General features: G+C 38.2%; 4 protein-coding genes and 1 pseudogene across 6 annotated transcripts in view; 4 read left to right on the forward strand and 1 right to left on the reverse strand.

The window, feature by feature from the left end:
* The first annotated feature begins 7,816 nt into the window (after positions 1 to 7,816).
* Positions 7,817 to 34,774, forward strand: ACTL6A (actin like 6A). 2 transcript variants are annotated; one of them, XM_081302117.1, is made up of 14 exons: positions 7,817 to 7,999; positions 17,143 to 17,219; positions 17,459 to 17,633; positions 19,991 to 20,091; positions 20,893 to 20,990; positions 25,658 to 25,752; positions 26,175 to 26,281; positions 26,378 to 26,467; positions 27,665 to 27,726; positions 27,964 to 28,078; positions 28,231 to 28,311; positions 30,447 to 30,542; positions 33,408 to 33,494; positions 34,462 to 34,774. In XM_081302117.1, the coding sequence occupies exons 1-14, from the start codon at positions 7,975 to 7,977 to the stop codon at positions 34,540 to 34,542; spliced, it is 1,290 nt and encodes a 429-aa protein (XP_081158243.1). In that variant the 5' UTR covers positions 7,817 to 7,974; the 3' UTR covers positions 34,543 to 34,774. The 2 variants fall into 2 exon arrangements, with proteins under 2 accessions (XP_081158243.1, XP_081158244.1); XM_081302118.1 differs by lacking the exons at positions 7,817 to 7,999; positions 17,143 to 17,219; positions 19,991 to 20,091 and having other exon boundaries at positions 17,497 to 17,633.
* LOC308653744 (microfibrillar-associated protein 1-like) lies at positions 21,183 to 22,945 on the forward strand (annotated as a pseudogene). The gene has a single exon. The product of its transcript is annotated as a microfibrillar-associated protein 1-like (transcript).
* Positions 34,461 to 50,695, reverse strand: MRPL47 (mitochondrial ribosomal protein L47). Its single transcript, XM_081302120.1, has 7 exons — positions 50,566 to 50,695; positions 47,968 to 48,113; positions 46,795 to 46,855; positions 44,247 to 44,343; positions 38,478 to 38,608; positions 37,134 to 37,229; positions 34,461 to 35,657 (listed from the first exon to the last, which is right to left on the reverse strand). Exons 1-7 carry the CDS (start codon positions 50,661 to 50,663, stop codon positions 35,534 to 35,536), a joined length of 753 nt encoding a protein of 250 aa, XP_081158246.1. The 5' UTR covers positions 50,664 to 50,695; the 3' UTR covers positions 34,461 to 35,533.
* A 75-nt stretch (positions 50,696 to 50,770) lies between these two features.
* NDUFB5 (NADH:ubiquinone oxidoreductase subunit B5) lies at positions 50,771 to 69,984 on the forward strand. Its single transcript, XM_081301728.1, has 6 exons — positions 50,771 to 50,985; positions 60,915 to 61,003; positions 62,893 to 62,959; positions 63,702 to 63,763; positions 65,485 to 65,591; positions 69,755 to 69,984. The coding sequence occupies exons 1-6, from the start codon at positions 50,862 to 50,864 to the stop codon at positions 69,873 to 69,875; spliced, it is 570 nt and encodes a 189-aa protein (XP_081157854.1). The 5' UTR covers positions 50,771 to 50,861; the 3' UTR covers positions 69,876 to 69,984.
* Positions 69,985 to 86,766: 16,782 nt separating this feature from the next.
* Positions 86,767 to 144,179, forward strand: part of USP13 (ubiquitin specific peptidase 13) — a 204,795-nt gene continuing 147,382 nt past the window's right edge. The window contains exon 1 of the mRNA XM_081301232.1: positions 86,767 to 87,077. Coding sequence (XP_081157358.1) covers positions 86,910 to 87,077 — 168 coding nt within the window. The 5' untranslated portion in view covers positions 86,767 to 86,909. The remainder of the gene's footprint in view (positions 87,078 to 144,179) is intronic.

Consider the following 144,179-nt stretch of genomic DNA (forward strand, 5'->3'; position numbering starts at 1 on the left):
AGTTGTATACATGGAATTATGCAAATAAAATTATGTGTTAGTATATACTTATAAAATATGTATCATAATAATATATTATTGTATATAAAATTGAACCTTATATAGATAAATAAATAGAATAAGCAAAGGAAAAAAGCCTGATGTAATATATACCAAAATGCTAACCTGGGGATAAAAATAAATAAATTAGGAGTGTAAAATTGTTTTCCTAGTGTAAAGTTTAAAATCTTTTTTTTTTTTTAAGCAATCATGGGCTGGGGATGTGGCTCAAGTGGTAGCCTGCTTGCCTAGCATGGGTGAGGCACTGGGTTGGATTCTCAGCACCACATAAAAATAAAATAAAGATATTGTGTCCACTTAAAAAAAACCTAAAAAATAAATATTTAAAAAATTTTTTTAAAAAGCAATCATGTTTAAAACATTTATTATACAAATTGAAACACTTAAAAATGTGCATATTACTCTTCATGTATAACTATTTTCATCTGTTTCTTTTCACTCATTATCTGTTATATGCTTGTCAAAGTATACATATTTTCTTTGTTTTGTATCTATTGGATTGTCAGGGTCAGCAGTTTGCAATAAACCAGTAAATATTAGTTAAAATTAGTGATTATAATTATAGGCATGGTGATATTGAAGTATAGCACTTTTAGGTAAAGTTGTTGTCTTTTATTTTTTTTTTAATAGCCTTGTTGGTGAAAATCAGCAATTGCAATCTCAAATGAACTTTTCTGAGGGATACCATGGTGATTCCTTTAGATTTTCTTTGTTCACATGTCCCAGGAGATAGACTCTAAAAAGATCCCAGGAGCATTGCTGTCTCTGTTTCTTACTTGAGCCCATTTGGCACAGAGGGAATGACTGATGCTTTTAACAGCTGTTGGAAGGATACAGAGTGATCACATCTTCTGAGCATAAATTATTCTGCTTGCTTTTGTCCTGTGGAGTCTAGCACCCTCTGACTGTACTCTTGGATCTGGAGCACAGCTGAGGGCACAAATAGTAAAATCAGAGTCTTTTTAATCCTTGCATAAATTTATCAAAGTCTGACAGTTGACAAGCGAGATGAGTGATCCCAGAGCAATGTAATGTGATTGTACAGTCTCCACGAGTTAGAGGAAAGCGAGGAGGGGGGGGGGGAGTGGGAAAACTGCACTCAAGATTCATAACCTCATAGTATTGGGTACAATAGGTTAATTATGGCCTAACTTAGTGCTCAAATTCTTCAATGATGGGATTTTCCTATATGGATTATAGTCACTTGTGGACAGTTTTTTAAAGATATCAATAAACACATTGGTATGCCTAAACAGGTTTTTCTGCAGTCACTTTAGGTAGAATTGGAAGCTAGTGACTATTTGAACCATTGTCAAGATAGATGGTTTGGGCAACTAATAATTAATCCCTCTGCTTCTCAAATATTTCTAACAAAATAAAGTTTATATTCTCTTCCCCACAAAAACAACAAAAAAAAGAAAGAAATATTTTCCCTACCTTCCAACAAAACAAAATAAATTCTACAACAAGTTCTTGGTTAGAGATATAGTGCATACTACAAATAAATACAAGCACCATTTTTTGGGTGTGCCAAATGTCTTTACTTTGATTGCAAATGTCTTATCACATGTCAGTATGGAGATACAAAGATTTTTAAAAATGGAAGGAATTGTGTAATCAGTACCCACATTTTCTCAAGCCTTAATGGAAGCCTAAACTTTGGTGAATATTTGGGATCTATTCTCTAGGTAGCAATTTTAATTCATTCACAGCCATTTTCACATTAATGCAGGGACAAGTTCAGCTTGTAAACTGTTCTGTTCATACTTTCATTCAGAGAATATGGCCCTAGAAAGGTACTTCTGGATCTATGTGCTGCTGATGGTATAAACATCAATCAGGGGCTCTTCCTAAAGGCTAATAAATGAATGAAACATCGTATAGTATATAACAGCTTTATCTTGACAGAATTTTGATAAAGTTGTGTGTTGGTAAGGTTTAGAGGAAAAAGTATACATGTTATTGGAGGAGTTCAAATTGTGTAACTCCTGCGTAATTTGGCAATGACCAACATAATAAAAGATACATATGACCCCACAATTCCATTTCTCTGAATTCATCCTGCATGAAAACTCTTCACATATGTACACAGAAAAGGATAGTCATTGCATAATTCTTTTATAATAACAAAAGAATAGAAACAATGTAAATGTACATGCATAGAGGACTGGTAAAACAAGGTCTAATATATATGTACAATGGAATTCTGTGCTGATGATAAAGGGGTAAGATAGAATTGTAAATGCTGGCACAGAATGATTTTCAAGATAATATGGTTAAGTAAAAAAGTCAGGTTAAAATAAATGTTCAGTATGCTACTACTTATGTAGATAGACCAAGAAAAATGATGGTGGTGGAGAAGATATAAAGATATGTTTTTATTTGAAAAGATTTTCCAATAGGCTACATAAAAAACTGTTAACAGTGGTTCAATCTGGGTAGAAAAGCTGAGAAACTGAGTAACTGGAAGGATTGGAAAGGAAGAAGATTCGCGTTTTGGTCTTTTGTGTTGTTTCAGTTTCTAGCTTGTATAGAGTCAATCTGAATCTACTGTGGGCTAGACTATTTATTTATTCTAACAGTTTTGAAATAAAAATTTTCAAGAGCAAATACTTTGAAATCAATTTCCAAAGAAAATGCTTCTGAAAGTTTACTGACACTCTGTGAGTTTTCATTTGTATCAAAAAAAGATGGGGAGGGGGGAATATATACATATGTTCCTGTGTACCTACACATGGATTTATACAGATTATATTATATGCACAATTGAAATTATTATTTAAAAAATTTACTAGAAGCATAGACATGGAAAGGGAAAGGTATCTTGAAATAGAAATTTTATGTTTGGTAGGGTTAATTTCAAATCCTGAATCTTTCAATAGCTGTGTGATGTTTGGCAACTTGCTAAATCTCTGGTCTTCTTTAAACTCTGATAGGGATGTTGTGTGGATTAAATGGAAAGTACTATATAAAGTATCTTTTCTGTGACGGCCCATTTTTGGGGTTGCCGCAGTCTGGCTGGGCAAAATAACCAGGGGAGCGACAAGCAACTTGTGAAGGTTGATACAGCGGGAGCCGCTTTATTGTCGGACAGCAGAGGTATTTATACCTAACTCATTATACCCAGCTTGTTTCAATTAACATCATCCAGATACATCAATCAGTCATCAAGGAATCCTCATCATCTTAATTATACACAGCTTAACTCAATTAACATAAACTAGATTCAGCAGTCAGTCATTAAGGAATCTCCATCCTAATGGCTCCATGGTGTTACTTCACAAACCACTCCCTCTGGCAAAGTGCCAGGCACCATCTTGACTTGTTTACGGACCCTAACATGGGGTCAATAATTTATAGCCATTTATATCATAAGGCAGATAAAGTCTTTCCTATTCCAAAAGTTTCAAGGGTTTTAAAGAAACCATACAGAGCAAGAACACAAGATGGGGGCAGTGTTGCTCCTTGGGCTGTGTAACAGCCCCCAAACTTGGTTTCAGCACTGACCTAAATGTATGGGAAGCTTGACTTGCCCAAAGTGACCCAGGGTGGCACAGTGTCACTTCACACCACCAATTGATTAAATAAATGTTGGCATGGCTTACTTGTGATTTCTCTCAAGAGCTACATCCATTGAACAAAAAGGGGATTTAAAAATTGATAATGAAATAACAGCATAGACATAAAATTCACAAAGCAGCTAGTGTTTTACCTAGCACTTCATCTTTTGAGGGCCTTCTTTGTCTTTTATGGACCCTATTGTTAATACTGTAACATACCTATTGGTATATGATAAATGTACCAGGTACAATCAAACATTCTTTCATTTGCTTCTTCATATATCCAGAATATATTACTGAAATGGTTAGCATCATGTTTCTATGGTTGGAAGCCTAGTTTGAGGGTAGGGATATAGATCAGTGGTAGAGCTTGTGCAAAGACCTAGTATTGCAATAAATAAATAAATGATGAATAAAAAAATGAAGAACAAACCTAGATTCCAGATGTTTATTATTATAAACAGTAGTGCCTGCATATTTTTGGAACTTCAGTAAATAGAGGATGGTACTTACAATGACTGTGTGTGTATGTGTGTGTGTGTATCTCCACTAAAAATGTCTTTGTTGAAATTTGTATTTTATAATTGCTCATTTCATGTATTTTACAGAATGAAATAAAATAATTCTACATGTCCATACATTTTCTTCTCATTTCTTCTTAACAGACAGATGCTAATTTTCTGAATTTGTTTCCTAGCTTTCATAACAATTGTAATTTTTTAAACACTTAATAAAATCTGAGACAGAGGACAAAGTGGGTAATGTTTTGTAACGATTGCTGCAATTCCATAATGACAGTGCTGACAGAGCTGGTGAAGAAAGGAGTGAGGCTTTCCTTCCATATAGTCCGTAGGCAGTGTTACAAGAGTGGAAGACCAGCGACCCAGTGAGGCGAAGCCAAGTTTTGCACCTGGTACACAAGAAATTCTAAATGCTTGGATATTATAAAGGAGTTTTGAAAGGGCACTTATTTTTGTAGTTCTATATTCAGAGTCAATCTGAATCTACTGTGGGCTAGACAATGTTAACATTAAAATGTTACTTCAATGTCTTGTTTTAGATTGATATACCTAATATGTTGGTTCAGTTGCAAGCATTGATAGTTTTGATATGGTGTGCCCCTGAGAAGAGAAATAACAGAAAGTAAATAACCTTTGATTGTTCTTGTTCTTTAATCTGACTTGTTATTGGTAACATTAATTTAGGACTGGCATTACAGGTATATGCCACAGTACCTGGTTTAGTATTTTTCTTTTAATGTATTTTCTGCTACTTCTCTAATTTTTGAGAACTGATAAAAAGCTGCCATCCTATAAAAGTCTCATCTCAAAGGAAATATCATTATTAGTAAAAATATACAGTTCCCCAACATGATTGTCTTTCACTGCTGAATAGGTTTTCTTTCTAAATCCCTTCCTCTAGCAATTCGATACTTTAGGGTCAATAATATTACTACCCTATTGTATTTTTTGAATAAAATGTATCAAAGGGAAGTGGAGACTTTTTATCTGTGTTAACATGTGATTAGTCCTGACACATCAGATGTACTGTGGAGAAGTTCATTTCCTTTGAAGTTCACTGCAATGGTTTATTATTAAATAAAGCGGTGATCCTGGTGACACATCAAGAGACCATGATGACCTGAAATTATGAATGAACAAATGATCTGTTTTTTAATACCTTTGCCAATTATCAAATGGACCAAATACCTTACTTTATCAAAAACATCTAAGCATGACTTTCCAATATTCTCTCAAACTGTCTTCTTTGTGCTGTCATATTTAAGATTCTGCTGCACTGTGTGCACAGTATTGTCTCAATATTATCACAATATTTCAGCCTTCAGAGGCTGGAGGTATGGTCCTCATGAACCCTGCTGAAATGTTTTATTTTCTAGTGAACTCTAAGCTAGCAGACCAAATACTTAACTCTTCTTCAGCCCATACAGGGCTGAATACATTCTTTTAGATGCACAGGAGATGTTGGAGATAGTATTGATGGGAGATATCAATATATATAATCTACTCAATTTGCTGTAAATGAATTACTGGAAATTTAAATGATAAATTGATTTAAATGGATTAGTGTGTATTATAAACTCAAAATAGTGTATTTGTTTAATATTGAGTTATTGGAAAGCATTGCAATATTTTTATTACTCATCAGCTTTATTAGTCAGCATATCATAAAAGCAATAAGAAATTAGGAATATTTTGGGGTTGTGACATGCATCCACAGTGAGAGGCTTAATCATGGGGACAACGGTTAATATATAGTACTCAGGCATACTGTGCTAGGTATGTTGCATGCCTCAGCTCAGGGGATATTAAACTCTAAAAGTTCTGACAATAAATGTGTTCTCCAGTTTAATGAACCACATGGTCTCCATTGACTACTCAACTCCACCATCATAGAGCAAAAGTAGTCATAAATGAGCAAACTTGGCTATGTCCTAATAAAACCTAGTTTAAGGTTACTGAAATGTGAATTTCATATGACTTTCACACATAATGAAATATTATTCTTAAAATTTTTATAACATTTAAAATTGGAATCATTATTCTTAGCTCACTTGAAATAGATGGTAGGTTGGTATTGGCCCAGGTAATATAAGTTGCTGACCTCTGCATTATCTCACTGGGCTAGTGAAGATTTCCTAAATAACCAGATATATTGTGATTATATGGTCAAGTGAGTAGGACATAATTTTCTTACTAACCTTGTTCCCCAATCTACTGCCATGTTTTACCTCCTTGCTAGCACTGTGATTGATGGGGCTTTATTCAATACATGCTAAGGTTAGCAGTATATATAGCTAGACTCTAGAAATATTAACTTAAAAACTGCTATCAATTACAAGGATATACAACAATCTTTAGGGTTTGAGAACTGCAGTGACATGACTAGATTTGAGCATATTTATAGACCAAGCTGCTTGTAGGGTTGGACGGCAGAGAGACAAATTGCTGCAGTAATCTAGGGGAGAAAAGACACTGTTCTGGACTGGGGTGATAGAAAAAGAATACCAAGAATAGTAGACAGATTTCAGATGTATTAAGCATTGGGTTCTTCTTTTAAAGAGGATAGAATAACTTGTTTGATACATATTTCACCTGATAAAAGAAATTGAAGTACTTCTTAACATAATTTTTAAAATACTACCTAAATTTAGTTGAGATAATGTACCATCTTTTTCTTCTTTTAATTTTTAATAATTATTTAAAATTCATAGGATCCTCAAAGTGGAGCACATTTTTGTTTTCCAAACATAAAAGTTTAAAATACTTTTCAGGTAAAAAAAATTTTTCGGGGCTGGGCCTATAGTTCAGTGGCAGAGCGAGTACCTAGCATGTGTGAGGCACTGGGTTCTATCCTTAGCACCGCATAAAAAACTAAACAAATAGAGGGAAAAGGAGGGAGAAGGGGAATTGCATGGATGGTGGAAGGAGACACTCATCCTTGTACAAAATACATGTATGAAGATGTGAATTTGGTGTCAACATATCTTGTATACAGAGATATGATAAACTGTGGTATAAAGTTGTATTAAGAATTGTAATGCTAATAATAAGAAGACAGCTCATGTAAAATAAATAAATAAATAAAAATTAAAAAAACTAAACAAAGTCATGCTGTCCATCTACAACTATAAAAAATAAATTTTAAAAAAATTCTGGCCAGGCGCCTAGTGCATGCTCCTAATCCCAGCTACTCGGGAGGCTGAGGTCAGCCCCAGCTGGGACCCTCAGCAATTAAGCTAGACCCTGTTCCAAAACAAAAAAATTAAAAAGGGCTGGGCTGTAGCTCAGTACCCCTACTTTTAATCCACAACCATCACAGTCCATGACCAGGAATCGCTACGTGGGGACACTATCTCCCTATTTCCAGATTTCTCATCGCTCCTGCGTGCCCAGACTTGCCTATCCCGGATACTTAACTCCAACCTCCCTCCTCCTCCTCCCTCCAGTTTTCTCCACCCCACTTTCCCGCCCACCACTGAGCCCCGCCCCCTCCAGTTCCGCAACCCAACTCCTTCTCTGCTTCCGTCGCTTTCCCCTTTCTCCGCCCCCAGGCTGTCTTCGATTGGCTAAACTTGCTGCGCCGCGGCAGGGATGCTGCAGAGATGCATGCTTATTGGCTGGAGGGCAGACCGGACCCCTCATGATTGGCTGGTCCCAGGAACCAGCAAGTGTGGCTGCGCTCCAGGGTGTGTGGACGCCGCTTTGTTGCCTGAGGGGGGTGGCGGTGGAAGTTCAGGGGGTCGAGGGTTACCGCTCCTCTAGACCAGCAGTTGCGGCCGCAGCAGTCACTTCTCCCGGTACCCTTTAGCCTAGGAGTCGCGCCGACAGCAGCCATGAGCGGTGGCGTGTATGGGGGAGGTGAGTGAGCGCGTTTAGACGAAAGAGCGCGCCTTTTCCGCGTGTGGGGTTTGTAACCACCACCGCTAGTCCTCCCCTCCGCGGCGGTCCCTTCCGGTCTCCCCCTGTCGGGACCCCGGCCTCCCCGCCCCATCCCCGCCCCGCGCTCTACCCGCCCCCGGAGTCTACGGGCACAACCGGCACCTCGGGCGCCGGGCAGTCGCCGCTCCCTCGACTCCTGTCTGTCTCTGGACATCGAGGAGCGGGGTTTTGGGGGTGTGCGCTCCGTCCCCGAGGGACGTCCCGGTTGAATGACCGGCATCCAGGGTCACTTCTCCCCGAGGGTCTGCAGAACGCCGCTGTCGGGTTGTGTGTTTGTGTGTGCGTGCGCGCGTGTTTAAACTTGGGAGGTCCTGGTAGCTTGCTAGCGTGGACCTAGGGTTTCCGCAACGTCCCATAGACTGCAAAGCCGGCGTGAGGGCAGAACTGATTGGAAGATGCGTCCTCCCGTGGTCTGCGTCCTGAGCTCGCGCGGCCTCACACCTTTCAGTAACTCCTGCTTATTTGTTGACTGCGACGTTACTTGTGGCGGGACTGCTTGCGATTAATTTGGAACACATGTAATTTAAGGATGACCAGAAAGTTGACCTGGGCCTTAGGCGCCTGGTCTTTCACGGTCTTTGGATAGGCTGTGATGTAGCAGATGACCACGCCTGCGAATTGCGGTCCTGGATTGTAGTTCCAGCCTGTTTTAGCTTGGGCTTGGACAGTTTTTAATAACCTTTTTCCAACTTCTGGCTCATTTGTGGAATAATTTCTATCCCTTGGTGTGTTTGAGAAGGTGAAATGAGATGATGCTACCATTGCCACTCGTGTGTGGTTTGTGGACCAGAAGTGTTAGCATCACTTGCAAACCCTTTAGAAACGTAGAATTTAAACCTTCATTCTAAATCCACTGATTTAGAACTTCTGTTTTTTGCAAGATCCCCAAGTGCTAGGAAGCACCAATGTGTATGTTTTGGATTGTGTTCAGTTGAATTAGAGACCTACTCTACAAAGCAAAAGTATTGTGGTTGTTACAGTTTCTAATAAAGATGCTGTTTCTGAAGAGGATGACATTTTACACGTAAGGAATAACAAAAATAAGGTTATAAAGAATAGTTTTGGGTGGATAATTGCAGCATCTCTTCCGATGTGGTAAAGCTGATCCTCACCTCCTTCCTCCCTGTTATGTCTTTCCTTTTGGTTGCTTAGGGTGGGTAGTTTCCCATTTTTTACTTTTGAGAAGGCCCAGCAGATGTTCATGATTTACCTCTTTCCAATCTAAAGGTGCAATCCTAAAGAAAAACTGGATCTTGCTTTTGCCTTGTAGAACTAATTGACTATATTATGATTTTCATGCTTACTGACCCAAAGAGCTGGAAACTATCCATTATTTCTTACAAGGCAGTGTTTGTGACTAAGTTAGAAAGGAATAATAGTAATGCCAGTAGATAACATTTATTGAGTGCATACTGTAGGCCAATAACCATTCCAAAGACTTTATAAGCATTGCATTTAATAATACATTAATTCATTTAATTAATTACAATTGTATGAATTGGTACTGCTATCTCCTGTTTTTGAAGAAATTATATAACTTCTTACTAAGTTGGGAACAAAGATCCTGGGATGAAGAAAGGGCATCTCAGTAAAACCTTTTCCGTTCTTAAAAGAAAGTTACTTGGAATGCATTCCGCTGTCATATATAAAAAATTAAATAAAAAAAGAAATTATTAGACTCTCAAAAAAAAAAAAAGTTACATACTCCCATGTGACTTGGCCAAGTGCTTTGAAGGAGACTGAAGGTGAGGTCAGGAAGGGTAAATCAGGCCTACTTCCATCTCTGTACTGATTCCCTCCCATGGCCAACCAGATGACCCAGGAAGAGACCAGAGAAAATTATTAACAGAGAGGCAGTCCTGTCATGGGACTTCAGGGAGATAAGCCAAGTTCAGTCCTCCATCAATGTTGGAGAGAGCAAGAAGGAATGGGGCATGCCTCAGAAAAACATAAAAGTTACCCATGACTTGGCATGACCTTTCCCAGCCACTGTTCCATGTTGAGGGCCATAATGTAAATTTGTGCTATGCCTTAAGAATGAAGGTTTCTCATTTCGTGGAATGTTTCTAAAAATCTGTTTCTACATTTGAGGAACATTAGCATTGCCTGCTACGCACCAAGTTCACCAAAATGTTTCCTTGCATGTTTACTACTATTAGTCAGAACCTGGTTAGATTAATCTTTGTCCTAGAATTATGAACTGTGTTTTAAACTTTACTTTGGGAAATATTTCTTGTTTTAGAGATATTTCAACACAATGCAATGACTTCTCATAAAGGAAAACAAAACTATGATTATTCTAGTTCTTCTTATCAGCCTTCTTTTTGTTTTTTTGGGTTTTTTTTTGGGGGGGAAGGGGGTTCTTTTATCTATCTAACTATTTATTATTGTCTTTTTTGGAACTGGAGGTCAAACCCAGGTCTTTGGGGATGTGAGGCAGATGTTTTGCCACTGAGCTACATCCCAACCCCAGCCTTCCTTCTTTTAACATTTCTTGTTAGCCTTTTTTTTTTTTTTTTTTTTTTTTTTGGTCATTTGCCAAGATAAATGGACTTGATGTCAAAAAATAAAAATTTGGGAAAATTAAAAAAAATAAAAGAAAGAAACTAACATAATTTCTTCTCTGTAAGTCATTTTTCATGTCCACAACTACAGCATCATCATGTATGGTTTAAGTATTGAGAATTAACTTCCTGCTTCTTACTGGTTTATATAGAGAAATATATCTGAAAGACTGTTTTGTGTATATAGTATTTAAAACTCATAAGTTTGATTTGTGTTTGAGCTACCATTGTAGGTATAATATTTATGAGTCATTTTCCAAAGTTTACTGTAAAAACCATCTAAACCTTCCACTTGAATTTTGAATAATTAACTTAAACTGTATTTTTAACCTGATTGCTTATTTAAAAAGACATTTGTAGTTTAAATTTTTAAAATTTATGCCTGTTTTCTTCTACTGATTACTTGTGACTGATAATTTGTAACTGGTTTCTGGTCCTACTCTTGCAGCCATCTTTCATGGTACTTCTTCTCTTCTTCCAACTCCTTCACATGATAAAAATAATCAGGTATACTACTAGCCTAACTTTCATCAGCTGTTAGTTTCATCATTTTTTTATCCTTTTTCTTCATGAATCTTTTTTTTTTAAAGAGAGAGAGAGAAAGAGAGAATTTTAATATTTATTTTTTAGTTTTCAGCGGACACAACATCTTTGTATGTGGTGCTGAGGATCAAACCCGGGCCGCATGCATGCCAGGCAAGCGCGCTACCACTTGAGCCACATCCCCAGCCCCTTCTTCATGAATATTTAACCTTAAATATTTCTCAAAATCATTGTCCGTATAAGTTGGTCCTGAATCCTGGGAACACCCTGGTTTAAACAAAAATTAAAACTTGCTACCTCCTCCTAAAGTCATTAGCCTTCAGATTGCACTGGAATGTTTTAAGAACCAGTCAAAACTCACATTATTTCTTCATGTTTCCCCGGAAATCACATCACCCGTAAACTTGGAAGCATTTATTCTGAGGAAAAAGCACAAAATTCTCAAAATATGAAAATAAACATTTTTAAAGAAAAGGAATTCAACCCTTGAGGATTTTTATCCTTTGGAGATTGCATCCTAGATTTTTAAACCATCCTAGATATTAAGCCTCTGGTCTCCCTTTACCATTCCTCCAATGGGTTCATTGGTGGTTGGTCCTTTTTCAGTGCTGGGTATTAAACCAGAGCCTCACACGTTAGGCAAGGGCTCCACCACTGAACTATACCCTCATAACAAAATAAGTTTCAGGAATTAGACATATCACCCATTCTCAAAAAGGAAAATGAACAGAATTTACTACTCAAATTAAAATTGCATATATCTAATTTACCAAACTAATTAAGTCAGGAATATTGATACATTAGATTTTTCATTTCACACAAATTATTTTGAGTGTTTCCTTTATGTCAGTTGCAGGCTCTGCCTTCAAGAAGCTCAGTCTTATAGATGGGTCAATTAAGTAAACAGATATTTACTATACATACTTCATAAATTCTTGGTTGTCCTTTTTTTTTTTTTTTTACACTTATATAGCTGAAGTTGGAATGTGTCAGTGTCAATGAAGTGGTATTGTTTAGTTGGCAGTATGTTTTTTCCTTAGTGATACTTGGAATAATGGGCATCTTATATTGATGAGAAATGATAACTAATTCAATGAGGTATTTTCAGTAGCACAGACAAGAAAGTCATTAATTCAGTGTAAGGGAGCAGAGGAATTTACAAGAGTGGTAATGGGAATGATGGAGGAGGAGTAGACCGAGAATACATGTTAAGATTAGCTGAATGAGAATGCATGGTGTGTTTAGGAGACAACATATAATTCAGTAATACTAGTGTCTGAGGTAAGAAGCGAGGGTAGAATTTTATCATGTAAGTGCTGAGAAACCACTGAATGATGTGTCCTTTTATTTTCATTGAAGAACTAATGTAACAAAATGATCAGTTACAATTTTGAAAGGTCACAGTGCAGCAGTTCAAGGGTGGATTGAGAAGGTGAAAAGATGGAAACATAATTCCCATACGAAATTGTAGCTTCCTATTGAGGTAAGAGATTGATTGAAGGCAGTGGCAATGGTATTAAAGAGGAGGGACTGTGAGATATGTTTAGCACAAATATTTGGCAAAACTTGAAAGATGAAGGTATTTACAACTCAAGTTTTGCCTCTGAGTACTGGGGATACTGGCTGTGGGATGATGCTGAGAATAAGTTAAGCTAGATGGAGAAAAGGAGGTATTGCTTTAGATATGCTGGTGGTGGCAGATTGATGTTGATGTACAGTAAGAAGTTTAGGGAGTAGTTAGAATTTGAGAGAGAGATGGAGATTGGGATTATTCATATTTAAGTAGAAGTTGAAGCCATAGGAGTAGAATAGATTAGCTAGGAGAGGGTAAATTTAGGGGAGGGGCTTCTAACATGGGGTTCCCAATAATTTGAAACAGAATTTTATAGAGAAGGGTTTCTTACTTTGGGAAATGTAACTAATGTAATAACTTTCTTTCAAATTAGAAATTAAAATAAGTGCCTTTTTGTTTTATTTAAATAAAAATGGAATCATTTTGCAAAAGCTCACATCTCTCAGCTATGAATATTTATAAAGTAATAATTTATTTTTATTTTAATTAAATTTTTGAAATATTTAAAACATATCAAGAAATAAAAATTATAGATGTGTATTTATGTGATACTTTTCTACTTAGTACTGAATCAAATATGTATGTGTTATTTTTTACACTTGCCTCAGATATTTTAAGAAATAAGATGTTGATATATGGGTTCTCCTTTTTTTTTCTTTTTTATTCAGAAGTCAATAATGTCATTTTAAAATCACTCAATTTTGATTGAATACCATCATTTCCTCAAGATAAGAAATTTCAGAATCTCTTTGAAGTCCTAACTTCATGTCTTTAGATGTAACAAAACCAAGTTTTAAATTTCACTCTATTTCCCTGAAATCTCAAAACAGTTGCTGATATAAATTTTAATATTAAATATTTTGTCACAAAACAGTATTGCTTTTGTATGCACATAATTGAAAGATTACATTGCTTTTGTTAATAAAAACTATACCATCTTTCATAAAACAAATTAAGAACTGTGATGTAATACAGATAGGTTACATTACATCAAAAAAATTTAATGGTCCCAAATTTATATATGCTGTGGCTAAGAATACACTCAGGAGAGGGGGAAAAAAGTCAAAAACAAAATTAAAGTTATGACACAAATGATCACATCTAGAATTCCACTCAATCTTAAGTGGGTACAGATCCCCAATTTAGAGGGAAAAAAAATCTTCAGTTTAAAGAGCAAAGGGAACAGACTAAAAAGGAAACTTTGGGGGATGGGGTTGTGGTTCAGCGGTTGAGCGCTCACCTAGTACATGCAAGGCACTGGGTTTGATCCTCAGCACCACATAAAAAATAAATAAATAAAGGTATTAAAAAAAAAAGAGAGGAAACTTTGTATTTTCCCCTTCCCCAGAGACGTTTTCCAAACCTGTTGTAGCTTGACTGAAATGTTCAGAATGTATGACTTTAAAGGCAAATTTCTTTATACGAAGAAATTGTTAGAATTCTTAGAGAAGAACTATCACAGAAAGGCCCATTCTTCTTTCAAACATGATCCAAGAGAGCATGGTCTTATTGTAGTGGCTGACCAGTCAATCTGTAGTTCCATTTACAAAACCCCTATCCTGTTGGCTTTTTGTTTCCATTTTCCCTGAGAAAAGGGCAATGTGTAGTCTAAGCTAGAGAGCTCAAAGGCTTAATTAAGCCTTTTCCCTAAATTTATCATTAATCCTGCTCCGTTGAATTAGACTGATGAACAGAAGTCACGTATGCAAGACTGATTGGTATCAATCATTTAGAACAGACCCCTGTTCTTTGTTGTGGATTTAGTATCAGAGAGGGGTAGAGAACTAGTTTTGTCACCAGATACTGATCATAAGTAGTTGCCATTTTTTATGACTTAGATTTTACTTTCTTTGACAATGGTAGCCTGTCTTCCTTCATCCTCATCATTTTCCTCCCCCCTCATCTTGATAATATACCACACCCAGTATCTTCTCTTTGTGGTAATAACTGCCATCTGAGATGTCTTCTAAGGGACAGATCCAGGAGAGCCTGGAGATCTTGGGGATCCAAGTGATCCTGGAGAAGCAGGCAGATTTGTTACAGATGACTGGCTGGTGAGGTTAGTCTTTGTTCCACTAGACAAGGAAAGCTTAATTGAGCTCTGCCAACCAGAAAGATTCATTTTCAGAAGAATTTCCTTTTCCCCACTTTCTTTTAATTTTATTCCTTTCCATGAACTTACAAATTGAATCCATAATATTATCGTCATTTTTAGTTTGTCAGATGGAGACACTACAGCTTTTCCATCTTCTATATTGTCTTCAGAACTGTGTAAAACCATTTCTCTTCCTCATCTAGTGTTTTGGCATCTAATCGATAGCTGTGATTCCTCAAAATGAACACACACTGTCAAGTTTGGGATTGTCTTGCCTTTCTCTTTAAGTGTCTATACATAATCTATATCTTCCAGTGCTTTCCAATAATTTTCAATTATATGAGCAGTTAATGATTTTATATCTTCCACTCCCCGCTCCTTTAGCTAGCTACCGAACTGAAATTGGGATGTAACATTTCCAGTCCCATGCATATTTTTATGCTTTCACTACTTGTGTGTGCATCCTTAAATTAAAAGGTATCATGACGTGTGTATATTTGTAACTAGGTTTTAAAACTTAAGCACTTTTGGGGTTGGAGGTATATAGCTTAGTGGTAGAGCATTTGCCTACCATGTGTGAGGCCCTGGATTTTTACCCCAACATTGTAAAACAGCAGCAGCAACAAAAATACTAAGCATTCTTTAGTGATGGGTCCATGTTGATACATGTAGCTATAGACCACTTTAACTGCTGTATAGTATTCTACTCTATGAATAGCCATTTCCCTACTGAGAGACCATTAAATTATTTTTGCCTTTTCCCATGGCAAGCAGTATGATGATAATAATTATAAAGTGGCTAATACCTATTGTAATGACAGGTACTGTTTTAAGTGCTTATGTATATTAGTGCATTTAATGCATGATTATAGCATTTATGAAATAGGAATGATTATACGTAAGTTACAAATTAGGAGACTGAGGCAGAGAGGTTAGTCATTGCTCAAGTTCACATAGGTAGTGAACATTTTTGAACATGTCTCTTTGTGACATGAGAGGAATTTTTGAGGATATGAGCAATTGTATGTGTACATATAAAATTATCTTATCAGACTTATTATAATTTTGCCAGTTTAATAATGGTAAATATTATTTGTACACATTGACAAATCTTTTGAAAAATCATACTTGGAAAAAAACAAACAAACAAAGAGCTTTGTTTTAAGTGGCTTACTTTTTTGGTGGTGCTGGGGATTGAACCCAGGGCCTTTTGCATGCGAGGCAAGCACTCTAACAACTGAGCTATATCCCTACCCCCGACTTACTGTTTTGGGTGAAGTATTTTTTTAAGTATAATTAGAGGCTTTTCAGTAATTTGACTATGGGGAAGATTTTACCAGCTTTGTTCCTCAACATTAACCTTTACCTTTAATAATCTCTGAAATAAGCAAACTTTAATGATTTTTACTTGGACTGTGTAATTTACACTTTAAACTCTTATTCTCCAGGGCCCCTAATTTGCTTGAGGTTTCGCTAAGTTTCTTCACTAATCGCATGAAATATAATATGTCTAAATATATGATAGGATGATACTCAAGAGTAATGGGTATCGTTCCTTTGCCCTACCAGGTCCATTTTCTACCTATTTCTACCCTCTCTTTGCCTTTGTAGACTGTGTCAGTAGGTTTCTTGGCCTCTGGCTTTTGTTTGGATTTAGCCCAATAGCAGGGTAACCATACTTCTTGTGCTGGGCTTCTTATCTTGGTATTATTATTGAAGGGGCTCCCCTTCACATTTAGAAGTGTCCAAATTTGACTGATAAATTATAGGATCACTGTGGTTGATGGGGTTGTGGGGAGGTTGGCATGTTTCTTAGTCTGGTTCATAGTGGTTCAGCCATAGCTGACCACATCCCTTAGCTAAAAGGTCACCATAGCATCTGTCAGGTAGCTTTTCCCACACAACTCTCTCCAGGTTCTGATAACAGTTCCTCCTTCTTCAGTTTCAAAGGTGGCAGCTAATTCATTTGTCCTAGGGTACTATACAGTCCCTTCTAGTTGTCCTTCTATACCATGGGTATGTATTTATAAATAGTCTCTTTAATAAGTAAACTCACATTACTCAATTTTAGTGTACCATCTCTTTCCTGATTGAACCTCTATTTATGCATAGTGTAAAAGTTTTTATATTTTAATTCAATGAATCTACTAGGATCAAACTAGTAATAATATGAATGTAATTAATTTTATGTAGTTTTTACATACAGTCTAATATTAGGTACACCTTTAATTTCATATGCTACTTAAAATTTGTTAATATTAATTATGTTTAATCTTAATCTTTTCAGATGAAGTTGGAGCCCTTGTTTTTGACATTGGATCCTATACTGTGAGAGCTGGTTATGCTGGTGAGGACTGTCCCAAGGTAATGTTAGAATTGGTTGGATTTGTAAGACCTGTTTACATAAAATTAATTTCATGCAGAATTTCTGATTCAAAACAAATATAGAGGGGCTGGTAGAGTGCTTGCCTAGAACAGGTGAGGCACTGGGTTTTATACACACACACACACACATACACACATTAAAAAAACAAACATGGCATTTTTGGAGATTCCTTAATAAAAGCACATGAAAGCTCATGTAATCTTTTTGACTCTTGCAGGTGGATTTTCCTACAGCTATTGGTATGGTGGTAGAAAGAGATGATGGAAGCACATTGATGGAAATAGATGGTGATAAAAGTAAACAAGGCGGTCCCACCTACTACATAGATACTAATGCCCTGCGTGTTCCAAGAGAAAACATGGAGGCCATTTCACCACTAAAAAATGGAATGGGTATGATATTTTTCTTATGGATTTGATTTTTTAAAAGTGTGCATTTATACATATTAGATATAAAGCAGTAGCTGCTTATAATTTGATATAAACTATGTATGTTTTTTATTTATTCTACAATGTTACAGGCTCTGTGTATACAAAAATGCATAGAAAATATTCCTTTTCTTTAAAAAACGCTAGGTAGGAGAGAGAGATTGATGTATACATACAAATACGGTATACTGTCAAGTAAGTACTATATAGGTGTGCTCAATAAGCTATGGGATTAGAGAGGAGGTGTTTAATTCTATCATTGGGCATCAGTGACAATTTTCTCAAAGGAGGTTATTTTTGTCCTGAGTCTTGATAAGTGAATAAGAATTTGCTTAAGTGACAAGGCTGGGTAAAGCAGAGGGACTAGCATGTGTAAAGGGATGGATTTGTGAAAGAAACTGACATGTTTTGAAACGTCACATGATTAAGTATGGCTACAACATTGTGTAAGTTAGAGTCGGTAGGAGGAAAGGTAGACAGCAATTGGAAATCACCCTAAGGAGCTTATTACATACTAACTGAAGGATAGTCCCATAGGAATTTACTCAGAGACGTGATGTCCTCTTATTTGCCAGTTGGAAAAATTGCTTTAACAATAGGCAGGCTAGATTAAAGGGACATAAATACTAGCTTTAAGTTTGTTAGGAGAGGTAAGAGTCTGATGAGAAGTGAAAAGGGTTTAAGCTGTAACACTGATGGTGGAGATCTTGAAGTGAATTTTAGGATATCCTGGATTAATTATAATCCTGGATAGTACTAAGTGACTGAAGGGATAAAAGGATAAGATAAAAAGGAATAAAATTGTCCTGGATTTTTGGTTGAGGTTACTGAAGATGAATGTTAACTGAAGATGAGGTTACTGAAGATATGAATGTTACCATCACTGAGATAGGAATAGAAAAGAGGGAGAAAGTTTTGTGGTCTTAAAAGGCAAAATCGTTCTTAGATTGTTTATTCACCAGAAGGATTCATAGGACTCAGCATGTAGTTGTATTTAAATCTAAGATTTATTATTCCAAAAAGATGCAAAATGAAATCAACAAAGGGAAGGGGAGCAGGGACTGAAGTCTAGAGGAAACTAGGTGCAAGCTTCCAAGAATCTTCTCAGAGTGAAGTCACACAGGATTTGCTTAATCCTAAGCAACAAGTAATAATACTCATACTATCTTCCAGGAGTTTTTATTTTGGACTGGTCATGTAGGTATCTTCTGATTAGCATGTACCAAAATTTAACTCCCAGAAGAAAAGCAGATGTTCAGCATAAAACGTTGTTTATGTAAGCAGTTTAGGCACAATGAGCTACTCTTTACATGGGGAAAGTTTTGTATCTATGTAGGCAACTATTTACCAGTCAAGTTCCCAGACATCAGCTAAGGACCCTGCTTGCTATGTTAACTCTTCTGCATAGCAAGTAAATGAATTGATAGAGTTCAAAGTGTTTATGACTTTCTGGTAATAATTCATTAAGCAGGTGAATAAAAGTTTATAAGAAAGGTTTCAAGATATGAGTTACATTGTATTACCCAGAAAAAATTTGGAATATGAGAAGAAAGTTGAAGATTGAGTACTTTAAAAACTTATCCTGTAATTAACCAATGAGATAAATATGAAGAACAATTCAAAGAGACAGAGAATTAAGAAAAAATTAAGAAAGTTAAGAGAAGAAAAAGGTTATGGAAGCATAAAAGTTCAGTGATTCTCAGCATTCCCAGGTGTGACATTATGGTTTTCACTAAGAAGGGGAGAGAGAAGTTAAAGCTATCAATTTAAGTTCATTGACTCAACACAACCAGTCCTGGTGAAAGTATATTGTAACATTCAGTATAATGTAATGACATTTCTTCTTGGGCTGTAGCACAACTGGAATTGCCTACAAGGTCATTAATGACATATGTGAGGAGTTTTAGTGGAATGTTTAAGTAGATTCCAAATTGAGGACATAATGTCATTCTTCAGATTTTTAAAACATCTTTTAATCTTCTTTATCCAAATAGATCATAAGTTTTTTAAATATTGGGTCCAGATCATTCGGTTATTTTGTATTTTGATCATTTTGATCATAGACCAATAAGAACTTACTGATAACATTTATTTGATATTGTAAGTCTACTAGATAATTATATTGCAATAGATCTGAGTGTTGGAGGGATCAAAAAAGGTTATACGTCATGGCTAAAAAACAAAGATGGGCTATGAAGTTGGTCTAAAAAATAAGTCAGTCTGTATATTTATAAAGTATTACTTGGTAAGTTATAGAAATAGTCTAAGGATGCAGTATTCATCTTTAAGCATTGTATCAAGCTATTAGTTTTATATTCTAGTTGAAGACTGGGATAGTTTCCAGGCTATTTTGGATCATACCTATAAAATGCATGTCAAATCAGAAGCCAGCCTGCATCCTGTTCTTATGTCAGAAGCACCGGTGAGCAAAGACTTTCTTTTCCTAGTTTCTTTAGTTGCTTTTCTCCTCTTTAGTTTTCTACTCATTTGAAAATTATTTCCTTTTTCTTTAAAGAGGCATAGAAATTCATATTTTGAATTTCAAAATTAAGGAAAATGAGATTAATTTTTAAATACAATTATAACTTATTATTTTGATGAGTAAAATATTCAGAGTTTTTTAAAATGTCTCAATGGGTTCTTGTGGTTATTTTTTTTTTTAGGGATTTGTTAAACATTTGATTTCCCTTCCCATTTTGATTTGTGAATCATCCCTTTTATCCCTAGGACACTGTATATCTACTTTTATATTTAAACCTCTAAGAGAGAGGTCCAATGATGAATGAAGGCTAGAAATTTCTAGACTGAAGTCTGTCATGAATACATTTGATACATAGACAAAATGTCCCAGGGGTGCACATAATGATTATAGATTTTCAACATCATTATTGTTTCTGACTTCTGGTTTATTTTATGAGACCAAGCTTAAGTGGGAGAATTTTATGGTTTAAAATTCATATTTTTGAATAAGTATAATTTCTAGAATTCATAACAATTGACACTTTTACCTATTAAATAATAAATTGTAACATCTGTTGTATTTATTGAACTTAATATATTTACAAATGAATAAATATTGCAAGGAGAAATTATGCAAGATTACTTATATATACCGTTTTATTGTTTTTAATGTTTCACATCTTTGTTAATATAGAGCTATTTAAAAAAATATATAGTGCTATTTTATAGCTTGAGATAAATAACTTGGATTTTTTTTTTCAAGTGGAATACTAGAGCAAAGAGAGAGAAACTGACAGAACTAATGTTTGAACACTACAACATCCCTGCATTCTTCCTTTGCAAAACTGCAGTTTTGACAGCGTATCCTTAAAAAAATAATACTCATCTTTTCTCTAGAATATATGTGATGTTACTAAATAACATCAGAAGATATGATGTTCAAAAGTTGTTTTTTTTTTTTCCTGTTCTCTTGCTTTTTAAAAGCTATCCATTCTTGTAGTATTTCTTATCAGAATTGATGGAATACCAGACGATCTGAGAGGAAAATAGGAAAGTAACCCTTAAATCCTGCTTGTTAATGGGTGTGTGTATGTGTATTGTGTGTTTGTGTCTAGGAAGGGGAATGTGAATAAAGAGGAGTGTTTTAATTAGCTGGCTTAAATTGAGTTTGAGTATTGCCATTTTCTCCCTTTCCTTTAGTATCAGATAATGAGAAATTGACTGTAAATTCATTTAATATTTACTCATTTATCAGATATTTATTGTAAGACATGAAGGAGAGCACACAGGAAAATATGTCCTAACTCAAAGAATTTGTAATGCAAATATTCTTGTTAAAAGCTAAATAAGGGTTGTTAGTGTTCACTGTTTGGAATCAGTCAAGATTTGGGAATCACCACTGCTACAGTCAACTTGTTGGTGGCACTCATGAAGCAATTGCCCATTCAGTCTATGGCTGGGGCCATACTGGTTCGCAGTGAGAATGGTGAGATTTCAATGGAAAAGGTAAAGGTAAAACGTTATGTATCTGGAAAGAAGCCAGACTATGCCCCATGGAGTCTTCACATGAGGAGGATAAAGAATTTCAGTTCATTAAGAAAACCCAAGAACTAGAAGCACAACTGGAGGAACAGGAGGAGGGTTCATCTAGTGACCCCTGGCTGCGGCATTTATAGAATTGTGAAGATGTGGAAGAGAGATTGGCCCCAAATCCCAAAATAGTAAACCTAAAGTAGTAGGAGAAAGTGACTCAGAAGTAGGAGATGCTTGGTGCATGGAACAAGAAGATAGCAGTGAAGAAAAAGAGGAAAATATTGATGAGGATGTAGAGCTGCACCATGGCATGATGTGTCAATGAGGGCAGGAGAGAAAAAAATGAAGAGATGGAAGTCATGGAGGTGTAAGATGAAGAAAGTTCTGGGGAGGAATCAGAATCAGAGTCTGAATATGAAGATTATACATACAATGAAGATGAGATGGAGCCTCGCTTTACGCCAGTCTTATTCGAAAGAAGGACCAAATGACAGTTCAAAAATGTGAGGCTGAAGCATTGAAACAGAGATAGAGCAAGGAGCAAAGCCCATGGCTGAAGGGAGGCAAAATTACACACTCAAGATTGTAGAAAAGGAGACCAAGAAAGAGCTGGAGGAAAACAAGTGTTCCTGGCTGCACTGGATGTACTCAGTACTGACAGTGAAAATGATGAGGAGGAGTATGAGGCATGGAAAGTTCGAAAGCTCAAGGACAGAGAAGACAGAGAAGCGCATAAAAAGAAGAAAGCAGAAATTGCACACATGTGAAACCTGACTGAGCTTCAGGCAAATGGCAAAGTCATCCCCAACAAAAGTGTTAAAGGAAAATACAAGTTTTTACAGAGAAGTACCGTCACCAGGGTGCCTTCTTCATTGATGAAGATGAGAAAGTATACAAGAGAGATTTTAGTGCACCTATCCTGGAGGATTATTTCAACAAAACCATTCTTCCTAAGGTCATGCAAGTCAAGAACTTTGGATGTTTTGGTCATACCATATACACCCACCCACCTTGTGGATCAAGATACCACCTTCTTCGACTCAGCATGGGGCCAAGAGAGTGCCCAGAACACAAAGTTCTTTAAAGAAAAGGCAGCTGGAGTACGAGATGTGTTTGAGCAACCATCTGCCAAGAAGTGGAAAACTACCTAGGGTTCAACTATTTATTTGAACTGTGGGACACAAGGGGATGTCTCAGCATCTGGACCTTGATAAATCTTTTACCATTATTCACTTGGTTCTTGTATCCATCCTACCAGACTTACTGCCATACCTGTTACTGGGTAGTCCAGTTCTTGAAGGTGCTTTGTGAAGGTTGGACTCAGACTGAGAAACCCACAGGTAGGATTAGAGGTTGCCCACTTAACACTGTTTCTGAGAAATCTTAGGTTTCTCTGTTGTGGCTTCCTATATTTACTTGGGACTCTTCAGTTTTCTTCCATCCACTTAGCCTGTGTCAGAAATGTGGGCATGTTAAGTGGAAAATGCATTACTTCTACCTTAGGGTTAGGAGTGGAATACCAGGAAATCTACGTTCTTTGAAACCTCTTTTGCATTTTTGGTTGGAGTCAACTTTTCTAAGTGAATATACTTTTTATCCTTTTGTGTGTATGTATGTCAAGAAATAAAAGATAAGACACCAGAATTTTTAGCATAATAATGGATAGTAAAATGTACAAGCTGACAAGTATTAACTACCTATTAGCTAAAATGAAAGTAGGGAATTGTCAAGCAAAAAAAAAAAAAAAGCTACATAACATTTAAATAGTACTTCAAAATAACATTTTATCAGTAGAAACTTTAGTATATATTTCTAAAAAATTTTAGTATATGTTTCTAAGTCATAAAGAAGGACCTAATGAATTTGTATTTCATACAATAATTGTAACTGTTCAGAGGAGGACCATAATAACAACCTTTGTAAATAGAATTTAGTTGCATGAGATAGAGGAATGAGCCCTGTATTTAGAGTTCTGGCTGCACTGCTTATAAATATGTGATCTTGAGCTTTGCTTTTTACTTATTTATCCTGTATACCTTATTGGCTTGCTATAATCGTCAAATAAGTGTTTTTTATATATTTGAGAATCACTGTGTTAAATGTTATCTAACCATTGTCTATAATGCTGTGTCTTGGAGGTAACTTGAACAAAAGTGCTGAAGTGGAAAGCATAAGCGTTCATTACTGTGACTTAGTTTAATAATTGAAGATATATATTAAACTTCAGAAGGAATTATAAAAATAGCTTTAAGTCAAACTGTATATAGAGGCCTTGCATGTTGGATTTAAAAATCTGAACTTTAAATTCAAGTTTATTGTGGGATTTTGAGTAGAGAAAGGAGAGAAGATTAGTAGATTCATTGTATGTTTCTTACTTAATTTTCATAATAACTGCCAGAAAATGAAGTCATAAAGTAAGCAAACTAGTCCAAGTTCACAGTTTGATAATGGCAGTCTTGAAATTGAATATAGATCTGACTGATTCTTTGCAAGGAGTGTGTAAATAGAATTGGGCCTTTTATTTGTAACTTTCAGTTATAGGAAATTTCAAATAGGAGATAGAATATTATGATGCACCCCTATGTGTTCATCACCCAACTTACTGTTTTTAACACGTTAGCTAAGTTCTGTCTCCCACTATGATTTTGAATCAAATCCCAGATTATATTATTTTATCAGTAGAAACTTTAGTATATATTTCTAAAAAATTTTAGTATATGTTTCTAAAAAAATCCATAATTCATTCATCCATCCATTTTTTATGTTCAAGCTGGTATTTTTTTCCCTCTTCAACTATTCAAACATATTTGTCATGAAGACCCATGTATTCTTTTTCCCTGTTGTTTTTTTAGATCCATTTGTTTCTCTCTGTCCCACCGCCACTGCCTTAGGTGTAAACTATTTCTAGGAATATTGCAACACCTCCTCTTGTCTTGCCCATTCTTTATATCTCAGTTCTAATAACCTTTCTGAAGTACCCTTTCTGCTTTAACCTAGGATCATCTTCCACATTTCCTTCTCTCATTCTGCTTTCCAGCTGTGCTAAATTAATTACAGTTCCCTGACCTCACCATGTTCTCTTGCCAGTCCTTCTACAAACTCTTTCCCCTGCCCATGCATCCTTTCCAGCTTACAGTTGAATTCCCAGGGATGGGTTAGGCGGTCTTTCTCTTATTACTCATCAGGACATCCTGAGTTTTATTCTTTACAGCAAAACTCATCTCTACTAACAGGATATCCTTCAGAGTAGAGACAGTTTTGGTTCACCTTTACACATTTTTTCATGTTGAAGGAATGTTAGTGGCAAGCTGACCTGTCTGCCTTCTTTTCTTCCTGTCACCTTTCCTCCCTCTGACATGTTACTAAGCACAAGATTCAATAAGCATGTAATAGATGCTTAGTAGGTATTTGGTGAACCAGAGAATGGCCCTACTTTTAAACATAAATTTAAGATGTTCACTTAAATAGGCATTTTGCAGCATAGAACTGTGGAAAATGTGATCTGCTGTGGAAAATGTTGAGTTCACCTGGACTAACTCTTCTCTCTCATTGAGTTGAAGACAGGTACCACCACTTTGCTACCAAACTGCTGATTTGATTCTTCCAGTGCTATGTGAGAATGGTTGTAATCCTTAGGTCAGATATCACAGCCTTCCACTGTTCTTTCCAGATTTTTGTAAATTTTATTATAAATACATCTCACTTTGTCATAAGACCCCTTTGATCAACTTCCAAAGATTTTGTTAATTTTGACCCTAGAAATGATTCCTTGAGTTTCTCATAGAGCCAATCTGGAATTCCTGCCTATATAGTTTGTTTCTAAAACTAGAATTATTATTTGAAACCAATTTTCATCCCTAGATTTATTTTAACACATTTTAAATGATAATGCATGTTTTCAAAGTGGCTTCTGAAACTTTATGAGAGCCTGCCCTTTGCAATAGATATTAGTTTAGGAATCTTGTTACTTTCTTTTCCTTAATGCTTTAAACTAGATTTGCTAATGGTCGTTCTACTGGTCTGATTTTGGACAGTGGAGCCACTCATACCACTGCAATTCCAGTCCACGATGGCTATGTTCTTCAGCAAGGTAACTGTATTTTACCAGGGTGTGCTGAGATGATTTTGGATGTTATGAGGACACAAATGTTGAAGTTAGACAATGGAGGGGACTGATGAAGCATCAGTTTCCAAGTAATGTCTTTCACTGAGGTTTTTTTGGGAGTTTTTTATGGGTGTGCACTGAGGATCAAATCCAAGGTCTTACAAATGCTAGGCAATTAGTGGGCAGGGGTCTAGTGCTAAATCTTGCCGAGTTTTTTAAACCCAAGTTTTTAAAAAAGTTTTTTTAGTACATTTGTTTAAAACTGATGCCTGGCTTTATTTGTGCTTTGAAGGATAGTTCAGTTAATTCTCCCTGAAAAAATTATTCATATGTAAGCACTCCCAGAAGAAATTTGTCCCTAGGAGTTTGAACTTACAGATCTCTTAGTCTTGTTAAATCTGTCTCAGGCATTGTGAAATCCCCTCTTGCTGGAGATTTTATTACTATGCAGTGCAGAGAACTCTTCCAAGAAATGAACATAGAATTGATTCCTCCATATATGATTGCATCAAAAGTAAGGAATGATTGAATTTTCCTTGTGAAATTTATCCCCAACTCTTCAGTCCTGTGTTATGGACTCTGTTAATTTAGCATATGCTCTTGCTATCAGGAAGCTGTCCGTGAAGGATCTCCAGCAAACTGGAAAAGAAAAGAGAAGTTGCCACAGGTTACAAGGTCATGGCATAACTACATGTGTAATGTAAGTAACCCTATTCTCTTTAGAAACATGTAGAGGCTAAAATCTTTGAATAGAATATGGACACATTATATTTTCATGCTGTTTTTTAAAATTTTTTTAGTTGTAGATGAACACAATGTCTTTATTTTATATATTTTATGTGTTCTTGAGGATTGAACCCAGTTCCTCGTATGTGCTAGGAAAGTGCTCTATCACTGAGCTACAACCCCAGCCTCAAGCTCTATGTTTTTAATGATATTTTAAAAACAAACTGAATAAAGCTTTGGATGGAAAGGTTCTTAACCATATTAGCCAGATATCTACAAAACTGTTATGTATCATTTGGATTACCATGGTAAGACCTGGAAAGAATTTTGGTTTTCGGGCAGAAATAATTTGCTTTTAATTTTTTGTAGAGACCTGCTGGTATGGTTCAGTTACATTCTCTTTCCCAGTGTTAATCAGCCATGTCAGAAGCATGTGTGATTATTCATTGCAGTAAATTGATGAGAGATTCTTTACCAAAAATTCATCTCTGAACAAATATCACATAATATAGGTCTCTGTATGAGAGGAGTTAATAAAACAATCTGTCACTCTACAGATCCATATTATAATAATTTTTAACAGTAAAAGAACGTGAAAGTCATAATTTAGTATGAGAGAGATGTATCCTGATATATTTTTTGCACCTAAAGATTGTATGTTTTAGTACAAGGAAAAATTGTGAAGATGATTAATAATTTGGCCAAGATATTAGACAATAATTTTCCTTAACACAGAGGTCGTGTATATTTTATAGCAAAATTTTTTAACTATTTTATGCCATGTGCAGTCATTGAAAATTAACATAAGATATAACATATATGGTTTTATTCAGATAATGAAATCTTGCTCCTAAATATAAGCTTATTTTTAAGGAAAAAATTGATGTTCTGAAACTAGTTTAGTTATGCAGGACTCTGGTACAAAGGTTCCTGGTTGTTTTTTTTAAATCAGTTGTCATTGTTCCAAAATGTAACTTGTAATTTGGCTTCTTAAGGATTGAAGAATCTTTGCTTGGTAGATTCATACTCTTGAAATGACTTACCCCCTCCAGAAATATGGTCTAATTTCATTCAGAAGCATATTTTAAATTATAATGTTATATAAAAGTATAGATTATAAAGACAAATCTTAACTTTTTTTCTTGAATATTTTTGTTTTTTAAATCCATAGTGTGTTATCCAGGATTTTCAAGCATCAGTACTTCAAGTGTCAGATTCAACTTATGATGAACAGTAAGTTTTCTTATTTAAAAAGTATATTTCCCAAATGAGGAAAGAATTTTTAGTATTAAAGAAAATTGTAGAATGTGGTTAATCAGTCTGAAGGTATAATGTTATGTTGAGATAATACTGAATAATGTTTTAAAATATTCTCCAATTTCTTAAAAATTGATAATTCCTTAGTAGTTTATAATTTTGAAGAGGACTGTTTTTTGCTTTTTGTATAATATTGTTTATTGTAATTTTCAGAGTAGCTGCACAGATGCCTACTGTTCATTATGAATTCCCCAATGGCTACAACTGTGATTTTGGTGCAGAACGGTTAAAAATTCCTGAAGGCTTATTTGACCCTTCCAATGTAAAAGTATGAAAACTTGTTTCATAACTAACTTAGCTTTTCTTATAAATGTAAAGCGCTTGTGTGATTATATGGCCTAAATAACACTAAATTGGGGGGGGGGTATCCTTTACTGTATGAAGTCCTTCCATGTGAATATTTGTTTTCTTTTGTTCTAGGGGCTGTCAGGAAATACAATGTTAGGAGTCAGTCATGTTGTCACTACAAGTGTTGGAATGTGTGATATTGACATCAGACCAGTAAGTGACTGTCTCCTGTTACAATACAAGGGTATCTTTTAGAACAGTGAAATGCCTCCAGATCATTGTTAGGTTGGCAGCTTTTGACTATTGACTGTGAAATCCATTTTATAATGGCATATGTAAATGCTGTACTCTGTGGTATTATTGACTATTTTAGTATTTGCCTATAAGTTAGTAAAACATTGATGCCTCTTAAAAAAAAAAAATGAAATACTAGGAAAGGAAAAAATGCAAAATTCTAGCATTGTAGTGTCCACTATGGTAGCTGTTATTCACACATGGCAAGTTATATTAAATAAATAGTAGTTCAGTTATTCAATTGCACTAATACCAGTATAAATGTAGCTTGTGGCTACAGCATTGTACAGTGCATATACTCTGAACAGTTTCATCATTACAGAAAATTTCCTTGGACAGTGTTGCTATACAAATTTCCTAAAATGTGGAAAAATCAAAATATATATTATTCATGATTTTTCTTGCATATAGCCCAGCTTCTGTGCTTGTTTTTCAGGAGGGTGTGGTTTAAATTCTGTAACTTATATGGAGTTCATTTTAGACGATCTTCATATGTTTTGTGCTTTGCCAAGTCTTAACTACATATTCTATACTGTATTATTGATTTAATGTGATAGTAATTGTTAGATTAATTAGACTTTATTAAAACCTAGATTCAGTTTATAACACATACTGCCTTGATTTTCTTTGAGTTAATTTGCTTAGAGCATGATGCTATTAGCTAAGGATGTTTAAAAACTATTGTTCAAAAAGGCTTTTGGGGCTGGCTGGGGATGTGGCTCAAGCGGTAGCGCCTGGCATGTGTGCGGCCCGGGTTCGATTCTCAGCACCACATACAAACAAAGATGTTGTGTCCGCTGAAAACTAAAAAATAAATATTAAAATTCCCTCTCTCTCTCTCTCTCTCTCTCTCTCTCTTTCTTAAAAAAAAAAAAAGGCTTTTGGGATACTATGAAAATCATTCTTTATTTCACCTAGTGACCTAGCAGGCATGTGCTGCTTCTACAACAAAAGAAGTATAAGTTTGGAACTTTTTAGTGGAAATCCAAGGCCTCTTAATAGATGGGAGAAAGCAATTAAAGTATATTCACTTTAAGAGTGATAACTTTCTGTGTTTAGTGAAATTTCTTTTTTATCTAATGTTGATTGTAAAGGAGATGCTTTTACATTCCATTTTCTGTTTTAAAACTTAGATGATGTAGTTATTTGGAGTAAGTTTTTAAAATAGGAATTTAGCCACTAGGAAGCCAGATTGATACTTAACTTTTTGGTGCATACATGCAAATTAAGTATAAATATATTCCTTAAAAATAAGAATTTGTTTTTATTTGGGAGGCATCATTACATGTATTCTGAAAAAGCTACTGCTGTGGTTTTGATGCACACCCCTGCAAAAGAGAAAGATAGCAGTCATTCTGGCCAGGAATATTGTCCGTCCATAATCATAAAATAATCTCAATTGTCTAATTTTAAATATTCAATATCATAACTTTCAGATGAGCATTCTAAGGTGAAGTTATATAGTGTACCTCTAAACAAATATTGGTAGCTGTCTGCCAAATAGTTATGATTTTTTTTTTAATTTTTTTTAATATTTATTTTTCAGTTTTTGGTGGACACAACATCTTTGTTTATATGTGGTGCTGAGGATCGAACTCGGGCCGCACACATGCCAGGCGAGTGCGCTACCGCTTGAGCCACATCCCCAGCCCCCTAGTTATGATTTTTAAAATAATTGTTATAAGTTAGCATTTTGTAAACCTTAGTGTATGTTAGTCACATGGAGAGTTTTTTTAATAAACAAAACCCTTTTCTGGATTCCATACCCAGAGGTTTTTATCTAATTGTTCCTGTGCATTGGTAGTATAAAAGCTCCCCAGGTGAGTTGAATGTGCAGCTGAGATTGAGACCCACTGGTTGAAGTTAATTGCTTCTACGTAGAAATTACAAATTTTCAAAAGCAGAAAGGAAGAGAAAATTATATTGGAGGATTTGGCTTTATTTGTTGTCATATTTCAAACTCTTGGAAGAGTGGGTTCAGTCCCCAGCATCAAATAATAACAAAACTGTTGGAAATGTTTGGAACTAATTTATTTTTCTTGTTTTTAACTTAGGGTCTATATGGCAGTGTGATAGTGGCAGGAGGAAACACGTTAATACAGAGTTTTACTGATAGGTTGAATAGAGAGCTTTCTCAGAAAACTCCCCCAGTAAGTACTGTTTGTTGTTCTTCATTGCTATTCTTCAGTGATGTGTGTACTCACTGATGGTGTAATTTATAGTAAGTGTTCATTTGTCAGTAGGTAGGTGCTATTTTGTGTGTGCTTTGAATGCTATGGTTTAAAGCTAATATCTGTTATTAATCAAAATTTCTTAGATAACATCTCTTGGTTACTCTTATTTGAATCAGTATAACTCCTTAACTTTATACTTAAGTGTCAATAGTCAGGCTCTAGGGAGACAAATTATGGTTCCTGTCCACCAAAGGCTCATTCCGTTAGGAAGATTAGATATGAAAAAATTAATGACTGCATTGTGCTGAGTACTTCAGTATTCCTGGAATTAGGTGCTCTTTTGAACACTAAGAAGCAAGTACTTAACTCTCTAGGAGTGTCAGAGGAAAGCTTCATGAAGAAGCTGTTATTTGAATGAAGAGAAGTTCAAGTGGTTTCTAATTTATGAAAGGACATATAGGTGGAGAGACTTCCATGTGCAAAAAGCAAAAAAAAAAAAGATGGCATGTTCCAGTAAATCAAAGTATTCAGGGGCTGAGGTTATGGCTCAGTGGTAGAGTACTTGCCTAGCATGTGCGAGGTTCGATCCTCAGTATCACATGAAAATAAATAAATAAAATAAAAGTTATTGTGTCCAACTACAACTTAAAAAAAAAGTATTCAGTTTATGACTATGTAGAAGTAGAGGAAATAATATGACTGTAAAGATGGTTTATTAGTTTCCTAGGGTGACTATCACAAAGTACCATAAATTGGTGTTTTTAAGACAACAGAAATTTAACTGGATGTGGTGGTATAAGCATGTCATACCAGCAACTTGGGAGGCTGAGGCGAGTGGATCTCAAGTTGAAGGCTTGAGCAACTTAGTGAGATCCTAAACAATTAAGACTGTCTCAAAATAAAAGGATTGGGGTTGTAACTTAGTTGTAAAATCCCTCTGGGTTCAGTGCCCAGACAACCCCCCCAACTTCGAAAAAAAAGGGCAACATATTTATTGTCTCATAGTTTTAAAGCATAGAAATCTGAAATCATGTTGTCATCAGATTTCATTGTTCCTCTGAACAATTGGAGCGTTTCCTCTTTATAATTTCTAGTGGTTTGCCATCAATCCTTACTTTATAGCTGCAGCACTTCTATTGTCAGAAGATACTAGTCTCTTTGGATTAACCATTATGACTTCATCTTATATCTTAATTATACCTGCAAAGAAGTAATTATTTCTAAATTAGTTCATGTTCATAGGTTCTAGGGATTAGACTTTAAATGTATATTTTTGGGGGACACAATTTAAACCACAACAGATGGGTAGCAAGGTGTGTCATATTAATGAGTAGTTTGGATTTTATTTAACAGTAATAACATACACACACTAAAATCTGGCAATGGACTATGAGCTCATATGTATGTTTTTAAAAGATCACTGTGTGCATTGTGAACTTGGTTTGAAAAGGTAAGTTACATGGTCTATAAATAACAACATAGGAGTCATATCTTTAATTTTTAAAACTTCTATCAAGTGTTCTAAAATAAAGAATATTTTATATATGCCATAATTTTATAATTACAAGTGTTATTTGACTGTTGATGTAGCTAAAGATTGACTATATTCTTAAGAGAGGGTCTGATTTAGAACATAACCTAAAATATAGTATTCATCACTAGATTTCATACAAAGTCCCTGAATAATGAATAGTCATGGATGGCCCAACATATGCTTATGACTGCTTAGAAAATATTTTTGTCCTTTAAGTACCTACTATAATTAAAAGTGAACAAAATAATAAATTCCATTCTCATAAATAGGGATTTTCCTCACCCACCTACACATGTTCAGCCCTCCTATGTCCCACACTCTATTTCCCTTCTTTTCCTTTCCCCATCTCTCTTACACAATTTATTTCATTTTGAGGACAACTCAAATATATGTCAGTTCATATATTGGATAACTGGAAGGTTACGACGACTTGAGAACTATCTTCAGAGGCAAATTCGTAGATGGGGGTAAAAATCTTTCAGTATAGGTGATGGGGATAATAACTGAACCACAGAATTATCAGGGGAGTTCAAAACAGAAGAATTGATTTGGAATGTATGAATAGAAAACTGATGATGACTGCTTTTTGATTTGGAAAGGTTGGCGTAAACTAAGGAAGGATTTGAATGTGTGAAGATTTAGAAAGGGAGGACTGTGGAAAAGGGAGCAGGTTGAGATAATTATACTTGGTATTGGATGAAATACCATATGGAGGAGTTAGCATAGTACCTTATTTATCATGTTAAGTACATGTTTTTTTATTATAGGATATAAATTGTGAATGACATCCTTTGAGTATGCACTTTTAAATTTATACTGTTGATTTTTATCATATATTACACATTGAAAACCATAATCAGAAAAAACCTTTAAAAACCTTTCTATGGCTGGGTGTGGTGGTGCTCACCTGTAATCCCAGCAGCTTGGGAGGCTGAGGCAGGAGGAAAATGAGTTCAAAGCCAGTCTCAGCAAAAGAGAGGGTGCTAAGCAACTCAGTGAGGCCCTGTCTCTAAATGAAATACAAAATAGGGCTGGGGATGTGGCTCAGTGGTTGAGTTCAATCCCCAGTACCCACCGCCCCCCCAAAAAAAACACCTTTCTATGAAGTAGTCCAACCTATTCCTACTGTTAGCCTGTTTCAGAATTACCATGTTTAATCAGTTTGAACCACAATGTGTAATATGTGATAAAATCAACTGTATAAATTTTAGAAAAGTTGTCAAAGTTAAAAAAAAGTTGTCAAAGTTGAATTTCCTGAGTTAACTGTTTTGATTGTTGTAATGCTTATTCTTCCCTCTCTGTTTTAGAGTATGCGGTTGAAGTTGATTGCAAATAATACAACAGTCGAACGGAGGTTTAGTTCATGGATTGGTGGCTCCATTTTAGCTTCTTTGGTTAGTAGATAAGCTATTTTGCAAATTTAGATTATTACTGAATTAAATATACTGAAAATACTAAATTTCACAAAAATTCTAAATATAATTCCAGTGCTTCATTTATCTTTGCATTTTATAACTATCAAATGAGTGGAGACCCATTAAGAATGTTTTACAACGTTCTAACAGAATGCCTCTTTGTTATTTAATTTGTTTCCCTTCTCAAACAGAGGTAGGAATATTGAAGTGTTCATGCCTCTTCTAATAATAACCCTGTTGGCACTGGTGAGGCTTTGCCTGCAGTGCATTTAAAATTAAGTCACTCTAGTTGTTCTCTTGTCTGTTGGTGAGGTATAGGAAGTTAGGAGTTGGAGTTGGTCCTTTGAGCAAATGAAATCATGATGCTGGGTTTTGGACTGGTGTCTGCCTTGAATCAAGAGGAAAAGTCCTTGTGATTTTCTGGATCCTACACTTGTGGGATTTCCCCTTTGCCTCAGAGTAGCTGAGTAAATGTCACTAAGTACATAGGCTTTCCAGTGATTTCTGTTGTTGCCTTAAGTTGGCAACTAGCCATCACAAGCAGTACCCTCTTGTCTTCCTTGACAGCCATTTTCTAAGTTCTACACAGATTCACAGGTATAAAAGGATTTAATATTCTTTATAACCTGAAAGGCAAGTTTACATTGTATCTTGGGATGGGTCTGGAGGAATTATGGAGTACTTTGTTTAGGAAGGGAGTTTAAAAGTTCTTCAAAGTTTAAGAGTTGTTAAAAACAAAGATATTGGGGCTGGGGATGTGGCTCAAGCGGTAGCGCGCTCGCCTGGCATGCGTGCAGCCCGGATTCGATCCTCAGCACCACATACAAACAGATGTTGTGTCCGCCGAAAACTAAAAAATAAATATTAAAAAAAAAAAAAGATATTAAAAGCAAAATGTACTTTTCATTAATAAGTAAGGCAAAAATTATTTCTTTCCATTTTACAGGGCACCTTTCAACAGATGTGGATTTCCAAACAAGAATATGAAGAAGGAGGGAAACAATGTGTAGAAAGGAAATGTCCTTGAAAAAGAGTTCCCAAAACTCTACCTTCCTGTGTCACCTTACGTTTCATAGCTTTAGTATACTCAGGAAAGAATGACCATCTTTTGTAGAATGTTTATACATTTTTGCATATTTCAATTTCCACTTAAATTTTTTAAGGCTTTAACTAGCTCTATAAATTAAAATGGGTTTGTGCTTTCCTTGAAATGCACTTATTCTTATTACAAGCATTTTATAATTTTGTATAAATGTCTATTTTCTCTAAATATTTTGCTTTCAGTAAAATGCTTTCCAACTCTGTTTAGTATATTAATTACCAGTGGGTGGTAGAATTGCTTTTTATTGACTAGTAAAAGTTACTGCCTATGCTTTTACCTCAGGCTTGCAAATTTAAATAAAAATTACTAGCCATTCCAGAAATATTTTTGGACTGTTATATGCTGTGACTTGCTACTTTTAAATACCAAAGCTATATTTTAAATTTTTTTAAAATGTTATTTTGTTCATTTATTTATATGCAGTGCTGAGAATTGAACCCAGTGCCTCACACATGCTAGGCAAGTGCTATGCCACTGAGCTACAACCCCAGCCCCAGCCAAAGGTATTTTTAATCATTATTTTCAGTGAAAGTGTTTACGGTTAATTATTAACAATAGTGTCCACATATGGTTCATTTCATATTCATAAGTAATACTAAAAAGGTTATCTGAATTCCAAATACTAACTTATTGCCTTAGCTTTGGCAGTTCTATACCCTCTAAGATAAGCAGGGAATATTAACGCCTCTTTAGATGTAAGGATTTAATTTAATCTGAACTTTATGCTGGATTTGTAAAAAATCTTATAGGCGACAGACCTCTTTGACAATTTACATGCCATGTTAACCCTCAGGACAACTGATAGGTCATTTGATCAAAAGCACAATTTCTTTATAAACCACCTAACATATATTTACTTTTGAATATAGACTATTATACAAGAAAAAACACATAGTAAATTAACAAGTCAGACTTTTTAGACAGAACTTGACTTCTGAGCTTCAGCAAGATGTGGAAACTTTTCTTGAAGACGTTTTTCTTTCTTTTTCTCTAAACTTTGCTTTCTTGCTTTGAGGCGGGCTTGTTTCTCAAGCCTCAATCTAGAATAATAAAAGCATAACAGTAATTTTATATAAGACTATTTCTTTTGTTACTTAATACTATCAAAACATATCCAAGTCAATTATATAAAAAGCCTTCGTCATGCCAGTCTCTGATTTGGTGTTTATATTATTAAACTTATAATAATCACTGTAAATCTATACAAGTCAAGATAAATGTGAAATCAAAATAATCTATAACCCTACACTAATACCATTTCTGTTTTACGACTGGAAAGAATGTTCAAATCTTATAAGCCTGGAGTAGACTAGGCCTGAAGTTCAATTCTAGTATGACTGGAAAACATTCTGACACTTGTAGGAATGCCCAAATTTTCAAATAGCACTCACCCTACCTTATCCTCTTTCCTACACACAGAATAAAATCATGCTAAAAGATGATACTACACTGATTAGACTTAACCTTTAAAGAGTTTGTCCCTGCACATTAGCATTCCAGGGCAGTACGCATTTGTGCCTCAGGAAAATTTTGCTGATCTGTATGGCCACTTGGGAGTCATCAAAATTGAGGATGATAAGTTCATGGATGCCAAACCTCTACTGTACTGAAATTGATATTTTTATGGGATACTTTACTGATCATATAAGGGTTGATATAAAATACACAATAAGAGACACTTCTGGGTAAAGACAAAAATATACGTGTGTGTGTGTCTGTGTGTGTGTACATATACATACATATATATATAGATATAGATATATACACACAGACTAAATTGTTGAAATATTATCCATTCATCAGTCTGATCCAATTAGATTTTGGCCATTTACAAAAACTCATCTGAGTGAAAGAAAGTTTTTCTATTAAGAATGTTTTGAAGATTACATTCTTTGAAGGCTAAAAAAATTACTTTCAACAATAAAACCATGCTTTTAGATGTGGATCCAGTGTTTTAAATAAGCATTTTTTAAAAAGCATTTTAAAAAATTGAAAAAATTATTTTTAATTATCAGGCGGTGGTTCTTGGGACTACTTCATTTCTCTATCGTAATATCAGTCTTATGTTCTCCCTATTCAACGATAAACTTACGTGAGAATTTGCTATGGAAAATACATGATCAACTTTCTGCAGGCTTGCATGATTTCATACATAATGCAACAGACTTCTCTCCCTAGTCTTTGTTTTCATTAACCTTGTAATAACATGAGCTCATATTTTGTGCAACTGATTTATTTGGAGCTTGCATTTTAACATTACAGTTGGATTTTCCCATTTACTTATATACAGATAGATGGAAAAGCAATAGAACTTTCGATAGTATTGTTAACTATTGTTAACAGTGGCTGTTTCTGGATAGTGAGATTACATATGACTTTAATTTTCTTTTATTAATTAATCTTCCTATTTTTTTCCACAATGAATAGGTTACACTTTCATAATATAACAAAGTTTAATATATGTCAACTGATGTTAAAAATGCTGTTTCATTATGATTAAAGATATTTGTGCTCACCTCAGAAAATGATCCACGTAAGGCATTGCAAAGAATCGTTTCCTATTGTATTTTTTATTTAGGTACCAAGGTATAGGCCACTGCTTGAACTTGTGCCTGCCGATAAAACAAGTTACTTCTTTATAGAAAATACTTAACATATTTTCACTTTACTAATTTTCCAGCTTTTCCTAATTCATGTCAAATAAATTAATCCAAATAAAAGTTTAAAAATAAATATTTTTTGGTTGTTTTAAAGCAGTACTGGGAATTGAATATAGAGCCTCAAGCATGGTAGATGAGTGCTCTACCACTGAGCTACATTCCGTCCCTAAGTTTTTAGTTGTTTTGACAAGTTCTCTTTTCTGTGTTGAATTAGATGGTTACAGACAACACAGCTACTCTCCTATGGCTCCAAGCAGTCCATTAAAACAACTTATCAAATGAGTAGGTGCATAGGGCTGGGGCTGTAGCTCAGTGGTAGAGTACTTGCCTAGCATGCATGAGGCATTGGGTTGGATCCTCAGCACCACATAAAAATAAACAAAATAAAAGCATTCTATTCATCTACAACTACAAAAAAAATAAAAATAAATAAAAAGAAAATGAGTAGGTGCATAATATTGTGGTGGTGTTTCAAGAGCACAGTAAGGTCTAATAATCACCCAAAATGCCTTCTCCCCTTTGCTGTCCAATGTTTAAAATACTACTAAGAAAACTTCATTTTGGCTTCTCAACTCAAGTATAAGTACACACCAGAGGACAGGTTTATTTGCCCTTGGCCAATTATTTATGACTCAGTGTACTATTAGAGCCTTTCACAAAGTATGACAAAAATCCTGTATGTAGTAGAGAATAGGAGGCATAATCATTAACTTTTTCATAATTTGGCCTAGGGATTATTTTGACAGCAACAATAGCAAACTGAAACTGATTTATGTGACCCTGATTCCTCCAGAACTTTTTTTAAGTTGCAGGTTCTTAATGGGTAGAGAGGGCACTGGTGTGTCCTGAAATTAGCTTCAAGAATCTTATAACTTGAAATTATATGTTTATGTTCTTGGATCAAGGATCCAGAGCTTTCAAAAAATTCTCAAAAGATCCCATGACAAAAGATAAGAATCAATGTTATAAAAAACCTATACATACATAACAATCATGAGAATGGGATAGTTGAGCTGCTATTGGTTTTATCAAAGTGACCTGCAGTCCATATCCTAGTGTTGCAAAGAGGTCTGGGTCCTCTTCTTACATAAGATAAATCTCTGAAATGATCAGAGTTAATATTATTAAAAGACAGTGGACAGCAAATGAGGTATGGGATCTCCATTCTCATCTTAGATGATCACAATGTAATCTATGTACCAGATGACTCTTCCAAAGATGTCTCTTCTCCAAGCACCAGGTCTAGCTTTTTCCTGACCAGTCTGAAGAAGCCTTAATGCATCTTCTCTTTCCTGGACAACTTTATCTAATGCATCCATTGAATCAACCACCTAACAAGAAATCAGAAAAAAAGATTCAATTTCAGCACTCACCTCCAACAGAATTCCAAAGAAAAAGAATATATAAGACCAAGGATATATAAAATCTGTGATGGGAGTCTGGGGTTGTGGCTCAGTGGTAGAGCGCTCACCTAGTACTGTGAGGCACTGGTTTCGATCCTCAGCAGCACATATAAATAAATAAAATAAATTAAGGTATCTGTTCAACTACAACTAAAAAAAATATGATGCTTTTTTTAATCAAGGAACCATTGTCAAGTACTTCCTAAAATCCTTTTTGGGGGCTGGGGATGTGGCTCAAGTGGTAGCGCGCTCGCCTGCCATGTGTGCGACCCGGGTTCGATCCTCAGCACCACATACAAACAAAGATGTTGTGTCCGCCGAAAACTAAAAAATAAATATTAAAAAAAAATTCTCTCTCTCAAAAAAAAAATCCTTTTTGTACACAGGTGTCTATAATACCACTTAAGTTTCATTTAAATAAAAATCTATTTAGCTCAGATTCCCATGTATTATTTTGTCTGGAGTGGGATACACTTGTATAAATTCCTTCTGGAGACCCAATTTAACTCAGGCTATTTCAAAACTCTCTGCACTACTATAGTTCACTACTTTATACTACTATAACTATAGTTATACTACAAAACATATTTTAGCCTGGATAGATCACTGTTTCCCTCATATGCTCACACCATTTTGGTTGGCTTTGCAGCTGTTGCTATTACAGGGAAAGGAGTATCAGTCTATATCCTGATACTAGAGTAATTGCAAAGATTAACCAGAATACAAAAAGACACTATTAGAATGTCTACATTTTAAGATTTCTATTGTGTGATTTCTAATGTACATAATATACTGGCAGAATAATAAGTATTTAAAAATACCCATATACTGGGAGATAGTAAAGTCACAAGAGCCAAACTTGTTCATATTTCTAAATAATGAGTGCCATTTTTACATGGGTAGGTGTGTGTATCACCCTTGAGCATCACGACACATGTCAAATACTGCCTATATATATATATATATATTTGTTGCTTTTTTTTATTAGTTGCACATGAGAATACAATGATCTTGACATATCATACATTTGAATCAAATGGGGTATAATTTCTCATTTTTCTGAGTGTATAGGTTGCAGAATCACATTGGTTATACAAACATGTGTATACATACAGCAATACTAGAGTATTTTATTCTGCTGCCCTTCCTATCCCCCTTCCCCTCCCCTCCCATCACTTCTCTCTACCCAATCTAATATGACACATTTCTTATAAAAATCCTCAAAAAGGATGATTCAATTATAAAGATAATCCCACAGTTTGCTATGAGACTTGAAAGAAATGAAAGCTACTCCTTCAGACAAATTACCTTCTAACCTGTTTATTTAGCCAACAGCACTATTTTCAACTTCACGCGAGGCCTTAGAATAAATTTATGTTTTCTCAACTATATGAATTTCTACAAAATCTTTGCTAAAAGATGGGTAAGAAAAATCCTGTTACGAAGACAGACAAACTTAGGAGAGGGAAAGAAGCACACTGGTAAGAGCCTAATACAGACCTCTCAGATTCTTCAGGAATCTTAAGTAAATCTGGCTGTTGACTGACTGTATTAAAGAATCTGCCCAAACTACAGTAGGGCTTGAGGCTCCAAACTCAAATCTAATGAAATGAAAGTAAATGACTACCAAGTCCACAGAGTTAACATTCAAATGTTCATACCAGCAGTCAAGAAGGAGTATCAGAAGTATACGTTAAGCATCATGTCAATGTTCAAAAAATTTTGGACTTTAAATTAGTGATGCTCAAAAAGTAAAGTTTATGCAATTATTCCCAAACCCAAAACACTCTAAAATCTGAGATATTTCAGGTTCCAATCATTTCCTAAATGATAAGCTTATCAATGAGTATCAGATACTCCTCAAACAGTCAACTTCAAAGAAACTTCTTTTCTAGTTTATAAGTTTCCCAGAGCAAAGAGAGTCAGCTGAGAGAATATGAAAGTAATGAGGCAATGTCACAGTAATAGCCTATACTCCTACTTATAGTCAGAAATTAAATTTAGAGAGTAGCCCTTAAAAGTTTTCTGAGTCTAAAAATACACGTGTCCTGACACAATAAAGAGAAGCAGCACAAATAGTCTGGGTCTTTTATCTCAATGTGTACTTAATTACTTTAGGCACAACCATAGCAAACTACTCTGCCACAATTCAAAGACTAGATTTAATAGTGTTTTATAAACAAAATTTGTCTGTAATATGTGATATTTTGTCCCAGTTATAATTCTCATGTTTCTCTTCTATCTTCCTAAACAGTTCCAAACTGTCAGTTTATATCTTTTTTTTAAACCTCAGATTTTTTTAAACTATTTTTATTAGTTGATGAAATTTTTTATTTTATTTATTTGTATGTGGTGCTGAGTATCGAACCCAGTGCCTCACACATGCTAGGCAAGCGCTCTGACACTGAGCCACAACCCCAGCCCCGTCAGTTTATATCTTATAGAAAATATTTTTCAACTTTTTTAAAAATCTTTTTTAGTTGTCAATGGACCTTTATTTTATTTGTTTATATGTGGTGCTAAGAATCAAACCCTGTGCCTCACACATGCTAGGCAAGCGCTCTATCATTGAGCCACAACCCCAGCCCCAATATTTTTAAATTTTGAGTAACAAAGTTTCCTTAGTATGTCTAAGAAACACTAAAAACTAAATAAATTTGAAGTTTGAAAAAAAACTATAGTTACTTTCAGCTTAGATTAAGTAATTTTTATTATTTTGGATTCTACTAACTCAGAAAATACAGTACATATGACTTACTGAGCTGAAGTTCACCTCTGTAATACATGATTACTGCAGGGTGAGGGATAATCTGTTGCTGAAGTTCAAAGTTCTTACAATAGCATTATTTTAGCAAAAACATTTTCACCAAAAAAAAAAAAAAGAATGTTATTTATAAATCATCCTTACTTGTCAATTCACTTACAAGAGTCTATAAAATATAAACTTTCTTCACAGCAGAGTTAGCAAATATAGATGAACATAAGTGACTTTACTTTTTAAATTTTATATAGCAATGAGGGCACCTACCCTGCACATCTTACTCTCCAATTATATAAAAGAAATCAGTTTTTTTTGTAAAGTGGCCAGTTCCAGGGCTGGGGTAGGTTAGTACCAAACAAATTCTCTGTGATGCCTTCTGTCCACTTGCTGGCATAAGGACACAACATCCATTTTGAAGGAATTAACATCAATTAAATATGGGATAATGTTTTTAAGGGATCATAACTCATTCAATAAAATTGGAATCCATGTCTCCCCACTAATGGTAATAAATGAAAAAAGACAAATGCAAAGATGAGAAAGCCTTCCCTTATAGAAGAAAGCCAACTGAAAAATGTAGAAAGCCCCAGGATTAGAGAACCACTACTTAGCAAATATAATAATAACTGATTCAGGTAAGAATCATCAATGGATACTAAAACTAGTGAGTGAAGCTGAGAAGTAACAGGATATTTACATGATCTTAAAAGCATTTCCTAACAAGATATTTATTTAGATACAAAGAAAAAACAGTGGAGAAACCTAAAGGACACCACCTAATCCAAGTTATTATTGTTTTTTTAATCCAAGTTATTAAGGCTAACATCTTCATTAACAGAACAAATTAACATCCTGCCCGTCCTGATCTAATGTACGATGCAGAATCCAGAATCCAGTAGCACTTCAATCCTATCATGAGGAATATCAGGTGAATCCAAATAGAGAGATTGGACTATATGCTTAATGTCAATGTCATATGTTTTTTAATATTTTTGTTTAATAAGTTTCTTTAGTAGTATGTCACAAAACACAAGAACACTAGAAAGACTGAGACTCCAGATTAAACAGGACTAAGACATAAAACTGGAAAATGCATAATCCAGGATTTTATTGTTGTTTATTTTAAGGAGGATGTTGGGATATTTGATAAAATCTGTATAAGATTTATACATTATATAAGTTACATAATTATATAATGTTAAATTCCTGATTTAAAATTGTATATTTATATACACTGTTGAGCTTTTTTGAAATATATTGTTTTTATGGATTAAAGGGACATCATATATACAACTTATTCTCCAAGAGTTAAGACAATGTATAGAGAGGTGCAGGAGGTAGAGAAGGATAACAGAAATATGGTAAAATATTCACATGTGGAAAGTGGGTAAAGGGCATATAAGAATTCATTGTACTGTTTATGCAACTTTTATCTAAGACTAATATTATGTCAAAATAAAGTTAACAAAAATGTTATGTAGCTCAATTTTCACTAAGCCAGGAAACCTTCTCCATAATTAGGGTAAATAACTGAGGTTTTATTCCATACTTTCTTTGATTTTCTCCAAGGATACTATGTCCTTCCCTCTTGAAGTCAGTGTGGCAATCATGGTTGGGACAGGTGGGAAAAAGAAACTAATTAAAGTTAGGCACAAGACTAAAATTGTTAAAAAACCAAGTTCTGTTTCCATGACAGAAGAATCAATAACATTTGACCTTGAAAGCAATCTAGGAAAAAAAACTTATAAATCTAACTAAATAAAATATAAAATTTCTACATGGAATATACACATTTTAAACACAGAAAAAAAGGAAGCAGATCTACATATACTAATATAGAAAGAAATCCATAGGTAGGTGAAAAGTCCAAGTTTCAGGAGGTAATATGCAGTATAACCAAATTTGTGTACATAAAAATAATTAGACACACTTCTACAAATATAGACTAATTTGGAGGATAAATAAGAAACACCTAAAATTTATTATTCCTGGGAGTGCAGTAGGAATACAAAAGATTTTTCTCTTAATGATAACAAAAATCTAAGAAGATAACTAATCTTTTCGCAACCACATGAATATATATAACACCACTGAACTGTACACTTAATAATGGTTAAGATGGCAAATTTTATGTTATGTGTTTTTTATCCTAGTAAAATAAATACATTTTAAAAAACTGTTCTAATTAGTGAGAAAGTGGCTGAACCAGAGATGGAAATGTATAGTGGTATAGCTACTTTATTTTTTTTATTTCTTGGGGTGCTGAGAATTGAACCCAGAGTCTCAGGCCAGACCATGCCTGTGATCTAACACTGTGCAGCTGCAGAATATAATTCAACTGTTTCTTACAATGTTACAGAGGTTTACCATATGACCCAGCAATTTCACTCCTATGTATCTTCTTAAGAGAATTAAAAATATATATCCCCCCATATGTTGGGGTTGCAGGTAGGATTGGGGAGTGAATAGAGATGGGCATGAGTTTTACTTTCAGAGTGATAGAAATATTCTAAAATACAATAGCTGTGATGGTTGCACTCTGTCAGTTTACTAAAAATCAAACAAGAATAGAAAAAAATGTCTTATTTGACAAGAAATACAGGACCTATATACTCACTCCTTTTAGCTTTTATCCTGCACTTGACTGTCAAGCTTCCCACAAGCCTTACCTTTTTTTGTTTGTTTGTTTTTAATACCTTTATTTTGTTTATTTTTTTAATGTGGTGCTGAGGATCGAACCTAGTATGTCACACATGCAAGGCAAGCACTCTACCACTGAATCACATCCTCCACCCCAAGTCTTACCTTTTCTAACCGCTCTGGACTTGGCATTGGCAATCTCTGCCTCTTAGCCTCCTGCTCAAGAGTTAGAAGCATGTTTCTTTCTTTCAGTAGGACATACCTGTATCAAGGAACACAAAACCTATGATGCTGTTCTATGGTGGTTGTGATTTCTGACACCAAATTTAATGATCTATACTTGAAAGTCCTTTAGAAATTTCAATGCATAAAATATTGTGATTAATCTTTTATACAGAGCTATACCTTTGCTTATTCATTTGTTCACAAAATCTTCCATGTACCACGTTAAATGACAGAAGAGTAAGAAAAAGCCTAAAATATAGTCTCTATAGTCTAAATAGGCAGAGAAGGAAAAAGGGATATAAGAAACATTTACTGAGTACCTGTTATAAGTTAGGCAGCATGTTAAGCATTTTATATACAGTATTTCATTTTCATTCCATTCTCAAAACAACCTTCTTCTTTTTTTTTTTTTTTTTGATACTGAGGATTGAACCCAGGGGTGCACTGAGCCACACACCCTCCCTTTTAAATATTTCATTTAGAGACAGGGTCTCACCGAGTTGATAAGTTGCTGAGACTGGCTTTGAACTTGACATCCTCCTATCTCAGCCTCCCGAGCCACTGGGATTACAGGTCCAAGTTACCCCGATGGCCTCAAAACAACTTTTTGAGGTTCATGACTATGCCCCCTCTTCTCCCTTCCTAAATGAAGTATCTTAAGTTTGAGAGAAAAAAACATATTCTGGGTCACATAGCTAACTTTGCATTCAAATATTTTGGGTCACACAGGGACTTCTACATTCAAATCTTGAGCTGTGTGCAAAACCCGTTCTATGTATTTTAATTAATTTTTATTGGTGTATTACAGTTATATATAATAGTGGGATTATTGAGACATATTTATACATATATATGTATAAATATTTATACATATTTAAATATTTATAAATAAATATTTATACATATATATATATATAAAACATAATTTGGTCAATTCCATTCTCTAGTACCTCCTTTGATCTCCTCTCCTCTGTCCACCTGGTTCCTTTCCTAAAATCTATTGGTCTCCCTTCTATTCTCATTAGAGTTCCCCCATTCCATATATACTTTTTAAACACACTCTATTGTTAATAAGATACCTCTTCTGGCTATAACAAAGAGGAAAAGGCTTCACAGAAAAGATAGGATTTGTTAGGGTGGAAAGGAGAGCAAAGGAACCAAAATCAAAGGTACTGAAGAAGGGGAGCTAAGATGAGGAGAAGGTTTTGTGACTATATCTGTTTATGAAACAGTCACTGCCAGTTCATCATTGAGACTCACATCTGTAATCCCAGTGACTTGGAAGGTGGAAGCAGCAGAATCACAAGTTCAAGGACAGCCTCAGAAATTTAGCAAGTTCCTGAGCAACTTAATGAGACCTTGTCTCAATATAAAAAGTTAAAAGGGCTTGGGATGCAGCTTAGTGGCAAAGCATCCCTGGATTTAATTCTCAGTAACTCCCAATCCCCCCGCCAAAAAAATCAGAGTTGGAAGAAAATAAAGGAAATGTGGAGGGAGCTAAAAATAAGATAAAGAAATTGGGGTACACCATACTATGGATATAGATAATAGGGGGGAAGTGAGGCACAATATTGTTTGGTGTCAGCCTCAGTCAATATTGAAATAGCCCTACCTATCCCTTTACTGCTAAACCACAATAACAGTGCTTAAACCACTTATTTTTCTATAGTAAATATATAGTATTAGTGGTTTTTATAAGCACTTTAAAGGCCTCTTAGAGTGCCTAGGTAGATGAAATTTATGAATTAAGTGGGCTGAGTGAAAGGACAACACGGAGGATAAAGAATGGTGGTATGCACTGTTCCATCTAGAAGGGACAGAAGGGACTCTTGCTGCACAGACCAGTCAGTTGTTGTCATGTAGGAATGCAGGGACAATGTTGCCAGCTCACATATCTGATCAATCAAAAGAAATCAGGAATCTATTTTTTATGTGATATTTCCCAATTTTAAAAGCAATTACAGCTTAAACAAAACACTTCTGGGCTAAACACTGTCAATTTAAAAGGTAACCCTTTCTTAAATTCTCTGAACCCTCTCAAATTCATTAGGAGTACCTGCCAGAAAAATTTACCTAAATTCCCAGTTAAATGTTCCCTCTAGCACAAAACCCCAAGCAAATAGGCTAAAGAAGCCAGACCATTACTATTTAAAAAAAAAAAAAAAAAAGGTAGTGGAAAGAAGAGAAGTCTAAATGTGATGAACTATTTCCCATTTCATTTTATTAGTTTACTGAAAATGCTATTATAAAGGTATTAGTATGACTGGTAGCAGTTACAGTAAAATTTTTAAAACCCCAACTATTTGAGACCTGTCTTCATATAATCTACTCTCTGTCACATTTATAAAATCTCCCATGATCTTATATATATCATATATGTCATTCAGAGTACTGTAAGACAAATCACTACTCAATTTCTTACATCAGATAGATATATCCCACTGTTATACTGTAACTGTTTCAAACACCAAGACATTAGTGTACTTACCAAAGTTTATGTAAATCTTCATTACTTTTGTTCCTTAACTGCTGACAAGTCCATGCAGCTCCTATTAAAATGACAAATTTATAACATGAAATAATATTTCTAGCTATGTCCTTGGCAAATTGCTTATATCTCTAAACCTGTTTCCTTACTGTAAAATACACAATAACATTGTTACATACCATTATTAGACAGCAATAGGAAAATAACAGTAATATCACTGGCAATAGCATTCAGAAATTTCATTTTATTTATTTATTTGTTTGTTTTGGGTATTGCCAGTTTCATTTATTTATTTATTTTAAGACAGGGTCTCACTGAGTTGCTTAGGGCCTCGCTAAGCTGAGGCTAGCTTTAAACTTGTGATCCTCCTGTCTCAGTCTCCCATGTTGCTGGGATTACAGACTTGCACCACGATGTCTGGCCTCAGAAAGTTTTAGACACCAGTATCAAATGTATTTTTGGACCCTAATATTAAAACATTGTATGTAATTCAAATTAATTTTTTATTATTACTAAAAAATGGAGTCTAAAATAAGCCTTAAACTTCACTTAAGTTAACAGAAAAACAAGGAAGTGTCCTCAAAGTAGAAAATCTTAATTGATGGTTGCATATTAGCCAGCAATCTCTGGTACACAATGTGAGAAAGCAGTCATATTAGTTTAGCTTGAAATGCTGGAGAAGGCACTGCATGTGTCACAGCTTCTGGGCAAACGTCAGCTGTCCAGTGTTCACACTCTTGTGGGATGAAGATTTTTCAATGTAAAATCCGATGTTAGAGACTGAGTTAACAGAGAGGAAGATGATTTGTAAACTTTTGTCTGTTGATCATATTTCATTTGCAGAGGCACCGGGAATTTAGTGTTGCCAAATATGGAAATACAATTTGCACTAAAAGTAAATAAAACACAAAGCCCCTCCTCCACGTCCATAAAAACAAAAACAAAAAAACTTCACTTAATTAATACTTCGAATCTACTCCTTTTCTAAACCTTTTGCTAACCTACTAAGGAATAATTAACTGTATTATTTTGATGATCTTTTAATTTTCTCTGGTAGACAGTCCAAAGGAAATGAAAGGAAACATCTAACTAATTCTTAAACTGGATAAATAATTCTAGAATAATAGAGGGTTCAATAAATACATTTAATATTGACCAATCCAAATATCTCACCAGATTTTACTTTTTCTTCTCCCCAATTCTTTGGATCATCAAAAAATTCTTCCAGTCCTTTCCTTGACAATGTGGTATGAAGGAATTTACACTGGTAAAAGGATGTGACATTTGGTACATTCTTAGGTAACAAACTAAGAGAAAACCTGCAACATAACAAATAAAAACAGATGATTAAAGTTTTGCAATATTTGGATTTTATAAGCAATAAAATGAATCTTTTCCACACTACAATGTTAAAAAACCTATCTGGGGGCTGGGGTTATGGCTCAAGCGGTAACACGCTCGCCTGGCATGTGTGAGGCACTGGGTTCGATCCTCAGCACCACATAAAAATAAAATAAAGATGTTTTGTTCACCGAAAACTGAAAAATAAATATTTTTTAAAAAGTTCTCTCTCTTCTCTCTCTCTTTAAAAACAAAACAAACAAACAAACAAAAACCTATCTGGGAATTCAGCACCATAAGCAGTAAAATTTTAAGATACTTCAGAAAGTATTTTTGATACTGCATTATACAAGTTCCTACCCAAGAATTTCAGAGATAATATATTTAAACAGTTTATGTTAAGGTAACATTTTTAGGTCTTTTCTCCTTTGTGGTGAGTGAGTCTTTCAATAAATAAAAACATTTTAAAGGGTGACTTTGGAACATGTATCAAGGATTCAAAGTTCTTCCTCCTTTAACTCAGTGATTCTTTTAGCAATATTAACTAAATAAATGACCATACATGGGAATTTACAAATTAAAATGTCTATTAGAATATGTGCAGGGGGTTTAGCTCAGTGGAAAAGCACTTGCTTAGTTCACATAAGGCCCTGGGTTCCATCCCCAATACTAGAAAAAATAAAATAGACTAAAGACAAATAAAGTATTATATATGATATCAAAACATGGATAATTACAGAAATATGCAAATGTGTAGAATGGTTAAAAAATTATTGTGCATTTGCATGATAAACTATTAGTAATTTTAAAAGAATATTTAATGAGCTGGGAATATAATTTAAAAAGAAACTAGTATCTCAAGTGTTGTTTTTCTACTAAGAATAAATACTTAACTTGGATCTACTCATGAGAAAACAATAGATAAATTAGTCTAAAAAAGCTAACCATCAAAAATATCAGTATCAAAGAGGAAAAAAAGAAAATGTCTTGAATCAAAGAAGACTTAAAGCACATGGCAATTTATGCTATAAATGATCTTTCATTGGATCCTAAATAAAAAAATTTAAAAAATTAATTTGGACAATTTAAATTTGGACCATAATAACAGTTGTTATTATAGATAACAGTAGTACAATAATGACAATACATTACTATATTTCCTGTGATCATTGTGGTAATGCAGTATGTTTGTTTCTTAGAGGATATATGCCAAAGTACCATGATATCTGAAATATGACATACGTCAAATCGTTCAGAATAAAAAGAGCATATATAGAGTAAAAAAAAAGTGACAAAATGTTATATTAACAAAGGTGAAGAGTAAGTATATGGTTATTCTTTGTAGTACTCCAACGACTTTTCTGTTGGTTTGATTTGTTTTAAGAAAAAAAAAATAGGGAAAACAATGGTACTAAACAAAACTGTGTATACATAAATATGATCCTAACTTTATTTTAAAATCATACAAATGCATATCTATGCAAAGTTAAAAACAATAGATGCAAATCTGCTCATCTCTGAGTAGCAGAACTGTAGTTGGTTTTTATTTTCTTCTTCATAATGCTTTACTTCATTTTCCCAAAAGTGTCTGTAAACAAGCAGATATTCATTTCATAATAATGCACAATACTAAAATTTTGTTTCGTTTTTAAGGAAAAAGAATGAAGAAGAGATAATTGATCCAAATTTGCCACCCAAATCACGTCAGTTTTTGAATCTCTACAAAATTTCACAAAAATTACTTATTTCTGAGGTTCGTGTAAATATTAACAGCAGCACATAACAGATGCTCAACTGTGCATTCAACAACAAATGCATTGTTTCCTTAAAAAACAAAAACTAATATACTCTATAAAATTCAACTGCTTAAACCCAAATGTTAATAAAAGAGAGGAAACTGGACACTCTAAAGTAAAAAAAAAAAAAAAGATTGGTCTATCCAGAAGACAAGTAGTTTTTCCACCCTTAGATAAGGGACGTTCCTTTCTCAACCTTGTAGGGTGACTCTCCATTCATTTGGCTAGTTTCATTATTTAATATTTGCCGAGGGATCTCATTGTGACAGAATCTTAACATGGAAAGACCCCTTCTTTATACATCCAAAGCTGACACAGCATTCAATGCCCATAGCAAAAAGCCCTTCAGTTAAGTTTTTCCCAACCAACCCGCCCCAAGAGAATGCTTCTGTACCTCTAGATTTACTTTAACAAACTCATCATATCTACAAGCACCATTACTACCTGGTCCACGGCAGGCAGCGATAAAATGAGAAAAAAAGGGAAATGTCAGAGGTGAGCTTCTCCTCCCCAGGTCCCACTCTTCACGAAAGTCTAGACAGCCTTTCGCTCCCTGATCTGTTCTCGGCATCTGGGCAACCAAACAAAAGCAAAAGTTGGAACAATGGACAAATCTATTCCTCACATCACTTACCCTGTGCTAGCGGGGGCCTTTGGAGTTATTAACGACCCGGAAACCTTCAGCACAGCCGGGACTCTGCTACAAATATTGGCTAACCTGGCCGCAGCCATGTTTTCGCATAATTAAGTAGCCGTGTTTCCGCCAAAAATGTCGTCACTTCCCTTATCTCAAACTGACCAATGAGAGGAACAGGAATAGGCTTTTGCCCTTATTCAACATGGCCGACCTGCCCCTTCGACCTCGTTGCTAAATTGTCTCTCTCGGCTCCCGTTACTCTATCCCTCTGCTTCCTGTTGCCCGTGGTAGCCATGGCGGCCATGAGTTTATTGCAGCGGGCTTCGGTCACTGCAGTGACAGTTCTGTCTGGCCGCCGCGCTGGCACTCGGCTCGGACTCGGAGGCTTCCTCACCCGTGTTTTTCCTAAGACTGTCGGTGGGTGCTGGTCTTGGGAGAAAGTGCGTGCAGGGTGTGCTGGGTGAGAGATGGGAGGATTGTTCCCAGGTGACCTTGGTGGGATCTGGAGGGAGCCGGGACAAATTGTGGGCTTGGGTCTTTTAGGAGACAGAGCGCGAGCTGAATGAAGATTTCCCCGAACCAACAGACCAGTTACGTTTTAATTATAAGCATTTGCAAAAATGTTATTCACAGCCCCAGTTAGTACTAATTTGCCGCTGAGGCTAGAAAATCATAGAACTAAGTGTGTGTCACTTTCTAGGGCACCAGATTTTTGGTAGTTCCACCTGCATTGGGTTCTAGTCCCACAGATAGGAAGTCTTTTTGCAGAGAAGCCCACGTATGCTAACTATGTAATACGTAGACCCGGAGGAAGCTCAGGGTGAACTTTCCCATTAGGTACTAATGAATATGTAATAATGAATTTGGCTTGGGTTGCATTTGTTTTATATTAGTGCAGTCATAAAATAGTAATTTTAGGCACTGAAAAACGGGCCCAAGAAGTCAAAATTGCCGTGGTCCCAGGAAAGTCATAATTCATTCCTAGGAGGGCTAATTTGGATTCCCTTAGGGATTATGGGCTGCTTTACCGAGGCCTGAATAATTAAAGTAGCAAAATATCAAATGCTTGGAATTAAATCTCATTCTCTCAGAGTAAATACAATGTTATTACCCCATTTTACAGATGAGGAAACTGATTCAATTATTATAAAAATAATGCACCACTCTACTAAATTATCAACAAGGATAGCCACCATGTATTGAACACCTATTCTTTTTTTGTTTGTTTGTTTTGCTTTGAAATCCTCTCTTTTGTTTGGTATTATTATACATCAAAGTCTTTTGTTATTGTTGTGTGGGTTGTTTTTTTTTTAAGGTCTATAAATTCCCATTTATTTTCTTTTTACATTTTTTAATTGGTGTACTATAGTTGTGTGTAATGATGGGCTTTGTTATTACCCATTCATACATGTGCATAATATAACAATATAATTTGGCCAATATCATTTCCAGAACTTCTTGCCACTACTAATCCCCCTTGGATTTTCATTAGATCCCCAGCCCCCACCTTTCTTTTCCTTTTTCCATGTATGAGAGAAAAATGTATGATCCTTGACCTCTGAGTCTGGCTTATTTTGCTTAACCTAATGGTCTGTGGTTCCAGGAATTTTCCTGCAAATGACGTAATTTCATTTTTCTTTATTGCTGAATAAAACTTCATTGTGTATATATACTACTTTTTCTTTATACATTCATCCATTGGTAACTACCTAGACTACCATAGTTTGGCTATAGTGAATTGTGCTGCTATAAACATGGATATGCATGTATTATTATAGTATGCTGATTTTAATTCTTTAGGATAAATACTGAGGAGTGGGTCATATGGGGTTCCCATGCCTCTTCTTTTAAGGAACCTTCATACTGATTTCCATAGTGGTTGTACTAATTTGCAGACCCACCAACAGTGTATAAGTGTTACCTTTTTCTTCACATCCTCTCTAACATTATTATTTGCATTCTTGATGACTATCATTCTTACTGATATGAGATGAAATCTCAGTGTAGTTTTGATTTGCATTTCCATAATTGCTAATGATGTTGAACATTTTTTGATATATTTGTTGGTCACTTGTATTTCTTCTTTTGAGAAGTATCTGTTTAATACATTGGCCTGTTTATTAATTGGGTTATTTGCTCTTTTGGTGTTAAGTGTTTTGAGTTCTTTATATATTTTAGGTATTAATCCTCTGTCAGAAAAGTAGTTAGCAAAAATTTTCTCCCATTCTGTAGGTTCTTTCTTCACTTTCCTACTTATTTTCTTTGCTGGGAAGAAGCTTTTTAATTTGATGTCAGGCTCCATTCTAAGGCTTTAAAATATTGATTCATTTAATCCTCTTGAGCAAAGATACACTGTAAGTTATTTGCCCTGTGCAATACTAAAGGGAAGTGAAACTTTTACTATAAAACAAAATTATTGTTTTCCAACCTCAAATATCTTGTCTTATTTATCCCCCCTTCCAATTTTAATTTGAATTATTCCACTTTACATGATGAGGCAATATACATAGGGACTCACTGGAAAATGTTGGAAAGGAGCAGTGGGATTCAACAAATTTCCAGCAGGAATTTAAGCATCTTATAAAACTATATCTGCTATTATTCCTTGATAAAATCCTTTTGTAAACCACTTCTGATTACAGATATCCTCAAATATACAAATATAAATAATTCACTTACTCTCCTAGATTGTATTTAATCCAGTCTAGTTGGAGATAAACTGAGGTAAAGTTTCACCCCAGTTCTTCTTGCTATGCTATTCCCCATTCGTGGAGTTCTGGAAGGATCATTATTGGGGAATTGTCCTTTCAATGGGAGCAGGGAAAAAACTCTTAACTATGTTAAAGGTGACTGTCATACCTGTGTACCTGCTTTTGAAGGTGTTTTGCATCTGTCATTATTGTTTTTAAAATTACTATTTTAAACCTACAAGATATAAGCTCTGATATGGAAGGGAATTCTGTCTTGTTTTCTCTGAAACTAGACTGCCAAGGTTCAAATCCTAACTCCAGAATTTAGAAGCTTTGTGACCTTGAGTTGTCACATCTTGGAAACTAAACTTTGTGTGTGTGTGTGTGTGTGTGTGTGTGTGTGTGTGGTGCTGGGGATTGAACCCAGGCCCTTGTGCATGCAAGGCAAGCACTCTCCTAACTGAGCTATATTCCCAGCCCCGGAAACTAAATTTTGAACACTTAACTGCTCATAATTTTTTTTTCTTATCTTTAAAAAGATGATGATTTTAAACTTATCTCGGAACGTAGTTGTGAAGAGTGAGAAGAATGGATAGCACTTAATATAAACTTAACTATCTTAACATTTTTTGGTTTGGGGGGAGTGGTTACCAAGGATTGAATTTAGGGCCATTCAACAATCCCCAACCGTATTTTATATTTTATTTAGAGACAAGGCCTCACTGAGTTGCTTAGCCCCTCATCATTGCTTAGGCTGGCTTTGAACTCGGGATCCTCCTGCCTCAGCCTCCTGAGCCACTGGGATTATAGGCGTGTGCCACTGCGCCAGCTATCTTAACTATTTTTAAGTCTACAGATCAGTTATATTTAATGTATTCATAACGTTGTGTAATGATCACCACTATCTATCTCTATAATTCTTTTCATCTTGTAAAACTAACTGTATCAACAAAGGAGTAACTCCCCATCTGTCCTGATCAGCTCCTGATAACCACCATTCTACTATTTGTCCCTGTGACTATTTTAAATTCATCATAAGCGGGAACGTACATTTTGACTTTTTATGTCTGGCTTATTTCCCTTAGCATAATGTCCACAAAGTTCATTCATAATATAACATACTACAGGAAAGAAAGACTTTCTTTTCTTTTTAAAGCTGAATAATATGTGTATGTAGTTATCTCTCATCCCTTGTATCTGCAATAAATTGGTTCCACGATCTTCACAAATACCCCAAATTCCCAGTTACTCAGGTCTCTTGTATAAAATAACTTAATATATGTATATAACCTAGCTACATCCTTCTGTATACTATAAATCATCTCTGGATTGCTTATATAATGTAATACTATGTAAATAATTGTTATGCTGTATTGCTTAGGGAAAATGATAAAGAAAAAAGCATGCGTGTTTAGCACAGAAGCAGTTTTTTTCCCTAAATACTTTCCACCCATGATTGGCTGAATCCAGGGATGTGGAATCCACAGATTCAGAGGGTCTACTCTATCACATTTTGCTTGCCCAGTCATCTGTCAGAGGACACTTAAGTTGATTCTATGTTTTATGTACTGTGAACAATGCTACTATGAACATGAATTCATAACTCTTCAAGACCTTGCTTTCAATTCTTTTGGGTGCATATGCAGAAGTGGAATAGCTAGATTGTATGGTAATTCAGGTTTTAATTTTTTGAGGAACTGCCGTACTGTTTTCCACAGTGTTTTCCATTTTTCATTCTCATCAGCAGTGTAGGAGAGTTTCAGTTTCTCTACATTCTCACCAATTCTGTTGCTTTCTGAAGTTTTGATAGTAGCTATCCTGATGGGATATAACTCTGTATAACTATCTCATTTTAGTTTTGATTTATATTTCTCTAATGATTAGTGTTGTTGAGCATATTTTCATATGCTTCTTGTCCATTTGTTTTATCTTTTTTGGAGAAATGTCTATTCAAATCCTTTATATTTTCATGGGGTTGCATGTTTTGTTGTTACTGAGTTTGAGGAGTTATCTATATATTCTGGTTATCAATTTCTTAGCAGATAGATAACTTGAAAATATTTTCTTCCATTTTATGGGTTGCCTTTTTATTTTGTCAATAGTGTATTTTGGTGCAAAAAAATTTAAAAATTTTCCTTAAGCCCAATTGGTTTATTTATTTATTTATTGTTGTTGTTGTTGTCCATGCCTTTCCTGGCATTAGCTTTCTATAGGGCTCTGTGAACACACCTTTTTTAAAACACCTATTGATGTCATTTCATCCTCTTTCACCTTGGTGAAAACCTTTCTCAGAAAATAAGCAAATAAATATATGTTCTCCATTTAATTAAATTATTTATTAAACATCAATTATAAAGGAATTCCAAAGATGAGCTTTAGGCCTTCCTTTTGCTATAAGGAACTTTAACTTAAAGATCGGCATGAACAAATCATGGTTTGAAAAAAATGTGAACAGTATTAAAGTGGATAATGCTTGGTTTGGATAAGGCCTATATGTTAATAGCTTGGTCCCCAGCTGTGGCACTTTGGGGAAGTGATGAATGGAGACTTTAAGAGGTGGCATCTAGTGGGAAGTCTTTAGGTCTTCAGTGGTATGCCCTTGAAGGAGCTATTGGGACTTCAATACTTTTCCTCTCTGGTTCCTTGATCTCTAGGAAGTAAGCTTCTTGCTCCACCATGTGCTGCCACCATAAGGTTCTGCCTTGCCATAGGCCCAAAAGGAACAGGGCCAACTCAGCATGCTCTGTAATCACTGGACTCTATGAGCCAGGGATTACAGGGATTAAATTTTTCTTTTTTAGTAGTAAATGGACAGCATGCCTTAATTTTATTTGTTTATTTTTATGTGGTGCCAAGGATCGAACCCAGTGCCTCATGAGTGCTAGGCAAGTGCTCTGCCAATAAGCTACAGCCCTAGCCCCCTTTTCTCTTTTTAAGTTGATTTATCTCAGATATTTGTTACAGTAATTGAAAGCTGACTAACAGCTACATAAACAAAATTCGTGAGTTAATTCATAAAAACAATATGTACTATTTTAACTAAATTGTGGGAATCATTTTAACAGGTGAGACTGATAGAAGTACAGTGAGTTTTCTGATGTGCTTGGATATGGGGCTCTTGGGATGAATAGATGTTGAGAAAGAAGGTTAAAATAAGGGAGGTTGGGATCAAACTAGGGGAAGGTAGGGAAAGGTCTAAATACAAAACCAAGTATCTTCAGTTTATTTTGTAGACAACAAAGAGTACTTTAGCAGAAGCTACATCAGTAAGCATCTTTAGAAAGATGCTTTGTAGGAGATGGCTCATAGGAGATGTCGGTTACTTAGGTCATTCGGGTAAAGAAGGCTTTGAAGGTACTGGAGAGTTTGAATCTTAGAATCAAGACGTCTTGGTGAATGGTAAATGAGCAGTAGATGCAAGGAAGATGACTTGAGATTTTTAGCCTGGGTATTTAATAGTGCCCTTACCTGAGAATGAGGGGGAAAAAAGTGATCAAATTTTGAGTGTTGTGGGTTTTTTTTTTTTAATTTGTTGAGTGTTGTCTTTGAAACACACACACAAAGATCCTTCATTATAGTATTCAGTGGTCTGAAAATCAGAATTGTCAAAGACTTAATAACTTTTCTGAGGCTATGTGCATATTTAAAATTGTTTTTTTTGGGGGGGTTGGGGATGTGGCTCAAGCGGTAGCGCGCTCGTCTGGCACGCGTGCGGCCAGGGTTCGATCCTCAGCACCACAAACCAACAAAGATGTTGTGTCCGCCGAAAAACTAAAAAATAAATTTTAAAAAAAATTTAAAAAAATAAATAAAATTGTTTTTTGAAGGGTTAGACTTATATAATTAATGAATACCTAATTGAGAAATTTCAGGTTTTGGAGAGTGGTGGAAGATGCTTGTGGTAGGTGGAACTGAGTTCCAGAAATCCTGGGAATCACTTGGTTATAAGCCATATTCATCCTAATAATTTTAGGATGTTAGCAAATGGCTCTACTGCATCAATGACTCATAACATGATCATGAAGGCTCATAACATTTGAAAAGAGTTTAGTTCTATGAAATAGACTGTAGAATAATTGATTATAATAACAGTTATCTAGCACATTTAATGGCATGAATAATTATATAACAATTAGGTAGTTATTTGTAAAGAAAGAGTAAGCAGTTCACATTGTTAACTGCATTAGTATTACTATAATGCAACCATACCAAGCTTTCTTCCATTGTTTAGTGTTCCATTTTTCCATATCATTTATAGTAATGTTCCCTAAGAGCATATATAGTTTAATCCTTCCCTTTGATTAAAAGGGAAAGTTAGGAGTGCACTATCTCTTCTGAGTAAATGTAGAATATTTTCAGGGACTTAAGAAAAATTCTCTATCAGCATTTAATTTACTTAAGAAAAGTAAATTCAGTCATAATCATAGAGTGCCCACCATGCTGTAGACACTAAAGGTACCAATACTAGGGATACAGGCCTGAATAAGATAGGCAGTGCCTAACCTAATGGACTTAAGAGAAAAAAAAAAAAAGATAACTAGGGTTAGTGCTTCTTGCTCTAAAGGAAATTACCAAATGATATTAAAGGTATTAAGTGGGAGACTAACTTTGGATGAGGCTGTTAGAGAAGACCTCTCTGAGGAAGTGACACTGATGTTAGCCCTGAAGGATGATATGTGGAGGCAGTATAGGGAAAAGCATTCCAGGCAGAGGGGAAAGAAAGTGCAAAAACCTGAAGGTAGGAGAGATTTCCTGAAATTGGAAGGGAAGTATTGAGAGATGAGTTAGAAGAGCATACCTGTTTATTCTTAGATCATATATTTCAGATTCTCTAGTCTAAACAGAATTCCTCGAGGATAACCCCCTATATTGTGCTAGTTCTTGTTATATCCCATTATTGATATTTACATAACTTTGTAATGGGAATGGGTGAAGACTATCTACAATTCTGCAAGTTCTACAGTTTTAGAACCTTCTCATATCAAGCTGAGAATTACTCTTTCACACATTGAGCCTAGTTCTTCCCTTCATGTCAACACAGAATTGAATACATTCTCTTACATGGGACAGCTCTTGAGCTCCATAAAAACATTTATCTGGTCTTTATCCAGACTTCTTTTATTGTATGCCAGTTAACTTCAGTTCATTCAGTTTCATGAGGTCAGTTTCCAAGTTGTTTGCTATCTGGTTGCTTTAAGTTAGGGGAAACTCAAGATTTTCCCTATAAAATAATATGCTGTGGAGTGGATAAACTTCTGTAGTTGGGAGATAAGGAGCAGCAAGGATCATCATGTTTTGACCCTGTCCTTCCAGTACATCAGGTTAACATTGAATTGGCTTTTTTTTTTTTTTTTGTGAGCAATTATATTTTGGGGGGCATCGACGTAGGACTTTACACTTACTTTATTCTTACCTTGTTGTACTTGAGCCTTTTGGATCCAGCCTTTTGTAAATGTATATGAAGACTTTTTTGGGAGACTAATTCATCATCAGTGTAATAGCCATTTTGTAACAGTAGCTTTGTTTCCAAGACTCAAAAAGCCAGGAATGTCTATTTCACCCATTCCATTCATAAAAATCTTCATGCTGCAGGGCATTTGAGAGATCCCTTTGTTAGGTTACTTCATTAATTAATCATCATCTTTTATGTCTAATTCGTCAATAGATCAATCATTTACCTATTACAAATTGATCTAACTTGCTCCTTTCCAACTTATAATATACCTTCCTCTCACCCCTGTCCCACCATCCTGTCTGAATAGGGCTTGTTCTTTTTACTGCTATTTTTCCTTTGTTGCACTCATAGATTTATAATTGTTTAGTGTCTTTTATCCCAACAGGATCCATATCCCTCTGCCTAGCTTAGGACCTGCACATAGTAATCACTTAAATATTTAGTGAATTAATGAGTGGTTTGTGGTATCATCCAACCTATTGTCATCATAAAATTCCCTAATGGAGTTATAGCCTATGTATGTATAATATGTCAAAATGTACTCTACTGTCATGTATATCTAAAAAGAACAAATTAAAAAATTTAAAATTCCCTAATGGTATCTCTCAAATGATTTGCTGGAATCCATGTTTATGTTGCCAAGTTCTCTTAATCTTTTTATTTTATTATATTTAGTAAATTCTTACTAACTTCTCATTGTTTTGTGAGTTAATTAATATCCTAAGTTCACTGCAAGATGCTGCAAGTAATACCAAATTAAGATGGATTCCGTCTTCAAAGCATTTATAATCAAAAGTGATAGTAGTAAAAGCAAATACAATTAGCCCTCTATAAGCATGGTTCTGCATCTCAGATCTAACCAATCATGGGTTGAAAATATTCAGGAAAAAAATGTATTTGTAACTAAATATGTATATAGGTTTTTTCTTTGTCATTATTCCCTTATTAATACAGCATAATGACTATTTGAATAACACTCACTGTATTAGGTTTCTAAATAATCTAGAGTAAAATATGTGAAATAATATGCACAAGTTATATGCAAATATTATGCCATTTCATGTAATAGACTTGAGGAACTGCAGATTTTGGCATCCACACAGGTCCTGGAAACCAGGACAACAGGGAACACATGACTAAGATGGACAGCAATTCAGAAGTAGCAGAGATCTTATCTGATTGGGGACATTGCTGACTTCTTGGAAAAGATAATGTCACCTGGGCATAAAGGATAGATTTTAGGAGAAAAGAGGGCGTTCCGTACAGTAAATGGTAAACCAGAAATACAGATTTTTTCGACATCAATTATGACTGAAATTCCTTTTGTGGGAAATTAAAATTTTTTATTCTACAGTGACTCATTCAGAATTTAAGAGCAATTACACAGCAGAACCATAGTCACACTGTTTCTTAGTAACCACTAGATCTTTTCCTGGGAAAGGCTTGGAATACCCGTAGTGATCCTTGCAGACCTCCAAAACAGGAAGTGTAGAAAGAGGACCTAGGTGTGAAATTTTGTCTCAGTTTATCTCCAACAAGGCTTTCTTAAGTTCCATCTGGGTTGGGGTATAGGGGTTGAAGAGGAGGGTATTCTTAATCGCAATGGTTTACAAACGGATTTTGTCAAGGTAGAGATATGGTTTTGTAGCAAGTTTGAATTCCCGCTTGGAAATTCATTGAATAAATACTGATATTCCTTTGCATCTATTTTGCAGCAACTTCCTAAATGTATATTACCTTATTATGTGAAATAGCACAATTTCAAGATTTTTTTTTGCAATATTAGCAAATATTTATTGCAGAGGAAACAAAGATGAGCAGCTCATCCAGAGAATCGAACTTTCCTGCCTGTTATTGAAACAATTTGAAATGATGTTTCAGTATTTCTTTAACATTGAATTAAAATGAGGGGTGCTGTGCCATGGTAGATTAAATGTCTAGTATGCATGAGGTCCTGCATTATGTCCCCACCACCACAAAAAAAAAAAAAAAAAAAAAAAAAAAAAAAGGAGAGACCTGTAGTTTAGGACTGTATGTATTCTATCTGCCCTGGCTTTAGTACTAAAATTAAAAAGCATTTTTAAATCTTAATTCATTAAACATTTATGTATGTATATTTTCTTATAATTCGGTTTTATATCATAACATAACAGTATTCCTAAATGAACCTTGTATAAAACAGGATAACTTAATATTTCCAGCTCCTGTGCGACACAGTGCAGACCATGGGAAAAGACTGTTCATCATCAAACCTTCTTCATATTATGACAAGCGTTTTTTGAAATTATTGGTGAGTTGAAAGTTTTTGTTGAACTAAAATCTTCCCATACAAGGAGGAAAAAAATCTGCTTCTTTAGAAAACATCTTTATTTTGTAAAAGATCTGATTCTGCAAACTCAGGGGGAACCAGGGGTTGAACCCAGGAATGCTTAGCCACTGAGCCATATATCCTCAGCCCTTTTTTATATTTTGCTTAGAGATAGGGTCTCTTTGAGTTGCTTAGGGCCTCGCCAAGTTGTTGAGTTTGGCTTTGAACTTGTGATTCTCCTGCCTCAGCCTCCTGAACCACTGGGATTATAGGCATGTGCTGCTGTGCCCAGCCAAATTCATATTTCTTTCCTCAGAAGATATGAGATTGTGCAGTAAAGTCTTATTTGTTACTAAATCTCTTCTTAAATTAGCAATCAAACTGAATTGGAGGTAAAGCTTAAGCCAATCCTTTTTTCTCAAGATTATGAGGCTTTGTAATCTAATTTGTATTCTCTACTTAAATAGTAAAAAAGAATCTGCAAGACTGGGAGTGTGGGTCAGTGGTAGAGTGCCTGCTTAGCCTGTAGCGGGCCCTGGATTTGAACCCAGCATCCCACCAGAAAGAAGAGGGCAATGGGTGGGAAGGGACAAATGTGAAAATTGACAAAACTTCAAAAATTGATTGATGAGAGGATTTTTTTGTATTGCTAAAATATCCTTTAAATTACCAAAGAATTCATTAGAGGACTTCTTTTAATAAAGGAGTTCTATTATTTGAGGATATGATTTTTAAAATTTATATGTTGTTTGAGAACATTGATTTCAGAGTGATGTTGACCTTTAATCTTAATTTAGCAATAATATAATAATCACTTATTTAGGGTGCTGATTGTTTATTTGTATCTTAAGGCTTTAAAAGAAACTAGAGGCATAGAAAAATGAGAGATTATCTGGACTGTGTGCCATCGTTTCTAAAGCTTTGGCTCATCACTTGAGTTCTGGCTGCCTCAAGACTCTCTGTTACCCTCCCATTGTGCTTAATGTCCCTTTTCATCCCCTTGGTTAAGCTCCTGCTTTTCCTTTTTTTTTTTTTTTTGGTTTGTTTTGTTTTTTGGTACCAGGGATTTGAACCCAAGTTCACTTAACCACTGAGCCACATCCCCAGCCCATTTTTTTAAATTTAATTTTATTTTTTTTAATTTTTTTTTTTAGTTGTAGTTGGACACAATATCTTTATTTATTTTTATGTGGTGGTGGGGATCGAACCTCACCTGCTAGTGAGCGCTCTAATGCTGAGCCACAACCCCAGCCCCTTAATTTTAAATTTTTATTTTAACACCTGGTCTTGCTAAGTTGCTGAGACTGGCCTTGAATTTGCCATCCTCCTGCGTTAGTTTCCCAAGTTGCTGGGATTACAGGTATGTACCAACATACCTGGCAAAATAGTTCATGATTTTTTTTAGTGGTACTGGGGTTCAAACCCAGGACCTCAAGCATGCTATGCCAGAGCTTCACCAATGAGCTATATCCCAACTCTGAGCGCCCCCTTTTTTTGTCATGACCATCTCAAACCCTCCCTGTTCAGTGGTTGAAATCACACTAATGTGTTTTACACTTTACTCTTAATAGTGAATTTTCTAACTTTCATGATGTTGCTTTAACCAAAAAGTGAAAAGTCACTGAAATATATATTGTATTATACTTGTACAATTAACCTTTACTTTTTTCTTTCATTTTTGGTATTAAATATAGGTGTCTTAAGGCAAGAACCCAAGAATATCACAGAAATTAAAAATTTGATACTGTATCTTCAGTTTGACAAATTTATTTCATAAGAAATAAAGGGAATTGTGAAGATAATTGAAGGATGGGAAGAATTGAAAATGGTTGTAAGAAAAATCTATTTTTTTTTTTTTTTAATTTTAACAGAGATTCTACATTTTGTTGACTGGGCTTCCAGTAGCAATTGGCATAACTCTGGTGAATGTATTTATTGGTAAGTTCCCCCTCTAGCGAACACCATGAAATTGGTAAACTTTACGAGTATTGTAATGAAAAACTCAGTAAGATAAGTAGAAGCATGTCTTTTTTTTTTTAAATAACAAAATCTCAATCTACAATAATGTACCGTATTATTTTTTAGCACATTTCTTTTTCCCTCCAGAAACTTTGAAGGTTATAAATTTTATGGCCATGTAGGAGGCTTCTGAAAACCTCATTTTTCTTCTCCTTCTCCTTTCCCAAAACTAGCTTTGATAAGTCTGAATACGAAAAGAAAAAGAGGTGGAAGAGAGAGAGAATTTTTCAAATCCATCCTGAAATATATAAACCTATAAATCCTCTAAAATATACATGAAAGTGTGAATGACAGTAGACATCAGATGTTCATCAGATGTTCAGAGTGCTTCTAAAACCTTGAATCTAAAATGTCTCATAAAGAGGACCCCCCCCCAAAAAAAAGTCTTTTATAGTATCTGGTTATGTATTATAAAAACAAAATTGGAACCTCTCATATAATGCTTATAGATAATGCCTTACACTCAGAATACATCTAAAAATCCATAATGAATGGATTTTCAATTTTAAAGTGAATTTAGAATATTAGATCTTTAGTACAAATGAAAAAAAAGATAAAAAGATCCTTTAAACCTACAAGAAGTTGGTTTCTTTATTGGTGAAGAGTTAATATTTTAAATTCCTAATGCTGAAGTTGAACCACCATCATTTTCTCTTATTAGGTGAAGCTGAATTAGCAGAAATTCCAGAAGGCTATATCCCAGAACATTGGGAATATTATAAGGTTTGTATAGGTCATTAAAAATTAGGTTAAGGGGCTGGGGCTGTAGTTCAGTGGCAGAATGCTTGCTTAGCATATGTGAGGAACTGGGTTTGATCCTTAGTACCACATAAAACAAAATAAAGGCATTCTGTTCATCAATAACTACAAAAAAAATTTTTAAAAATTACATTAAGGTACTTGTCAACATGCTGGTTAACATCCCTAAATATGGAAATTATGATAAAGTTTCATATTCCATTTTTTGTTTATTCATTTTTTTATTGGTTGTTCAGAACATTACAAAGCTCTTGACATATCATATTTCATGCATTAGATTCAAGTGAGTTATGAACTCCCATTTTTACCCCAAATACAGATTGCAGAATCACATCGGTTACACATCCACATTTTTACATAATGCCATATTAGTAACTGTTGTATTCTGCATGATTGTACACAGAAATTGGGTTCATTTTGATAAAATTATACATGCAAGAAATTTGATTTTGAGCCCCATCCCTTTCCCTTTTTCTCTCCTCCTCCTTCCCCCTATCCCTCCTCTACTCTATTAAACTTCCTTTCTTGTACATTAAAGTGAAATTCCGTTTGGTATCTTTATACTTATCATATTCAATTTCAAGCAACTGTTCTTAGTATATTCCTTTATTGTTTCTTTTATTAATTTAAGTTTTATAGCTTTTTAAAGAATTGTCTGCAGTGTATTCTCAATCTAGCAAAATAACAGAATTTGTTCTAAGTTCAATGCCATAAGAAAGCTATTACCAGTGCTAATGATAGCTCTTTTGTTGAGCACCTACTGTGTAGCAGGCACTATACTGCTTTACAAATATTTTCTCATTCCATGTAAAAGGCACTGTTTTCATGTTAAAGATGAGAAAATTTGGGTTTAAAAGGCTTAACACATTTTGTCCCGTTGTCCCAGATGTGAAACACCTATAAAAACTTAAATATGGCATATAATATATAATTATATAATTGTATGATGATAATATAATGTTATTAATAATATGAGCTTCAGATTATGGTTTCCAGCCTATTTTAATGCATCTCTGTCAATATTGTTGAAATATTCACAAAATTGAAAATTTGGGACTCATAGATTAAGAACATGAGAGAGGGGGCCAGTACTTACTGAACCCATTAAGCTTGACTCCAGAGCTTACACTGTTAGTCATTATACCAAACAGTTATTATATCCAAAAGACAGAATTAACCTATTACTTGTCTTTACAAGTATTATAGTGAGATGACCTTGAATAGAGTATGCCTCATTTTATTGTCTGAATGAATTATATTTTAGAAAAGCAGTGTTTTATTTTAAATCTTAAGGGAAACTATGAGATTAGTTTTATCTTTGGCAGCTGGTGGAAGGAGCTTCATGTTGGGATCAACAAAATCTGGGTTTTCCTCCTGAATCTACCACTTCACATACCTATGCATAGTGTAATATGAGAGAGCACAGGCTTTGGAGTCAAGCAGACCTGGTTAGAATCTGGACACTCCCACTTAGCTGCACAATTAGTGCAATTTTCTCATCTCTAAAATGAGGACAAAAATAGTATCTACCTAATGGATTGAAATTATTTAAAATATATATAAAATGGTTGATATATAGTAGGTATTACGGGTGTATCTGAGAAGGCCATTTTAAAGAATAATCAACTAGAAAAGCCAAGTAATGTTCAGAAACTGTCTAATTTCAAACAAATTTTCTCTGGCAGCATCCTATATCAAGATGGATTGCTCGTACTTTCTTTGAATGCCCTGAAAAGAATTATGAAAGAACAATGGCTGTTCTTCAGATTGAATCTGAAAAGGCTGAATTACGGTAGGAATAAAGGGGTGGGGAAGAACATTCTTTTCTTGGGTTGCAAACCACAAGAGAAAATATGAGAGAATTTTGTTGTTTAGAGTGAAGACTGTGAGTTGATGATGAGTTGATAAAGAGATGATATCTGTCAGAATAAAAGGAATTCTTTTAAAAATATTCATGTATATACAAGGCAACTCTCTCCCCATCCTAGCCAATTTCCTTCCATCCTACACCTAGTCTAATCCTTAGAAATAACCCCTATTTAGCAACTTCTTATATATGTTCCTAGAGAAAATTTTATATGTAAAAAAATAAATTTTATAATATTATTTAAAATTATAGTAATACAGATAGAATCCTCCTATAAACAGTGTTCTGTGCCTTGTCTCATTTCAATGAATATACCTTGGTGATCTTTCTGTGATGGCATATGCCCATTCTTTTTAACGCTGCATTATATATTTTATTGGGTAGATGTGCTTTACTTTTTATTACCAGTCCCCTATTGTTGGTACTTAGATTCTTTCCAAGTTTTTATTCTTATATGTGTTATTGTATATATGTTTGCTTTTATATGTTGATAGATATTGCCAAACTCTTCTTCAGAAAGTTGCACCAGTTATTTTTTCCATCACCTATGATAATTTCTGAGTTATCAGAAATGGAATTTATCAATCTTAAGCATTTTGTTGTTATAATAGTTGAAAGTAATATCTTATTATTTTGACTTTCTATTTCTTTGTAAGGTTGAGTTTTTTTTTTCCATAGATCTAATAGTTGTGTGCATCTCTATAAATTGCCCGTTTTTCTACTGATATTAACTGATTTATACATCAATTAAATTAGTCCCTCTTTATTTTGTTGCAGATATATTTTCTCAGTTTGTCATCTGTCTTTTGGCAGTGAAAAATTATTTGTAACATAGCAGTATATGTTTCAGATAACAAATATGTATGGTTTTTAATACTTACTATATCACAATGTTATAGTTATTTTCTGTGTATTTATTCATTTAATTATTGTCATGTTTGTCCTTTAGTTTTTAAGGTCTTGGTCATGTATGGATTAAATAAGTAAATATATAATATGAGAATTACTTCTTAAAATGTTCTTTTGGGGACTGGAGAACATCTCAGTGAAGCTTTGAATTTGTTCACCAGCACCACAGTTACACACACACACACACACACACGTTCTTTTGTGTTAAGAGTGAGATAAAATTGACAAGCAATCAAATCACCAGTTAACTTCAGTGGGTTTTTGGAAAAGCATATACCTTTGGGGCTGGGGTTGTGGCTCAGTGGTAGAGCACTCGCCTCTCACATGTGAGGCCCTGGGTTCGATCCTCAGCACCATATATAAATAAATAAAATAAAAGTATTGTGTCAAACTTCAACTAAAAAATAAATATAAAAAATTGTTTAAAAAAAAAAGCATATACCTTTGTATCTACTACCACAATCCAGATCTTTTGATCATCCTAAAATGTTTTTGTGTGCTTCTTCATCCATGCTAGTGACTCTCCATCCTTTATTTTGGCCTCAGGCTACCATTGGTCTTTCTGTTTATTCTGTTTTAAATTCTATAGTTTATAAAAATTTCTATGATGTTGAAAAATATTTAAGCAGTGAAAAAATGTGATTGGCTGTTTCCTGAATATGTAGTTACCATACGGAACTATCTTTCAGTACTTAAGAGCATAGAACAGCAATATGGTTTATTTTTAGTAATGTTAGTAAGATGTTTTTGAACTTCAGACACATACCTTAGAGTTCCAATTAAATGATCAGACCCTAGAATTCCTCAGACATATAGAGATCCTAAACAGTTACGGAACAAAACAAAGAAAAAACAAACCAACCAAAATTCTGACTTCTACCCCTAAAGGAAAGATGCTGATATGATGACGGAATGTGTGTGTGTGTTGGGGGGGGGTGTTTTTGTTTTTGCTTGTTTTGGTATTGGGGATTGAACTCAGGGGTGCTTAACCACTAAGTCACATCACCGGCCCATTTTATGTTTTATTTTGAAACAGGGGCTCACCAAGTTATTTAGGCCTCACTAAATTGCTGAGGCTGGCTTTGAACTTGTGATCCTCCTGCCTCAGCTTCTTAAGCCACTGGGATTATAGGCATGTACCACCACACCCAGCGGAATGTGGGGTTTTAAAAAGTATGCATTTAGATATTTAAAAAACTGAAACAGGAAAAGAAATAAAATAGAAAGAGATGTCTCCCATAGTTGACTCCCCCAGAGATAACTGTTATTTTTAGTTCTTCATAGGTTTTTATGTACCAGGAATTGAACACAGGGGCACTTAATCACATCCCCAGACCTTTTATTTTGATACAGGGTCTCACTAAGTTTCTTAGGGGCTTGCTAAATTGATAAGGCTGGCCTCGAACTTGGAATCCTCTTGTCTCAGCCTCTCAACTCACTGGGATTATAGGCATGTGCCTCTGCGTCTTGCTGTCCTTTACAGTTTTTAATGCTATAGCATGTGTATTTATACAGATTCACAAATGGTTATTTACCACTTTTTAATGAAATGGGAAAGTGCTACATATACTCATTTTGTATCTTGCTTTTTTGTTTTGTTTTTTGTTTTTCCTTTTCTTTTTGGTGGTGCTGGGGATCCAATCTAGGGCTTTGTGCATGCAAGGCAAGCACTGTACCAACTGAGCTATATTCCCAGCTCCTATATGTTGCATTTTTAACCTAACAATATATTTATCATCTGTTCCCACATTACTATGTATAGATTCTCCTTATTCTTTTTAGTATTATGTGGTAATCCATTATATAGATAAGCCATAACTTATTTTACTACTTAGTCCCCTGTTGGTGACCATTTTAATTACTTACATTTTGGATAATTGCATTCTAAAGGATGATATTTAACCCTTAAAAAAAGATGATGGTATTTAATCCTTAAAAAAAGATGAATAGACATAGTCTTATAAGTACAGAGTTGCAAAGGTACATTGTCTCTTTACATAAAATCGGTGAGCTTGTTATTGTTGATAAAGTGTACTTATCATTTAACTGTGGTGAATTTCCAGTCATGTGAAAAGTGATCTGTGTATGTTCTATTAAAATGGAATGTAAAAGGTTTAATGGAGAAGGGACTGCTTCAGGTAGAAGTTTATGCAGATTTTGAATATGGAAGAGGAGTAGAGCATCTTTGCAGAATAGAAATTATTCAATTTGTGAGGAAGGTTGAGGACAGAGTAGATCTTAGAGTTGAAGAATGCTTCTTTTAAGAGAGATCTCTCTCTGTCTGTCTCCTTCTCTCTCTTATCTTCCTGGGATGGGGTCTCACAGTTGCTTAGGTTGGCCTCAAAACTCCTGGGCTTAAGTGATCCTTCTGCTTTAGACCTCCCCACCCCAGGAACTGGAGCTACATGCTCATGCCACTGTGTCCAACTAACTAACCTACTTTCTTTTTTTCTTTACAAATATTGACTGAGGATCTACCATTAACTGGGCACAGTATGATGCTGGTTAATATGATTTTCTGCCCTCAAATTTTCTGTGCAATAGTGATGAACAGCCAATACTGACAGAATATGAGCTCCTCTAGAAAAGCATATAATTTTCCTAATACTCAAAATAGCATGGGATCACAACAGTAGGTGTTGCATTAATGACTCCTTGCATCTAAAAGATGGAAAGACAGGAAAGCATTGTCACAATTCAGGTGAAAATTATCTGTCCAGACAAAGAGCGGGGATAGTAAAGGAGAGAATTAATCATCAATTCAAATAATATTTAGATGCCAAAACTATTCAATGACTAAGTACATAAGCAAGATAAAAGTAAAGAATAAGTCCTAAATTTTGCTTTGGGATACTTATTATAAGTGTGCCTTAGTCATGATCTGTGTACATAAACTTTCTAGTGGTTCTTTATGGAACTGATACATTAAATTGGTAATTGGAACCAGGCACAGTGGCACATACCTGTAATGCAGGTGATTCGGAAGGATTGCAAGTTCAAGGCCATCCTCAGCAATTTAGCAAGCCCTTCAACTTAGCAAGACTCTGTCTCAAAATAAAAATTGAAAAGGGTTAGGGATATAACTCAGTTGTAAAGTGCCCCTGGGTTCAGTATAAAAAAAAAATTCTCCTTGTAATTGGAAAGCTGGAATCACAGTATTGTTTTTCCATTTGTTACAGGTTAAAGGAGCTGGAAGTTCGAAGACTAATGCGTGAGAGAGGCGATGGGCCCTGGTATCAATATCCAACTCCTGACAAGGCACTTATTGATCATTCACCAAAAGCAACTCCTGACAACTAATTGTTTATTTCTTTAAATATAAAGTATATTCTCCCAAGTGGAAAACAAATTAGTAAATACAGTCTGTATTTTTGCTCTGTAATGAATAAAAGAGCTTCTTTTCATTGCTCTTTTTCTCAGTGTTGGTTCAAATGAAGGCTTTTGATTTGGGGTTTAAAAAACTTGGAGAACTAAGAATTTGTGAATTTCTGAAGTTGTGTTAACTTTGAAAGATATGTTTTATTTATCTGGCAAAGGGAAGTCACAGAAGTCTCACTTAAGGATCAGAAACATAGTCATTTACTGTATACATGTCTGTGTTGTAGGCGTCTGGATTGTTCAGGGCCTCTCAGGCTCTTAAGTTACATGAAAATGTTGAGCCAACTATATAGAACTTAGCCTCTTAATAAACAAATTTTTGGTGAACAAATCTTAAAGTTTACAAGGTTTTCATGTTTTCTTTTTTAGGCATGTATCATTCTTATTAAAATTACATGTATATATTTTTTAGAGGTAATCTCTAAGATTCCTTAGAGTCCATTTTTGTAAACATTTGAGAAGATTATATAAAGTAAAATGATTATTGCAAAGATTATGAAATGTAAAAGCCGAAAATAATGGCCTCATTTTTTTTTCCTCCCCCATCCCTCTTTGGCCTCATTTATTAAGCATTTGTTGTCTGCTAAACACTGTGGCAAATAACTGCCTTTGTTCACTTTATTTTCAAAATCACCTTATGAGGTACTATTACTCTGAGATTTACAAATGAGAAACCTGAGACTTTTAAACACTCAATTTTTTAAAATATTTTTTTTGTAGTTGGACACAATACCTTTATTATGTTTATTTATTTTTATATGGTGCTGAGGATCGAACCTAGTGCCTCACATGCTAGGCAAGCACTCTACCACTGAGCCACAACCCCAGCCCTAAACACTCAGTATTTATAAAGGTAAATATTTGGCTATTTAGCTTCAAGATTTCATTATTTTAATTTTAAACCTGTAATAGCCTATCAGTATATCATTTACTTTTAGAACTATGTTTTTACATTCTGCAGGATAAGTAAAAATGAACTCAGCTTTTGTAAGATTGAAGCCAGACCACTCATTAAGCATACTTTTAAGTGTCCACTATATGCAAATGACAATCCATCAAGATCCTTTGGAATGGTTGCCTGTCTGCCTCCTTCCCTGTCTGCCCCGCTCCATCCCTCCTTTCCCTTTCCTTTGCTGGGGACTGAACCCAGGGTATTTTACATGCTAAAAACAGTTCTGGACCACAGAACTACACCCCTGGCTTTGGTTGCATTTTCTTATGTCCCCAGAAGAGGGCTGCCATACCCAGCTACTTTAGATTTTGTTCTGAGGATTCCCTATGCAGTCTACCACCTCATAACTCTGACCGCCCAAGGATTTGAGAAAAAGCATACTATCCTAAGGTTCCTGCTTATGTGAACTATTTTTGTAGAAGGATAGTGGAAGCAGATAGGCTTTGTATGTGGTAATAGTAAATGATATTAGACTATAGAGCAGTGATAGCATTTGTTCTTTTAGACTTTTCAGGATTTTTGACAATAGTAGGTTTTGTCTTTTTGGTACAGGGGATGGAACTCAGGGGCACTCAACCACTAAGCCACATCCCCAGCTATTGTTTGTATTTTATTTAGAGACAGGATCTCACTGAGTTGCTTATGCCTCTCTTTTGCTGAGGCTGTCTTTGAACTCACAATCCTCCTGCCTCAGCCTCCCGAGCCACTGAACCCTGCTGACAATAGTAGATTTAACTTTATTTTTTTCCTTTCTGCTATTGTAAATATAAGAAAAACTTAATATAGAAAAATAGCTGCCATATATTAATTGAATATGTAGCAAACATGAACTAATCACTTTGTATATTTTATCCCATTTATTCTTGGAACAATGCTTCAGTGTAGATATCATTTTCCCTTAAATAAGAAAATGGAGGTTTCTAAAGGTTAAATTAAGTAGCCTAAAGTTATATATTTAATAAATTTATATCTGAATTTTAAAAGAAATTAATAAATAAAAGCCAAGCTGGAGATGTAGCTTAGTGGTAGGGAATGTGCTAGATTCTGGGTTCAGTCCCCTATATCAGGAAAAATTTTAAAAGTACACCAGTCTTACCTTTCCCTTGGATGTGCATCATTACTTTAATAATCCTCTTTTTAAAAATAATATTTATTCTGCTTCTGATTTCATAGCCAAATATTGGCATGCCTTCTTAGTGGATTCATTAGAATACATTCCTATAAGAGAACTATTTGGTCAGCGAGTTTGTTTTTTCAGCTTTCGATTTTTCAGAGTGGCCCTCGTGGAAGGTTGTACCAATTCATACTCCCACAGGCAGCACAAGAGGGCATCAATTTTCTCAAGCCCTAACGTTTTAAGGCCTTCAAGTCTTGTCAGCCCGATGGTAGGATTTTGTGATGGACAGGTTCTTTCAACACCCACCAAGATCTTATAAACAGAGTAATCGCAATACAGTATTTCACTCAGCACAGACTGCATACTTTTCCTCTGCATTCCAGCTCTCAGCAGTTTGTTTATCACATTACTTGATGTACTCATTGAATTGCAATGAAAGATGATTAGTGCCAACGAAACAGATTTCTCCTGAAAGCAGCCTTCAATTTGGTTTCTTTAACATGGGAATCATGGTTATTTGTATTTTATTTAAGAATTTAAGTGTCTGAACTCTTGCAAATCTCTTTTTGTGTTGGTTGTTCTGCTTCTTCACTTATGGTGCCTTATTTCTTGTATTCTTACTTTGTTTCATTATGAGCTCTCATTTTTCCTTGCATTTGCTTTTGCTTTCGACCAATTCTAGAGCATTTTAGAAATGAAGTCAACCTCAATGGACAGGCCCCACTTCTACTTATTGATCATAGGGTGGAATACTGATGCAACATCGGGATTAGTAAATCCATGAACAGACAGAGGCAGCATTATGGATTCCCTAGAGCAAGCAAGAATGTCAAGCGTTTTAGGGGAAGAAAAACTGCTTTTGTCAAAAACACCTGCCAGGAGATCTGAAGGAAAGGATGGGGATATTCAACATGTTCAACGGTATGACTTTGCTGAATTATTCTCTCTCTCCAGTTTAAATAGTGACATCCCCCTCATGTTCCAGAGATACCCCCGAGACCCTGGAGCTGAAAGAAGGGTGTCTTCACCAGCATAGACCAGTGCTGTGGGCTGACTGTGTGACTTTGGATCTGTGGCATCTACACAGTCACTGGCATTTGTTCGACAAGCAGCACTTCTCTAATCTAAGTGAATCCTTGGAAAACCTTAAGTCCACTTTACCCTGACTATGAGGCCACATTTTCTGTAGAACCAATCTGTTTGTGGATTTCTATGATTCTGCAAATTGTATTCTTGCCTATTGGCACCAAAGTCATCCCTAAGGCCTGGAGGGAATGGTGGGTCTGCTGCATTTGCCTGTAAAACATTTTGGATAGTCTTCTATAAACTGGATGACTTTCTTAATTTGTTCTCTTTAGATATATATGACAGTAGAATGTATTTTGACATATTATACATACATGGAGTACAACTTATTCTAACTAGGACCCCATTCTGGTAGTTGAACATCATGTGGAGTTACACTGGGCGATTATTCATATATGAACAAAGGAGAGTTATGTTTGATTCATTCTACTGTCTTTCCTATTCCCATCTCCCGCTCCCTTTCCTTCATTACCCTTTGTCTAATCCAATGAATTTCTATTCTTCCTGCTCCCTTATTGAGAGCTGGTAACCTGAGGAAACCTGACTGCCAGTAGCAGCATTGCACATTGCAGTCTACATAGTCGGCTTTTGCTGCAGTAACAAACAATCCCAACATCTGAGTGACTTAAAATAATGACCAATTACTTCTTGTTCCTAAGGGCTGAGGGTTAACTTTGGATCTTCTTGGCTCTGTTAGTAGCACGTCTTCTCTTTCAGACTGAAGGAACAGCCTTTGAAGACATTGGGTGAACAAAACACTCTGCCCACTGGTAAGCATAAGAAGGCCAGGAGCGAATAAGTTTGGAAAAATACCATAAGATATCACATGGACCTTGATTCCATGTCATATTTCTTCATTTGTGGCACATATTTAGCTTCTGTGTTCTGTGAAACTATAAAATTCTTGGGAAGAGGCTTAGAACTTTGGATTCCTTCTTTCATAACTCTTTTACCTTGGGCAAGTTATTTGACTTGGTATAGTTTTGAATTCGTCATCTGTAAAACAAGTAAAATGATAGGTAGGACCTTTAGGGTTGTTGAGAGGACTATATGAGATAATGCATACGTAGCATCCATCTGGTAAGGCGCTTAATGGAGCTCATCAATTCATTACTCATCTCCTTCCTATTTCTCCCTTCTCTTTCCCCTATTTTTTTTTCTGCTCCTCCTCATTCTTTCATTCTTATCTCTCTAGTCAGTTTTACAAGACAAACTTTTCTTGTGAAACGTTCAAGTATTTAACCTCCTTTTGCAGACCACTTACTTTAGCTGGGATGGTGGAAGTGACCTTTGAAATAATATAACATAATTTATAATGAGCGACAACATATGTATCTGTCAGAAGTTTCATTAGCACATCTTGACTTCCTCAAATACTTCGATGTTTTCTACCAGCATGATCTTTGGTCATGTTGTCATCTCAGGAGAGTTTGGGAGATGTCTGAATTAAAAAACAAAAAAACAGGAGGCAATGAGAATAATAAAAGAGAGGGAAAGTATAATTCTTAGGTGATAATTTTCATACACAGAAAATATTTTTCATCTACATTTTATAGATAAAACAACTGTGTGGAGCAGTTATTTAGTCATCTCAGGTCATGTTACTAGGAAGTAGAACTGGATAACCATGGCTGGGTGAACAAAGTCCTGTTGATTTTTCTATTAAAGTTCCTTTGCAAACCATAATCTCCACTGGCTCCTTCCTGATTTGGTCATTTTTTGTTACCTTCACTGCTGCAATATCCTCCTTTGGGCTCTTTGTGCCAGCAGCCATCCCCTGCAGCCTATGCCGCACATTTCCATTAGCCTCATCTTCCTCAAAAGTCATGTATGTCACTTTACTGCTCAACAACATTCCAAGGCTCCAAAGAGCCTGAAGGAGAAAGTCCAATATCTTTGCTCTGTATTTTTCAGTATTATACTTTCTAGCCTCTCCATTCTTATCAAACTAGCCTGTCCTTTAAATTTGTTTTGTATCTTTCCCCAGTGTGCTATTTTTTTTTCTGTCATACGGTTTTTAATCATGTACATATTGTTTATGGAAGAATGTTTCTTTGGTAGGCTCAGGGGAAACGTGAGGACTCACACTTACCCAATTGATTTTGAGCATCACTGATAGGTCAGTTTTGAGGTAGTGGGAGGTAGGAACTGTGAAAATAACAGGTGGTTTGTAGAAGAGAGCAGAATTCCTAATTGAAGAGAAGGAGAAAGGTAATTTCCCATTAGTTTTCTGTGGCTCCTGTAACAAGTATCCACAAATGTAGCCATGTAGAACAACAGAAATGTATTCTCTCAGTTGTGGAGGCCAAATCTGAAAACAGTATCAATGAGCCAAAATCAAGGTGTTGGCAAGGTCTGCTCCTTCTAAGGCCCCAGGGAGAATGTGTTCTTGTCTCCCTCAGTTATGTGATTGCCAGGATTCCTTGGCTTGTGGTCACATCACACATCTCTGCCTCCGTGGTCACACTTGAGTTTTCTTGTCTGTGTCAACTCTCTCTGCCTCTCTTTATATTGGCACTTGTGATAACATTTAGGGATCCTCAGATAATCTGAGAAAACGTCCCTATCTCAAGATTGTTAGTCAAGCATGCTAAGCCCAGACCTTTTTTGTCATGTAAAGTAGTGTTCACAGGTTCTAGGCATTAGGACTTAGATCACTTTTGGTGATTAATTAATTCTCTCTCTAGGGGACCAATTGCAGGTTATTTGGGGGGAACTGCTTTCCTGTGTTTACTTCTTACCAAATAGTTGTAGTTGATATTCATTGATCACCTTAGGAGTATTCTTGCTTCTGTACTTAGTTTTTTGATGAATCAAAGTTGAACACACCCCCTCATTGGTTCAACTTTTCCAAATTCTATTTCCCACACATTTTTCATGAAGTCCACCTCACATATTTTTAGACACTAAAACATATTTTGAAAATATTTTATTTATGTTTCCTGTCCTTCAAACTAGATTGTAAGTTGCTTGAGGGCAGAAACTCTCTTACTACATCTTTATATCCCCAAGCCTGAGCCATGCTTTTAAATATAGCAATTGCTTAAAAACAAAACAAAACAAAAAACCCTCAAAGTCTCAAAGTACTTAATGTGACCATGTTAAAAGAATTACTTCCTGCTTATAACAATAGAGTGAGACCCCTAGAAATCAAATCCTACTGCTAGAAATTTGTTTTTATGGGTTTTATTCAGAATATGCTGTTATTATTTCTAACATAGTCCCAATAAGCTGCTAAGTGCTTTACAAACATTTTCTATCCTTGTCACAATTCTGTGAGGTGGGTGTAGTGTTTACTTATTTATTGACTTACTATTTATGGTCTCATCAGCACTTCTTTGCAGAATGGCCTCTTCCCAGTCACAGGCATGGACATATTCTGAGGCTCAGACAAACAGATTGTTTTCCAGAAATTTGGATATTAAGTAAAGCTATATATGAATGGAAGGAAGTTATTTTTGCATCCACATATTTTTGCAGTGTGTGGAAGGGAATCTGTAGGTGGACACCACTGGGATCCTTTGTTTCTGATAGCACAATCTATTCTCAGCACTGGGAATCATCCATTACTCTTCCCATGACACCCCTTCCTATTGGTTATCTTAGAGCTACTTTCTATTTTTTACAATAGTAGAACTCTTATTTTTTCAGGTTCAGAGAATGAGTTACTGTGGGAAGCCGTTCTCACATGTGATTGGGTACCTCCCTGACTGGGTGTGAGGCGTTCTGGGGAAGCTGTGTCAGAACTAATCCCCACCCTTTTTAAGTGCGAGAGCCCCTCCGTGTCGGGGTGTGACTGACCATTGACCCTGAGACCAATCACTGACCCTGACCTTGGAATGCTGCCCCCCTCGACCTTCATTGAATGGAATTTTCCCCTGAATTTCTTGTTCCCCAATAAAAGGCCACTCCCTGGCGTGCCCTCTCTCTCTCCTGCTAGTCTCTTGTGTAAACCTCGCTACCCCACCAGGTGGCTGGAGGCAGGAGCCAGAGGGGGCCGTCTCTGACCTGGTCAAAGAAAAAGGTAAATTGAGTTTATTTGTGTTTATTTTGATCTCACTAGTTAACTTCTATGCTTAGAACCTCTAGTATGAAGCTAGCGTGCTGGTCGCGAGGCCGAAGTTACAAGTAGTCAATCCTCAGTGATATGAGAGTAATTGGAATTACTTACCTGTTCAAAATGGAATAGAAGGTTTTAAGACTTTCTTTCAGATTTCAAGATAGAATGCAGCAGATATGAACTCGGTCAATCAAATTAGCACCTGTGTTGTCTGGGACCATATGCCCAGAGTCATTTCCCTCTGGAAAATTGTGTCCACCACTCTAGACCTTGGAGCTGAAAGGGTAAGGATGGGGAATATCAGGACTCTTTTTTTTTTTTAAAGGACATCAGATAATTTGATGCAAGGGATGGACATGTTCAAATTTTTAAATTCTTCAAAGAATAGCATGAAACTCAAAGTCTTAAAGTACTTATGTGACCATGTTAAAAGAATTACTTCCTGCTTATAACAATAGAGTGAGACACCTGAAAATCAAATCCTACTGCTGGAAATTCTAGTTCACTTCAAAACTCCAGGAGCAAGTTAGCATTTTCCTCCATTGTCCAACCTTTCATGTTTTCTCCTGATAACCATTTTCTTTCGTAACTCGAATTGTGGTCTCCCAGAGTAAACTGCAGAATCAGAGTGAACAAAATCCACTGATACTCAAAGGAACCATGGAATTCAACAAACTCTACAAAATGGAGCCATGCTTTTGGGGCTACGCTGTGAGGTTATTTGACCAAGAAGTGAAAAACATGAATATGGATCAAGCCAACTTGGTTGATATGGCTCACGCCGCAGGGAGTATGTACAGACTGTTTTAGCATGCGCTATGATCCTAATGCAAACCCTCGTGGCCTAATACACTCTTGGGTCAGTGATGGTTCATACTAGATGATGACAAAGGACTAGAAGTCTCTTGGCATAACAAGAGCCTATGAAAAAAGGACTTGAGAGAAATGCTGAATTTAATCTATCAAGTATGTTTCCAGTTGGGTCCAGATCTTCCAAAGGCAATGTACTCATTGTTCCAACTGGCTCAAAATGCTGATGACAGGAGTAGCTGTGAAGAGGACTCTGATTCCTGTGGGGGTGAAAGGAGTCCTATGTGGACATCCTGGGTGGCAATGATTTACTGCCAGAAGCAAAGCCAGCATGATTATGATACTAGGCAGCAATCCAAATGATCAATAGATCCCAGGATGTCTAATTCACAGATAACTCTGGCTGTGGTTCATTAACGGGGTTTCCAGAAAGTCCACTTAGTTCCACTAAGATATCATGTTCCACTCCGAGCATCTTCACAGTTAGCAAGCAGAGATCTATATCAAGCAGCCAGTCAGGAGCTGTAGAACACATCTGCAATCACAGCAGCTTGGGAGGTTGAGGCAGGAGGATCGAGTTCAAAACCAGCCTCAGGAACTTAGCGAAGCCCTAAGCAACTTAGTGAGACCCTGAATAAAATATAAAAGTGACTGAGGATGTATCTCAGTGGTTAAGTAACCCTAGGTTCAATTGCCAAAACAAACAAACAACAACAACAACAAAAAAAAAAAAACAAAGAAAAGAAACAAAGTCTAAATCAAGCAACCACACTAGATAGTTGTAATCACAGACAGGAGCTGGTTGGCACACCCAGAGCTCCTTGTTGGAAAGATAATGAAGTATCAACCAATATGGCCATTGTGAACTTTCTTCCTAGTCTTCTCTGATATCACTTTCCCATAACTGCTCTCCAGCTCTTCAGAGACTGTCAGAAACCGGGATTTGAACAAAACTGGAGTCTGGCAAGACTGACTCTTCTATCTGCCAGAAAGAAGGCTCATTGGGGACTGGACAATATATGAGGTTCTGACCCTTGTTCATTTCATCTATTGGTAAGTCTAGTGGGACCCTAAGCTCATCTTGTGAATAGTACCCCAGTTCCCGAAAGTATGTTTGCAATACATATCCTTGGAAACTCCAGAATCTTCACACTAGTTCCCTGAGCTGTGGGGTAACAATGACTACAGTGGGAAGGATCCATAGGATGAATGGGTATTCCCCTCCTTCATAAAGTAGAAATATGAAACAAGACGGCAATTCTAATGAAGCCACAGGAATCTATGCTGTTATCAAAGAACAAAGAGAAATAAACTTGAAGCTTCTTATCATACTCCCATTTTGTCTCCGGGCTTCAAGGAGAAGGGAAAGTAATGGTGCACCATGGTGAAGTTCACAGGCTGGTGATTTCAGTTTGGTTGATATTCCAGAAATGATCTCCTTATGGAAACAAATTAATATACCTTGTGACATTTCATTTGCAGCTACTGGTAGGGTGAAAGCCTTTTCTTCCATTAGTTTAAAAGGTTTGCCATCACTTGAGGATAAGGAACACATGACTCTCACTCAAAGTTATGCCAGGTCTCTTGTTCTGTGTTACCACATGGAGCATGTAGGAATTTTTTTTTTTTTTTTTTTAGATGTTGATGGACCTTTCTTTCTTTCTTTCTTTCTTTGTGGTGCTGAGAATCGAACCCAGTGCCTCACACATGTCAGACAAGTGCACTACCACTGAGCCACAACCCCAGCCCACATGTAGGGATCTTGATCAGGGTTTGGAGACTTTTTCTGTAAAAGGTCAAATAGTAAATGTTTTGTTCTTTGGTTTATATGATTTCTGTTGCAACTACTTAGCTTTTCTATTATAGCACAAAAGTATCCATAGATAATATGTAGATGGGGGACTGTGGCTTTGTTCTAACCAAACTTAATTTACAAAGGTAAGCTGCAGTACTGGCCCACTGACTGCAATTTTCCCACTCCTAACTTGACTATCAACATTTATGGGACATGATCCTTGCTAATCCTACCAGTGGTGACAATGTGTAGACAGGACCACGTGACAGGAGCCTTGTGATAAAGGGTGGGAGATATGGTCTGAGGAAATACAGGGCTTGCCATCCCAGTGAAATTTTAGGGGGAGAGTTTCCTAGAAAAGTGAGCTCCCACTAGAATAAGACACAATCCTTGATAAGCTTCTTTGGATTTTGGAGGCATTATATTTCATATTTAAATAACCTGCTCTAGGGGCTGGGGATGTGGCTCAAGCGGTAGCGCGCTCGCCTGGCATGCGTGCGGCCCGGGTTCGATCCTCAGCACCACATACAAACAAAGATGTTGTGTCCGCCGAGAACTAGAAATAAATATTGAAAATTCTCTCTCTCTCTCTCTCTCCCCCCCCCCCCCACTCTCTCTTTAAAAAAAAAATAAATAAAAAAATAAATAACCTGCTCTGATCCATTTGTTGGGAAATCTGAAAAGCAGCCTTTGGTCTCTGGTTAACATTTTACTAATATGGTCACACTGAACATCTCTATACCTGAGTGGAGGATGTGTTTTCTCCTATGTGCACATGGGTGGTGGTGGGCATGGAGAGGGAAGATGTTGTCAGATTGGCCTGAAACACAATCTGCCTACCTCTGTATCTTAGGAGTCAGACTCCTGGAAGGACTGTGGGGAGTGTTATGCATCATGAAATCGGAAAAGGTGACCGGGCCTCTCAGATTTCTTCCTAAGCTGAATAACAGCTTACCTCATCCTGGTGTTAAAGCTGCTCATGGAGTTTGCTTATTCCATTGTGAACCTACCTTGTAGCTAGATAAATTATGGGTGAATCTAACAGCAGAATACAGCTTACTTTTCAATTGTGGTAAAGGGGACAAGTAAGAAAGCAAGCAGGTGGAAGAGAAAATTAAGAACATCAGGAAATGTTAACATTTCCCTTTTATTCACACACACACACACTACATACACACAGACATATACAAATGTTTAATATAAAAGATTAACAAGAAAATCACAAAGAAATTTTTTATCAAAGATAACAACTTTAACATATAGTTTATCCAAATGTAGTCTTTTTTCTATCCTATGAATACATATGTATATATGTTTGTATAGACTCATTTATAGTCTGCTTTTTGAAGTTTGCATTATATTGATCATCCTTCCATCTCAATGAATACTCTTATACTATATGATTTTTATAGCTACAAAGAATTGTCTCAAAGGAAAAATGCCATAATTTCTTAACCAGAGCCCTATTGTTCTACACTTAGTAATCAGTGCTTCTTGCAAAGGTTATTGGCTGTGACCAGAAAATTGTATGGATATGTCTCCCCAACAAGTCTCATCATATATGGCTTTATAGGATCACTGCACTTTATTGGAAGACACCTGAGGCCAGGAGTTATTCCACTAATTGAAATAATTAAGATATCTCTTTTCTCTGTAGATTTGTCCAATTCCCCTTTGGGGCATTAGTCACTGTAACTAATATTCACATCACATTTTAATGTAACCTCTGTCAGTTCTTAGAATAACATTTGTGCAGCAATGAATTTTACTAAAAAGACACAAAGTAGACTGCAAAACCTATTTATTACAATGTCATTAATGTGAGTCATTCACTTGGTAGGTACTTAGTGGGTGCCTAAAATAAAACCATTCCAGGAGAGTAATATCTTTCAGTGTTTCACAAACACTGAGATTCCACAATATGTAAGGCATTAAGAGATACAAATTCCTTCAGAGGCTTTACTCCCTATATAGAGGCATGACATTAAACCAAGACTAATTAAATAATTATACAAGAGATGTCACAAAGAAGTTTCTAGTGATGAGAATGATGATAAGGGCTGTAATTTTTTAAGATCAATCTTTGAAGCAATCACAAAGGATTTCATGGAAAAAATAGCAAGTCTTTTTTTTTTTTTTTTCCTGGTGCTGGGGATTGAACCCAGGACTTGGTGCATACTTGGCAAACATTCTACCACTGAGCTACCAAGCCCAGCCCCAACTGACAGGTCTGGAAAAAACTGAGAAGATAGAAATTAGAGAGGAGAGCTCTCACAAAGGGTCAAATGCTGAGGGCCATTGCCAAGTAGGAATGACGCATCGAAATTTCCTTGCCAGCATACCCCATGTTAAATGGACTTGCCTTGGAAATTCGCTGTGACATTGCATGTGTGTTTGAGAAAGGTGACCCTGCTCAAGGACGAGGGTGGATCCAGGTTTAGGGTGTATCCTGCAGGTTTTAGGAAGTATCCCGGTTTAGGATAATTTGGGTTTAAGGCGTTCCTGGTTTAAGACTTGGGTTTAGGGAAGTTCCAGGTTTAAGGTGTACCCTGCGGGGGAACAGGGCGTATCCTGCTGCCTCAGGCACGCCGGATCCTTCAGTTCCGTTGAGTTCTCGTGAGATTCAAAAAGTATTGGAAAAGAAAGCCTCGTGGAGTAGGTGAATTGGGCGGCGGCAGAACTGGGATTGCCCCAGAACGTGTGTAGAGGCCGGTGTGAGTTCGGGAATAAAGAATTGCTGTTTGAATCTACAAGGTGTGTGGTGGCTCGTGATTCTGTGCCCAGCCAAGACATTGGCAGTCAGAGACAAGTAAGTGAAGATCTCCAGACATACTGGAGTGAGAGGTGAAGTCTGAAGAGTGATGTCCTAGAACACCAGGCCACCGGAGTTGGCTCCACCCTGAACATCATGAGAGGAAGCTACCTAGAGTAGAGTGATGTGGTCTTAAATCCTTGATTTGGAAAGTCAGTTCTTCATCTTAACATCTGAAATCTCTTGTTACAGACTTTCAATTTACATTGGAAGCTCAAACTGTTTTGCCATCCTTACTTATGTCTTTCTTGCTCACTGAATGACATCCCTGTGCAGAAATTGGACTAGTAGTAATATCATTCTGTTATAAATTCAGATACAGAAATTGCAAAATTAAAGGTTCCAGTAATGGAGCCAGAATTTTTTCCTCAAATGTCTCGGTTGCTGTTTTGAAATGGTCTCACTATGTTGCCCAGGCAGGTCTCAAACTCCTGGGCTCAAGTGATCCTCCTGCCTCAGCTCTCAAGTAGCTGGGGTGATGTGTTGGGCTCTAGAATGACTTGATTAAGACCATTCGGTGAAGTTTCTTTTGCTAATATTTTTGTCTCAATGACTTTTCATATTACAAAACAAACAAAATTGGAGACATTTTGAAAGTATAAATAAAATCCTATAACCAAATTATAAATGCAATGATTTAAATTTTACCATGTCTTCCCAGTCATGTAAAATGCAGGTTTATTTTTACCCGGTTGCAATAATATTGTATAAGCATTCTATGTTAAGCAATATACTACAAAAAATTAAGATTATTTTCATAGTGACTATTTTAAAATTTGTATAAATACCTTGGAGTAGATTTACCAAATTTAATCATACCTCTGTTAAGATGTTTTCTATTTTCCCCTGATTTGATTAGTGTTTTCCATCTGATATGTCAGTGGTATTCTGATAGGCAGCTGGATTTAGGTGTAACATCATGTCAGTCTTTTTGGGACGTAATGGGTGTGGGCAGGGGTAAGTTAAAGCCCCCAGACTTGTAGCCTCTTCTTAGCTGATTACTTCAGTGGACTGTATGAATATCATTTTCTATAATTCGACCCATTTCATTTTATGAAAACAATTAGTATGCTGTTTTGAAATGGTCTCACATTGATGTACTAATTTGTCTTCAACTTGTATTACTATTACTTGCTATTGAAGGGGTATATTTACAATTGTGTTTTAATTAATTTTAACATAGTACTTGCACATAATTAAATTTGAATAGTATAGAAAGGAAAGGAGTAGTAGTAAATCCCTCTCGAACTTCAGGTTTTCTCTTCCTTTCTACAGAACCCAACAGTCATTAGTTTCTTATGCATTCTTCTAGATATATCTGAAGGAATGTGTACACACATATGCATGTATGTCTTAAAGAACAACATTAAAAATATTTACTACCGGCACAAACAACAAGAAGGAAAGTCATGGTATATGGGATGTGTCTGAGCGCACACTGCATGTTATCAGGCTTGCATGAGGTCCTTACTTTTATACATTAATTTGTCCTTGGCTTGTTTCATCTAGCAATGTGATCTGGAGATGGTTCCACATCAGCACATATAAAGTGACTTCATTCTTTTCAGTGGGTCTGTATTTTAGCCACTTCCTACAGATGAACCTTTAGGTTGTTCCTAGGTTTTTGTTACTAAAATGGTTTTCCAACAAATATTTTTACACAGTATGAATTTATCTGTGGCTTCAATGTCTACACAAAGAATTACTGGGTAAATAGTATATGCATATAAAATTATGATCAACTTTGTTAAATTTCCTTCCAAAGGTTTACTGTTTTGTTTTCACCAACAATATATATGAGGGCCTATTTCCCAAACCCAGGCTAACTCAATATATCTGTATCAACCTAGAAGATGGAAAAATGGTGTCTTGCTGATTTTTTTTTTTTTTTTTGAAATACTGAGGATTGAACTCAGGGGTGCTTGATCACTGAGCTAAATCCCTAGCCCTATTTTTGTATTTTATTTAAAGGGTCTTCTGAGTTGCTTAGCACCTTGCTTTTGCGGAGCCTGCCTTTGAACTATCAATCCTCCTGCTTCAGCCTGTTGAGCCACTGGGAATACAGATGTGTGCCACGGCACCTGGCTGTTGTCTTGTTGATTTAATTTATGTTTAAGATTAAATTGTAAGTTTTGAATCAAAATCTCTGCAATTGGAGCACATGTCATCAATGAACTTAAGGCAGAATGTCATGGTTTAAAAATTAGGTGTCCCCCAACCTCTCATGTGAAACAATGCAAGAAGGTTTAGCGGTGAAATAGTTGGGTTATGAGACCCTTAACCCAATCAGTGAATTAATCTCTGATTAATTGGGATTAACTGGGTGGTAGCAGTAGGCAGGTAGAGTATGGCTGGAGGAGGTAGGTCATTGGGGGTGTGCCTTTGGGGTTTATATTTTGTCCCTAGCCAGTGAAGTCTCTCTGCTTCTTAGTGCCATGTTCTCAGCTGCTTTCCTCTGCCACACCCTTCCACCATGTTCTTCTGCCTATCCTCCAGCCCAGAGCAAGGAGTGGGCCATCTATGGACTGAGATTTCTGAAACCTTAAGCCTCAAAATAAATTTTTCCTCCTCTAAAATTGTTATCAGGTCTTTTGGTCACAGCAGTGAAAAAGCTGACTAAAACACATAGATACTAGAGGTGAAACACTGGTGAGAATAAATCCCAAACAAAAGCTGGTTGAGAGTATTTGCTCAATGATGAGGATAGAGATAATGTTTAATTCCTTGCTCTGTGCCAATTCCCTTCCATCTCCACTGGGTAACATTTGGAATTTTGAGTTAGGAGAATGTATGGCAAGCTTGAGTCTTGTTCGAAGGGTACGGAAATCTAGCGACAGTTCGGTAGAATCAGAGAGACCTGGGAAAGTAACAGAGAAAAAAAAAAATATAACAAGACTTTAAGGACTATTTGATCTAGAAGAGGCTTAAAGAAATCCGTTGCTCCATTAACCATTTTTTGGTATTCTGCATTTTATTCCTTAGCAGGTTTTACTGAATGTCCATGCCTTAAAAGGGTGTTGGATGGGCTGGGGTTGTGGCTTAGTGGTAGAAAGCTTGCCTAGCACATGTGAGGCACTGGGTTCCATCCTCAGTCCAGGACACAATGCCTTTATTTTATTTATTTATTTTAAGTGGTGCTGAGGATCCAACCCAGTGCCTCACACATGCTAGGTAAGCTCCCTACCACTAAGCCACAACCCCAGCCCACCCAACACACTTTTATGTGTGTATACATACATGCATATGTAGAAAGGCAACCTCAATGAATTGAACCAGTGTTGTAAGAGGTTTTTTTTTTTTTTTTTTTTTTTTTTTTTTTTTTAAAAGAAAATGATAGTTCCTTCGAGGCATGATCTGTTCACAAATAATTAGCTCCCCAACCCAACCCCACTCATCATTTATTTTTTGAAGAAATGGTTGAGCAAGCCAGGAATATGTATGTCTACCCATAAGATCCTCAAATCAGGCCACTGAATATTCGACTTGTAGACCTTGAATCACACAGAAGATATTCGAAAGGTAGAGAAAAATATAAAACCTCCTCCACCCTGAAATCCTGACCTCCCCTAGCAATACGTAAGAAAAACCTGTATTATTGCAAACCATTCCGCTCTATACTTACTGAGTTTCATTCTATTCTATTTTTTTTTTTTTTTTGAGCTTTGGGTGTTAAAAAGTGAGGAGTAAGCCTTATTGAGGTAACACCCAAGAACGGGGCACAAACATGGATTTGATCCATTAGGTTCCAGGTTTGCACATCGAGTCCCACCACGACCAAGTCATCTCTCTCTCTCTCTCTTTTTTGTAAGCTTCAGTCCTGCTCTTTGTGTTGGCCTCCTTGGAGCTGTCCCCTGGCAAGCTAGGGATTCAGGATCGAAAACACCGCGGTGGTGGCCCGCCGCAGCCGCTGGCGTGGGCGAGAAGCCCGCTGTATTCCCGCGGGGCGTTCTGGCTCCCCGCCGGCTCGGGGATCCCGCTCCGCCGTCCCGGGGAGCCCTCCGGCCCCCGCCGCTAAGCCGGGCCGGGCGCAGAGCCCCCTCCAGCGCCCCCTCCCCGGCGCGCTGCGGCTGGCGCTCCCCAGCGCCCCGCCTGACGCTGCAGCTGGGCCGGCGACTCGCCATTGGATTAAAAATAGCAGCGTCCCCCTAGCCCGGGGCCCCGGTGCCCGCTCCCGCCCCGCGGCCGGTTCAACCCGCTCTGCCCGCCCGCCCCGGCTCGCCTCGCGTCTCCCGCGCAGCCCGCCCGCCCGCTGGCGCCGCGGCGGCCGGCAGACCCCGCGCTCCGGCCCGGCTCTGCTCGGCTCTGCTCGGTGCGCGCCGCGGCCATGCAGCGCCGGGGCGCCCTGTTCAGCATGCCGGGCGGCAGCGGCAGCAGGAAGATGGCTGCAGGAGACATCGGCGAGCTTCTGGTGCCCCACATGCCCACCATCCGCGTGCCCAGGTCCGGGGACAGGGTCTACAAGAACGAGTGCGCCTTCTCCTACGACTCCCCTGTAAGTGAGGCGCCTCCGGGAGGGTCGCGGTGCGCCGGCGGCCTGGGGCGGCCGCGAGCCGCGGACCTCGGCGGCAAGTGAGGCAGGGGAGAAGATGCACAGCGGCGGCTGGGGACCTCCTCCTCCTCCCGGAGCGGAGTTGGCTCGGGGGGCACTGCAGTTCGGCAGCCACTTAACGAGCGCCCCAAGGCTGCCGCCGCCGAAGACCGGGCCGCCAGAGTGGTCTGCTGCGCTGGGTTGCTAGGCTGCAAGGGCCCCGATCCCCAGCTGCCTTCCCACAGCCCCGCCACTGTTTGAAAGATAGATGGAATCAAAGAGTGAGTTCCCTACTCTGAGCTGCACGTTGCAGATCGTTTGCGCCCTCCCTGGGGTGAGAGTCGGGGGGCGAGTAGGTGGTAGGGATCGATCCCGTACCCCCTAAAACACAGCATTTCTCTTCCTGGGACCCTTTGCTTTGCCCCGGGATTCCCACTCCTGGACAATTCTTCTGTTCTCTCTGAGCTTTTCTCCTTCCACTTTCCATTTCTCTCCACTGTTTCTTGGCATTAGAATGTCAGAGAAAATCTTCGGGTGTCTCCACTTGGGCAGCAGAAATGGGGGTCTACTGGATGGTTTTCTTAAGCCTTTCTTCTTTTCCCTTCTAAATGAGTCACTTGGCTGACGTGCGCTAGTATAAATTATTAAAAGTTCAATCCCGAGTCGTGACCTCAGAGACTGGAGGGGAAGTTAACGACGCATCACCGCCCTCCACCCAGGAGGGCTGTTGGTAGTTTTCACCTGGTTATAAGTGGATGTGTGAGAACTAGAAGGAGGGTGAATTGTCCCTTTTGGGAGTCAAGATGGGCTTCAAAGTGACTCAGCTGTCTGGCGTTTATCATGTCTTTTTGAGGACCGGGTTATTTTTATCCACCCACTTTAGATCTCATGTGTCACCCAGCAGATCTCAATGCATGAGGAGGTGCATGGATTGGAGGGAGAGGCAGTCTCACAACAATCCAACGCATTTTATTCATAGTATGTAGAGTATCCTTGAAAGAAAAAAAATAACACACACACACACACAAAAACAAATGAGTGCAAAATTTCCAAAGTTTCCTTTATTACTTTGTGGGTTGATATGGTTGGTTTCAAAGCATTATTGTTTGGTATGCATTGGACTCCCAGAATAATTATCCTTTCTCAGACTTTTAGTTTTTCTTTTGTTATTCCAGGTCATTTGGGGATAAAATCTAACTTACTTTTTTTTTTTCCCCTTTCAAAAAGATCCATGCAGAGAGGAGTGGAGTGGTTGTGTTTAAAACAGGATATCATGATCCCAGGACTCACAGTGACCATCAGCAGTACCAGTGCTTCCTGTTATCCACAAAATATTTGAGAATGTCTTGTGCAGACTGGCCAGTCCAGTGTTGGGCAGATACACTAATAGCCCCTGAGAGTGGAGAACGATGAGGGTCCATTGCTAACTAACTTAAGCAATTGACAAGCCTTGAACTCTAGGAAGAAGAAAGTCTTGTAGGATTGTAGACGACTTTCTCCATGTTTGATTTGGATTGCTCTTCAAGATCAGACTTTTTTATTGGAGAAACTTGTTATATAGAATATGGCAGGTGTGAGAAAGAGCTGATTGTTTTAATTAACTTCTACAAATGGTACTGGGAATTTACTGTGTGCCAAATGCTGTTCTAGAAACATCTTGTCCAGTATAAAATGATGATTTCATTTGTATCACAGTAGTTCCTTGGGGGAGAGTAGGATTACTTACAAGTCTGATGAATCATTATATTTCATTATCTGTGTTCCAGGGGAGGAAGAGAAGGAAGGTTTTATACTAGGTATCTTAAAGCACAGTGCCTGATAATGTGAAGTATTTCCTTGTGGCACTTTCTTAATATTTGGTTGTGAATCCATTACACATTTCTTGAGCACCTACTGTGTGCGAGCTCATACATGCATGGCTAAGAACCATTCAGAGTGAAGTTCATTGGTGCCATGCACATCAAAATATTTTTAATTTACAAGAACTGTGGAACTATAGTAGAGAAAGGCAAAAACAAGTGAAAAAAAAAAGTCATCCTTGTATTGGATACTGGTGAGATAGTTCATAGATAAAGATGGATAGAAAATCAAGGAGACCAGCATTCTAGGGAAGGAAAATTACATGTGCAAACATATCAAGTATGAGTATCTTCTTATTATTTGCCTATATTGTTTTTAAAAGAAAAAGAATGATTTGACAAGTAAGAAGAAGTAAGCTCAGAATCAAGAAGAGAGTAGATGGGGAAAGAGAGATGATGGGGAAAGTGTTTGATCTTGACTTTTTGTGTGTGTGTGTGCTGGGGACATGCACTTGCTAAGTGCATTGAAACTAGAACAGTACCTGATATTGTTTTTATATAGTCAGTTACAGAAAGCCACTCTAACTAATGAGGTTTAGAGTGGTGTTGGAAGAAGACTGAAGCAACGAATTTTTATTATGTTTTGGGTACAGTGTGAAGACCTCTGCTATTCTTCACATGGTGGGATGAATTGAATGGAACAGCATGTAACTATTTTCAGTATTCTTCTGCTTGCTTCCCACCCACCCTCTAGGGCTTGGTATATAGCAGGTGCTCCAAAACAGCTACTTTGGAATGAGGAAGAATTTGATTTTTCACCTACCTTTGTTCACCTCTCTGATTTGGTTTTCTCTTGAGCTCTGTAATCCACTTCCCATCTGAGCATCTTTTTAACATTCAATTCAAGTGGTTCTTCCTCTTGGAGTCATTTCCATAGTGCCCCCCACTAGACCCCATAAGCATCTCTATTGAACCACATGCTTATATCTGCCTTTGAGTGTGACCATTCCCAAGGCTAGGTCTTTTTCTTATTCCCACGAGCATGCATCTATACCAGGATCTCAGATGTTTAGGAAACATACAAATTACATGGGTGACATATTCTGTAAATGGTGAGGGTACAACACATGGGAAATGCTGGGAAAGGAATCATGTGAGATGATCACATAGAATGTGGTGACTTCATTGATTATTGGGGGGACAACTGTGAAAGAGACAGCCAAACTAGCAGGGATCCAATTCTGATTCTGTCACCCGGATGGGTTACTTCTCTGGGTCCCAGTTTCTTCATGGATAAAACGGGGACCATACAGAACTTAACTCAAGGAGGTTGTTCTGTGGATTAAATAATTTAATATGTAAAGTGTGCCTGGATGATAAATAGTCACTATATATATTTGATTTAAAAAAGAAAAAAAGTGGGGGGGGGGAGAGAAGGAGGAATGAAGGGAGGGAGGGTGGGAAGAAGAAAGGAAGGAAGAAAAGGAGTCAATTGTAAGTTATGAGCCCAAGAATTTGATTGTCATATGTTATGTAGAAAGTTTCATGTGGTTCATTGAAAGTGGTTCACCCTTGTACTAACAGACCACCATGAAAATCTACTCTCATTTCTTGGCTGCACCACTTTCGTGTCGAGGTTGCCAGCTCTGGTGAGACCCATCTATGACTCTTCCACACTTGAGACTCCTTTCCTTTTCTAAGGCCCTTCCTCTCATCATTATTTTTCAAGGCTCTGTTTCCTCCTCCCCGCCATCCCACCCCTTTAGACTTCATCCTTTCCTCTCAGTGCTTGTATTGCTTAGAGTCTGTGTCATGTAATACAGACAATTATAGTCTATCTTCCCTAGTTGGCTCTTATCTTATTTGCTTTCCCCCATTAAATTCTTATTTTTAAAGCATTTCCTAGGTGTGAGTCTCCGTAGCAAGCATCTCAGGCTGCTCAGGAGCCTGCCACTCTGGTGCTGGTCACACCCCCTTGCTGTCTGTGTTCTGTGGACTGCTAACTATCTCAGCTGGGTCAGCTGGAAACGTGGATGTTGAAATAGCGCTTTAGAGCAGGCAGTTTATTTTGGAAAGATGTCCTCAGAAATGGAATAGTGACCAAAGGAATAGTGACAAAGAGAAGGAAGGAAAGCCACTCCAAGAGTAAGCTACAGAGTTGGTTTCTGCAGTATGCAACTGGTGCTTAATCCCTCAGGGAACTGTGGAATGTTTCTCAGAGTCCTCCACTTGAGATATGGAAGAGGGAGATATTTATCTACTGGCTCCCATCCCCCACTGGGCAAGTGTTGCTCCAGGAGTCCAAAGGCCCTCACTCTTCCAGGTTTGAGGTTGTGCCCAGAAGGCTGAGTAGGATCTGCAGGCTTCGTATGACCACCAGCAGCTGAGCAGCAAGAGCTCCTGGGTGCAGCTGAGGCTAGGGCTGTCGGGCCACACCTGTTGTGACAATCATCTGCACATAGTGGCTATACCAAAATGGTGGTCCAAAGAGATGTGAAACTCAGTGTACAGTACCCCAGTACCTCTTTCTCCCTTCCATCATCTGGGCTATTTTCTAAGGGAAGCACCCCGAACCCCAGTTCTCTGAAGTTCTGAGATGGATTGCTGATGTTGAAATGTCACGGTTGGTTCTCATCTTTCTTGGGGTTCTCTGCAAAACTAGTGGTCAGAGTCCTGGTGGTCAGGACTGGTTTAGGTACACACGAGGAAAGGCTTCGAGATCTCCATCTGCTTATGGGAAAACTTTATGTTAGGAGTTCAGTAAGTCCTTCTTTCTGTCTTTTCCTCCACAAATATGTATACTTTTTATATGCCTGGTATTATCTCAGGCATTGCTAGCAATAATGGCAGCTCAATAGTTCCTCATTTCCCTTCTTCCTTGCTCCTTGTAAACACTTTCCATTTTCTCTCTGTACGGCTTTACCTATTCTAGGTACCTCATCTAAGTGGAATCACACAGTGTTTTACCTTTAGTGTTTGGATTATTCCACCCAGCATGATGTTTTCCAGGTTCATCCATGTTATAACCTGTATCAGAACTTTGTTCCTTTTTAAGGCTGAATAATATTCCTCTGTGTATATGTGTCGCATTTTGCTTATCCATTCATCTGTTGTAGAATATTGAGATATTATCAACTTTTGGCTATTGTGAATAAAGCTGCTTTGGTCATTGGTACAAAAATCTAGGTCACTGTAGATTTTGTGCTTTTTATCATTGTGCTGTGCACATTGCCTAGAAGTGCCTAGAAGGTGCTTACTTATAGGGAGCACAATAATGTTTTATGTGGAAGACTCTTCCTTTTTTAAAAAATATTTTATTTTAGTTGTAGTTGGACACAATACCTTTTTTTTTTTATTTTTTTGTGGTGCTGAGAATCCAACCCAGGGCCCTGTTTGTGCTAGACGAGAGCTCTACTGCTGAGCCACAACTCAAGCCCCAAGACTCTTCTAATGGATAAACTAATAAGTGATGGTAAAGCAAAATTTAGGAACTTATAGACTCTATTCTTTTTTGAAGAAGTAAACTTAAACTGAATCTAATTTACTTAGTTTCACTTGTCAAAAGCAAGCTTTATGACCTCTTTATATTCCGAAATATTTTTAGGGTTCCCGCAGAATTTTTTGCAGGGTTTCCATCTACTGGTTTAAACACCCACTGTATTAGAAATTAAAACAGGAAAACTTTTTAAACAATTTAAATAATTGCATTTCATTAGTTGCTGGGGTGGCAATGTCATGTAGCCTCTGAAAAATGCCACTGTAAACTGTTAACAACTTTTTTTTTTTTTTTTTTTTTTTTTACTCCTTTGATGACATGGGTGGAACCCAGGGCCTCAAGCATGCCAGGACAGAGCTCTACATGAAGCCATGTCCCTAGCCCCATTGTATGCTATGAAAGAATGAGAGTGAAAAAGACATAATCTCATCTTATGAAAATGTTTTTGACCTTCCAAAGTGCTTGGAGTGTCTCTGGGGTGTTGCAGGGTTCCCAGGCCATACCTAGAAAACCAAAGTACTAGAGTTTAGTTCAGAAAAGTACAGTTGCTTTCTCTGATCACATACCTTGCCTGAAACTTGTTTTTTGGGGTTCGTACTGGTGTATTAGTCTTAGTTCAACTATAGGTGTCATGTCAGTCCATAGATGGCTGACTCAATAATTCTGGGGCTCCAGGTCTCAGTCCATAGATGGCTGACTCAATAATTCTGGGGCTCCAGGAGAGGCAGAATATCATGGTGGAATCCCATGTCAGAGGAAATCTTCTCAGGCCATGATCACCAGAAAACAGAGAGAGGTCTGTGTAGGAGACAAAATGTAAACCCTAAGACACACTTTCCAATGACCCACATTTTCTAGCCACGTCCTGTGTTCCTATAGTCATCACCCAATTAATTCATATTAGTGGATTAATCCATAATTGTGTCAAAGCTCTAATAATCTAATCATCTAACCTCTGAATATTCTTAAATAGATTAAATGTCCTGAGTAAACTGTATGACCTAGCAGCCATGATGACCTGAATGGCCTCTATGACCTGCATAGGCTTATGGTCTGAGAAGACTCTGCCCTGCTTAGCCCCTATGATCTGTGTACTCTCTATGACAGGCAAATAATCTGTTATTTTCATAGCCTCTATTATCTGAAACATTTCTATGGCATGGGTAGTTTAAATGACCTAAGAGTTTATAAGGTTTTTGTAGGCTCTAGACCCTGAGTAGCCTGTATGGTCTGTTCTGCTTCCAAGAACCACCTTCATGTCTTGGAGATCCTAAAAAATATAGTAGCCTCTATGACTTAATAGCCACTATGACTTGCATTGCCTCTATGACTGAGTAGCCTCTATGAACTGTTAATCCTTTGTGACCTGCATAGCCTTTATGGCCTGAGTAGTCCTAATGTTCTGAGAGTCTTTGACCTGTTTAGCTATTATCCAAGTAGCCTCTATATCTTGAGTAGATTCTATAGCCTGTGTTGTATCTATGATCTGCATCACCTCTATGACTTGCTTAGTTTCTGTGAACTACAAAGCCTTTGTGGCCTGAGTATGACTGGAGTAGTCTCTATTGCCTCTGAATCCTCAATGGATATAGCTCTATGGTACTGAGAATCTTCTATTGCTAGCCTAACTTTTATGACATGCATAATCCCTATGACCTGAGAAACCCCTTTAATCAGTGTCATCTCTATGCCTGAGTAGCTTCTACATCCCGTATAGCTTCTATAACCTCTGTAGCATCTATGAGCTGAATTGCCTAAATGACCTGAATAGACTACATAACCTCAGTAGCCATTATGATCTTTGTACCCACTAAGACCTATATATCCTCTAAGATCTGTGTGTCTTCTGCAATGTGTGTAGCCCACATGACCTTCCTGGCCTATATGGCCTTATTAGACTTCATTCACTTAATAGCCCCTATGATCTTTGTACCTTGCATGTTCTTCATCAACTCTATAATCTAAAAAGCCTCTAACATCTGCGTAGCCTCTATGATGAGCATAACCTCTCTGCCATTGTGCACCTCTAAGACTTGTGTAAGTTTTATGCCTGTATGGACTTAAAGACCTGAATAGACATGTGTAGGATCTATGAGCTGAGACATCTAAGGCTTGTGTAGTCTTTATCATGTAGATTATTTTTCCTGCATTTATTCTGTGACCTTCATAGACTTTATGGCCTACATGTTTTGCTCTTTTATGTGAGTATCTTCTATATTTATGATGCCTCCATGGCCTATGTAGCCTTTATGATTTGAGTAACTTCTATGACCCATGAAACTTCAATGACATGCATAGCTCCTATTGTGAAGCTCCTATCACCTGTGTAGACTCTATTATGTCCATAGCCACTATGGATAGTATAGGCTCTATGACTAAGTAATATCTATGACCTTATTATTTTGTATGACCTGGATAGCATCTGTGTTCTGTGTAATTCTATGACCTATGTTGCCTTTATGGCTTCAGTGGCCTAAATGACCCCTTTTAGCCTCTACTGATAGCCACTTTGACATGTGTAGCTTCAATGACCAACAAAACACTTTGGCCAGCATTTCCTCTATTACCTGTGCAGCCTAAAGAATCTTAGTAACCCTGATCACCTGTGTTTCCTCTATTTTTTGTGTAGCTTGGATGATCTGCATAGTTTCCGTGTCCTGAGTATCCTTTATAACTGTGTATCTTTTATCTCTTGAGTGGTCTAACACAACTGAGTAAAACCTGTGATCTGCTCTCTCAAGGGACCAAGTAACCTCAATTTCCTGAATGGCCTCTATGACTTGTGTAGCTTTTAGGATGTACCCAAATCTGTGGCCTGAATACTACTTTCATACCCTCTATAAACTGAATCTCCCAAATATTTTGCATATCTTCTGTGTCCTGAGTAGCCTCTATGGCCCAAATAGCCATTGTGACCTGTATATTCCATAAAATTTGTAGACTCTATGATCTGAGTAGCCCCTATGACCTGAATAAATCTTATGGCCTGAGTAGCATCTATTACAGGGCAGCATCTATGACCTGTGTAGACTGCAAACTAAGTGGCCTCTGTCACAAGCATAAAGTTTCTAAGACTCTTTAAAGTCTCTAAAGCTGGGGCTGGGGATGTGGCTCAAGTGGTAGCGTGCTCGCCTGGCATGCGTGGGGCCTGGGTTCGATCCTCAGCACCACATACAAACAAAGATGTTGTGTCTGCCGAAAACTAACTAAATAAATTAATTAAAAAAATAAAAAAATAAAGTCTCTAAAGCTTTGTATTTTTAACCCACATTATGACCACAGCATGGTATTTTTGCTACTTCAGACACAAAATGAGTTCATTCTCCAATGTGTACACTCAGGCTTACCTTAAAAAACATAATGGCAGAACACATTAAAAGGAGAAAAGCAGTCCTGAGATCCATTGGCTGGGTGCTACTCGACTATGCTCAAATGTATGACAAGGAGCTAGCCCTTGGTGCTCTCCTACTGAATAATTTCACAGAACATCAACATCAGACAAGACCCTTCATGCCAATAGTGAGTCAACATGAATACAAGACAACTCTATAATCACTTGTGAACACAGACAAAATCCTGAGTATTGTCTTAACCACAAAAAAATGACCAAATATTCCCTACTTTGGCTATTACCAATGATTGCTGCTGCTTCTTAAAAATTCTTTACCAGGGCTGGGGTTGTGCCTCAGTGGAAGAGCACTTGCATAGTGTGTGTGAGGCACTAGTTCGATTCTTGGCACCATATATAAATAAATAAATGCCTATTGACAACTAAAAATATATTTTAAAAAATTCTTTACCAGTTGTAGCCTGTCCTTGTGATACCATCGGTTACCAGTGACAAGTTCTGCTTCCTCACATGTTGAAGTTTGAACATTAGAGAAGCAGATCATTTTGGGTGCGTAGGAGACTCCCTGCTGAAGTTAAGTCTCCAGAGAACATTACAGAATCCCTTAACCCCTCTCCTCCTCTCTGAAGGGTGCCAAGCTGAAGAGCATAAAATTCAAAGGTTTTTCTTGACCAATCCCCACTGGACACAGTGTCCACTCTCTTTTCCTGAGTCACCCTTCCAATCAGCACCTGCCACATCACCTACATAACCCTTCTTAAGCCAAAGCTTGCAAGCTCACACTCTGCCCTCTTCCTTTTCCTCTCTGCCCTCTTCCTCTTCTTTCTCTCCTATCTTCTACTTTCTTTCTCTCTGCCTTGTGATGCCAGATTCATGGGACCCTGATAGACCTCCAGAAGCTGAATCTGATGCAATCATACAAGAGTCTTTATTGCAAGCTCGAGCCTGGACTCAGAACCATTTCTCCAATGCAGTAGTCCCGAGGAGTGAGCCCTGTGGTTTGTTCAGTGAGATTTTATAGGTTTGGGGGGGGGGATACTTATGTGTCAAAACATCACATGGCAAATCATTCCACACCATGGGAAAGTCAAACAACAACTCTTAACATCGATTAGCACATTCACTGGCAGGAACAAGTTGGGGAAGGGTATTGGTTAGTACAAGAGGGGGATTCATTTGAACTGATTTGTTTAATCTGTGAGGGGTATACGTGCTAAACTACATGGTTTCCTAACATGTTATCAACCACTGAGACTACTGGGGGGCGGTCATCTGGCATCCCAGGCATTTTCCCTGTCTCATGCTGATTGGTGGTTGCTAGGGGGTTGCTATGGGTCCTCACCTAGCCTGAGTCAGGGACACCTGGCACCACAGATCTCTTGTGTATTTGCAGACAAACAACTCAGCAGGGTGGGTATGTGCCTAGGAGCACTCTGTGGGTTTTTCTAAGGACAAAGGTCAAGCCCCCTCCCTCTGGACAGGCCTTGAGGTAGAAGCTGTTTTAAAAAATGGAGTCACATCAGTTTCTCACTATCTTCTTCTGCTGCAGTCTCTGCTTTCATCCTCTGCTCTCTGCTCTCTTTCTCTCTGCCCTCCTCCTTTCCTCTCTCTGCTCTCTGCCTCTCCTTTTCTTCCCCTTCAGGCAGCTTCCCAATAAAATCTCTTGGTTGAATCTCTGTCTCCAGTGAGTCACTCACTTTTCACATCAAGGCAAGCATATAAAAAAGGGTTTATTTAAAAATCTGTGTAACACAGATTTCTCCCTCAAGGGAGAAGGGGGCCATAGCTGGTATCCTGGTATCCAAAGAAGTGAGGTGTTCTGCCATTTTTGTATGTCCTAGGCTTCCTTTGTTCTCCTGCCTTTTTTTATATTTATTTTTGAGTTGTAGCCCACACAATACCTTTATTTTATTTACTTATTTATTTTTATGTGGTGCTGAGGATCAAACCCAGCATCCTGAAATGGTAGCCACAACCCCAGCCCTGTTCTCCTGCCTTTCCCTCCTTATCTTTCTCCTTCCTGCCTATGTGACTAGGCCCAGCACTAGGCCTAGGAATGTTTGGTGGGATGGCCCAAAGGTGGGAAACAGGTGGGCTGAAGGGGGAAGGGCAGGATGGAGTAGCCAAGGACACATTAGCAACCTGATAGCTCCCTGTAGGGAGGAGCAATTCCTGGGACAGGTTACCTTGGCAACAGGATGGAGCAGGGGTAGGTTCTTGATAAGGGTGGAGGAAGGGCTCTGAAGGAATTAACATTTCAATCCCTCAGGAGATGGTGTCCAACTTCTCAGACTCACTCAAAATTAGTCTCCTTGGTGTGACCTAACTCAATTTACCTATCTATACTGACTACCTGTCTAATTCTGGCTTCACTTGGCCTAGTCTTTCATGCTTCCAGAATCCATTTCACTTTTCCAGAAACTGAATCTTTCAATCTTCCATAAACCAATCAGAGAATGCATTCTCTTTTTTTCTTTCTTGCAGTGATGGGGTTAAATTCAGGTCCTCACCCATGTAAGTGCTCTTCCAATATGCTTGTTTCCCTGGCTCAAGATATTAGTTATAGTTACCCACAAATCCTCACAGCAGTCAATGCACAGTAAAGGTCCAAACCCAATTTTGTTTACAAGAAACAGGACACTGATAGTGAGAAAATGATATTGAGCCAATTCATCAAAGATGGACTGAAACAGGAACCAGGATCTCTAAGCTATAGTCAAGACCTCAGGACTTCCAAGCTGGGTTTCGCTCTACACTTGGAGCTGATTCAGACTTAAAAATCACATGGGCTGGGGATGTGACTCAAGTGGTAATGCACTTGCCTGGATACGTGGGGCGCTGGGTTCGATCCTCAGCACCCCATACAAATAAAATAAAGATGTTGTGTCCACCAAAAACTAAAAAATAAATATTAAAAAAATTCTCTCTATCTCTCTCTCTCTCTTAAAAAAAATCACAAAGTGGAGGGGCAGTGGAGGAGAGCACAGTGGTAGTCAGTGTTCGGCTCCATTGGGATCAGTAGACATCAGCTGAGGAATCATTTCCATTATTACCATGCCAAATGCTCTGCTCTTCAACAAACTGTGCACAGTGCTGAAGCTCCAGGCATTTTGCCAGATGCTGGCAATGTGGAGGTGAAGGACATCACTGCCCTTTAGTCAGATCAGTGAGGCAGGTGTGGAGACAAAGGATGACATCAGAAATGACACCTGACCTATGATGTGCCCACTCCAAGAGAGTGAGTAGCAAATATGGCCACCTGGAATCCATCCCCTTTAATCAGTGTTTCTATTCTTTTGGGAGAGACAATTAATTAGGAGAAATATTAATCGTCTTAAGCAGACAAAAAAATAAATATTTTGTATAAAATGGAGACATTTCATATCAATAAGTGAAATAATATTGGGATTTATAATTTTCATATAGAGATGAAATTGTGAACATCTCTACCTCATACACAAAAGTAATATAAGCCATAAATAAGGACCTAAATATGAAAATTTAAATTTCACTACAAGAAAACACAGAATATCGATGACATTGTAATTACACAGAATTATTTTTTCTTTTTTTGTACGGGGGAGTGAATCCAGGGACACTCAACCACTGAGCCACATCCCCAGCCTTTTTTTGTATTTTATTTAGAGACAGGGTCTCACTAAGTTGATTAGGGCCTTGCTAAATTGCTGAGCCTACCTTTGAACTCTCTATCCTCATGCCTCAGCCTCCTGAGCTGCTGGGATTACAGGTGTGTACCACCATGCCCAGCCAGACAAAATTTCTTAAACAAATTTTGGAAATCAGATATTATAAAGTAGATGTCATTGGAAAAAATGAGGCATTTAACCTTATTGAACTGTCTACATCTGTTGATCAAATACAAGAGGTAAGTTAAAACTGGCATTACTTTTGGAGAAAATATAGTAACAAAAGACAAATTTAGAGAATACATAATAAAGCATATGCATATTTTTAAAGTTCAAAAGTTTGTAGATTAAAGAAAAAAGATTTTGACTTTGTTAAGCTTAATTTATTAAAGGTCACTAAATGTTTATAACAAACATTTTAAGTCAAAAAAGAGGAAATGAACCGGGCACAGTGACGAATGCCTATAATCCCAACAGCTCAGGAGGCTGAGGCAAGAGGCCATGAGCTCAAAGCCAGCCTCAGAAAAGTGAGGTGCTAAGCAATTTAGTGAGACCTTGTCTCTAATTAAATTGCAAAATAGGGCTAGGATGTGGCTCAATGGTGGAGTGCCCCTGAGTTCAATCCCTAGCACCAAAAATAATGAATTAAAAAAGAAATGAAAACAATAACCTAGTCCCAGATTACTTACTCTGGGCCACCAGCCAAATCTCTTGCAATTCATCATTACCCATGAGGGCACCATTGTAGTGGCCCTGGGTAGGCACAAGATCAAGTGGGCAAATCCAGAAGCAGGAAGAGACAGACAGGAGAGCCTGAGGCAAAGTGCAATTTCTCAGGTCTTACTAAGCTCTGAGTTTTAGCCCAAAGCCAACCCAGTCCTCCTCCTTCCCCATTAGGTCTTTATAGTTCCTTCTTTCTCTTTCCCCTCTCCCTAGCACCTTTTTGACAGCCATATCCTTTGAAATTCCCGGGTCCACTTGTGATACTCACCAGTCCATCTAGGGGTGTATCCAGATTTTGTGGAAGGGGAAGCTCATGCAATTGGGGGAGGGTTAGAGGAATCTATTTAAGGAAGACTGAAAAACATTAAGTATGTAAGTTACAAAAACACATGGCTAGGGGCTTTCTCAGAAGCTCTGAGGGTTCATTAACTTTATTAGACTGATTAGTTTTATAGGGAACTTTCCTCCTACTGCATTCTCTAACTGTTGAACTACCTGAATGTTCATGGTCAGAGCTCTAAACACTTGCATTGGAAGGATAAAGGAAATGATGGAGAGGAAGAAGGCAGCTATTTTAAGATCCCTCAGAACTTTGTTTCAGTTGGAAACTGTCATCAGGCTGAGCGACAATAACCCCACTTAGAAAATCCACATTCCCTGTGGGCTTTTCACCTGCTTCACAGTCTCTGGCCTCCCGGTGCTTTGACGTTAGATGTCCACTAGGTGGCATCAGAAGGTCGTATACCCCCGACTGCTTTGGGAGGGTAAAGTGCTAAGCACCCCTAAAAGAGTCCTTTCTCTTTTCCTTTAGCTACTGAAGGGCGCTGCTGAAGTCTCCTTAGGTCCCTGTGGAAAGAAAAACCGGTTGCACCAGGCATCAGAGTGGTCAAAAGGTAAACTGAGGCAAATGAAACTGGAGAACACAGCTTAAAGAGCTGCTCTTAGGAAGGAGGCAGGTGCAGGGGCAAAGCCTGAGCTGTAGACCCACCCTGAGCACAGTCTCTTCTTCTCCTAGGGCCGCTGTATCCAAAAGGCGAAAGGCAGATTTCATCTTCTCTGGGATGGTTCACCTGTGGCTGTGGTCTGTCTCCTCACTCACCCGAGGCCTTCTGCTCCTTTACTAGGGCCACCCACCTGCTTACCCAACAGCTACTGCAAGCCACATATCCAGGAGGAGCCTCTCCCATCTGATCACAGTAAGCTGGCCAGAGGGAGTGAACTTCACCAGGTTCCCAGATACCAATCGCAGTCTCTCAGCTTAACCCACCTAGAATGCATAGAATCTGTGGAAGCCTTTGGATTCACCCTTTGGAAGCCAGCAGAGAGAAGGTGTCACCTGAAAAACAAGGTGACAGCATCATCACCATTGGGGGCAAGAAGCAGATGCCAGTGTTCAGGGTCTGCTTCTCTCCAGCATATGCAGGCATATGGCAGAGCTCCAGTCGCTGGTATGTGAGCCAGTGTTAAATCTATATAATAACACAATCCTGTAGTAAGTGTTGGATTCAGGCTGCTGTGCTAGCATTCACTTTTTCACTGAATCATAACTGAATGTGGGAATTTCCTTGCATATGCTGTCATTTAACCCTCACTGGGAAGAAATCTGTAATCCTAGTGTATCAAATGAGAAAATGTGCTCACAGGAGTTAATTAAAATTTACCCCAAATATTAAAACTCTCACCCCAACCAATGTCTTAAGTTTTGAACTTTCTAGAGTTTTGGGGTTGTTTGTTGTTCTTCTTTAGCTCCCCAAATGATTCTGATGTTAGGAAGGGCTGAGAATACTGCTCCAGGAAAATGTAGTGAGTTCTGAGTCTCCTTATTCCCCCCATGTTTCCCAACTTTCTATTTTTCTACCATTGTTTTCTGTGTTCCTTTTCCTAGAAGCTCCTGCAACTCTCCTACAATTTTAGATTCTCTTCCTATGTTCTCTTCCTATGTTCTCTATATTGGAGACAAGCCTGGAGCCAATACAACAGCAGTCCCTGACTGCCTCCCCCATCCCAGTCCCACACACTCTCAATAGGCTTAATTAAGTTCCCCCCATTCCAATACACACACACTGTTAGGATGGCCAAGGACTGGGAGAATGGTGCTGATCACAGCTCCCAATTTGCTCTTGCATCTCAACTCAATTCCACCCCCCCCCCTTTGGTAAAGAATAAAAAAGCTGCTACAGCTGAGTTCTATCACTAGGACCACAGCCCTAATGACCTCATTTAACTCCAGTGCCTCACCTCATTCCCAGCTTCCTCCCATACCTTGATTTTTATGTTAGAAATGAGATAACGAATGGGGAGCCAGGTAGGGTAATATATAACAAGAGCCTGTGGATATTAACATCATCCTCTGATTCCAATGCAGCGACCAGAGAAAAAGGACTTGGAAAGGGGATGCTTATCCCTTATAGGAAGTAAAAATTTCAAGGGATGGTGGTAGGTGAGAGAGTAAGCAGCCTGAGGGCAGAACTCTATGTGTGTAGTGTTCCACTTTTTCTTAGTAATTATCACAGTGCTGTTAAATGATTTGTTAGTGTGTATGAATGGCTGAATACAGACAATCCTGATAAGAGAGCCAAGTGTCTAATCTCTGCCCCTCAGCTATTTGAAAAGCACATGGTAGACAATCCATGCTGAGCATTTTGGTTTTGGTTTGTTTGTGTCATAAACTTGCAGATATAAGTAAAGATGTGAGTTAGAGAAATTCCTTGGTCTGAAGTGAAAATAACAGATGTGAATTATGTAAAAGAAATTCATATAGATGGGCACAGTGGCACACAGGCCTGTAATCCCAGCTGCTGGAAGGAGTGAAGCAGGAGGATGGCCAATTCTAGGTCAGCCTGGGAAACATAGGCCTTGCCTCAATATTAAAAGGGAGTAGGGGGCAAGATGTGTAGCTCAGTGGTAGAGCACCACATTCCCCATTAGGACAAGTATCACAAAACAAACAAACAAACAAACAAACAACAACCTGACACTCATTCGTATTATTTTTTTTAAATTTTCATACAAGGATGTATCTGCCTCCAGATTCAAATTTTGAATAAATCTGACCAAGAAGCAAACGATTCCAATTTAAGTTGAATATGATGAAAAATTGGTCCCATAATAATCCTCAATGTCAAAAAGGTAACTGGTCTCATATGGAGACAGGAGAGACAGGGCCAACAGGGAGAAAATGGAAGAGGGTCCTGTGCAGAAACTTCCAGTTGGCTGTGCACCTAGAGAAGGGGAGGAAGCCTGCCCTCAGGTCCCAGGAAGGCAGTGGGTGGAGCAGTTGCAGGAGGTGGTCCTAGAGCTCTGCCCAAGCAACATAGTTGTGGTGGTTGAGCTAGGACCACAGATTTCCCCGAAGGCCACTGGGCTGGGGCAAGAGGAGCATGGCTTTCCTAGATTTTAGATGTTGTCCTGGTCTTCCACAGCCTCTGGAACTGCAGATGTGGTCGCCTTTTTGTACTTCAGGCACAGTCACCTGAGATTACTGTGTCTCCAGGAGGTGATGCTGGCTTCCATTGGCTCCAGTCTTTATGGCAGTTGGGCAGCTGCTGAGCAGAGGGCTGCACTGTGGCTTGCAGAATCGTTCTGGGCAAAGCAGCAAGGATGCCCTCTGCTTCGCAAATACTGAGCGAGGTTCCCCTCACCTCTCACCCTTGGAAAATCATTTCCAAACTCCCAGGACCCAATTTGCAGAGTGCTCCTCAAACTCTTAATGTGAAAAGGAATAACCAGCCCATCCATTAAAAAGAGATTCTGATTCAGTAGGTGGAACCTGAAACTGCAGTTCTTACCAGCCCTTGGGTGAAGCCCACAGAAAGGGACCACACCATGGAGTACTGGTAGACTAAAAATCACAGCCAACATGTCCAGGGCCTACATGAAAAAGCTTTTTCTATTTTCTTTTCACAAACTAGACCCTGATGTTGGCTGCTGCAGCACACCAACCACCACTATAGAAAAGGGAAGAGAAGATCTTTGCTTGGTGAGGTATGAAGAGCTGTGATTTCTTGTGCCATTAGGCAGAGAAGTATAAAGGAAACTCTGCGCTCTTGATTTCTGCTTTGGATCAGTCAGAAATGCTTGTCATTGGTATGCTGGTGTTCCAACATCTGCCCTTTCAAATGTTTGGATATACTTGGGAAATAAAGTTTTATTTTAGGCAGCGAAAACATACCTCTCAGTAACATCATTTTAATTTCACTGGCCTTTAGTGATTTAAAGATGCCCTTTATTTTATTTATTTTTTTAAAGAGAGAGTGAGAGAGAGAGAGAGAAAGAGAGAGAAAGAGAGAAAGAGAGAGAGAGAGAATTTTGATATTTATTTTTTAGTATTTGGCGGACACAACATCTTTGTTTGTATGTGGTGCTGAGGATCGAACCCGGGCCGCACGCATGCCAGGTGAGCGTGCCACCGCTTGAGCCACATCCCCAGCCCCAATAAAGACACCCTTTATGATTTATCACTATCTCCTACTTTATCTATGGCTTTAGATATTTTTCTCTATTTTCTAAAACACCTTTTCATAAACTTAGAACAGTAATTAGCAATGGGAGATAAACAGTTTTTGTCTTTTCACATCTAATGGCAGGAAAAGAGTAGAGTCCATTTATCCAAATGCATTCAATTGAGAATCAAAATTGTCCCCCCCCCTTTTTGAGAAAAAAGGAAAAGAAGGTTTTTTTTGTTTTTTTTTTATTGGTTGTTCACAACATTACAAAGCTCTTGACATATTATATTTCATACATTAGATTGACATGGGTTATGAACTCCCAATTTTACCCCAAATGCAGATTGCAGAATCACGTCAGTTACACATCCACAATTTTACATAATGCACTAATAGTAATTGTTGTATTCTGCTACCTTTCCTATCCCCTACTATCCCCCCTCCCCTCCCCTCCCATCTTCTCTCTCTACCCCATCTACTGTAATTCATTTCTCTCTTTGTTTATTTTGCCATTCCCCTCACAACCTCTTATATGTAATTTTGTTTAGCAATCAGTGTCTCCCTTCATTTCCATGCAATTTCCCTTTTCTCTCCCTTTCCCTCCCATCTCAAGTCTCTGTTTAATGTTACTCTTTTCTTCCTACTCTTCTTCCCTGCTCTGTTCATACTTGCTCTCATTATATCAAAGAAGACATTTGGTATCTGTTTTTTAGGGTTTGGCTAGCTTCACTAAGCATAATCTGCTCTAATGCCATCAATTTCCCTGAAAATTCTATGATTTTGTCATTTTTTATTGCTGCATAGTACTCCATTGTGTATAGATGCCACATTTTTTTTATCCATTCATCTATTGAAGGGCATCTGGGTTGGTTCCACAGTCTAGCTATTGTGAATTGTGCTGCTATGAACATCGATGTGGCAGTGTCCCTGTAGCATGCTCTTTTAAGGTCTTCAGGGAATAGTCTGAGAAGGGCAATAGCAGGGTCAAATGGTGGTTCCATTCCCAGCTTTCCCAGGAATCTCCAAACTGCTTTCCAAATTGGCCGCACCAATTTGCAGTCCCACCAGCAATGTACAAGTGTACCCTTTTCTCCACATCCTCGCCAGCACTTGTTGTTGTTTGAATTCATAGTGGCTGCCAATCTTACTGGAGTGAGATGGTATCTTAGGGTGGTTTTGATTTGCATTTCTCTGACTGCTAGAGATGGAGAGCATTTTTTCATGTACTTGTTGATTGATTGTATATCCTCCTCTGAGAAGTGTCTGTCCAGGTCCTTGGCCCATTTGTTGATTGGGTTATTTGTTATCTTATTGTCTAATTTTTTGAGTTCTTTGTATACTCTGGATATTAGGGTTCTATCTGAAGTGTGAGGCGTAAAAATTAGTTCCCAGGATGTAGGCTCCCTATTTACCTCTCTTATTGTTTCTTTTGCTGAAAAAAAACTTTTAAGTTTAATTAAGTCCCATTTGTTGATTCTAGTTGTTAACTCTTGTGCTATGGGTGTCCTATTAAGGAATTTGGAGCCCAACCCCACAATCTGTAGATCGGAGCCAACTTTTTCTTCTATCAGACGCAGAGTTTCTGATTTGATATCAAGCTCCTTGATCCATTTTGAGTTAACTTTTGTACATGGCGAGAGAAAGGGATTCAGTTTCATTTTGTTGCATATGGATTTCCAGTTTTCCCAACACCATTTGTTGAAGATGCTATCCTTCCTCCATTGCATGCTTATAGCCCCCTTATCAAATATAAGATAGTTGTAACTTTGTGGATTAGTCTCTGTGTCCTCTATTTTATACCATTGGTCCACCCGCCTGTTTTGGTACCAGTACCATGCTGTTTTTGTCACTATTGCTCTGTAATATAGTTTGAAATCTGGTATCGCTATACCGCCTGATTCACTCTTTCTGCTTAGAATTGCTTTTGCTATTCTGGGTCTTTTATTTTTCCATATGAATTTCATGATTGCTTTATCTATTTCTACAAGAAATGCCATTGGGATTTTGATTGGCATTGCATTAAATCTATAGAGAACTTTTGGTAATATCGCCATTTTGATGATGTTAGTTCTGCCTATCCATGAACAGGGTATATTTTTCCATCTTCTAAGATCTTCTTCTACTTCTCTCTTTAGGGTTGTGTAGTTTTCATTGTATAAATCTTTCACCTCTTTTGTTAGGTTGATTCCCAAGTATCTTATTTTTTTTTGAGGATATTGTGAATGGAGTGTTTTTCCTCATTTCCATTTCAGAAGTTTTGTTGCTGATATACAGAAATGCCTTTGATTTATGCGTGTTGATTTTATATCCTGCCACTTTGCTGAATTCATTTATTAGTTCTAGTAGTTTCTTTGTAGACCCTTTTGGGTCTTCTAGGTATAGAATCATGTCATCTGCAAATAGTGATAATTTAAGTTCTTCTTTTCCAGTTTTTATGCCATTAATTTCTTTCGTCTGTCTAATTGCTCTGGCCAGTGTTTCGAGAACTATATTGAATAGAAGTGGAGATAGAGGGCATCCCTGTCTTGTTCCAGATTTTAGAGGGAATGCCTTCAACTTTTGTCCATTCAGAATGATGCTAGCCTGAGGCTTAGCATAGATAGCTTTTACAATGTCAAGGTAAGTTCCTGTTATCCCTAGTTTTTCTAATGTTTTGAACATAAAGGCATGCTGTACTTTGTCGAATGCTTTCTCTGCATCTATCGAGATGATCATATGGTTCTTATCTTTAAGTCTATTGATGTGGTGAATAACATTTATTGATTTCCGTATGTTGAACCATCCTTGCATCCCAGGGATGAATCCTACTTGATCATGGTGCACAATTTTTTTGATGTGTTTTTGTATTCGATTCGCCAGAATTTTATTGAGGATTTTTGCATCTAGGTTCATTAGAGATATTGGTCTGTAGTTTTCTTTCTTTGAGGTGTCTTTGTCTGGTTTCGGGATCAGGGTGATGTTGGCCTCATAGAATGAATTTGGAAGAGCTCCCTCTTTTTCTATTTCCTGAAATAACTTGAAAAGTATTGGTATTAATTCTTCTTTAAAGGTTTTGTAAAACTCCGCTGTATACCCATCCGGTCCTGGGCTTTTCTTGGTTGGTAGTCTTTTGATGGCTTCTTCAATTTCATCTATTGATATTGGTCTGTTCAGATTGTCTATATCCTCCTGACTCAGTCTGGGCAAATCATATGACTTAAGAAATTTATCGATGTCTTCACTATCCTCTATTTTATTGGAATATAGATTTTCAAAATAATTTCTAATTGTCTTCTGTATTTCTGTAGCATCTGTTGTGATATTGCCTTTTTCATCCCGTATGTTAGTAATTTGAGTTCTCTCTCTTCTTCTCTTCGTTAGCATGGCTAAAGGTCTGTCGATCTTATTTATTTTTTCGAAGAACCAACTTTTAGTTTTGTTAATTTTTTCAATAGTTTCTTTTGTTTCAATTTCATTAATTTCCGCTCTGATTTTAATTATTTCTTGCCTTCTGCTACATTTGCTGTTGTTTTGCTCTTCCTTTTCTAGGGCTTTGAGTTGGAGTGTGAGCTCATTTATTTGTTGGTTTCTTCTTTTTTTGAGGAATGACCACCAGGCGATGAACTTTCCTCTTAAAACTGCTTTCATTGTGTCCCATAGATTCCGATATGTTGTGTCTGTATTTTCGTTTATCTCTAAGAATTTTTTGATTTCCTCCTTTATGTCTTCTGTAACCCATTGATCATTCAGTAACATATTGTTCATTTTCCATGTGATGTAGGATTTTTCCTTCCTTCTTTTATCATTGATTTCCAGTTTCATTCCATTATGATCAGATAAAATGCATGGTATTATCCCCACCCCTTTATATTTACTGAGGTTTGCCCTATGGCATAATATATGGTCTATTTTTGAGAAGGATCCATGTGCTGCTGAGAAGAAAGTATATCCATTTGATGATGGTTGATATATTCTATATAAGTCAGTTAAGTCTAGGTTATTGATTGTGGTATTGAGTTCTATAGTTTCTTTATTTAACTTTTGTTTGGAGGATCTGTCCAATGGTGAGAGAGGTGTGTTGAAGTCTCCCATAATTATTGTGTTGTGGTCTATTTGATTCTTGAATTTGAGGAGAATTTGTTTTGTGAATGTCGCAGCACCATTGTTTGGTGCGTAAATATTGATAATTGTTATGTCTTGTTGGTGAATGGTTCCTTTTAACAGTATATAATGACCTTCTTTATCCCTTTTGATTAACTTAGTCTTGAAGTCGATTTTATTCGATATGAGGATGGCCACCCCTGCTTGCTTACGAGGACCATGTGCGTGGTATATTTTTTCCCATCCTTTCACCTTCAGCCTGTGTATGTCTTTTCCCATCAGATGTGTCTCCTGGAGGCAGCATATTGTTGGGTTTGTTTTTTTAATCCATGATACCAGCCTATGTCGCTTTATTGGAGACTTTAAGCCATTAACATTCAGAGTTACTATTGATATGTGGTTTGAACTTCCATCCATGTTTGATTGTTTATCCTTTTTTTAAAAAAAAAAAAATTCAGTTTGTCTCTCCATGATTGTCTTTCCCCTTGCCCTCTGTCTTTACTGCGGCACTTTCCACTGATGGTTTTGGTTATTGTTTTTCATTTCTTCCTCGTGTAGTGTTTTGCTCAAAATGCCTTGCAATGCTGGTTTTCTGCCTCAAATTCTTTTAACTTTTGTTTATCATGAAAGATTTTTATTTCGTTGTCATACCTGAAGCTTAATTTTGCTGGATACAGAATTCTTGGTTGGCATCCATTGTCTTTCAGTGTTTGAAATACATTGTTCCATGACCTTCTTGCTTTCAGTGTCTGTGATGAAAAATCCATGGTTAACCGTATTGGTTTACCCCTAAATGTAATCTGTCTCCTTTCTCTTGTAGCTTTTAATATTTTCTCTTTGTTCTGTATATTGGATATCTTCATAACAATGTGTCTTGGCGTTGGTCTACTGTGATTTTGTGTGCTCGGTGTCCTGTATGCATCTTCAATTTGTATATCTGTTTCCTTTTTTATTTCTGGAAAGTTTTCTGTAATTATTTCCTTCAGCAAGTTTCTCATTCCCTTGGTTTGAATCTCTGTACCTTCTTCTATCCCGATGACTCGTAAGTTCGGTTTCTTAATGTTATCCCATAATTCTTGGATGTTTTTCTCGTGATTTTTTACCAGCCTTTCTGAGTTGGCTAGACTCTTTTCAAGATGGTATATTTTGTCTTCATTATCTGATGTTCTGGTTTCTACTTGCTCCACTCTGTTAGTGATACTCTCAATTGAGTTTTTAATTTGGTTTATCGTTTCCTTCATTTCTAGAATTATTGTTTGATTATTTTTTATAGTCTCTATCTCCTGATAAAGATGCTTAACTTCTTCTTTTATCTGTTTGTGAAATGCATTCTCAATGTGTTCTTTCGCTGCTTGAATTTGCTGTCTTGTATCCTCTTTAAGGTTCCATTCCATCTGTCTTAGGTGTTCCTTGAGTTCTTTATATGACCATTTTTCTGATGACTCTAGGTCCTCCTGAATATTTAGGCTGTCCTGCGTTGTTTGTACTCCTTTTCTTCCTTGTTTTTTGAAGCTGCTCATGTTGCTTCTTGTTCTGTTTGACTGCTGAGTTACTGTTTACTCCTATAAATTAGTTTGATGTTTGGGAGGAAAGGTATTTGAAGGGAAGGGAAGAAGTCTCTAAAGAGAATGAGAGTAGGCAGGTAGAATTCAAGAAAAAAGGGGGGATAAGAAAAATGAGAAGACTAAGGAAGAAAAAGAATAGGAACTAAAAAAGAAAAAGATTAAAAAATAATAATAATAATAATAATTAAAAAAATTTAAGTTAAAATTAGTAGAAAAAAAAATTTAAAAAAATATTTTGTAAAAAAAAAATTAATAAAACAACAAGAAAGAAAAAAATGAATATGAAAGAAAAACCTAAATCAAAAAAAAAGAGAAAAGAAAAAGAAAAAAAAAAAACCTAATAAATGCAGTCTTAGAGTTTGATTAACTTCTCTTCCAGTAGATGGCGCTGTGCCCACCAGGTCAAGTTTCTCCTGTCAATACGCGGGAACCAATCACTGTGCAGCAGCTCTTCCCAGACTGGGCGAGTCTCCAATCCTGAGTGTCTAGGGCCTCCTCTTGTGTCTAGTCACTTCCCACTTTTTCTCTAGCCAGGCCCCTCTCACCACAATACTGGCTACACGCCAAGTCTGCTGCTCCCGGGAGCCCTGTTTTCATGAACGACTGGGCACACTCTTCCAGTTTGCCATTCCCTCAGACCCTAAGCTTGTAGAGTTTGGGGCTGAGAATCCTCAGCGGCTTTTACTTGCCCTCTGGTATCCACTTCCCGTAGGTGGTGCAAGAGACCTCAGCAGTCAGCCCTGGTGGGAGCGGTATTTCCGCTTGCGGGACCCGCACCACCTCTGATTCCCTCGGGCTGGCTGAAGCACTCACAGGAGAGCTGGGAGGTGCCCTTACGGGAGAGCTGGGAGGGGCTCTTAGAGTTTTCCCGATGTGTGGAGAGGCAAGGCTATGGGATCACACACCTGTTTCAACGCAGTTATCTCCTCCGCAGCAGTCTGATGACACGGTTTCCCTTTGCCGGGAGACTAATTCAACGGGTGGGTCCTTCTCTCCCAAGCCCCGTTTCAAACCTGTGGCCACTACTTATGAAGGCTCGGTAGGCATTTACCTTCGTATGATGAGAAGGGCTGACCAGTTGTTTCAGCGGGATGAATTAATGCCGAGTCATAGCTGTTTGTCTGCGGGAAGCAGGTGACCGGGAGTTTGAATTCAGCGGGTCAGAGCTCAGTGCGTGTTCTCAGATCACTTGGATTTTAAATTTTCGCTCATCTTATCAGCTGTTTCATATAATTCGGCAGATCATTCGCACGGTGAAGAGTCTGCTCTATGGTGCTCCACGGGAGGCGGCGCCAGCAGCGGCGGCGGCAGCGGCGGCGGCAGCGGCGGCGGCCTTCGGGACCCCCGGGGAGGGGGTGCGGGTTGGGGGAGGGGAGGCGGCGCCTCAGGGCCGCGCGGTCCGGGTACCGGACACGCAGGAGAGCGGGCAGGGTGGGGGAAAGAAGTTGAGATCTAAATTTAGAGACTGAGCTTAGGAGGAGAGACGGCTGGGGAGAAAGAAGCAAGGTGGAAAGGCGGAGAGGAGAAGGGGAAGGAGAAGGAGAAGGGGCTGATGGAGCCGGGCGGCTCGGGCTGCAGCCTTACTGCTCGCGCTGAAGTCGTGCTGTACTCCCTTCACCTTGGCTGGATTAGTGGCTGATTCACTCCACCTAGGCCCCTTTCTTGACACGGTGCTGGGTTTTTGTCGACAGATCTCCTTTAACGATCTTTACCTCATCTTTTCAGACGCCGCAGCGCGGGGCTCAGAGCGGCTTACTCACTTCCCGCCGCCATCTTCTCTCCCTCCTCGGAAAAGAAGGTTTATTGCTTTGCTAGCAAAGAAAAAACACAGGGGACTCCTGTCCCAAAGGCTATGATCCTGCCCATCAGCAGGAACAGGGAGCTTTTATAGAGGTGATTCAGAGAAAATGAGATTAGGGAGGAGAGATCAGCAAGGAGAAGATCAGGGAGGAGAATAACAGGGAAAAGAAGGTAAGGGAAAAGATTAGGAAGAAGAAGGTTGGGAAAAAAAAACATGTAAATTACAAAGCCCCAAGGGATATAGTCAAAGCATCAAATGAACCCCTGTTACATTTCCCCACTGTCAATTTCTAGCCTCCATTTCTATGGAAAGTGGGCAATGACATCTCCAAGCTACTTTCTGCTGAAATGGGGAAGTAATCTTGTCTCTATTTGGTGGGCTGTGGACAGTTAAGAGCATTCAGCATCAGAACAGTCCAGAGCTCCACTGTGACAAATGGCAGGTGACAGGACAGGGTATACATAGAGCAGGGATGCAGCCACCTTGTATCCTCAGCATGGAAGAAAGTTCCTTCATTCTTGAGAGGGGCTCTTTTGTCATATTCCACCCTCTGACTTTCATAATGGCCCTCTAGTTTTCTCACTCGAAATAAAACAAGATAAATGGGAAAATCTCAATTTTTCCATAACAAATTATGTACTTGCAATGACAGGTGTGGCATGAACTCACTTAAGGTATTCTGAAAGATTGGGATAGGACTGAAGCCAGGGCCCAAGGCAGAAGCTAGTGCTGGTAACAGAAAAGTTGAGAATGGAAAGGCAAAAGTCAAGGCTTAACCTAAAGGAAAATGGATAAAAAAAGGTCTTATGTTTTTTCATTCACTGAGTGTTTTGCTCTCCTACTTAACAACTAACTGAATAAATTCATGAAACGACTAATTTTTTCTTTATTTGAAGCAAGGATAAAATGTCATTAAGAAATATTTCCTCACAATCCATAGAGCCAATTAAGACAAATATTTTTATGTTATTATAGACCAAATAAGGTTGATTTAATTTACAAAACTTCTTAAATGTCTAGAAAAGGAAAGGCACAGAAAGGAAAGTGTTCCTTTGCCAAGGCATACTCCAGGCTCAACATCTGGGGACCACTCCACCCTGTGCCTTTCCAACCCAACCAAGGAAGGTATGAATCTGCAGGCTCCTGTGTGGAGATGGCAGCATGGGACAGTGGATCAGAAACAGAAATGGGTTTCAGAGACCAAAAAAGCAGGAGCAGGCTGTGGGAATGCCCCTCGGGGGCACATATGGCCTCCAACAGGTTCTTCTTTCTTTCTGTTCTTTTGCATTTACTAATCTACTGGGACAAGGACCTCATCTGCAGCAGTGTGGGGCTGCCAAGACCAGACAGGTGCTTAGACAGAAGTCTCCAATCTATCTATCTATGTGGAAGTCATTTCTGTGCCTTTAAGAATTCTGATCAGCAGCCCTAGTAAACTAGATTGGGTTCTGGTATCCTCAAGGCTTTCCAAGATGGAGAATTTCCCCCCAACCCTGTTCTCTTTCCAGGTGGAGCTCTAGGGTTGAAGAATTCTGTGCCTCCTCGTACAGGAGAGAAAAAAAAATGAATTTTATTCATCTTTGCATATGTAGTCCTTTTAATATTGATTTATTGGCACATATTAAACTGTACATATTGAGGAGGAATTCATGTCATCTTTCCATATATACATATGGAGTGTATTGGTCACATCCATCCACTCTTCTTCCACCTTCTCTTCACACCTTCCCAAGCCCTAACAATCCCTATTCTACATTAAAGTAAAATTTTTTAAGATTCTACATTTGAGAGGGAACATGCCATACTTATAGATATTTTCATAACATGTTGCGAAAGATAAGCACTCTGTATATGCTTAAGTTAGTACTAATGCAGAGTTGATGACATTGAAAGTAAAAGGATCATTAAAAACAGTAGACGGTGGTCCTGTAAGATGCTAAATACATGTACTTCTGACAATTTCAAAGTGAATCTGATAGCCAGGCAACAGTGAGTCATGCATGTAATCCTATCTACTCAGGAGATTGAGGTGGAAGGATTTCAAGTTCTAGGACAACCTGAGAAATTTAGTAAGACCCTATCTCAAAAAGAAAATAAATATCAAGTGGATCTGGTACAAGAATGTGAAAAATCCCCTTACATTAGGGAGATGTTTAAAGGGCTTATATTTTTAGCATAATAGTACCAACACATAAGAATAAATATAACTTTAAAAGGGTTGTTAGTTGTATTATGTCTCAGGAACTGTCACTTTCTTTACATTTCCTTTTACCTTCTTCAGTACTGAGAATTGAAGCTGGATCACTTTAGAACAGAGATACATCCCCAGCCTTTTTTATCATTCTGAAACAGGATCTCTTTCAGTTACTCAGCCAGGCCTCAAACTTTTACTCTTTATGCCTCAACTACTCTAGTAGCTAGGATTACAGGTGTATGAGACAACTGTGCCTGAATGACCTATATGATTTCTTAATATCTGAAATCTACTTTTTGAAATTAACAATTTTGTTCTCCCTCACAGGTTAATCAATCACCACCACCTGTGGCTTAGAAAATTTAAATGTCACTTAAATCTATTATAAGTTGAGACAAGAATTTGAATCTGAACCCTATTTAGTTATTTGATATTTAAGTCTATAGCTTGCCCTCCCTTCCTTTCCTTCCCTCCCACGATCTCTCTCTTCCCCTTAGTCCTTTTAATGTAGAAATTCATCTGTACAGAAACAAAACAGGCAGCTGATAATTCCAGGGAAGACTGAAGAATTGATCTTCATCTTCTCTCAAACAGTCCTCCCCAAGAGGTCCTAAATTTTATTCTCAGCTAGAGCATAGCCTGTGGTTCGATTTGGATTGTGAATTAAGCCTTTGTAGAAGAAGAAGGTACATGCCCTGAAGAAATGCTATGTGACATAGGATATCACATATGTAAATGGAACAGAGAGACTGGCATTTCACAATAAGTAACACTTTGTAAAATATTTTAACCTTAATCTAATTAATAACTGATACCATTTGATTTATTGTAATTTCATTCAAGATGATTGCTTTCCTTTCTTTTTGTTTTGTTTTTTTTTTATTTGTTCTTCTTAGATATACAGAATAGTCATGTGAAGATGATTGGTTTTCCACTGAAGTTCATCAGACCCAGCCTTCTGAAGCAATTTGCCTCCAAGAGTACCATCATCACCCAACATAATGAACTCTACATTAGGATTGTGCAAGAAGGGCTGCGGTTGTGGCCCAGTGGTAGAGTGCTCGCCTAGCACATGTGAGGCCCTGGGTTCGATCCTCAGCACCACGTAAAAATAAATTAATAAAAAATAGGTATTGTGTCCAACAACACAAAAAAAATTAAGAAATAAGATTCTGCAAGAGATCCATATATAAGCATCTGAATGCTTAGCAGCCACTCAATCCTTTGCCACTTCTCTCAACCCTAACACTGATTCTCCTGAAATAGAAGCCAAAATCATGGACCATTTACTCCTGTGTGAAGCAGGTTTTGAATTCTGCAAAGATGACACTGAGATCCCAGTTGCTTTTGATACTGAGCTCAGAAGATTCTAGGCCATGGCTACTCCCCTACATTTCTACTGGGAACTGCTCTCTGTGCCATGGGGGCTGCTATATTGGGCTTGTCCTTGACACAGTCAGTTGCCTACAGCCGAGATACTAAGAAACATACCTAGTTCCTCCTGCCTGCCTGCCTGGAACCCTATGCCCATGGCACAGAAGAACTCAAATTCAGCTTCAGGAGAGTGCCATGCTGCAAAGCAACCATGAAGTCATCTGTCCTGGCAGCTTCTTTTGGTCACATCCATGTAGTGCTGGAGAGAGGCTCCCCAGAAACATGCTGATCTTTAACCCTGGGCCATGATCTATGAGTCCTACAAGTACTGAGTATTCAATCTGAGGTATTCTATTTATTCTCCCTTTCAGACAAATGTAAGCTCTTTGTTTACTTACTAATTGGCAAGAGATATTGTTTTTATAGGCCCTCATAAATATTTGATTCTCTTGTTCAAAAGTAGACAGAATGAAGGGAGAACAGAGATGGTGGAGTACTGGATGGGGTGGGGGACAGAGCTCTTATTCTGAGCTGTGCTATGAACTTGATATTAGAGTCTTAGAGAAGGGCTCCTCTTGCTTTGGTGGGAAGAGTTTTGGAAGGTATCCAGGGGGAACAATGCAAAAGAGCCCAGCTGTTGGCCTCAAACAAATCTATCCAAGTATAGAAAAGAATGGGTGGCAGGAGTTCCTTAGTTGGGAAGTGTGTCTCCTTGGATAGTACTTTTGTTCTGCTTCTACTTAAGGAAGGGCCTGGAAATCTCCAGTTTCTAATGCCTTCACACAGCTGCCCCTGGCCAGCACAGCCTCTCCCAGACACTGGCCCCATTCAGACTAATGTCACTCAGATATGCTTTATTTATTTATTTATTTATTTATTTATTTATTTATTTATTTTTATAAAGAGAGAGTGAGAGAGGGAGAGAGAGAATTTTTTAATATTTATTTTTTTATTTGTTGGCGGACACAACAGCTTTGTTTGTATGTGGTGCTGAGGATCGAACCCGGGCCGCACGCATGCCAGACGGGCACACTACCACTTGAGCCACATCCCCAGCCCCAGATATGGTTTAATACCCACCAGGGAGAGGAGGTTTTAGAGGGCAAAGCTTCTGCTTCTGTTTTCTGGATCTCTGTGTTAATGTAGTTAATATATATAGAAAATATAAAAATGTCTGTTTAGACAATTTATTTCTTGATTGAAAAGCTTATATGAAAGAAAACTGTAAAAAAACCATAAAATTTTGAAAGGCATTATTTTTCCTGAAATAAAAATGTTAAACTAACTTGATAAGAACATCCTGAAAACAGAATATTTTAATACTTTTTTATGGAGAAAATGTATATTTTATGAATGAAACCTAAGTCCGTTCTTTTGTGGTTGTTAAAAATAAAAGGGATTGTAACAGGATAAAAGGCAGGAAGAGGAATGTTAATGAACAGTTGTGTTCCTTTTGCCTTTAAGAACAGAAACTGAACACACTTAGTTTAAGCAGGAGGGATGAGGATAACTCATAATCTGATCAAAAAGCAAAGATAGATTTAAGACTGAACATCAAAGAGTGTCTCAAAAACACACAGTAACAGACTCACAAAAGAGACTTTAAGAAATTAGAAAAAAAATGGATCAGGAGGCCATCAAGCCAAAAGCAAACCTCTTCAGAGCCACAAAGGCCCCAGCAAATGTCAGAATACTGGGTCATTTCAAGTGTTTGTGGGAAATGTGTGCATGCAGTACTGCACAACACTATTGCTGGAAAGTAAGTGCTGCATTCACCCTAAAAAACAATCTGGTAATGCTCAGAAAAATTTAGGTAATACTCTTTTGAGGAAACAGTTATGTTTATGGGCACCTACCTTAGGTAAATTCTCCCACAGGTGCATAGGGACAATTATGTGTGGTGATAGGGGACAGCAGAAATACAAATGTCCACTGCAGGACAATGGAGAGGTAGAGTGCGCTAAGGCACATCAGAGGCTACTGTGTCAGAGTTCAAAGCTGCAGGTGAAATGTACATAAAAAGATCTTAGTAACTCACAAAGAAGTGCTTTGATTGCAGATTAGTAGTAGAGTTCTTGCCTGGCATGCATGAGGCCCTGGGTACACTTCCCAATGCTACCACCATAAATAAATAAATAAATAAAAATAAAATGTTAAAAATTCATTCTTAATAAAATTAGATATGTCTCCTGAAACTTTTTACATCAAGTGAAAATATAATCACCTATAGAATGAATCATTCCTCTTCCTATATCTTGTCCAAGATGATCTGTGAAAATGGTTCACTATTGTCTTGATACATAAAACCTCACAAAATCTTAAAAATAATGAGGTTCAAATTTTTGTGTTCACTTTTGAAACACAAGGAAACTGCCAAGGTCATCAAGGGTATGCATATCTAAAGGGCCACCAAGTGTCTGAAAGATGTCACTTTAAAGAAACAATGTGAGTTGGCATAGTGGTTCATGCTTGTAATCCCAGGAGCAATAGAAACTGAGATATGAGATTCCAGAGTTCAAGGCCACCCTCAGCAACCTTGTGAGGATTTATGCTACTTAGTGAGACCCTGTCTTAAAACAGAAAATTAAAAAGACCAGGGGATTAACTAAGAATTAAGTACCCCTAGGCTCAGTCATCAGTAACCAAAAAACCAAAAACAAACAAATGTGTGCCATTCCACTGTTAAAATGGTAGAGTTGATTGGTGTGTCTAAAGAGTAGAGCTGACATAGGGTCCATAGACCAAAAAAAAGTACTCAATTTTGGCAGACATCTTTTAATGTGGAAGAGTAATGCTAAACTTGAGTATTTAGATATGAGTTTCTTGGTCATTTAATGTATCCAATGAGTACAGAACCTAGATATACTGCCACATTTACAGAGCTCATGGCCAGATTAACCCATACATGAATTCCCCTGCCCCACTGAGATGATCCTTACTGAAAAAGAATTGTTTCCTAAACCAGAAGAAGAAAATGAACACAGGCATGAAAACAAACACATGCACAAAAAAGGAACACAAACAAACAAACAACAACAAAAAGAAAAAGAAAGATGTCTCTAAATAGCTGAGACTGGCCTTGAACTTTAAATCCTCCTGATGCAGGCTCCAGAGTCACTCAGATTACATCTGTGCTGCAGCAGAGCTGGCTAAATATATATTTAAATAAAATAGAAATGGGATGAATTGCTATAAAAAAAAGGAAAGTAGATAACGAGGAACAACTTAGGATAAAATACTCCCATTTACACTAGAAAAGGTTAGGATTCTGGGGCGGGGGAGGAAACTATGGATAATGTGAGATTAACTCCATTGATTTGTCCTTTAGACAGGAAAATCATAGGAAATTTAGATGCACTTTAATGCAGAAAATCTAGGCATAGAATAGAAAATTTACAATTCTAGGGGCTGGGGTTGTGTCTCAGTGGTAGAGCACTCACTAGGATGTGTGAAGCACTGGGTTTGATCCTCACCACTACATAAAAATAAAGAAATAAAGAAAATGTGTCCATCTATATTTTTTTAAAAGAAAAATTACAAATCAAAATAGCCATAGGTCTCTCCTTTTCTCAACACAACCTGCTCCCCTTAGTCATTTCCCTACTTAGCCATGAATGCTTTAAAACTTAGCTTCTCCATCCAGTTCCAGGATGAATTAGCTTATGGTCTTAAGACTATGATCCAGTACCACTGAGTCTGGTCTCTAGAACCAGGTCATCCCTGCACATATGGGGAGAATTAGCTGGGTTCAATAACTCATTCAGGTAATCTCAGCAAATGAAAAGACTGAGGGAAGAAAAACACATGTTTGAGGCCATACTAGGCAACATGTCCAGATCTTGTCTCAAAACAGAAAATTAAAAGGGCTAAGAGAAAGCTCAGTGGTTTAGAGCCTAAGATTCAATCACCAGCATGACTGGAAAAAACAAACTGGGATGCAGGATTGGACACAGTCATTATTTTATGTGGTTGTTTTTGTTTTGGATACCAGGAATTGAATTCAAGGGCACTTGAGAATGGGTCCACATCACCAGCCCTATTTTTTTTTTTTGGTATTTTATTAGAGACAGGGTCTCACTGAGTCCCTTAGCACTTCACCCTTACTGAGGCTGACTTTGAACTCAAGGTCCTACTCCCTCAGTGTCCCAAGACACTGGGATTACAGGGGTGCATCACTATGCCCAGCTAATTTGTCTATGTTTATCTGAAATAGGAAGATAATTTTTATAATGATTTGAAACTGCCAAGGACTGGAGCCTTCCTTGCCACCCACACCCACCCACCTTTTCACTATCTAATTCAATCAAAACCAAGGAATTTCAACAATGCCTTCAGGATTAGTCCACTTGCACCTTAATCCTATCAGGTTCTTCAATCAATTTGTGATGCAAATGAATGTTCCTGGAAAGTGATTGGATATGTCTTCTGAGGTCAGCTAGAAGACAGACCACTATAAAAAGTTCTGTCCATACCAGACTGAATCATTTGCTCCTTTTCCTAGTCCAGGAACACACCTTGTCCTGGTAGGGAAGCTGAAACTATGGTGGTCCCTCTGTCAACCTCAGGATCCCTGACTCCCAGGAGGGCATATCCAGAGACCAACATGCCCCCAGGCCTGAACCCAGAACAGGCGTGGGCCTGGGCAATGGATAATTTTCCTGCTATGAGCCGCCACTGCTGCCAGTGCCTCCAGAGCTGTGGAGATGTGAATGTTTCGGTAAGCTAACCATCTCACTGGGCCTACACAGAACAGGGAGCTGTCTTTGGAGATCTGAGAGTAGTGTTCTAATGGAATATGTTGTTACACAGGAACAGAGAGTTGAGAAGGGCCAAATACAAGGTCTAGAATCCACGAGGGCTGAATCCACTCAGGAGCTCCAATCAACTCAAGAAGAGGCAAGCCCTACCATCAGTACAGCCCAATGGACCCTGAACCTCCCAGGAGGTGCCAGTGCCTGGGCTATTGGACAGACACACTCTCAGGCTGCTTCATGGAGCCCAGCTCATCCCTCAAAGCTGCTGAAAACTGAGGATTACATCCCAGAGAAACACAGAATAGAAAGGAACCCCAGCCTGGAGGATGCCTTGCAGTACAATACCCATCAGCCAATGCCCTGGAAGGAACCTGAAGTACTCCATTGGGGACCCTCATACTGTCCTTGTGGACTCATGCACTGGAACTGTGCCCTGCATGCCTAGGAGCCTTGGCTGTGCTGGTCATTCTTATTTTGTTCTTTCTCTCCTGAATGAATTAAAGGTTCTTCAATAAGAAAAAAAAAATCTTTGTGTAATTAATTTGATAAGGAATTCTTCTTATAGATGGACTGAGAATTCTCACAGCTTCTAATCTGATTGAATTTTTCATGATAATTAAACCCATTTCTTTATTCACTGGTTGTCTTGATTTTGAGGGGGTGAGTCAGGATGGGGAGGTATATAGGTGGGTGTGGGACAAGAAGGAGACAATTACCCAGGTCAGAGCTGTGGGCTGAATCCAAGGGCATCTCTGAAGATATGAGGGTAGGGTGCTAACAGAATGTGTAGTTGGGTGGCCACTTGCTGGTGTTTCTTCAAAACTGAATGTGACCTTCTTGAACTCTGGAGAGAACCAGCATCAATAAGTGTCCTTTAAATGGTCCCCAGTTACATTACCTAGGAAAGAAGACCAAATGAAATCTCTAGTCTTGGGTCTTCTGAGTTGACAACCAAGGAATCCAAGACATCAGCTGTAGGTCAGACATGTCCAGGCAGTTACAGAATCCTGCCCTAGTGGGCTCTGTCCATTGGTGGGTATAAGGATGGCCTTAGGCCTTAGCCTAAGCAACTCCATTTAAAAACTCTAATTTGAAACCTGCAGTCTCACCAGGCATGCCTACCTACAGAGCCCTCTAGTATGGCCCTCAAACACAAACTAGTCCCTTCTCCCTACCTTGACAAGCTCAGAGTTTAGTCTCTCCCATGTTGCCCTCACCCTGATGAGAGCAAGAAGCAAAAAAATCAGGATGGGGAAAACCAGACCAGATGCTTTAACCCCAGAGCAAATGATGTCACTGAGAAATCTGGTGGCAGCTGTAGGGATTGAAAGGGTGATCAGAAGCCCCAAAATTTAGTAGAAATGATGGAGCAAATGAGCAGACATTCAGCCAGCTGACATTGATGCACACAAGCCTGAGAGCCTGATGAGGACCTAGAATGACATCCCAATTCTTCTCATCTGCCTGATCCTCTGCCTTGTTCTCATCTCTCTCAAATTCTACAGCAGCCTCTTTACTCTAGTGAGAAAAGGACTTTTCCCTACACTGCCTCCTCAGTCAGCCATCAGCTCCACCCTAGGAGAAGCCTGCCTTCATTCCTGACCTGATCACCATGGTCAAAGTAAGTGTGCATCTGCTGGACTTAGAGCCCAAGGCTTGAGACTTTTGATATGACACTTGAGCTTAGCATGCAGAGGGAATTTCTATCATGAGAATGTCAGGATTAAGTGTGATTTTAGTGCTCATAATTAATCTAGAGTTGTTTGCTGTGAGTTGATTATGTTTATTGAAGTACTAACATTAAGGATTATCAGTTACTTGATTAAGAACCTATAGAGTAAAATTGTATTGAATGATTTGAGTGAATAAAGCATTGAAATGGCAGAAGCACATGGACATTATTTTTTTCTCCCCCGGGATTGCATAAGTTGCACCTTTTGCCCATCATGACAGTAGAGTCGCATGGCAAGCATCAGTTTGCTCAGGTTGCTTTAGCCAGCTATCATCAGCAGGGTGCCATGATGTGTACCAATAGTCCAAGCTACACAGAAGGCTCAGACAGGAGCACTGCTTGAAGCCACCCTGAGCAACGGAGCAATATCCTGTCTTAAAAAATAAAAAGATAAATTACACTGGGCTGAGCTTCAAGGGATGTAAATACTTCATTAGCATGGACATGGACTTTTAAACTTTCCTGTTTCCTGAAATCCAGTAGGTTTTAGATTGAAGGGATTTGGATTTAGAGGGGCTTAGGTGCTAGGTCTTCCTGAACAGTGGGATCAGACCTGTTTGTCTTTTTTCTCATCAGCTTAATTGAGTGTTAATTGTCCATGACAGGGAATGGGAATAGAGGGTCAAAGAGGAGTTGGAGTGTTTTTGTGGTTAGATAGAGAGAACATTCCATGTGATCACCCTTACTTCTAAAGACTTAAAGTCTAAATCAGCATTTCTTCCTTTCCCTCTCCTTGTTGATTTTTTTGAAACTTGGGGACAATGAGAGTATTAGGCTCCACAATACATAAAGGCAGGAGGCTAGGTGTAGTGGCCCAGTCCTGTAGTCCCAAGGACTTAGAGTTTGAGGGAGGAGGGAAACAAGTTCAAGGCCAGCCACAGTAAATAAGGAAGTCCCTGTCTCAAAAAAAAAAAAAATTAGAGATGGAGCTGAAGGGTCCAGGCCTTGTTGACCATATGTGAAGCCCTTGGATCAATCACCAGCACCACCAAGAGGAAGAAAAAAAAAAAACACAATGAGACCTGATCACATATGTCACTTCCCAACATTTCCAGATATTGAGAAATTTTATATTTTACAAAAGTAGTTATACAAAAGAACATCTTTTCATTTTTGAGAAAGTTTTAATTGTTTTACACACACACACACACACACACACACACACACACTGCCTAGCCAAATAATTAGCATTGTCATAATGTACTTTCTTTTGGTTAAATTTGCATAAAACAAAATTAGAACTCTCTAGAAGTCTTTATACAACTTATGCTTTCAGTATTGAAAATCATGAAAAGAAACACATAGCACAGCACATGATAAAAAATAATGCTGGCAAAATAAAATAATAGAAAAGAAAAGAAAAACTGACATTAAACTGTGTTTTTTTCTTGGTACTTGGATATGAACCTAGGGCACCTTAACACTGAGTTACATCCTCTGCTGTTTTTATCTTTTAAGAGACTCTCACTATGTTGCTTGTGGCCTCATTAAATTACTGAGGCTAGACTGGAACTTGTGATTCTCTTGTCTCAACCTCCTGAGTAGCTGGAATTACAGACATTTTAGGGATTGATAATGGTCAATTGCATAGAGGTAGTACACAAAGCTGGCTGACTTTCACAATCACTAACTGTATTTCAAAATCTTACATTGAAAGGAATTATGCGTTTTTTAAAAAATTAAAATTTATTTTTTAGTTGTAGTTGGACACACCCACCCACTAGACAAAGTTCCTAAGGCTTTATAATACTTTAGGGGCATACAAAATTGTTTTCATTTCTTGTAAAACTAAAAGAAAACAATTAACTCTCATACCTAATATAACATCTGATATATAATATTAACATCTTGTCTTAAAATCATAGTGAAAGGACTTTTAATTTTAATTTTAATTTTAATTTTTTTTAAAGGGAGAGAGGGGGGAGAGAGAGAGAGAGAGAGATTTATTTTTTAATATTTATTTTTCAGTTTTCAGTGGACACAACATCTTTATTTTATTTTATGTGGTGCTGAGGATTGAAACCAGCACCTTGCACATGCCAGGCACACATGTTACCACTTGAGCCACATCCCCAGCCCCAATACCTTTATTTTTATTCATCTTTTTTTCTTTTTTTATTATTGGTCATTCAAAACATTACATAGTTCTTAATATATCATATTTCACAGTTTGATTCAAGTGGGTTATGAACTCCCATTTTTACCCCGTATACAGATTGCTATATCACGTCAGTTACACTTCCATTGATTTACATATTGCCATTCTAGTGTCTGATGTATTCTGCTGTCTATCGTATTCTCTACTATCCCCCCTCCCCTCCCCTCCCCTCCCCTCCCCATTTCTCTCTCTACCCCCTCTACTGTTAATCATTTCTTCCACTTGTATTATTCTTCTCTTACCCCTCATTTCCTCTTATATGTAATTTTGTAAAACCCTGAGGATCACCTTCCATTTCCATGCGATTTCCCTTCTCATTCCCTTTCCCTCCCACCTCTCATCCCTGTTTAATGTTAATCTACTTCTCAAGCTCTTCATCCCTACCCTGTCCTTGGTTACTCCCCTTATATCAAAGCAGTCATTTGGCATTTATTTTTTAAGGATTGGCTAGCTTAGCATAATCTGCTCTAATGCCATCCATTTCCCTCCAAATTCTATGATTTTGTCATTTTTTAATGCAGAGTAATACTCCATTGTGTATAAATGCCACATTTTTTTATCCATTCATCTATTGAAGGGCATCTAGGTTGGTTCCACAATCTTGCTATCGTGAATTGTGCTGCTATGAACATCGATGTAGCAGTGTCCCTGTAGCATGCTCTTGTTAGGTCTTTAGGGAATAGACCCAGAAGGGGAATAGCTGGGTCAAATGGTGGTTCCATTCCCAGCTTTCCAAGAAATCTCCATACTGCTTTCCAAATTGGCCTCACCAATTTGCAGTCCCACCAACAATGAACAAGTGTACCCTTTTCCCCGCATCCTCTCCAGCACTTGTTGTTGTTGGTCTTCATAATGGCTGCCAATCTTACTGGAGTGAGATGGTATCTTAGGGTGGTTTTGATTTGCATTTCTCTGACTGCTAGCAATGGTGAGCATTTTTTCATGTACTTATTAATTGATTGTATGTCCTCCTCTGAGAAGTGTCTGTTCAGGTCCTTGGCCCATTTGTCGATTGGGTTATTTGTTATCTTATTGTCTAATTTTTTGAGTTCTTTGTATATTCTGGATATTAGGGCTCTATCTGAAGTGTGTGGAGTAAAGATTTGTTCCCAGGATGTAGGCTCCCTATTTACCTCTCTTATTGTTTCTTTTGCTGAGAAAAACTTTTTAGTTTGAGTAAGTCCCGTTTGTTGATTCTAGTTGTTAACTCTTGCGCTATGGGTGTCCTATTGAGGAATTTGGAGCCCGACCCCACAGTATGTAGATCATAGCCAACTTTTTCTTCTATCAGACGCCGTGTCTCTGATTTAATATCAAGCTCCTTGATTCATTTTGAGTTAACTATTGTGCATGGCGAGAGAAAGGGATTCAGTTTCATTTTGATGCAAATGGATTTCCAGTTTTCCCAGCACCATTTGTTGAAGATGCTATCCTTCCTCCATTGCATGCTTTTAGCCCCTTTATCAAATATAAGATAGTTGTAGTTTTGTGGATTGGTTACTGTGTCCTCTATTCTGTACCATTGGTCCACCCGCCTGTTTTGTTACCAATACCATGCTGTTTTTGTTACTATTGCTCTGTAGTATAGTTTGAAGTCTGGTATCGCTATACCACCTGATTCACACTTCCTGCTTAGCATTGTTTTTGCTATTCTGGGTCTTTTATTTTTCCATATGAATTTCATGATTGTTTTATCTATTTCTACAAGAAATGCTGTTGGGATTTTGATTGGCATTGCATTGAACTTATAGAGAACTTTTGGTAATATCGCCATTTTGATGATGTTAGTTCTGCCTATCCATGAACAGGGTATATTTTTCCATCTTCTAAGGTCTTCTTCTATATCTCTCTTTAGGGTTCTGTAGTTTTCATTGTATAAGTCTTTCACCTCTTTTGTTAGGTTGATTCCCAAGTATTTTATTTTTTGGTGGGATATTGTAAATGGAGTAGTTGTCCTCATTTCCGTTTCAGAGGATTTGTTGCTGATATACAGGAATGCATTTGATTTATGCATGTTGATTTTATATCCTGCCACTTTGATGAATTCATTTATTAGCTCTAATAGTTTCTTTGTAGACCCTTTTGGGTCTGCTAGGTATAGAATCATGTCATCTGCAAATAGTGATAATTTAAGTTCTTCTTTTCCTATTTTTATGCCTTTAATTTCTTTCGTGTGTCTAATTGCTCTGGCCAGTGTTTTTTCGAGGACTATGTTGAACAGAAGTGGTGAGAGAGGGCATCCCTGTATTGTACCAGATCTTAGAGGGAATGCCTTCAATTTTTCTCCATTCAGAATGATGCTGGCCTGTGGCTTATCATAGATTGCTTTTACAATGTTGAGGTATGATCCTGTTATCCCTAATTTTTCTAGAGTTTTGAACATAATGGGATGCTCTACTTTGTCGAATGCTTTTTCTGCATCTATCGAGATGATCATATGGTTCTTATTTTTAAGTCTATTGATGTGGTGAATAACATTTATTGATTTCCGTATATTGAACCATCCTTGCATCCCAGGGATGAATCCTACTTGTTCATGGTGTATAATTTTTTTTGATATGTTTTTGAATCCGATTCGCCAGAATTTTATTGAGGATTTTTGCATCTAGGTTCATTAGAGATATTGGTCTGTAGTTTTCTTTCTTTGAAGTGTCTTTGTCTGGTTTAGGCATCAGGGTGATGTTGGCCTCGTAGAATGTATTTGGAAGTTCTCCCTCTGTTTGTATTTCCTGAAATAGCTTAAAAAGTATTGGTGTTAGTTCCTCTTTAAAGGTTTTGTAAAACTCTGCTGTATACCCATCCGGTCCTGGGCTTTTCTTAGTTGGTAGTCTTTTGATGGTTTCTTCTATTTCCTCTATTGTTATTGGTCTGTTTAGGTTGTCTATATCCTCCTGACTCAATCTGGGCAGATCATATGACTTAAGAAATTTATCTATGGCTTCACTATCTTCTATTTTATTGGATTATAAGGCTTCAAAATAATTTCTGATTATCTTCTGTGTTTCTGAAGTGTCTGTTGTAATATTGCATTTTTCATCCCGTATGCTAGTAATTTGAGTTCTCTCTCTTCTTCTCTTCGTTAGCATGGCTAAGGGTCTGTCGATTTTATTTATTTTTTCAAAGAACCAACTTTTAGTTTTGTCAATTTTTTCAATTGTTTCTTTTGTTTCGATTTCATTAATTTCAGCTCTGATTTTAATTATTTCTTGCCTTCTACTTCTTTTGCTGTTGTTTTGCTCTTCTTTTTCTGGGATTTTGAGATGAAGTATGAGATCATTTATTTGTTGGGTTTTTTCTTTTTTTAAGGAATGAACTCCAAGCAATGAATTTTCCTCTTAGAACTGCTTTCAATGTGTCCCACAGATTCCGATATGTTGTGTCTGTGTTTTAATTTAACTCTAAGAAGTTTTTAATTTCCTCCTTGATGTCTTCTAAAATCCATTGATCATTCAGTAACCTATTGTTCATTCTCCAAGTGATGCATGATTTTTCCTTCCTTCTTTTATCGTTGATTTTCAGTTTCATTCCATTATGATCAGATAGGATGCATGGTATTATCTCTATTCCTTTATATTGTCTAAGAGTTGCCCTGTGACATAATATATGATCTATTTTTGAGAAGGATCCATGTGCTGCTGAGAAAAAAAGTGTAACTGCTTGATGTTGGGTGGTATATTCTATATATGTCAGTTAAGTCTAGGTTGTTAATTGTGTTATTGAGTTCTATAGTTTCCTTATTTAACTTTTGTTTGGAAGATCTGTCCAGTGGTGAGAGAGGTGTGTTGAAGTCTCCCATGATTATTGTATGGTGGTCTATTAGACTCTTGAACTTGAGAAGAGTTTGCTTGACGAACATAGCTGCACCATTGTTTGGGGCATATATATTTATGATTGTTATGTCTTGTTGGTGTATGGTTCCCTTGAGCAGTATGCAGTGTCCCCCTTTATCCCTTTTGATTAACTTTGGCTTCAAATCTATTTTATTAGATATGAGTATGGACACTCCTGCTTGTTTCTGCAGTCCATATGAGTGGTATGATTTTTCCCAACCTTTCACCTTCAGTCTATGTATATCTTTTCCTATCAAATGCATCTCCTGTAGGCAGCATATTGTTGGGTCTTGTTTTGTGATCCATTCAACTAGCCTGTGTCTCTTAATTGGTGAGTTTAAGCCATTAACATTTAGGGTTATTATTGAGATATGGTTTGTTCTTCCAGCAATATTTGTTTATTAATGTTACTAAACCTGATTTGTTTTCCTCTTTGATTACTTTCCCCCCTTTACTGTCCTACCTCCCACTGCTGGTTTTCATTGTTATTTTCCATTTCCTCTTCCTGTAATTTTTTGCCAATGATTTTTTGAAGAGATGGTTTTCTAGCTGCGAATTTTTTTAACTTTTGTTTATCGTGGAAGGTTTTAATTTCATCTTCCATCCTGAAGCTTAATTTCGCCGGATACATGATTCTTGGTTGGAACCCATTTTCTTTCAGTGTTTGAAATATGTTATTCCAGGATCTTCTAGCTTTCAGAGTCTGTGTTGAGAGATCAGCTGTTATCTTGATTGGTTTACCCCTAAATGTAATCTGCTTCCTTTCTCTTGTAGCTTTTAAAATTCTCTCCTTATTCTGTATGTTGGGCATCTTCATTATAATGTGTCTAGGTGTGGATCTCTTATGATTTTGCACATTCGGCATCCTATAGGCTTCTAGGATTTGGGATTCTGTCTCATTTTTCAAGTCTGGGAAGTTTTCTCGTATTATTTCATTGAATAGATTGTTTATCCCTTTGGTTTGGAGCTCTGTGCCTTCCTGTATCCCAATGACTCTTAAGTTTGGTCTTTTAATGTTGTCCCATATTTCTTGGATGTTCTGCTCATGGTTTCTTAGCAGTCTTACTGAGCTGTCTATGTTCTTTTCAAGTTGGAATACTTTGTCTTCATTGTCTGATGTTCTGTCTTCTAAGTGGTCTACTCTGCTGGTAGTATTCTCAATTGAGTTTTTAAGTTGGTTTATTGCTTTCTGCATTTCCAGGATTTCTATTTTTTTTTTATTACCTCTATCTCCCTGTGTAATTGATCTTTTACTTCCTGGATTTGTTTATGTAGTTCCTTTTCAAAGTGATCTTTCATTGTCTGATTTTGCTGTCTCATGTCTTCCTTGAGACTCCAGATCATCTGAAGCATGTATATCCTGAACTATTTTTCTGACATTCCATCTGTTGAAGCTATTACCTCTTCTAAAGTTGAGTTGACCTGCATTGCTTGTGGTCCTTTCTTTCCTTGTCTTTTCATACTGCTCACGTTTCTTTCTGCTTGGTGAAACTGTTGTGTTTTTGAAATTTTCCCCCTATTTATTTATATTGCTCTTGTATAGTTTGAAAATCTCCCTTGCAGGGCGGGTAGTGGCTGTGCTCCTCCTCTAATTAGGGTGATCTGTCTACCACTCTGGTGGGTCGCAGGTCTGCCCACCCTGCGGGCGTGGGTGGCGGCTCTGCTCTGCCCGCACTCCAATTGTGGTGACGTAACTACCACGCCCTCGGGTCGTTGGTCCTGATCCGGATGTGGGCGGTGGCTCTGCTCGGCCCCTACTCCAATTGGTGTGACGTGTCTACCACGCTGGCAGGCCTCTAGGCCTGTTCCGCCGGTGGGTCGCAGGTCTGCCTACCTTGCGGGCTCGGGCGGCAGTTCTTCTCAGCCCCTACTCCCAATGGGGGTACCTGACTGCCTCTCCAATGGGTCGCTAGGCCGTTTCCGGACACGGGCGGTGGCTCTGCTCCACCCCCACTCCAACCAGTGTGACGTGACTGCCTCGGTGCTACGTGTCCACCACGCTGGCAGGCTACCAGGCCTGTCCTGCCAGTGGATCGCAGGTCTGCCTACCTTCCAGGCTCAGACGGCAGCTCTGTACAGTCCCTACTCCAAATGGGGTGACTTGGCTACCACGCCATTGGGTCGCTGGTCCTGTTCTAGGCGTGGGCGGCTACTCTTTTCTGCCCCAGCTGCAGTTGTGGTGTCGTAATACCACGCAGGTGGGTCACTTGGACTGCTCTGGGTGCAGGCGGCAGCTCCACTCTGCCCCCCTGGCCCCCACAGCACCCAGCAGGACCCGGACCGAGAAGCAGTCACCGCAGGTTCCCCAACCCTGGGCCAAAGCAGCTTCAGGAGCCAGAACCCAGCCTCTCCGATCCCGGCAAACACTCTGCTAGGAGCAGGCTCCAAGGAGCAACCCCCGCGGGTTCCCCTGCCCCAGGCCAAAGCAACTCCGGGAGCCAGACCCCGGCTGCTCCAAGCTCTCTGAGCTCGGTGCATGCTCCGCTGGGAGCAGGCTCAAAGACGCAGTCCCCGCGGGCTCCCCAGCCCCGGGCCAAAACTGTTCCGGGAGTCAGAACACAGCCGCCCCGAGCTTAGCGCACGCTCCACTTGGAGCTGGCCTCAACATGCATTCTCCGTAGGTTCCCCAGCCCTGGGCCAAAGCAGCCCCTGGAACCAGAATCCGGCCGCTCAGAGCCCGGCGCATGCCTTGCCAGGAGCGAGTCCCTAGGAGTATTCTCCACTGGTTCTCCAGCCCCGAGCCTGAGCGATCTGTCTGTGAGTCGCAGGCAAATACCAGCCTGAAATCTCCTGTTCCGTAGCTGAATGAGCTGAGATCAGTAGAAAACAGGGATGATTACATCAGCTCTCCAAGATGGCGGCTGCCGTCCTCCTCCATGGTCCGACCGGTGTCGAGAACCGAACTGGACTGCTTCTCTCCTCTGTCTCAAAGACGGAACTCAGCACTAAGCACGGCCATTGCACCACTGGCAGGAGCCCCCAGAATCCGCATCGCTGCACCCCCGCTCCAGCACCTCACCGCTTCCCAGCGCACGCCGCAGACTCTAGCTGTGGGGCGCGACCCTCTGTGCGGAGAAATCGCCCGCGTCCGAGCCCCCGCAGCCGAACCTCGCGAGATGGAAATCCGTCCACTAGATTCTGGAGCACCTCAATTTCACTGGAAATTCCCAACAATATAGCCTTCAACTGTTTCACCTCGTCTTTCTCCCGCACAGTGAGTTGGCGCACTGGGGTGATGCACTTCCTTCGCCGCCATCTTCCTCCTCCTCCTCATTTATTTTTATATGCTGATGAGGATCTAACCCAGAGCCTCAAATGTGCTAGGTGAATGCTCTATCATTGAGTCACAACCTCAGGCCTTTTTTTTTTTAATTTTAGGGCAAAAATCTCCTTGGAGATTATGTTTACATTTATTTTCTCTATGGTATTGTTTTTCTGAAATACAATCAAGAGTCTCATGATCTTAAATTGAAAATGATACTTGAAGACATATGATACATGAAGAAATCTCTATGTTTGAGAGAAAGAAATCAGTGTGGATTTTACTGTCACAATTTTTGTCAGAAAGATCCAAGGAGGAGTAGTTTTTATCCTTGGGAGTCTAAGGACACACACAGAAGCATAAATTCCTTCACAAAGTTTCATCTTACCCATGCAGGACCAAGTGAATTCTGCTTTGAAGTAGGTTTATAATTTGGCCTCCCTAGAGATAGAGCCCCAGCTGCTGCTAACACAAATCCCTAGGATACCAGGCAGGACTCATCCACCCACTAGGCAAAGTGCCAAAGGCCTTATAATACTTTAGGGGCCTACAAAATTGTTTTCATTTCTTGTAAAACTAAAAGAAAACAATTAACTCACATACCTAATATATCATCTGATATATAATATTAACATCTTGTCTTAAAATCATAGTGAAAGGATTTTTAATTTAATGTATTTTAGCCTTTTCAGTGCAGGAATGAATCCCTGAAGTTACAAGTGTGCCTGGGGCCAAGATTCAGGGTGGGTTTCTGCAAGGGGAAGAGGGCTACAGGTTCTGTTCCAATTCCTCAGCCTGAGGAAGGCTTAGCTTTTGATAAGTAGCACAGAGAGAGGCCAAGTGCTTTAGTCTGAATTAGGGAATGTAACAGGAAGAATACAAGATATGTCCTGACTGGAACTCCACTTAATTGTACTATGACACTTTTACTTAACTAATCTTTAACTAACCTTAACTAATCTTTGTAAGGTTTAAAAGTGTGTCTTTTAATAATCTTCAGTATCTTTTGCATCTATTTCATAATTTAATAAGCTTCTTAATTGAATTACCTTTGATATCATTTGCATCCATTTTGCAGACTAAAATCTCAATATTTTTGTAGTTTTTGTGATTCTACAAATATTTTGCTAAAAAAGCCATTACTTAAATTTTATTTCACTAGAATAATTTCCAGGAAGACACAGAAAGAAATGAAAGTGAAAGATTAAAGGTCCAACACAAAATCTGTAAAATTGTGTAGCATTATTATTTTTGTTTAGGGATTTAAAATCTGCATGATTCCATGTCAATGGGAAGCCATGTTTTCATTATTATAAACATGTACATAGATGTAGAAGTCCCTAATGCTCTCTACCTCTTGGATTTATAAGGACATTTAATATGTCCCAGAACCTCTATACAATCAATTCCATTTTGAATTCTAAAGGTTGCCTTGTTTCAAACTAAGTGGATCTTTTTTTTTTTTTTATCTTGTACAATGAAAGAACACTATTTTTGTAGTTGTTGCTGTTCATAGAGTTTCTTGTTTTCTGGGAATGAATCTATGAAATAAATTTTTAAAAGTGGAATTCCTGTGTCAAACAGTATATTTAAAATTGATAATATACATGGCTATGTTGCATATTCAACTATCCTACCAAACTCATTCAAACAACCAGTATTGAGAAATGTATTTTTGCCAACTTTTTAATGACATGGGTTATAATGACAATTCCTTCTTTTTTTTTTTTTTTTTTTTTTTTATAACGTAGGAATCAAATCCAGGGACTCATGCATGCTAGGCAAGTGCTCCACCACTGACCTACAAATTCTTAACACTTTCTAATATGCCATTGAAATGCGTGTTTCTTTTACTTTTCTTTTGTCTAACATTAGTGAGGCTAGCCTTATCTTTCCTACTGAATAAACTAGTAGTATTATATATTTGTCTGAGGGAATTTGAAAAGAGTTCTGTAATTTTCAGCATTTTTCTAACTAATTTTGGGTGAATGTCATTAATTCTATTTAAGTATCAATAATTAGTATGTTCAAAAGCATTAAGTGTCCAGTCTTATGTACTTTGTTTCTTCTTTGCCTCATTCACATCCATTTTTTTCTTCACTATTACTTATCCCAATCTGTTGTCTTGCTGAATCTTCAATTATGATTTCAAATCTTTGACCTACTAACATCTCTTTGTGGCTCCACTTAGCACCACAACAGTCAAGAACTCTGGATTCCCAGTGTAATCTGAACTCTCTTTCCAGATTCCAGGTTCACACTGCCCCCAAGAATCATTACTTTGCTGCTGTAGGAGAAACACTCATGTAGTTTTAAGGCAAGAACATATCAGCAGTCAGAATTGGGTGAAACCTTGGTGGGGGAAGAACATCAATGAATAGAGCTCTAGAGTACCAGAAGGAAATGTAGCAGAGGAAAAGATTCAGGAAGAAGAAACTACCTTGAGTCCAGGAAGAAGTCAATGTCTGGAACTGCATTGGCAATAGAAGTTACAGTAGTAATCCTGGAGCTTGGGATCTATCAAAGTTGTGTGCAGTTTCTGAAAAGAAAAAAAGAAAGAAAGAAAGAAAGAAAGAAAGAAAGAAAGAAAGAAAGAAAGAAAGATAGATAGAAGGAAAGAAGAAAGGAGGAAGGAAGGAAGGGAGAGAGGGAGGGAGAGAAGGAGCCCTTAGAGATGAAATAAGAACGCCAAACTATGACTATATGAAAAGAGCTCAGGGTGAAAATTCAACCCAGGAGACCAATACCAACTGCAAAGACAAACATAAATGTCAATCCAAGGGATTACACTTTTATATCTCAACTTAAAAACCTATGAAATACCATCTCATGTGTTGATTTATTTTTTTAAGAGAGAGTGGAAGAGGAGAGGAGAGAGAGAGAGAGAAAGAGAGAGAGAGAGAGAGAGAGAGAGAGAGAATTTTTAAAAATATTTATTTATTTTTTTTAGTTCTCGGCGGACACAACATCTTTGTTGGTATGTGGTGCTGAGGATCGAACCCGGGCCGCACGCATGCCAGGCAAATGCGCTACCGCTTGAGCCACATCCCCAGTCCCTCATGTGTTGATTTAAAACCAAGATACTCTATTCTTTTATACACTACAGGGTGTAATGTTTCTGATGCAAATTGAAGTCATCACTTGCATTTAGTCTTATCACATAGATGCTATAATTATACAACTTATTGAATCCACTTTCTTTCCAGAGTTAGATACTAAAGACCTTAGCACATTTAGCATAGCAGAATCGTTGGCCATATATTCAATTGAATTACTTTACATGATTGTTCTTTTTCAGTTATTTCACAGGAGCAAAAGTTTAGATCCATTTTGATATTTTGTAAAATATCACTGAGAAACAGTACTCCAGCTCCCTGAATATTAAATTAATTGTAAAGATAAATCTTGCAATATGTGTCAGGATAGTACAGGCTTGTAATCTCAGTGACCTAGGAGGCTGAGGCAAAAGGATTACAGAATCAAGACAAGCTTCAGCAACTGCACTACATCATGTGTCAAAATAAGAAGAAAAATTATTGGGGATGCATCTTGTTATCTAAAAGTATTGAGGATGTATCTGATAAGGTTGTCAAAACCAGAGTATGATTTCAAGTTGAAACTTTTAAAAACCTAAGGAAAAGAAGGTACCAGGAAGGCCAGCTTTAGCAGAGTTCCTTGGAAGGCCCTTGACAGCAAAATATTCTGGGTGAAGTCTTCTGAAAGATCTATGACAATGCATGAATACCTAGGCCCAGAGTTTGGAGGTCTAGCTGCTGGGGTCTGTAGAGAGGCCTCACAGTGAGTGCAGTTAAGTATATAGCGGCTGCTGTGACCCAGATGGGGAGGCACCCCTGAAATAGTCTTGGGGGAAACAGATGACAAGGTGGCACATAAGATCATTTCTCATGTGGGTTCTCAAGGCTGCTCTGTATCTCCTTGGAGACTTAGTGCTTGTAGAACACCCAATATACAAGTGCCCTGTCTGCCCAACCTGTACTCAGAAGATGCCACCAACTCACCATGCCAATAAGCAATGCAACAGCAATGAGGATGGGCCCTCTTAGATCTGAACATGGTCTCTCACCACCCAGGGTTCTGAGCCTCCTCTTTCCCCAATCCCCAGCGGGAGTACACTACACCCAAGAATTTCACATTTTAGCACAATTTTATTGAGAAAAAAGAAGAAAAAAGAAACATGCACAATAGCTGTGATGCCTCCATGGCAAGCATTACTGTTACAGGATCTGTTCCAAAATGCTCCTCCAAACAAAGGAAATCTCAATGCTGCTGAGCCCCAAAGGTTGCAGACTCAAGCAGCCTCAAGGAGTCCTGTGCAGAAGAGCCTAGATCCACTGCCAGCAGCTTTGGCTAGTCCCATGGTGGCTTGCAGGGGCAGAAGGAAGAGGACTCTTACAAGGATCACCACCACCAGAGGTCTTGGGCTCCAGACTTTCATTACAGGTGCACCTGGAACAAGACAAGGGAGCCCCAGCAGGTGGTCAATGGTGGGACACCTGGGGCTTGGTCTGGGTTGAGAATGCCCTGTCCAGCACAAGAGGCTCTGTGTCCTGGTGCAAGGTGCTGTGTCCTCTGGGAAAGTCATCTTTTCCTAACCCATGCCAGGAACGACACCCTCGGGATGTGGAATGCAGGTTGCAGTGGAAGTCTTGGCAGTCATAGGAGATATCTGGCAGGTGGATGTAGAAGGGCAGTGGCAAGGGCCCAGGATATATTGAGATCAGGGTTGGTGGCCTCTGGAGCCCTGGTGCCTGGTCTGCAGAATTCCAAGCCTGTGGCACACAGCAGGGAAAACACTGCTCCATGGCTTTGTGGGCCTCAGACCAGGCACCACCAAGTATATGGGACTTAGCAGGCAGCAGTTTGGGTGTTCTTAAACCCTTCTGGCCTCCAGGGAGTTTCTAACCACAGACTTGGAACCTGGGTGGTGTTGGCTTTAATCCTGAAAGGAAATCCCATCACAAAGTTTAGTTAATGAGATTAATAACAACAACAAAAATCTAGCATCTGTCAGTTTTTTGTAAGTGGGAGGCAGTCTTGCTCCATACAAGTCACTGAAAAATAGACATTTTTCTTTGGGCTTTAGCAAGGTTTTAAGCACAATACCTAGATTCACATAATATGGTTTGGTTGTAACCCTTTTCCTTCCTGAACTCTGCCTGCATGGTACAATACTTGTGAGTAGGAATACTTCCAAACAGTAATTTAAAAATGGGAAATGAGTTTTGGGTTTCAGATCTGGTGCTGTAATCTGATTGATCTATCACCTCATACCCCACTATGTCCAACTCCTATCTTGTAAAATGAGTCACCAATATAAGAGGAGGACTTGGGGCTCTTTGGAGTAGGTTTGGTTATAATCCCTCATGAAAGGTATTCATGGTCCATAATGAAGATTTTTTTAAAAAACATCGTAAAGATAGCCATCAGTGTCTTCTAAACACCTAATGGAATGGAGCTAGAAATCAATAATAAAAAAGGGGAAGTAAAAATTCAGAAACTTGTAGAAAGCAAAAAGCATTTCAAACAATTTTCTGATCAAGGAAAAAAAGCACAAGACTAAGTAGAAAAATACATAGATGTGAATAACAATGAAAAACACACTGTACCAAAATTTGGGGGATGAAGCAGAAACAGCGACCAGGAAGGTGTATTAGGGTTCTCCAGAGGAACAGAATCAACAGGAAGTATGATTACAAAAAAGGGATTGATTAGATTTGCTTACTTGACCAAAAAGCTGGATAGTCCACAATGGACATCTGCAGTCTGGAAAGCTTTCTGTGTCCTGACTTGTTCCTCCAGAAGCACGTGTTAGGGTTTTGACGTGGTGTTCCCCAAAAGCTCACGTGTGAGACCATGCAAAGTTTGGCAGAGAAATGATTGGGCTTAATTAGCCTTGATTTAATGGGTGAATGGATCCCTGATGGGACTGACTGAGTGGTAACTGGAGGCCTGTGGGGTGTGGTCTGAGAAAGGATTCTCTGGGGGCGTGGCTGTGGGATATCCGTCGCTATCTGGCCTCTGGCCAGTGAGATCTCCTACATAAAACCGAAAGGATTAAAGGCAACAGGAAATCGTAGCTGAATAACAAAATGAAATAAAGGGAGCTGAAGAGGAACTAAACCTACAAAGGGCTGCAATCGCTGCCTGGCCTCTAGGTCTCCTGGCAATGAGCCTTGCTGCCCCATGAAACACTGCGCCCCAAGGCGCTGCACCTATTGGCTTGGGAACAAGGTCGCAGCAGCGCAGGGGACGCTGGGGTCCTTTCCTTGGAAGAAAGTTGCTGTTGTCAAAAGAAAACCTCTTTGGGCTGCGTTTGGTCATTTAGTCGGGCGATCACAGAGAAGCAAGGAGCTTGGGGAGAGGGTATGGCAGCTCCATCCATAGACCCAGCTAGGAGAATCGCCATGGCTTGATAGGAAACTGGTGCCAGTAACAGGGAACTCTTGTGGTACTAAGAGAGAGCGGGCACAGCAGCCGCGTGCAAACCTAGGCGCGATACCGCGTAAATGGGCAGGAGGCAATTTGTGCAAAGACTACATAGTGATGCCGGCCCGCAGAGCTGGCTCTGGATTTCTTAGGTTCAGTTCCCCTTCAGCTCTATTTATTTTGATTTGTTATTCGGCTACGTTTTCCCATCACGTCTAATCATTTCGGTTTTATGTATGATGTTTTCGCCTACTGAGCTCCTGGAGTTTGCTATCACTGCGTTTTAGTCTGTCTGGCTTGTCTCAGCCCTCCGCCTAAAAGACCATAAATACTGGGGATGGCGAGGGTGCGGAGGCTCTGCCTCACCTCTCCATCAGCGCAGAGGCTTCTGTCCTGCTGTCTGAGGCTCACCGGATGGAGTAGCATTTCCTGGGCCCTGTGAAGCAGGCTTGGGATTCCGCGGAGGTGGCGCCAGAGCCGCAGCCTCCTCCTGTGCTGAGCTTAGAAACTGGAGGGACTTGGCCTCTTCCTTGCTACCCTGTCCTAGGAGAGTTCTCTGTTGACAACTGCCACTTCAACTGGGAGCGGCTCTCCAGTTCTGTTGGCGGGGGCGCCGGGTCCACCGCAACACGGATTCCGCAGGAGTCCAGAGCTCCTGGGAACTAACCAAGGCCGGGAAGCTGCGACGTGAGAAACTGGAGGCTCCAGCAGATGGGAGGAGCCTGCGTAAGAACCCGGTGCGGCCAAGGTGTAGCAGAGTTCACTGCCAAGGACGCAACCTCCCAGCCCCCTAACCCGTGACAAGCCGCTGGACACCAAGACCTCTGCGGACCAGTGTCTCTCCGAGTGCCCCTGACCTCTCTCCTCCAACTGGTGGAACCCGCATCTGGTTTCCTCCGGCCTCCTGGCGTGGATTCGCCCGGGGTTCTCAAGGCCTTGGGGGTGCTGCCCATCCTTCTCTGGCAGTGAGGCAGCCTCAGATCAGAGAAGGACCCTCAATGATCTTACTCTCTGAAAAGATTCTCAGTTACAAAATGGCAATTAAAACGCACTGAGATTTGCCTTTAGTTGTTCCTTGTCAATTTTTGAAAATTCTCTTTCTCCTGATGATTCTCTGTAGCCTTCAGGTCTCCCTTTACTTGCCGTTTTCTTCTGTTTCAAACATTTGTATTCGTCTTATTACACATTCCCTTCCATAACTTGAGACTTTTATCCATTTCAACTTTTAGAAACGACTTGCACGATTTTACAATCACTCTCAGAATTTTGTAGGTTTAAAGAAAGAATTGGTTTCTCCATTTTATTTCTTAATCTTTAATACTCATTTTGTTACTTAGCATGATCTGCAATATAAATACGCCTTGGCTTTTCTCATTTAATTTCATATACCTTTCGATTTTACAACGTGTTTTTTAAAAAAAAAATTATTTATTTATTGAGACATGCTCTCGCTCAGTTGCTTGGGAGACAGGGCTCGCTAAGTTGCTGAGGCTGGCCCTGAACTTGTGATCCTCCTGCCCCAGCCTTCTGAGTCCCCGGTATTACAGTAGCCATGCGCCACCATGCCAGGCTCTAACCCGTTTTTAAATACTGATTTGGTTAACGTATTTATGTATTTTGTATATTTTTGTCATTTTGTTTCAGTCCCAGTTCGTTTTATTTCTATTCTCACGCCTTCCCTTGTTTTTTAAGGATGGTGTTTCATTGCATTTCACACTCAGTAATTTTGATTCTGTCAAAAGTCCCGCAGGTGGTTATCCATCTTACTATTTCTGGTGGTAGGACCAGGTGATTGCACACACTGGACAAGTGCACAGATCACCAGTTTGAAAAGATTCCTTACTGATTTGCATGTCTAGCAGTCTTTCCACTTAGGTTTGCTGCGGAAGGCAAGGTTTAGCAACTCACAAGGTGAGTGCTACCATTACTTAAGTGTACCAGGACTCAGTATGGCCATATCTGAGATTTCTTCGCCCAGGCAAGTGCCAGTAGGCCCCTGAGGTCTGACTTAGCCTTGTCTCAGAATTTTCCACCTTGTACAGGTTAGATGTAGACTCCAATGTGAACGAATTAAGTGATTATTCCTTGCCTGTGATTTCTTAGTTGTGCTTTCAAATTTTCTTTTTCTGAGCAAGTTCTGGTGAATTTCTTTTTTCTTTTTTTTTTTTTTTTTGTAAGAGTAAGAAGTCAAATCCAGCTAGCTATGCTTGAGATCTGAAGTGCCCCTCAAGGTTGCATTTTCAGGTCAGAACTTAGTGGAAGGAAACCAGTACTAGCCAAGCAGTGCCTCAGACTTCTTAGTCGCACCTGATACCCAATTGGTGGATGACTGTAGGCATTGCCAGTTTCCTTATTTGTGCCAAGGATTTCTTGGTCACATGAAGCCTCAGTTTGCAATAATCACAAATGCACAAGTGTACACAAGTTCTGAATCCTTTTAATTTAGCCTACCTAGCAGCCCCAGTTAGCAACAATGCAGGCTTAGTTTGCTCCATGGATAATCAGTACAGCCCAGACTGCACTAGGTGTTGTTTTTGTTTTTTGTTTTCGGTGCCACGATATTGAATCCAGGCTTGGAGCATGCTACACTGAGTTCAACCAACAGCCCCTGCCCCAAGTTTGCAGTTTCACTTTGTGGAGATGCTTGCCTGGATGTTTTGCTTTTTAAATTTTCTTTTGGATACTTTGGCCCTGGATGGATATGTTTGGTTTGTATTGTTTCCTAATTGCACTGCAGAAATGTTTTTCATGACTTATTTTCTTTCTTTGTATTTAAACGACTACTTCTTCTGCTGGTTGAGTGTCAGGCACATGGCTTCAAGTTTCCTTAGTAACATTTGTGCAACAACAGAGCCAGGAAGTAGATGTGGTAGTCTGGCCCCATTTTTTTTTTCTTGTACCAGAGATTTACTCAGGGGCACTCGACCACTGAGCCACATCCCCAGCCCTATTTTGTCTTTTAGTTAGAGTCTCACTGAGTTGTCTAGTGCCTGGCTACTTTGCTAAGGTTGGCCTCATCCTCCTCAGCTGTTTGGGGGCAGATGGTTCACTATTGCACCTGAGCATGTGCCACCACTGTGCCAGGCCCTGGCTTTGTTTTGTCAGCTCTGTCACTATTGTGATAAAAAGATCTGAGAAGAATGATTAGAGAAGAATATGTTTATTTGGGGGCCCTCAGTTTCAGAGATGTCAGTCCACAGGTGACCAACTCCCTTGATCTGTTGCTCTGTGCCCAAGGTGGGGCAGAACACCATGTGTGGTGGAGAAAAGCATCTCAGCTCACTGAACCAGAAAGAAGTGAGAGCAGGGGTGGGGTGGCGGGAGGGAGAACACAAAGTAGCGCCACTTAATGAGGACAAAACATATACCAAAGGCAGCTCCCAGGGACCCACCTCCTCCATCCACACACTAGCTGCCTATACTTACCCCCCAGTTAATACCTATCAGAGGACTGATACATTGATTAGGTTAAGATCTGCATAACCCAGTAATTTCTCCTCCAAACTTTCTTGCCTTGTTTCACACATGAGCTTTGGGGAGGGGGGCCAACTACTACCTCAACCATAAAAAGCCTGAAAGCAGGGCAACCTGCCATCAGGTCATAAGAGTGCAGTTTCCCCCACCTCCTCCTGGTAGTGGGGACTGAAATCAGGGGTGCTATGATACTGAGCTACTACCAGTCCCCAGCCCTTTTTATTTTTTTGAGACAGGGTCTTGCTTGGAATTCCTGCATCCATTAATTGGCTCAAGTGCCAGAACCTCTCAATAGGGTCAATAGGGAATGGAATTGAGAGCACCCACTGCATTCTGAGAAGCAAGGAGAACACTGATATAAAATAGATGATCAGCACAATATCAAAGATATCAGTAAGTGGAAATTACAGAGATGATGATCCTTCCTTTGCGACTGCTGCAAAAATGTCAGGGCATTAGATAGACCCCAATCTCCAGTACATCCTCTTCTCCATTTGCAGTCACACTTCTCTGTGTTGCCTCTGTTGATGTTGATGCCATTATGAAGAACTATACACATCCCTATTGTGAATTGCAAAGTATTACTTTTCTCCATATGTTGCACTCCACTGAAGGATAACTCTGTGTTTTCAGTATTCCAGGGAATATTTTTGTGAGTTTGCCCAAAGAAGACCTAGGCTAGGAAGTGATGACACAGACACATGTTGGGGACACTGAAATGCCATTATTTACAGACCCTAATTTACTTTTTTGCACCTTATTTCTCAGAAGGTATAGATAGGAAACACTATCAGTAAGCAATGGAAAGGAATTATTTCCTCAAAATTATTTCTCGCTTTCCTCCTCAACTATTTGTGGTATTGACATCAATAAGACCTCTCACTGGAAGGTGAAGAATTTATGTAATATTCTTTGCTTTCACCAAGAGAATGACAGGCCCCCATAGGCAGTCTCTTTTTGTTTGGTACAGGGGATTGAACTCAGGGGCACTTAGCCACATCCCCAGCGAGCCCCCCTCCACCATTTTTTTGAATTTTATTTAGAGACAGGGCCTCACTGAGTTGCTTATTGTCTGGCTAAGTTGCTGAGGCTGGCTTTAAACCCTTGATTCTCCTGCCTAAGCCTCCTGAGCCACTGGGATTACAGGCATGCACCATGGCACCCAGCTCCCACAGGCTCTCTTGAAAGAAAGAATTTGGAGTACAGTTCAATGATTGTTCATTAATAATACAATAATTCAAAAGTTTAAACCTAATGTTTGGAGTATACGTTTGACTGTGAAGCTCATTTGGTAGCCAAATCTGTTGGGGATAAGTTGAGGCTATTGTTTTTAAAATCTCAGCTTACATGTACATGAGTAGGAATGATTGGTTATAGGACACTGTCTTGTTTTATTCAGCAGAATTACACATATACAAGTATAGAGTCTTCATGATTTGCATCCCATGGAGCTGCAGTGGATTGGCCACTTAAAGCTGGGCAAGTATCCATTATTGCTTCATCACTCTCAACACAGGGACTTTGAAGAAGTTTTGTTAGAGTTCTGGTGGGGGACCTTGTTAAGCTGGAAGTCTGCACATAAGAGTGGATGCTTAGTGGTGGTGAAGATTGTGTGGGATGGACCCTGGGCAGGTGTGCTTTGTACTCTCTCAGCCTGGAGTCCCTGAGTCAGAAACTTGGGATACCACTGGTCTGCTACAAATTCTTGTTGGCTGGATCCTCTCTGGTTTTTAGGGAAGAAAAAGAGACTCTCCAAAGAGAAGGAAGACACATAGCAACACATGATTTGACCCTAGTTCACACAAGACCCGGGAGCCTGAGGTGACACCTCAGGTGCTTTGGTCCTCAGGGATGAATGAGTGGGACTCCTGAGACTAGAATTGGCAGTTCCAAGCCATGCAGGAGGAGGCTCAGCTACACCTAGCTGGCTACCATAATCCAAGCTGCCTGGAAACACCCCTTCATCAGGAATCTGCAGGCCACTGCTTCAAATTCTTTATAATGCAGAATTTTTTACCCTGGAGGGGTTCCCTCTGCCACCTGTGAACACAGGTATGAAGCATAATTTGAACATTCGCAGGAAAGTGCCAGCTTGTGCCTGTGTTTTTACTTGTGATGACAAGTCTTTCACCCTGAAGAAGTACAACTAATGAAATCTCCTGGGCCATCATGCACCCAGCAAAAAGGTATAGAATTTGTAGGGAAATCAGTGTGCCATAATAAAATTTCTTTAGTTTATATTCTAGCCCAGCAAGAAGGATATTTTTTTATTGCCAATATACTTCCCAATGCATTAATATGAACACTTGTGAAATCCAAAAGCACCTTGAAAAAGTTCAAAACAGGCATCTAGGCTTTAACAAATATCCACAGAAGCACCTGGGAATAAATGATTGATTCACCATATTATTCTCCTGGCTCCACTAGGGCATTACCTTTGTTTTCTGGACTACTTAAATGAGGAATGTCCATTTTACTGATCTGATTTGTGATTTATGCCACAATGAAATGGACTTCAAACTGCTTCAATAAAACAGTTGCAAAAGGAGCTCAAGTTGTGGTGTTATAGCTTAGAGTCCATGATGATCCCCAAACCTATGTTGTTTTAGCACCCACACAGGTTCACTCAATTGCACACAGTTTCAGGCTAGGAGGGGTCCCAGTGCCTTACAGCCCAGATCTTTGAACTGGCTTTCCTAAGTGTCTCAACTGAGAATTCGCAGGAAACTGCCCACCTGCTAATTGTCACAAGTCTTACCAGCGAGAATAGGCGTGAGGTCTTCCCAGTAAGTGTTCCCCCTGCCTTCCTTGTTTGGGGGACACTGGTCACAGGTCCCAGTGCACCACTTGCTTACTACAAGTAGTGACTTTTCCCAGGCCTTCTGCCTGTGCCGATTGGCTTTGCAATGAAGGGCGATCTCTTCGGGTTCGGTTAC

This window comes from Spermophilus citellus (assembly GCF_964194105.1).
Source record: "Spermophilus citellus genome assembly, chromosome: 7".
NCBI classification, from domain to species: Eukaryota; Metazoa; Chordata; class Mammalia; order Rodentia; family Sciuridae; genus Spermophilus; species Spermophilus citellus.

Coding starts and splice junctions, on each gene's coding strand:
- ACTL6A (XM_081302117.1), top strand. CDS start 7,975: ATGAGCGGTGGCGTGTATGGGGGAG. Junction 25,753..26,174: donor TGGCTATGTTCTTCAGCAAG/GTAACTGTATTT, acceptor AATCTGTCTCAG/GCATTGTGAAATCCCCTCTT. Junction 30,543..33,407: donor TTTCTCAGAAAACTCCCCCA/GTAAGTACTGTT, acceptor TCTCTGTTTTAG/AGTATGCGGTTGAAGTTGAT.
- MRPL47 (XM_081302120.1), bottom strand. CDS start 50,663: ATGGCTGCGGCCAGGTTAGCCAATATTTGTAGCAGAGTCCCGGCTGTG. Junction 48,114..50,565: donor AAGGCCCCCGCTAGCACAGG/GTAAGTGATGTG, acceptor GTTATGTTGCAG/GTTTTCTCTTAGTTTGTTAC. Junction 35,658..37,133: donor TACGTGGATCATTTTCTGAG/GTGAGCACAAAT, acceptor TTATTATTCTAG/ATTGAGGCTTGAGAAACAAG.
- NDUFB5 (XM_081301728.1), top strand. CDS start 50,862: ATGGCGGCCATGAGTTTATTGCAGCGGGCTTCGGTCACTGCAGTGACA. Junction 62,960..63,701: donor TCTGGTGAATGTATTTATTG/GTAAGTTCCCCC, acceptor TTCTCTTATTAG/GTGAAGCTGAATTAGCAGAA. Junction 65,592..69,754: donor TCTGAAAAGGCTGAATTACG/GTAGGAATAAAG, acceptor CATTTGTTACAG/GTTAAAGGAGCTGGAAGTTC.